The sequence below is a fragment of the Canis lupus genome, chromosome X, assembly GCF_011100685.1.
Source record: "Canis lupus familiaris isolate Mischka breed German Shepherd chromosome X, alternate assembly UU_Cfam_GSD_1.0, whole genome shotgun sequence".
NCBI lineage: Eukaryota > Metazoa > Chordata > Mammalia > Carnivora > Canidae > Canis > Canis lupus.
In genome coordinates, this window is record NC_049260.1 from 47,802,724 (window position 1) to 47,946,902 (window position 144,179).

General features: G+C 38.4%; 1 protein-coding gene across 1 annotated transcript; it reads left to right on the forward strand.

Moving 5' to 3' along the window:
- The first annotated feature begins 13,080 nt into the window (after positions 1 to 13,080).
- Positions 13,081 to 109,191, forward strand: KLF8 (Kruppel like factor 8). The gene is made up of 6 exons (XM_038588794.1): positions 13,081 to 13,087; positions 44,784 to 44,857; positions 71,656 to 72,220; positions 74,864 to 74,975; positions 75,634 to 75,773; positions 108,642 to 109,191. The coding sequence occupies exons 1-6, from the start codon at positions 13,081 to 13,083 to the stop codon at positions 108,821 to 108,823; spliced, it is 1,080 nt and encodes a 359-aa protein (XP_038444722.1). The 3' UTR covers positions 108,824 to 109,191.
- The last annotated feature ends 34,988 nt before the right edge of the window (positions 109,192 to 144,179 follow it).

Genomic DNA, 144,179 nt, shown 5'->3' on the forward strand with positions numbered 1-144,179 from the left:
CCTGGTGGAAACTCACCTCTTTTGCCAGGGTTCAGAGCTCAGTGTAAGTAGCTCTGGATTCCATTATGTGGTGCTGTTTTAATCCCTAAAGGCTTTCAGCACCTATAGGGGGATGAATATGGTGACATCCCACTCTCTAGCCCCAGACCTGAAAATCTGTGCCACCTACTCTTCAGTGAGCCCTCCTAGAAAAGCAGTCAATCACCGTCAATCACCCCTGTCTCCCTGTTTTCCATCTGAATTCAGTGTTCACGCAGCCCTGGCCTGAGCAGTTTTATCTCAGCCATGCAACTGAGGTTCAAGTCTCTAAATTGTATGGACTCCTGGGGTATAGACCCACAGTCTTCCTCCTAGGGGAGGAAAGTTCTTGCCAAGCTTCTGCCTTTTGCTGGGTCCCTGCCAGGAGAGCAGTGCTGCAACCCTGCAGTGATTTGCAGTTTATGGCAACACCAAGCAGAAAGCTGGTGCCTAGACTCTGTTTTCAGCTGGTTTCCCCACTCTGATGCCTGGGAACCCAGCTGTACTCAGGCACCCCTGTTATTCTTGTGACCCTGGATATCCTGAAACTACACTGTTCCACCTGGGATTCTGCCCAGCTTTGCCACCTGAGCACCTTTAAGCCAGGGACGTCCCCTACTATAATAGACTTCTAAAACTTAAGATTTTGTGTTCTGCTGCATATAATAATTTGTGGTAGCCTCTTTAGGCTAGCTCCCTCCCTGCTGCCCTATCCTCCAATATATCCTCTGAATTCAGGTCTCCACACCTCTTACCTTCCAAAAAGTGGTCACTTTTCTTTTTCTTTCTTTTCTTTTTTTTTAAATTTTATTGATTTATTCATGGGAGACACACAGAGAGAGGCAGAGATATATGTAGAGGGAGAAGCAGGCTTCCTGCAGGGACCCCGATGCAAGAATCAATTCCAGGACCCTGGGATCACGACCCAAGACAAAGGCAGACGCTCAAACACTGAGCCACCCAAGTGCCCCACGTGGTCATTTTTCTATTTGTAAAATTGCAACATTTCTTTTTTTTTTCTTTTCTTTTCTTTTTTTTGGATCTTCAAGTGATTTTGCAGGTGTTCAGAATGATTTGATAACTATCTGATTTTTAGGGACAAAGGAACTTAGGGTCCTCTACTCCTCTGCCATCTTCATTGCTCCCTTGCACTTGGTATTTTGATAGGGTCTACATCACATATGTAGATTGCTTTGGGTAGTATAGACATTTTCACAGCCTTTGTCCTTCTGATCCATTAGCACAGAATGTCTTTCCATTTCTTTGTGTTATCTTCAATTACTTCATCAGTTTTTTTTAATAGTTTTCAAGGTACAAGTCATTCCCTTCTTTGGTTAGGTTTCTTCCTAGGTGGTCATATGGTGTTTGGTGCAATTGTAAATGGGATGAATTCTGTGATTTTTCTTTCTGCTGCTTCATTATTGTTGTACGGAAATGCAAGAAATTTCTTTACATTGATTTTGTATCCTGTGACTTTATTTAATTTGCTTTTCATTTATAGCAGGTTTTGGTGAAGTCTTTTGGGTTTTCTATATAGAGAATCATGTCGTATTACATAGTGAAAGTTTGACTTCCTCCTTGCTCGTTTAGATGCTTTTTATTTCTTTTTATTCTCTGATTGCTCTGGCTATGACATCCCATAGTATGTTAAATAACAGTAGTGATAGTGGACATCTTTGTCTTGTTTCTGACCTGAAGAGAAAAATCTTTTAGTATTTCTCCATTGAGGATGGTGTTCCCCATGGGTTTTTCATATATGGGCTTTATTATCCTGAGGTACATTCCCTCTAAGCCTAATTGTTGAAGGCTTCTTTTTTTTATCATGAATGTATGTCCTACTTTGTCATCCATTCTATTTCTTTTTCTGTTTCCACTGAATGTCCATTTTTTCATTAATGTGGTGTGTCATATTGATTCATTTATGAATATTGAACCACCTTTGCAGCCCAGGAATTAATCCCATTTGATTCTGGTGAATGATTTTTTTTAAATATACTGTGGGTTTCAGCTTGCTAGTATTTTTTGAGAATTTTGTATCTATGTTCATCAGGAATATTGGCCTATAGGTCTCTCTTCTAATGGAGTTTTTATCTGGTCCAGTATCAGTGTAATGCTGGCCTCATAGAATAAATTTGGAAGTTTTCCTTCCTTTTCTATTTTTTAGAATTATTTGAGAAGAATTGGTATTAATTCTTTTAAATGTTTAGAATTCACCTGTGAAGTCATCTGGCCCTTTTGTTTGTTGTGAGATTTTTTATTACTGGTTCAATATTGTTGCTAGTTATCAGTCCGTTCTCATTTTCTATTTCTTCCTGTTTCAGTTCTAGTAGTTTGTGTGTTTCAAGGAACTCATTAATTTCTTTCAGGTTGTTGATTTGTTTGCCCAGAGTATTTCATAATATTCTCTTACAATTATTTGTATTTTTGTGGTATTGGTTGTTATTCTCTCTCATTTGTGATTTTATTTATTTGGGTCTTCTTTCTTTTTTGCTAAGTCTGGGTAGAAATTTTTCAATTTTATTATTTTTTCAAATATCCAGCTCCTGATTTCATTGATACTGTTCTATTTTTGTTTTTTAGTTTCTACTTCATTTATTTCTGCCCTATGTTTTATTATTTCCTTCCTTCTTCTGGTTTTATGATAATTTTTTAATTCTTTTCTGAACTTCTTTAGGGGTAGGCATAGGCAGTTTATTTGAGATTTTTCTTACTTCTTGAGTTAGGCCTGTATTGCTATATAATTCCTTCTAAGTACTTCTGCTGTTGTATCCCAAAACTTTAGGACCATAGTATTTTCATTTTCATTTGTTTCTGCATAATTTTATTATTTCTTCTTTGATTTCCTTGTTGACTCATTTATTCTTTAGTAACATTTTTAAAAGATTTATTTATTTATTTATTTATTTAAGAGAGTGTGCATGAGTGGGAGGAGGGACAGAGGGACAAGTAGACTCCTTAGTCAATGAGGAGCATGACCCAGGTCTCAATCTCAGGACCCTGAAATCATGACCTGAGCCAAAGTCCGACACTTACTGAGTCACCCAGGTGCCCCTGTGTAGCATGTTTTTTAATCTCCATTTATTGGTGGTCTTTCCAAGTTTTTTCTTGTTCTTGACTTCAAATTTCATAGCATTGTGATCAGAAAAGGTGTACGGTATGATTTTAAACTTTTTGTGTTTATTGAGGCCTGATTTGTGACCCAATATGTGATCTATTCTGGAGAATGCCCCATGTGCACTTGAAAAGAATGTGCATTCTGCTACTTTAGGGTGGAGTACTCTGAATATATCTGTTAAGTCCATCTGGTCCAGCGTATCTTTTAAAGCCATTGTTTCCTTGTTCATTTTCTGTCCGGATGATCTGTCCCATTGATGGAACAAGAATGTTAATATACCCTACTATTTTATTATTGTTAATTAGTTCCTTTCTGTTTGTTATTGTTTTATATATTTGGGTACTTGCAAGTTGAAGACATAAATATTTACAATTGTTATATCTTTTTGTTTGATGTTCCCCTTTATTATGTTATACTGCTATGGTGTTATAGATGAAGAGCATCTCTTGTTACAATCTTTGTTTTAAAATGTAGTTTGTCGGATACAAGTATTTCTACTCCAGCTTTATTTTGACATCTGTTCACATGATAAATGTTTCCACATCCTCTCACTCTCATCCCTCATCCTCTCGATCTTCAGGTGTCTTCAAGTCAAAAATGTGTCTCTCCTCGGCAGTGTATAGATGGGTCTTTTTTTTTTCTTATCCATCTTATAACCTATGTGTTTTGATTAGAGCATTTAGTCCATTTACATTCAAAGTACTTTCTGATAGATACATGCCACTTTATTACTTGTTTTGAAGTTGTTTCTGGAGATTTTCTCTGATCTTTTCTTGTCTTTGTCACTTTTGGTCTCTCCTTTCCCCTCAAAGTGTCCCCTTTCATTTTTCTTCACAGGGCTGGTTTAGTGGTCACAAACTCCTTTATTTTTTTTGTCTTGGAGACTATCTCTCCTTCTATTCTGAACATTAGCCTTACTGGGTAGTTTTCTTGGGCACAAATCTTTCCCATTCAGTGTTTTGATTATATCATGCCTATTTCTTATGGTTTGTCAAGTTTCTACTGAGAAATCTGCAGCTAGCCTTATGGGTTTTCCCTTATAAACTAAGGACTTATTTTTTCTGGATGCTTTCAAGACTTTTTCTTTATCACTATATTTTGCAATATGTCAATATTGCAAATATTTTGCAATAATGTCAATATGTCTTGGTATTGGCCTGCTTTTGTTGATTTCAGTGAGAGTTCTCTGTGCCTCCTGGGTTTGGATGTCTGTTCCCTTATGCAGATTAGTGAGATTTTCAACTATTATTTCTTCAAATAAATTTTCTGCTCCCTATTTTTCTCTCTTCTTTTGGGAGCCCTTTAAGAGTTACTGAGTTCCCTGAGTCCAATCTCATATTGCATACTTATTTTTTCTCTCTTTTGTTTTGTTTCATTACTTTCCATTCGTTTGTCTTCTAGGTCACCAATTTGTTCCTTTGCTTCTTCCAGTCTGCTGTTCATCGTATTAAACCTATTTTGTTTATTGCATTCTTCTTGTTTATTGCATCTTGTTTATTGCATTCTTCATCTCCAATTGATTCTTTTCTAACTCTTTTATGTCTCCCTGCTGTCTTTTATTTTTTCCTGAATCCCAGTGAGCACCCTTATGATTGTTGCTTTATATTCTCCATCAGGCATGTTCATTTATATCTCTTTTGTTTAGAACTGTGTCTGTGGCCTCCTTATTCTTTCATTTGGGATAGATTCCTCCCTCTTTGCATTTTGTCAATGTCTCTTCCTTCTTCCTTGTGTAAGAAAAGCAAGTTATGTCTCATGCTCCTGAAATTAATGGCCTTAAGAAGATGTCATGTAGTGCTCAGGGCCTGGAATTTCAGAGAGTGTCTCCAACGTGTGCTATGCATGCTCTACTGCTTTGTTTTGCCTGTTCTATCCCTCTGGCCACTCATATGCAGAGGCTCTCCTTACCTGCTGTGTTCGGTCCCTGGCCTGAATATGGTAAGTTTAAATTAGGTTTGCTGTGGTCTGCTTATAAAATGAGACTTGACACCACTTACTCCAGAACTGAGGCCCTGCAAAAACTCTTTGATCAGGAGATGTGGTGTTGGCAGGAGTTTGTGCTCATCTTCTGGGGCTGAAGCCTGCCTCACTGAGTCTGTAGCAAGTGTGACCAAGAAGGGCACTCCCACTAGAGTGCAAAGGTGTGAGACTTGGTGTAAGCTAGTTAGGCAGCCATGTCCTTGCTGTACTTCTTCCCACAGGTGGCTCTGTGTTCATGCTCAGTGGCGGTGCAGAAATGCCACCAGCCGCCTCCTTTCTTCCTGGAGAGGTGTCACTGGGAAGGCTACCTCTCAGGGAGAAGTTCTGAGAATAGCAAGTATTCTCAGTCCCAGAATACCCCAGGCATTCTTCAGATCACTGGTTCCATGATGTCTGCCCCATCTTGTTTTCCTTCTTTCTCTCTAGGTGCAGTGTTGTGCCCTCTGAGCTCAGTCTCAGCCTAACCTGCTGACATTAAAATTCCATATTTTAAGCCCCACTGGTTGCAAGAATTCACAAAATTCAGCCCCTCTTGTTTTCAAAGCCAATGGTTTTGGGGATCCTCTTCCTTGTGTGTTCCCCTGTATGTTTCTCTCTCTCACCCTTCTCCACAACCATTGCTCCATTCCCTTAACAGCACCCACCATTCATTTCTCCCCTAAAACAAATCCTCCCTTCCTTGATGTGGCCTTTTCTCTCCCTTTAGTTCTCAAGTTCAATGCATCAATTTTCAGGTTGTATTCTGTGATGTTTTAGATGATTTAGTAGTTATATATTTGTGTTCATAGGACAAGGTGAGTCTAGGATCCTGCTCCTTTGCTGCCATCTCCCAAACTCTTCTGGTATCCTTTTTTAATACTAAAATGTGCGTTTTTTTCTGTTAAGAATATGTGGCATGTATGTCAAACAAAATTTATATGATAATGTAAATGCAAATGTATTTATGTGTCTTGTTTTTACCCTTAACAGTATTTCATAAATATTTTTCATTGCCACTGAGAATTATTGAAAAACTTACATTTTAATGGTTGTATAATCTATCATATGTATATACTATAATTTAGCTTCCCAATATTTTCTATATGTTTGGATTATTTCCAATTTTTCATTATTATATTTAAATGAGGGATGACTTTTGCCTCAACTCTGGTTTTCTGGTAATAGAGATATTTATACTCGCACTTTTTACCTGGCTATCAGGATGGGAAAGCACTTTGGCCTCTGTGAAATAACATGCTTCACCTGGGAGTCCTTATAATTTCACTCTGATTAACCAAGAAAACATGTAGGGAGTATATGGATTAAACAGATATTTAAGGGAGAGAAAAGAAAGTGAGATATGTGAGAAGCCATGACATGGAAGAAGTAGCCTTGCTTTGTGTTTCTCCAGAGACCAATCCCAGGATTAATAGAATTCTCAAGGAGGCATTTTTCAGTTCAAAATAATAAAAGTTTATTTTTATATACTGCTTACTCTGTGTCAAATACAGTTCTAAGTATGCTACATGTACATGTATTATGTTAAAAAATAATCCTTTAGGCACCCCGGGTGGCTCAGCAATTTGGCGCTGCCTTCAGCCCCGGGCCTGATCCAGGATCAGGTCCTGTGTCAGGCTCCCTGCTTGGAGCCTGCTTCTCCCTCTGCCTGTGACTGTGCCTGCCTCTCTCTCTCTCTCTCTCTCTCTCTCATGAATAAATAAATAAATAAATAAATAAATAAATAAAATCTTTAAAAAAAATAATCCTCTGAATATCCTATGAGTTAGGTACTATTATTATTCATATGTTATACAGACACCAAACCCCAGATATGTTAAATAACTTGCCCAAGGTCACACAGCTAGTAAATGGTGAAGCCAGTATACACACCCAGCCATTGTGTTTCTAAATTATTCAATTCTACATACTTTTATTGGGTACTTGTCATATAAAAAGCATATGCTCAGAGTTAAAAGTATAAAGACGATCGGAACTACTGATGACTGAACTCCTGACATCAAGGAACTGACAGGCAAATGTATGAGATCATTATATAAAAAAATAGGTGTACTATAATGTGGTCAGCTTCATGAGAGGAGTATTGTCGGAGTGCTATCAGGGCTAGGAAAGGGCCCCTTAGCCCAAAATAGAGGTTCAAGGAAAACTTCCTGTTGAAGTAGGTTCAGAAAGAGTATAAAATTTCATCTGGGACCAGTGGAAAACTTCTATGTCCTATTAGCAATTCTGCCATAGGCACAGGAGGATGAGGCAGGCTTGCTAATATTCATTGATTCGTGGGTTAGACTCTAAACCAAGGTGACTAATACAGGAACTCCTAGATTGGGAGGAGAATTGCATTCAGCCATTGTTTACTAAAGTGTAATTATTTACATTTCACTTTCATGATTTAGACTATCTGTGTATCACCTGTATCATTATGTACTTAATATGGTTCCTTAAATAAACTGATTTATTTTAGTAAGATTATCAAACGTAGCACTATGTCCATCCATGTCATTACAAATGGCAAGATTTCATACTTCTTTATGATTAATATCCCCCTGTATATGTATGTGTGTATATATATGTATATACACACATCTTCTTTATCCATTTATCAGTTGATGGCACTTGGGCTGTTTCCATAGTAATGTTGCTATAAACATCAAGGTGTATGTATCCCTTTGAATGAGTATTTTTGTGTTCTTTCAGTAAATATCTAGTCATGCAATTGCTGGATCATAGGGTATTTCTATTTTTAACTTTTTGAGGAATCTCCATACTGTTTTCTGGAGTGGCTGAATCAGTCAAAGACAAATGCCATATGATTTCATTCATATGTGGAATTTAAGAAACAAAACAAATGAGCAAAGAGGAAAAAAAGAGAGAGAGGCAAACCAAGAAACAGACTCTTAACTATAGAGAACAAACTGATGGTTACCAGAGGGGAAGTGGTTGGGGGGATGTATTAAACAGGTGATGGGGATTAAAGAGTACACCTATGTGATGAGCACCAGGTGTTGTACAGAAGTGTTGAACCTGAAACTAATATTACATTGTATGTTAACCAACTGTAATTTAAATTTAAAAATAGCATTACCATAAAGAGACAGTAAGTTTTACTCTTATAAATAGAAGACAAGCATAAAAATAAATGCACACTATTAGAAAATATTTATCTGTATACCGTCTAAGACAATCCTTTTTCTGCTATTAGTATGCATACCACATGTTGAAAAATACTAGGTGAAATAACCTCTTTAGGCCCTTCCTACAACAACATTCTGTGAATAGATGAATACCTCGTCTCCAATGTTTTATATTCAGCATATTTGTTTATATTCTTTCAACCTGTTGTTCACATTGCCCTGGCAGGTCCAGCTTTGTGTTTTGACCATGGAAACAGATGTAGTTGCCTCAATTCCTATGACATACTAATTAGACTTTCTTCCAAGATCAAATCATTTATCTCACCTTAGGGAGTGAATTACTACTGCTAATTTCTCTGCCTTACTCTTTTAAATTCACTACTAGCCTGACTTAAGAAGGTAATGTCCTGTCATTGTAGCTTCATGGTAGGCTGCTTCAACTACATTTGTGATATTGACTTGAGAGGAAAGGACTACTATAATACAGGAGCAGAGGAAGGAAAGAGTAAGGGTGCAGTACTTCAATATGTAACTTAGTGGATATGTTTTAAGAAAGCAGCAAAGAGGGACACCTGGATCGCTCAGCGGTTGGGCACCTGCCTTCGGTTCAGGTCTGATCCCAGGATGCAGGATGGAGTCCCACATCGGGCTCCCTTCGAGGAGCCTGCTTCTCCCTCTGCCTGTGTCTCTGTCTCTGTCTCTCTCTCTCCCTGTGTCTCTCATGAATAAATAAGTAAAATCTTTTTTTTTTTTAATTTTTTTCTTTATTTATTTATGATAGTCACAGAGAGAGAGAGAGAGAGAGAGAGAGAGAGGCAGAGACACAGGCAGAGGGAGAAGCAGGCTCCATGCACCGGGAGCCCGACGTGGGATTCGATCCCGGGTCTCCAGGATCGCGCCCTGGGCCAAAGGCAGGCGCCAAACCGCTGCGCCACCCAGGGATCCCATAAGTAAAATCTTTATAAAAAAAAAGCAAGCACCGAAGACACAGTGCCCTACTTCTTTTTTTCCCATTTCACTTTCTGAGGGAAGTGATAAGACTGCAATGGGCATAAGAATGAAAACCAATCTCCCATTAGTTTGAGAAACAGTGGGAAATGGACACAACTCCCCTGGTAGGGATGTGAGACCTGCTTGTGATAATGCAAGGATGATGAACATGAACCTACCTTTTGGGGACATACGGGGCCTGTGTCTCTCTGGAGTAACTCAGTGATTAAGAAGTTCCTTTTCTCTTTATACATTTCCTTAGGCAATCTTATATATTTATTGTTTAATATGAAAGCAAGAATGCAAATCTTTTTCTTTTACACTAAATAGGATCCTTCCCTGACTCAGGAATATACATTTTGGGGAGCAGGCCAAGCATGTTATTCCTTTACTACAGATGAGGCTGAGGTTCCCAGTTTTTCTGGTTTGGCTTGTTTGCTAAGCCTCTTTCCTCCTCCAATTTATAGGTGTGGTATCATCTAGATCTAGTGTGAAAAATCCATGCATACCCAACCTCCTAGCCCCAACACACACACACACACACACACACACACACACACACCACTAGCCAAGGTCTTTGCTCATAAAGTTATCAGCCTGAGTACAACTAAAATTATGAAAGTTTTAGCAGGCCTCCTAGAGATTGCCTAGGAAGGTGCTCTACTAGGAGAATTTCATACCCTGTCATCTACTCCTTACCCATTGGCCATTCCTAAGCTGAATTTAATCATGTCTCTGAATGCTTTTTTATTATTTATGATAGACATAGAGAGAGAGAGAGAGAGGGAGGCGGGCAGAGACACAGGCAGAGGGATAAGCAGGTTCCATGCCAGGAGCCCGACGTGGGACTCGATTCTGGGACCCCAGGATCGCACCCTGGGCCAAAGGCAGGTGCTAAACTGCTGAGCCACCCAGGGATCCCTCTGAATGTTTAAATTAAGCAATTTAGTTATTAATTTTATAAGTTAGTCTATTCATATATACAAGGATGGCAGTTATGGGAAACATGGAGGCATATTCCCAATATATATGGCCAGAAAGAGACTCTATGGCTAGTAGATTTAAGAGCTGCCATTGCTAAGGATAATAATTATCCTTTATTGAGTGCTTTCTTTGTGCTAGTCACTGTGTTTTGTAGAGTATAATCTCGTCAGAGGCATCTCCAGTTTTTGTGAGGCCTGAAGCTTATATAGCTTTGGAGACCATCTTTAAGAAAAACACACTGGTCCTTCCCAGAGTCTTGAAAAGAGCTCATTCAAATGAGGGGTTCTGAAGCTCAAGCTTCATTAATTTCACTGTAAAGCCATTTCTGTATCTTATCTAATCATTTTGACAACTCTGAGAAGTCCTGGAACTAACAATATACCTTTAAAAAAGATAGATGAGGAAATTGACTTATAGAGGAGTAGAGTCACTTACACAAGGTTGTATGGTTTGTAAATTGTCATTGTTTTTCTCCCACAATCTCCTCCCAGGCTTTCTCCTCCTCATTTAACTAGATTTCTTTCTCCAAAATATCCTTATTTTTTTCTGGTAATAAACTTAACACTGTCCTCTGGGATGTGTGGGGAAAGATCTTAGGCCATTTCAGACAAAGAAAGCAAGATGAGTCAAAGTATAGAGGATGGAACAAGCCTGGCATTCTTAGGGATTTGTAATGCAGGTAAGCAGCAAGAGCTCTGCTGCTTGAGAGGTAGGTAGACTCCAGATCACAGCAGATTAAAGATAATTCTCAAGGTGCTGCTTTAGTTTCTGAGGTGCATGATGATTCCATTCAAGTAGTTAGGTGGTGAACTACAGCAGGGAGAACAGAGAGTTTGGTGCAAACTAAGAAGAGATAAGATGATTAGAAGACGTTCAGGTAGAAATATTAAGGAAGTGGGCATATATGTGTTGGGAAGTACTGGGCTCTGAATCTCAATTTCCTTATTTGGAAAAAAATAGGATCCTGGAGAGTATAATACCTACACTCCAGGGTTGATATCAGAAATAAATGTGAAGGGATCCCTGGGTGGTTCAGCGGTTTAGTGCCTGCCTTCAGCCCAGGGCGCAATCCTGGAGTCCTGGGATCAAGTCCCACATTGGGATCCCTGCATGGAGCCTGCTTCTCTGCTGTCTCTGTCTCTGTCTCTCATGAATAAATAAATAAAATCTTAAAAAAAAAAAGAAATGAGAAATGATGAATGTAAAAGCACCTGGCCCAGTAACTTCCCCTATTAGGTATTGAATACACAGTAGCTATTATTATTTATTCTGTTCCTCTGCTTTCTCCCTCCCTCTACTTTGTTTCTTTCTCTTCTCTTTCCTCCCCTCTAAAAGAATTGTGGTAGAAAAAAGGCACTGAAAAGAGCTTGTGGTTGCTTGTGAATTTCTGGCTTCCTATTAAAATGAGTTAGAGAGCGACTTTCAGGCAAGGACAAAGAAATCCTGGAAATGTGGCTGTTATCCTATGGATCCAGCTCTGCAAGGATCTTTACCAATGCTTCACTGAGAGGCACTCTCAAGGCATTGAGAACTCTATTATTCTTAGAGGTCTGGTATCTGAGAGACTAAAGGAGCTTTCTCTATTCACAGTTCCTTCCATTTTCGTTCCCCACCCATTCTTTCACCTTCACTTCCTTCCCTTATCCTCCACCGCCCAAATCTCACATCCCTTTCATCCTCCCCTGGTGAGTTAGCTTAACTAGAAAAGATAGTGATCAAGCTGTGTGCTTGTAAGCCTCTTCCTGAGATGATAAGGAAGTGAAATTGGCCTGAGTTACACCTGCTGCTGCTTGAGACTGAGGAGACCACCAAGGGCAAGCCAGAACTCCCAGCCAGGGCCCTGCCCCACCCCCTCCCTTCTCCCTGACAGTTCTCAGCCCCACCCATCTCCACCTCCCAGTACACTCTCCAGCTGCTTGCCTGCTCCATTTAAGTAACTCCACCCTCATGACAGTCTAGCCTGACGGGATTCAGAGTCACCCCATCCACTCAGGTCGCCCAGCGAGCACTTTTGGTTCTGACTCACATAAGTGCGAGGTTCCTAATGGGACAACTTAGATTGTCTTTAAGAAATCTCGCCCCAGACAACCCATTTTTCACTGAACTCTCTCCCGTGAGATGGGGGTGCCCTTACATGTTTCCACCAAACGTAGACATTTGTTCCCCAACCCTCCTCTCCGATGCTAAAACCTGCCCCCGGCCTTTTTTTAAAGCAAGGCGCTGGGCTGTGTGGCGTCAACTGCAGTAGTAAAGGGATCCCCTTGAATTATCTTCTCCTGGGTTTCTGTCTTGAAGGAATCCACTGCCTCAACTTTGTATTCAAGTAGTATTTGGGGACTTGGCTTGATTTTCTTAGCTCCTACCCTAGTCCTCTTTTCAAGGGTGTGTGGAATTCGGAGATGGGTGGAGAGTGGGCTTGGCTGGAGCTGAACTAGCAGAGGTGAAAGGGAAACGGAGGATCCTCAGCCTTGGCCACTTTGACCTGGGGAACTCACTTTATTTTTAACCAGAGAAAAGATCTGCATTGGAAGCAGGGGGAAGATTCTTTTTAGGACGTCTGCTTTGCTAACCTATCCCCACCCCCTGAGTTTAGGGTTGGATATTTAACGGCTTTGTTTCCCCCTTTTTTAAGGGTAGCCCAGCTGTGTCTGAATTGACTCCCTTTGCTCTGCCTCTCACCCCTCGATTTTCCAGCCAGGAGATAAAGAGGAGGTGGGGATCCGAGAAAGAGAAGGTGAGAGCTAGTCGCCTGGTGTGCTGACAGGGGAGGGTGTGAGGGAAACAGCTGTCTTGTGATCAGCTTGGAGTATGAGCCTCTAAGAAAACAGCATGAGCTCCGGACTTCTGGAGTCATCAGCTAGCGACATGAATGGTAAGTGACTCCAGAGTTAGAACCCACAAATTCCCGACTCCTGGATCTAGATTCTGTCCTCCACCCCCATACCTCTATAGGTTTTAGCATCGGAGAGGAGGTTTGGGGAACAAAGGGTATGAACACTATGTGGAATCAAATGAAACTCAAAGGAAAAATGGCTTTGCTAATGGGCTAAGCAAGGAGCAGCTAGGAAGGGGAGAAGCACTTTGGGGGAGACTCAAGGGAGAAATGAATGAGGAGCAAGAATGGATGGATTTGTCTAATTTAGTATGCCCCTAGGCAATCTCCTTTCTCCTTAAGGAGAGGTTTGTCTTTGACTTAACCCTACGCAGCCAAAGTTGCAGTGAGAGAGTGAACAGGGTTTAGAAGGCCAACGTTCCCAAGTAACCCCCTAAGCAGTAGCGGGTACCTAGAGATGCTTTGAAAAGGAAAGAGGAACGGGGAGGGTGTTAAGTTTCTAGCTGGGGCTACTGAGGGTACTGAGCGGTGGGACCCCAGGGGCAGCTCCTGGGTGGAGGCTGCTTTGGGCATGCGGGCTCTTTAAGCGAGGGCTGAGCTTGGTTAGAGGAGGAGCTTAGGTCCTGCCCTGGCTCTCTAAGTCTAGGCCAAGGGAGTTGTCCTCCCTGTAGATGGAAGATTGGACTGAATTGCTAAGGTTGCTGTAGCAAATCGACTTGCAGTGGTCGCTTGGAAAAGCTGTCTTTTTTGTGGGCTTTTTTTTTCTTAATTCTAAGAATTCAAGGAAATATTAATCGCAAAATAAATTTATTCTTTGGAAAAATAAATCCAAACAGATGGCCAGGAGAATGATCCCTTATTTCCTTTGGTATTGTCTTTATTTTGAAGAAAAACATTTATTAAGCACCTATCTGATGTCACTCAATGAGATAACTGAACCAAGACAATAATCTCTAAATTTGAATTTATTTATTTTTTTAAGATTTTATTTATTTATTTATGAGAGAGAGAGAGAGAGAGAGGCACCATGTAGGGGGCCTGATTCAGGACTTGAACCCTTGAACCTTAGGACTCCAGGATCACGCCCTTGCTTATTAGCTGCATGACCCTGAGCACTGCTTTTCTCCTCTAGAGAATGCGGATTGATAATTCCATTTTAAAAGATATTGGAGTGGATTAAATACTATAGTGTATGTGATAGAGGTTGCATGTACTTCTTAGTCTTACTTTATTTTCCTATTCAGTTTGAGACTCTGACTGGAGCACTACTGATAGAATTAGTGTTTCTCTGTTTTTAAAACTCCTTGCAGATGGGATGAAAGGAGACTTCAGAAGATTGAATTAGCTTGCCCTAAGGCTGAAGCTAGAACACAGGTTTTATTTGCTTCTGATTTAACATTGTGCCCACTGGACGTTAGCACTTCTGAGAGCAAGGGCCACTACCCTGCCTTTCACCCTCATTCTTCTGGCAACTTAACCAGGATGATATAGCCAACAGGACCTTTGGACAACAAGAACCAGTGACTCACAAGTGACCTCATCCCATTCTTCAGAATTTGGGGGGAAACCCTTGTATATGAGGGTTGTTAAATTTCAGTGACTCTTGGGGACACAGAGAATGGGCTATAAACTGTCTTCAGGTTAGTTTGGAGGGCAGGGAGCAGATAAGAGGAAGGAGAGAAATATAAACACAAAAGCAAAAGTGATGTGTACATCCAATCCATCCTCAAGACCAAGCTGGTTAATGACTCTACTTCCAGAGCTCTGGGGAGCTTATAGGTCCTTCTAGTGTAGGCTTTCAAGCTACATTGGAAAGAAAATTGGATTAAAAAAGGTGAACCAGATCACCACTACCACTTTCTTCCCCCCTCCCCAACCTCCCATCTTTCTAGAATATGCATTTCTGAGATGAGGCCCTTGTTGGTTCAACTAATTGAATTCCAATAACTAAGTAAACCAAGCCTGGCCCAGTCTTAATTCCTTTCTCCAGATTGTGTGTGTGGTGGTAATAAAGATCAACTATGTATTCTTTATTGTTCTGGCAGGGGCATCATTATTATTTGACGTATTTATATATTCACCCTTGCCTTGAGTCAGTTGTAGTTTATAACTTCACTTAAATTGATGAATAATAAGAAGATTATCTTTGGCTATATAACATTTAGGAAATATATGTTGCTATACTATGTGTCAGGCACTGAGAAATTTGTTAAAAACTCATTTTCTATTCCTTATTGAATATCCTAATGTCTTAAGTCTTAAATGTCTTCAATGTCTTTTTTTTTGCCTGCTCCCACCCATCTAAACTGCATTCATTCTTCAGGTCCTATTTTAGTCCTTGATACCCACATCAAGCTTTATCTCTTCAACTATTCCTTAGACATTGTACACCACTATTCTGCTCAGCTGATATTTACCATAAATGAACTGTCTTATAATGTGCTTATATTCATGACTTTTTCCTTAAACCACTATTTGTTATTCCTTCAATTATTAATCCCAAATCAAATGCCATTTATATGAAAATTTCCCTGATAGAGAAATTAACTCTTTTCAGTTTCCATATCACTTTACCTGCATTATCTGAAATTTGCACTACTCTCTTCCCTGTATTATGGTCACTTGTGTAGATGTCTAAGCCCCTACCCCCTTTTCAGACAGAAAAAGGACATGTACTATGATTGCATTTTCAAAATACCCAATTATTTTTCCTATGTAAACACCCAATACCTATTTTTAGATAACCTTCTAAAATTTAGCTCCAAAAAGTCATGTTTTTGTCAATGAAGGAAATTTTGATTGGGAAATTTTGATATCTAGATGATCATCTAGTATATTTGCTGTCTTATTACAAAGTAGAGTGCTAATGAGTAACTGTCATATCAAGCACACTAGTTTACCCAAAGAAAGTGAGAACTTGTTTGATTTACTTTCTGATGCTCATGTAATAATGTTTTCAATTTGGATTTTTTAAAGATTTATTTATTTATTTATTTATTTATTTATTTATTTATTTATTTATATATGGGGGGTGGAGGAGAGAGGAGGGCCAAAGGGAGAGGGAGAGAGAATCTCCAGCAGACTCTCTGATGAGCTCAAGCCTGAGGTAGGGCTGCATCCCAGGACCCTGAGATCATGACCTGAGCCAAAACCAAGAGTCAGAGGCTTAACCGACTGAGCCACCCAGGCACCTCTCAGTTTGGGTTTTATACCTGAAGTTGAGTTTCTGTTTTATATACTATCCCCAACTAAGCTTTATTATCTAGGCTTAGCTTCCTCACCTCTAAAATAACATGGTAATTTGTGATCATAAATAGAAGCCAAAAGTTTTACTCTTGGACCTAGTGCCTGACTTCTAATACATATTTCACAAGTGGAAAGTCTCATCATTTTTGTTACTTTTAGTAATTTATTTTATTTAAATGTTCCTTGTATGTTTGGAGAAGAAGTTAGAGTAGTGGGACAGGATGCTGTTATTTAAATATTTAAATAACATGCTAGGTGCTTTGTGTAATAAACGAAAAGATATTATCTTGTACTTTAAATACATGTAATGTGGGCAAACTAAACTCTGGAATTATTAAACATTTTAAATTAAGAAGATACAACCTAACACTATAGCCAAATCTAGGTATTTGATGCAATACAGGTATCAAATCACTGGCATTTTGATCATTTTATTGTAACCTCAAACACATCACTTCTTTTTTTTTATTTAAATTCAACTTGCCAATATATAGTATAACAGCCAGCATTCATCATATCACATGCCCTCCTTAATGCATCATTTCTAAAATAGAATTCATCATCACTCTTGACTCTTCCCCCAACCATCATTCCAAACCCCTACTTTTCATTTCCCTGGTTGTGCAACTTATCATTGTCATAATCTTAATGAGGTTATTTAAGCTCTGCACTTGAGTTTTCTGATTGGTGAATTCATGTTACTAATAGAGACTACCACATAAGGTTGCAGTAAGGAAAAACAGTGTTAATTTTATAAAGCATTTAGAAGAATAAATGACAGTGTAGTAAACAGTGGGGGAAATATGGTTGTTGTGGTTCCCGTACTCCATGCACAAAATACTGGCATCAACTTTTCTCTCTTCCTCAGTTTCCTTATCTACCTTGTTGCCAAGTATTAGTATTTTTCCCTTTGTATCTAGCATCAGTTCCTTTCTTTTTTATTCTATCACCACCTTAACTTAGTCCAGAAGTACAATTAGCCTACAGACCAAAAACAGCTCACACACGTTTTGTTTGCCCTAAATTGTTAAAATTTTCATTTAAAACTGTATTTAAATTGGTTATGTATTCCGCATTGCTTAAAAGTCAAAAGATACAAAAGCATATACAGTAATGAGTCACCCTCTTATTCCTGTCCCCTAGACACTCATTTTGCCTCACTGGAGGCAACTAAAGTTATGTTTGTTAGAGATGCTTCCACAATTATTTTATGCATATCAAAAAATGAGTAAATGTCTACATTTTTTCTTCCCCTTCACTTTTATACACACTTAGTAAGACTCTCTGCATATTGCTCTACACTTTGCTTTGTCTACTTGAAAATATACTTTGGAGACCTTTACATATCTGATGTAAAGAAATACCTAAATTCTTTTGTGTGACTGTATACTTTTTCATTATAGTTGACCCTTGAACAACATGGGTTTGAAATGTGTGAATCCATTTATACATGGATTTTTTGGATAAATACAGTACAGTACTATAAATGTATTTTCTTTTATTTTTTTTAGAGAGACAGAGAGAGAGTGAGCAAGCATGCATACAAGTGGGGAGGTGGGGCAGAGAGAGAAGGAGAAAGAATCCATTGCAGGCTTCATGCTCAACATGGAGCCCCATGCAGGGCTCTATCTCACAACCCTGAGATCATGACCTGAGTCAAAATCAAGAGTTGAACACTCAAATGACTGGGGCACCCAGGTGCCCCCCCTTCCTTATGATTTTCTTAATACTATTTTATTTTTTCTAGCTTTATTGTAAGAATACTTTATGTAATACACATACAAAATATGTGTTAGCTATTTATACTGTTGGTAAGGCTTCTGGTCAACAGTAGGCTCTTAGTAGTTAAGTTTTTGGGAGTCAAACATTATATGTGGATTTTTGACTGTGGATTTTTGATCAGCTCCCCTAACTCCTTCACTGTTCAAGGGTTAACTGCATGTGAATAAGCCACAATTTATTAAACAGTCTTCTACTGAATAGCATTTAATATATTTCCCAACTTCTGCAGTGTTGTTTGTAACAGCAATAAAAACCTTGTAAGATCAGGGTGCCAGCACAACCAGGTTCTGATAAGAACCCTTTTCCTGGCTTGCAGAAGGCTATCTTTGTCATGTATGCTCACATAACCTCTTCTCTGTGCTCCTAGAGAAAAAGAGTGAGTTCTCTGGTGTCTCTTCTTATAAGGACACTAATCTCATTGAATATAATAATATAACAGTTCTGATTTCTCCAAATTCCTAACATGTGCCTTTAAAGATAGTTATCAGGACAGCCTTTTCTCTACTTCCCTTTTTTTCTGAGTGTAACCACGCAAATTTCTTGACCTAGCATCATTTTTCTTATTTTAAAAAATTGATCCTTTATTCCTCTAGAGCATCTCTCACTTTTTCTGCATTCCTCTTCCATTTTATTTCCCCTTGAAATACTCACAAACAAGGAGCAGTGTCCTCAGAAAGATTTTCACATTGTTGAGTATATAGTTAACTTTTAATTATTTGGGGCTGATTATCCTAGCTTTTTGTTTCTTTCTGTGCTGTCAATTATCATGTTGTTTCATCTTAAATTAGAATGGGAATGTATGGTGTGAATTTATTTTCTTGTTTTTTAGAACTAGTTCTGATAAATAAATACTATGTAGTTCCTCTAGATTTTGTAGCTATATTCTAGAATCAATATGTAGCCTTGAAAAACAATAATCAATATATAGTCTTGATGATTATTGGTTCCTTTATTAACCTGACCTCTTGGAACAAACAAAAACAAAAACAAAACAAAAACCCTGACCTCTTGGGGTCCTACAAATTGAGATGGCCCAGGACTCTTCTAGAACTTCTTGACTTGGTGGTTCTGAGTCCAGGCAGTGAGTGGAAATGCCATTCAAGAGATGAAGTCTCGGGACGCCTGGGTGACTCAGTGGTTGGGCATCTGCCTTCAGCTCAGGGCGTGATCCCAGAATCCTGGATCCAGTCCCACATCAGGCTCCTTGCAGGAAGCCTTTTTCCCTCTCTGCCTGTGTCTCTGCCTCTCTCTCTCTCTCTCTCTCTCTCTCTCTCTCATAAATAAATAAATAAATAAATAAATAAATAAATAAATAAATAATAAATTTTTTTAAAAAAAGAGATAAAACCTATATCCTTAAGCACCTGTTATACTAACAACCATGGACAAGGACCACTGTATTGTTGTACTTTCTTTTTGGTTGCTGCAGTGGCACCAAGTTTAATTTGTTGAAGGAGACTATTACATGAAATAATGGTGTATTAAGTGAATTGTGTGACATTTTAAATGATGTTGTAAAGCAGTGAACTTATACTACTATGGCTTTTTGTCCTTTTTCTAAACTGATGCCTTAACGCCATGCTAGAGCTCTGTATTCCTAAAGGTTTTGTTTGATGGTTAACATCATGATTAATGAGAATCCTTTAATACTCTCTGCAACTGTTTAATCATAGAGCTCACTGCTAAGGTATGAAATCGCCTCCATTATTATGATCTTCAACATCATCAAACTATTCCAAACTGCAGGATAGTAGCAAGGATTTTAAGGGGTAAAGAAAGCTTTGTTATCAGATACTGCCCCTGGATTCAAATCCCAATAATTTACCAGTTATATGGCCTTGGGATTACTTAATCTCTCTGACCCCCTATTTCCTCATGTGTATAACTGAATCAACAATAGTACCTACCTCACAGGGATTGTGAAGATTAAATATGTCCTATTGGAAATGCCATAAGAATGGATACTATGATATCTAGGATTTGCTTAAAAATACCCATTGGTGTAGGGAGAATTGCGTTGGGATACAGATGAAACAACTTTCCATGAGCTCACATAATATATGGGAGATCATCTTTACTTTTGTATGCATTTGAAATTATACATAATAAAAGAGATTTTTAATGCTATTAAAAAAGCATTAAAAATGCTTTTAGGCACTCAAGTTTACCTCATGGTTTGTAGAGAACACAAACTGTTCACACAGTTTGTTTCTTAATAGTATTAAGAAAAACATAACTGTTATATTTTTTCTTGAATTCAACTTTACAGATTAAGCAGAAATTTGGAAAGGTATTCTAGATCTTCCTTGTATATTTTTCTCATAGAATTATATATCATATAATATTATAACTGGAACTGACCTGAAAAGGGCTAAGTAGTTTACTCAGATGACACTGCTAGATAACAGTGGAGCCTGGACTAGAACCCAGGTTTCCTAGATCCTAGTTAAAAGATATTCCCATTTTTTTCACAGGGCCTTCTTTAATTATAGCACTTTTAATAAACATTCTGTCAGTTTATTGCATGTAAGGTTCATATTATTTAAAAATAAATTTACCTTTTGATGGGGGTACAAGATAAGGGGACTAGTTAAAACTCTAAGGCTATATTTATATAACATACTTTTAAAATAATAGTGAGCTAACTGCTGAGATGCCATATGTGGGGCTTCTCTGGGTTTGGGTTTTCCAATGGTTCCTGAAGAGATAGATGTGACCCTGTTTGGGGGAAATGAGGATCTTGCAATCCTCTTTTATTAGGTAGTTTGTTTTCAGCACTTACTCTCTATTATGTGATCTGATTCAGCAGAAGCTGGGGATCTCACTGGCTCTCAGGTCAAAGATAGTTATAGCTTCATTATAGCTCTAGACTGCTATGGTTCAAATCTCAATTCTGCCATTTGCTAGCTGGGTGATTTTTGCGATAAGCTATTTATCTTTCTGTGCTTCAGTTTCCCCATTTTAAAAATGAAAAAATAATGTGCCCACTCAGAACTATGAAGATTAAATAAACTAATACAAGTATTTGTTCTTTTAACAGAGCAGAACCTAGTACATAGTAAGTACTCAATGAATATTGGTAATTATTGTTCTTTTATCACGATTCTATTGTTAGTGTCATGCTGCAGAGTAGCCTGAAAGTTTTCCCAGAGGCCCATCCCAAAAGTACTTTCTATTCTCCTGGAAGTTATACAGTTAAACAGTCTGAAAATACATGTGTATTCTTGTTGTTCTTTTTCTTTTTCTAATAATAAAGATACAGGTAATACTTTAAAAATGCTTACAATTTAAAAACTCTAAAATACTGTTTTTCATTTTCCAATACTTCAAGCATTTCTTATAGATCAGAGGTTGAAAGTGAATGATATCTGCTCGAGATCTTCCAAAATGATTGGTATGTTGTCCTTAAAATTCCTTTGGCAAAAAAAAAAAATTCCTTTGGCAGACAGCTGTCTTGTTTTGTTTGTTTTTTTTTTAAAAGAAGATCCTTACCAGATTCAGGATATTGGAAAGTAGTGAAGGAGCATGATAATTTGAGTCAGAGGATAAGAATTCCAGTTCTGATTCCATCACTTCTAAACTATGTGACCTTGGGCCTTCAAATTCATTATCTATGAAATGGGAATGATGTCTAAAAACTATGTCCTTACTGTAAAGCTAGGTAGATACACATGAGGAATTATTATTTGTATTGTCCAAATGCTCTATCTTGTTTAGACAATAGGTACCTTCTTAAGTCTCTTAGGGTCCCCAATGATTTGCTAGATTTTGAAGTTGTAGGCCCCAATGACTCATCCTTGGTTTGCAACTTAAAGTTTAATTGCTGACTTTAACCGTAGATAACGTTTTCCCCTTCTCAGCTCAACAAAGAGTTTGTTAGCCAAACATTTACTCATGTAACTTTTTTTTATTGGAGTTGGAATAGCCAACATATACTATAACACCGAGTGCTCACCCTCTCAACGGCCCCCCTCAGTGCCCGTCACCCAGTCAGCCATCCTCCTGCGCAACTCCCCTTCCACTACCCCTAGTTCATTTCCAAGAGTTAGGAGTCTCTCGTGTTTTGTCACCCTCTCTGATTTTTCCCGCTCATATTGTCTCCTTTCCCCTTCAATCCCTTACATTACTTTTTATATTCCCCATTTGAGTGAAATCATATAATGTTCGTCCATCACCTATTGACATATTTCACTCAGTATAATACCCTCCAGTTCCATCTACGTCCAAGCAAATAGTGGGTATTCATCCTTTCTAATGATAAGTAATATTCCATTGTATGTATGTGTATATATATATATATATATATATATATATATGTGTGTGTGTGTGTGTGTATGGATGTACATATATATATACACATACCCACATCTTCTTTATCAATTCATTTCAGTGGACACAGAGGCTCATTCCACAATTTTGCTATTGTGTACAATGTTGCTATAAACATTGGGGTGCAAGAGTCTCAGCTTTTCACTGCATCTGTATCTTCAGAGTAATTCCACAGGGGTGCAATTGCTGAGTCATAGGGCAGATCTATTTTTAACTCTGAGGAAACTCCACACAGTGTTCCAGACTGGCACTACCAGTACACATTCCCACCAACAATGCAAGAGGGTTCCCCTTTCTCCACATCTTGTCCAACATTTGTTGTTTCCTGTCTTTTTAGTTTTCACCATTCTCACTGGTGTGAGGTCGTATCTCATTGTGGTTTCAATTTGTATTTCCCTGATGGCAAGTGATGTGGAGGATTTTCTCATGTGCTTGTTGTCCATGTCTATGTCTTCTGCTATGAAATTACTGTTCATGTCTTTTGCCCATTTCATGATTCGATTCTTTATTTCTTTGCTTTTGAGTTTAAAAAGTTCTTTATAGATCTTGGATACTAACCATTTATCTGATAGGTCATTTGCAAATATCTTCTCCCATTCTGTAGGTTGTCTTTTAGTTTTGTTGACTGGTACTTTTGCTGTGCAGAAGTTTTTATCTTGATGAAGTCCCAGTAATTTATTTTTGCTTTTGTTTCCCTTGCCTTCATAGATGTATCCTGCAAGAAGTGGCAGTGGACAAGTTCAAAAAGGGTGTTGCTTGTGTTCTCCTCTAGGATTTGATGGATTATTGTCTCACATTTAGAACTGCCATCCATTTTGAGTTTATCTTTGTGTATGGTGTAAGAGAATAGTCTAGTTTCATTCTTCTGCATGTGGCTGTCCAATTTTCCCAGCACCATTTAATGAAGAGACTGTCCTTTTTCCAGTGGATACACTTTCCTGCTCTGTCAAATATTAGTTGACCTTTATTGAATATTAGTTGACCATAAAGTTGAGGGCCCATTTCTGGATTCTCTGCTCTGTTCCATTTATCTATGTGTCTGTTTTTGTGCCAGTACCACAGTGTCCTGATGATCACAGCTTTGTAGTCCAACCTGAAAACCAACATTGTGATGCTCTAGGCTCTGGTTTTCTTTAATTCCACACAAATCTTAAGATGATTTGTTCCAACTCTGTGAAGAAAGTCCAAGGCATTTTCATAGGCATTGCATTGAACGTGTAAATTGCCCTGTGTAGCAAAGACATTTTCACAACATTAAATCTTCCAATCCATGAGCATGGAATATTTTCCCATCTCTTTGTGTCTTCCTCAGTATCCTTCAGAAGTGTTCTCTAATTTTTAGAGTATACATCTTTACCTCCTTGGTTAGGTTTATTCCTAGGTATCTTATGCTTTTGGGTGCATTTGTCAATTGGATTGACTCCTTAAATTCGCTTTCTTCAGTTTCATTGTTAGTATATAGAAATGCCACTGATTTCTGGCATTCATTTTGTATCCTGCCACACTGCCACATTGCTGTATGAGTTGTAGCAATCTTGGGGTGGAATCTTTTAGGTTTTCTATGTACAGTATCATGTGATCTGAAAAGAGGGACGGTTTGCCTACTTCTTTGCCAATTTGAAAGCTTTTACTTCCCTTTGTTGTCTGATTGCTGAGGCTAGGACTTCTAGTACTATGTTGAAAAGCAGTGGTGAGAGTGGACATCCATGTTCCGTTCCTGATCTTAGGGGAAATACTGCCAGTGTTTCCCCATTGAGAATGATATTTGCTGTGGGCTTTTCATAGATGGCTTTTAAGATGCTGAGGAATGTACCGTCTATCCTTAGGCTCTGAAGAGTTTCTTTCTTTTTTTCCGAAGAGTTTTGATCAGGAATGGAGGCCGTATTTTATCAAATGCTTTCTCTGCATCTCTTGAGAGGATCATATGGTTCTTGTTTTTTCCCTTGTTGATGAGATCTATCACATTGATAGTTTTACAAGTGTTGAACCACCCTTGCATCCTGGGGATAAATCCCCCATGATCATGGTGAATAATCTTCTTAATGTACGGTTGGATCCTATTGGCTAGTACCTTGTTGAGAATTTTTGCATCTGTATACATCAGGGATATTGGTCTATAATTCTCCTTTTGGGTGGGGTCTTTGGTATTGGAATTAAGATAATGCTGGCCTAATGAGATGGGTTTGGAAGTATTGTGTCCCTTTCTATCTTTCAAAACAGCTTTAGTAGAATAGGTATTGTTTCTTCTTTGAATGTTTGATAAAATTGACCTGGGAAGCTATCTGGCCCGGGACTTTTGTGTCTTGGGAGGTTTTTGATGACTGCTTCAATTTCCTCTCTGGTTATTAGCCTGTTCAGGTTTTCTATTTCTTCCTGTTCCAGTTTGGTAGTTTGTGGTTTTCCAGAAATGCATCCATTACTTCTTGATTGCCTAATTTATTGGCATAGAGCAGCTATTTATTGGCATATGTTTTAAAATCCTTTATTTCCTTGGTATTGGTTGTGATCTCTCCAGTTTCATTCCCGATTTTATTAATTAGAGTCTTTTTTTCTTTTTAATGTTACTACCTAATGGTTTATCTATCTTATTCTTTTCAAGAACCAACTCCTGGTTTTGTTGATCTGTTTTCCAGTTCTCTGGTCTCTATTTCACTGAGTTCTGCTGGAATATTTATTAGCTCTCTCTTTCTGCTTGGGTTAGGTTTTATTTGCTGCTCTTTCTCCAGCCCCTTTAGGTTCAAGGTTACCTTGTGTATTGGAGTTTTTTCCAATTTTATGGGGGATGCTTGTATTGGGATGTATTTCCCTCCTAGGACCACTTTTTCTGTATCCCCAAAATTTTGAGTGGTTGTATATTCATTTTCATTAGTTTCCATGAATCTTTTTAATTCTTCTCTAATTTCCTGGTTGACCCATACATCTTTTAGCAGGATGCTCTTTAACCTCCACTGCTTGAGTTTCTTCCAAGTTTTCTTCTTGTGATTGAGTTCAAGTTTCAAAACCTAGTGGTCTGAAAATATGCAGGGGATGATCCCAATCTTTTGGAATCAGTTAAGACCTGATTTGTGACCCAGTATGTGGTCTATTCTGGGGAAAATTCCATGTGCACTTGAGAAGAATGTGTATTCGGTTGCATTTGGATGTAAAATTCTATAAATATCTGTGAAATCCATTTGGTCCAGTGTATCATTTAAAGCCTTTGTTTTTTTGGAGATGTTGTGCTTAGAATATCTGTCATTTGAAGAAAGTGCCATGTTAAAGTCCCCTACTATTAGTGTATTATCTAAGTATGTCTTTACTTTGGTTATTAATTGATTGATATACTTGGCAGCCCCCACATTAGGGGCATAAATATTCATGATTGTTACCACTTCTTGTTCGATAGATGCTGTAAGTATGATATAGTGTCCCTCTTCATCTCTTACTACAGTCTTGGGGATAAACTTTAATTTACCTGATATGAGGATTGCTACCCCAGCTTTCTTTTGAGGACATTTGAATGGTAAATTGTTCTTCACCCTTTCATTTTCAGGCTGTAGGTGTACTTAGGTCTCAAATGAGTCTCTTGTAGACAGTGAATAGATGGGTCTTGATTTTTCATCCAGTCTGAAACCCTGCATCTTTTGATGGGATCTTTTAGCCCACTCACATTCAGAGTAACTTTCGAACGATATGAATTTAGTGTCATCGTAATATCTATTCATTCCCTGTTTTGTGGATTATTTCTTTGGGCTTCCTCTTTCTTTTACTGGCCCCCCCTTACTATTTCTTTCAAATCTGGTTTGGTGGTCACATATTCTTTCAGTTTCTGCCTATCTTGGAAGCTCTTTATCTCTCCTTCTGTTCTGAATGAGAGCCTTGCTGGATAAAGTCTTCTTGGCCGCATGTTTTTCTCATTTAGAACCCTGAATATGTCCTGCAAGCATTTTCTGGCCTTCCAGGTCTTTGTGGAGAAGTATGCTGTTAATCAGATTTTTCTTCCCATATAAGTTAAGAATCTCTTTTCTTTCTCTTCTTTAAGGATTTTCTGTCTATCTTTGAATTTGCAAGTTTCAGTATTAAAGATGGAGATTTCAAAGAGTTTTTATTGATTTGGGGGGGGTGCACCCTCTATCTCCAGTATCCAAATGCCTGTTTCCCTCACAAATTAGGGAATTTCTCAGCTATGATATGTTCAAATATGGTTTCTGGCCCTCTATCCATCTGGGCCTTTTCTAGAACCCCAATTATACATAGATTCTTCCTTTGAGGGTATCATTTATTTCCCTTAACCTTTCCTCTTGGTTTTTTCATTGTTTTTCTCTTCTCTCCTCGGCTTCCTTCCTTGCCATCTACTTCTCTTCTATGTCACTTACTCTTTCTTCTACCTCATTAAGCACCGTCATTAGGACCTCCAGTTTGGATTACATCTCATTTAATTCATTTTTAGTTCTAGCCTGATTCGATCTAAATTCTGCAGTCATGAAGTCTCTTGAGTCCTTCATGCTGTCTTCCAGAGCCATCAGTAGCTTTATAATTGTGCTTCTGAATTGGCTTTGTGACATTGAATTGTAATCCAAATTTTGTAACTCTGTGGAAGAGAGTGCTGTTTCTGATTCTTTCTTTTGTGATAAGTTCTTTTTTCTAGCCATTTTGTTCAGTGTAGAGTGGCTGTATGAGCAGGCTGAGTCAAGAATATCAACCATGACCCAAGTAAATTTCCCCCTAGATGATTCTTGTTAGAAGCGAAAACCCTCCTCTCTGTTGCGTTCTGGTTATTCTCTCTTTAAATCTCAGGGCGAGCCGGCAGGGTAAGATGGCAGAGGAGTAGGGTCCCCACATCACCTGTCCCCACCAACTTACCTAGATAACTTTCAAATAATCCTGAAAACCTATGAATTCAACCTGATATTTAAGGAGAGAATAGCTGGAACACTACAGAGAGAAGTGTTTGCACATCTAACAAGGTAGGAGGGTAGGAAACAAAATAAAAAAGAATCAAGTGGGGAGGGGCCCCTGCAAGGAGCTGGGCTAAGGCCAGGAGGTGAAAGCCTCCGGGACAGGAAAGCCCAGTCCCAGATGAGGCAGGAACTTTAAGAATCTGCACTGGATTCTTCCCAGATGGAAAGGCCCTTAGCAGGGAAACCAGGAAGAACTGCACGAAGGGCAATGGAGCTTCCAGGTTACTGGGGTCACTAACAGAGGAATTGTGCCCAGGGAGAGCATGCCACAGACTGTGGACCAAGCCTAGTAAAGGGCTGGATGCGCACTCACAGGGCCTCAGTAGAGGCTCAGGCAGCGGCTCTGGGAGGAGCGGGCTGCACCCTGCTGCCTTTGGGAACCAGGGCCCTGGGAGCACAACCAGCAGCACAGGCCCTAGATTCCAGGGCACCAGGGGACACAGCCCAGGATCCTGCGCTTCCCCCGAGATAGACGGAGGCAGGGAGGGCACAGGACAGGAAGGACTCTCCTGCTGCTGGGCACCCCCACGTTGTACAGATCAGTGCCCACCACCCCCGGGAACATCCCAGGCCAGTGTGGACTGGGAGACGGTGGTAGTTACTGCAGGAGCTGACTCCAGAGCTGGAAGGCTGGCCATTGCCAGTGTTGTTGTTCCTCCTGATGTCACCCTGTACCTGGGACAGAATGGGGCCACCAGGGAACAGGGACCTCACAGGGTAAACAACTCCCACTGAGTGGTGCATGCGACTGAGAATCAGCATAGCAGGCCACTCTCCAGAAGACCAGCTGGAAGGACAGGGGAAGAGCAAGTTCTTGGCCGAGCAGTGCTGGAAAGCTCCAGGGGAAGGCAAGGGATTTACAGTATATAGAACCAGAGTATTTCCCTCCTTGTTTTTTTTTTTTCTTCCTTTTTCCAGTACAACTCGTTTTGACCACTCTGTACTGAGCAAAATGACTAGAAATAAGAACTCACCATGAAACAAAGAATCAGAAACAGTACTCTCTGCCACAGAGTTACAGAATTTGGATTACAATTCGATGTCACAAAGCCAATTCAGAAGCACAATTATAAAGCTACTCGTGGCTCTAAATAAAGCATAAACAGAGACTTCATGACTGCAGACTTTAGATCTAATCAGGCCAAAATTAAAAACTAATCAAATGAGATGCAATCCAAACTGGAGGTCCTAACGATGGTGGTTAATGAGGTAGAAAGAGTGAGTGACATAGAAGACAAGTTGATGGCAATGGAGGAAGCTGAGGAAAAAAGAGAAAAACAATGAAAGGACCAAGAGGAAATGCTAAGGGAAATAAATGACAGACTCAGAAGGAAAAAAAATCTACATTTAACTAGGGTTCCAGTGGGCACCAAAAGAGACAGAGGACCAGAAAGTATATTTGAACAAATCATAGCTGAGGACTTCCCTAATTGGGGGAGGGAAACAGGCATTCAGATACAGGAGATAGAGAAATCCCCCTTAAAATCAATAGAAACCATTCAACACCTTGATATTTAATACTGAAACTTGCAAATTCCAAAGACAAAGAGAAAACCTTTAAAACAGCAAGAGATAAGAGATCCCTAACTTATATGGGGAGAAATATTAGATTAACAGCAGACCGCTCCACAGAGACCTGGCATGCCAGAAAGGGCTGGCAGGATATATTCAGGGTCCTAAATGAGAAGAACATGCAGCCAAGAAGACTTTATCCAGCAAGGCTCTCATTCAGAATAGGAGAGAGAAAGAGCTTCCAAGATAGGCAGAAACTGAAAGAATTTGTGACCACAAAGCCAGCTCTGCTAGAAATACTAAGGAGGATTCTGTAATAGAAAGAGGAAGTTCAAGGGAACAATCCACAAAAACAGGGACTGAATAGTATCATGATGACACTACATTCATATACTTCAATAGTAACTTTGAACGTGAATGGGCTTAATGATCCCATCAAAAGATGTAGGGTTTCAGACTGGTCAAAAAAACAAGACCCATCTCTTTGCTGTCTACAAGAGACTCATTTGAGACTTAAAGACACCTCTAGCCTGAAAATGAAAGGTTGAAGAACGATTTACCACTCTAATGTCCTCAAAAGAAAGCTGGGGTAGCAATCCTCATATCAGATAAATTAAAGTTTATCCCCAAGACTGTAGTAAGAGATGAAGAGGGACACTATATCATACTTACAGCATCTATCGAACAAGAAGTGGTAACAGTCATGAATATATATGCCCCTAATGTGGGGGCTGCCAAGTATATCAATCAATTAATAACCAAAGTAAAGACATACTTAGATAATACACTAATAGTGGGAGAATTTAACACGAAGATTTCTGCAAATGACAGATCTTCTAAGCACAACATGTCCAAAGAAAAAGATTTAAATGATACAGTGAACCAGATGGATTTCACAGATATTTACAGAACTTTACATCCAAATGCAACTGAATACACATTCTTCTCAAGTGCACATGGAACTTTCTCCAGAATAAACCACGTCCTAGTCACAAATCAGGTCTTGTGATACCAAAAGATTGGGATTATCCCATGCATATTTTCAGATCATAATGCTTTGAAATTTGAACTAAATCACAAGAAGAAATTTGGAAGAAATTCAAATACATGGAGATGAAAGATCCCCCTGCTAAAAGATGAAAGGGTCAACCTGGAAATTAGAGAAGAATTAAAAATATTCATGGAAACTAATGAGAATGAAGATACAACCATTCAAAATCTTTGGGATACAAGAAAAGCAGTCGTGAGAGGGAAATACATCTTAATACAAGCATCCCACAAAAATTTGGGAAAAACTGAAATACACAAGCTAAAATTGCACCTAAAGGAACTGGAGAAAGAACAGCAAATAAAACCTACACCAAGCAGAAGAATAGAGTTAATAAAGACTCGAGTAGAACTCAATGAAATAAAGACCAGAAGAACTGTAGAACAGATAAACAAAACCAAGAGTTTGTTCTTTGAAAGAATTAATAAGATAGATAAACCATTAGCCAGCCTTATTAAAAACAAAAGAGAAAAGACTCTAATTCATAAAATGATGAATGAAATCACAGCCAATACCAAGGAAATACAACAATTTTTAAAACGTATTATGAGAAGTTATACACCAATATAATAGGCAATCTAGAAGAAATGGATGCATCTCCGGAAAACCACAAACCAAAACTGGAACAGGAAGAAATAGGAAACCTGAACAGGCCAATAACCAGGGAGGACTTTGAAGCAGTCATCAAAAACCTCCCGAGACACAAAAGCCAAGGACCAGATGGCCTCTCTGGGGAATTCCTTCAAATGTTTAAGGAAGAAATAATACTTTTTCTACTATAGCTGTTCTGAAAAATAGAAAGGGATGGAATACTTCCAAACTCGTTCTATGAAGCAAGCATCACGTTAATTCCAAAACCAGACAAACCCCAGCAAAAAGGAGAATTATTGACCAATATCCCTGATGAACACAGATGCAAAAATTCTCAACAAGATACTAGCCAGTAGGATCCACCGGTACCTTAGGAAGATTATTCACCATGACCAAGTGGGATTTATCCCTGGGATGCAAGGCTAGTTCAACAATCATAAAGCAAACACTGTGATTGATCATATCAACAAGAAAAAACCCAACCACATGATTCTTTCAATAGATGCAGGGAAATTATTTGACAAAATACGGCATCCATTCCTGGTCACATCTCCTCAGAGTGTAGGGATAGAGGGAACATTCCTCAGCATCTTAAAAGCCATCTACAAAAAGCCCACAGCAAATATCATTCTCAATGGGGAAAAACTGACAGCTTTTCCCCTAAGATCAGGAACATGACTTGGATGTCCACTCCCACCACTGTTATCCAACACAATACTAGAAGTCCTAGCCTCAACAATCAAACAACAACAAAAAAATAAAAGGCATTCAAATTGGCAATGAAGAAGTTAAACTCTTCCTCTTTGCAGATGACATGATACTGTATGTAGAAAACCCAAAAACTCCACCCCAAGATTGATATAACTCATGCAGCAATTCGGCAGTGTGGCAGGATACAAAATCAATGCCAGAAATCAGTAGTATATCTATACACTAATAATGAAACTGAAGAAAGAGAAATTAAGGAGTCAATACCATTTACAATTACACCCAAAAGGATAAGATACCTAGGAATAAGGAATCTATACCCTAAAAACTACAGAACACTTCTGAAAGAAATGGAGGAAGACACAAAGAGATGGAAAAATATTCCATGCTCATGGATTGGAAGAATTAATACTGTGAAAATGTCAATGCTACACAGGGCAATATACACATTTAATGCAATACCTATCAAGATACCATGGACTTTCTTCAGAGAGTTGGAAGAAATCATCTTAAGGTTTGTGTGGAATCAGAAAAGACCCCGAAACCCCGGGGGAATATTGAAAAGGAAAACCAGAGCCGGGGCGGGGGGCATCACAATGCTGGATTTCAAATTGTACTATAGAGCTGTGATCATCAAGACACTGTGGTACTGCTATAAAAACAGACACATAAACCAATGGAACAGAATAGAGAACCCAGAAATGGGCCCTCAACTCTATGGTCAACTAATATTCAACAAATCAAGAAAGACTATCCACTGGGGAAAGGACAGTCTCTTCAATAAATGATGCTGGGGAAATTGCACAGCCATGTACAGAAGAATGAAACTATACCATTCTCTTACACCACACACAAAGGTAAACTCAAAATGGATGGCAGATCTAAATGTGAGACAAGAATTCATCACTTTCGGGGATCCCTGGGTTGCTCAGTGGTTTAGCACCTGTCTTTGGCTCAGGGCGTGATTCTGGAGTCCTGGGAATGAGTCCCGCATCAGGCTTCCTGCATGGAGCCTGCTTCTCTCTCTGCCTGTCTCTCTCTCTCTCTCTCTCTCTCCCTCTCTCGAATAAATAAAATATTTTTTAAAAAAGTATTCATCACATTCCTAGAGGAAAGCACAGGCAACACCCATTTTGAGCTTGGCCACAGCAACTTCTTGCGAAATACATCGATGAAGGCAAGGGAAAGAAAAGCAAAAATGAACTATTGGGGTTTAGTCAAGTTAAAAAGCTTCTGTACAGCAAAAGAAACAGTCAACAAAACTAAAAGACAACCTACAGAATGGGAGAAGATATTTGCAAAATGACATATCTGATAAAGGGCTAGTATCCAAGATTTATAAAGAACTTTTTAAACTCAACAGCAAAGAAACAAACAATCCAATCATGAAATGGGCAAAAAGCATGAACAGAAATTTCACAGGGAAAGACATAGACATGGCCAACAAGCACATGGGAAAATGCTCCGCATCACTGGTCATCAGGGAAATACAAATCAAAACCACAATGAGATACCACCTCACACCAATGAGAATGGTGAAAATTAACAAGACAGGAGGAAATAACAAATGTTGGAGAGGATGTGGAGAAAGGGGACCCTCTTGCACTATTTGTGGAAATATGAACTGGTGTATCCACTCCTGAAAACTGTGTGGAGGTTCCTCAAAGAGTTAAAAACGATCTGCCCTACAACCCAGCAATTGCACTGCTGGGGATTTACCCCAAAGATACAGATGCAGTGAAACGCCGGAACACCTGCACCCCTATGTTTATAGCAGCAATGTCCACAATAGCCAAACTGTGGAAGGAGCCTCAGTGTCCATCAAAAGATGAATGGATAAAGAGGATGTGGTTTATTTTTTTAAAAAATTTTTTAAATTTTTATTTATTTATGATAGTCACACAGAGAGAAAGAGAGAGAGGCAGAGACACAGGCAGAGGGAGAAGCAGGCTCCACGCACTAGGAGCCCGATGTGGGATTCGATCCCGGGTCTCCAGAATCGCGCCCTGGGCCAAAGGCAGGCGCCAAACCGCTGCGCCACCCAGGGATCCTGAGGATGTGGTTTATATGTATACAATGAAATATTACTCATCCATTAGAAATGACAGATACCCACCATTTGCTTCAACGTGGATGGAACTGGAGGGTATTATTGAGTGAAGTAAGTCAGTTGGAGAAGTACAAACATTATATGGTCTCATTCGTTTGGGGAATATAACAAGGGAAGAAGGGGAATAGGGGAAAAATCTGATAATGCGCTAGTATCCAAGGGAATAAAGTTAAAGGGAATAAAGGGGAAAGAAGAAAAAATGAGTGGGAAATATCAGTGAGGGTGACAGAAAATGAGAGATACCTAACTCTTGGAAATGAACAAATGGTGGTGGATAGGGAGGTGGGTGGGGGGTTGGAGTGACTGGGTGACAGGTACTGAGGGGGCATTTGACAGGATGAGCTCTGGGTCTTATGCTATATGTTGGCAAATTGATCTCTAATAAAAATAATAAATAAATATATCTCAGGCCGAATTCGTAGGTGTTCAGGATGATTTGTAAATTATCTATATAAGTTGGTGGGCCCAGGTGAGTTGAGGACCCCTCCTCCTCTGCCATCTTGCCCCACCTCTCCTCTACTCATATAAGTTAAAGGAACTGTTCACTTTAACAAAACAGATTGCTGTGGAAAATGCCACTTTGATAACAAAGTAATCCTGGGACTATGACAAAGGTAAAATAATCATGTCAAATTTCTATGATCATAGTCCCTGGAATATGGTTTTGATGTTCTGCATATATGAGACATTGACCTGCTGTGGATGAGGCTCAATCCTCCTTATCTCCTCCTCTATGTCCTCCTCCAGTACTACCTCAGGAGAAGGACCAAACAGTCCAGCTTCCAGACAGAAAGACAGTTATTATCTAAAGTAGGTGTTCTGCATTTATGAAACCCTCCTGACTGTTTAATTCATATCTCCATGACCCAGGACATACCTTACATCCTTTTGCACTTGTCCTCACCACTTTCTTCATAGCTTCTGTGCAGCTGTCTGATCTCAGACGAGTAGCAGCTCCAAATCTAGAGAAAAGCAAAAGGCTTAAAAATTCCTCTTTTTTTAAAATAGAAAACTGAGCTTTCTTTGAGACTATTCTCTAGGCCCAAATTTCCTTCAGTTTTAAATTTTGGCTGACTAAATATTAAAACATTTTTTAAAGAAAGTGGTTACATACTTTTTGGATAGCTTTCCCTATATGTACTCTCCCCAACATTTAGAATGTTGTTCAGAGTTATCTTAGAGTCATTTAATGGCTATTCCAATTTGGCTGTTCTTCAAGTGAGAGGATACTAAGGAGAAATGGCTGAGACATTCCTAATTGTCAGCTATCTCCCTTATGTTATTTGACTAAAATATTGGTGGTAGGGGCGGGGCCAGATGTATTATCCATACTCTTTGATTATTGCTGTTAAATAATATTAGCATTATTTAATATTACAATATTATATTTGCTGTTAAATAACCTTCTTTATTCCCATTATCATCCATTCATTGAACATTAATTAGCACATCGGACACTAATAGCATATTAATTAGCAGAGGAGATACTCTGCTAAAAGCTACAAAGGAAGGTATGTAATAGTTACTAGTTAACTTTTGAGAAGCTTACATGATGGTCAGGGAAACAGATAGACAATGTCTCTTTGTGCCAGGAAATGTTGTAAATACTTGAATACATATTAATTTGATAAATCCTTATGACAACTGTATAAACTGGTACTATTATTATTCCCATTTTACAGATATGGAAATAGACACAGGGAGGTGGAAAAAACTTGTCCAAGGTCTCGTTGTTAAGAAGTTACAGAGTGGGGTGGGGGGCAGACCTGGGTGGCTCAGTCTGTTAAGCATCACACTCTTGACTCTTGATTTCAGCTCGGGTGATGGTCTAGGGTTTTGGGACTGCGCTACACTTTGGCCACCACACTCATCAGGGAGGCTGCTTGAGATTCTCTCTCTCCATCTCCCTTTGCCATTCTTGCCTTTCTCTAAAATAAATAAATAAAATATTCAAAAAAAGGAAGTTATAGAGCCAGGCACTCACTCTAGAGTCCACACCTTTTAACCATACTTAGCAATGTGGAATATGGATTAGAAAGACAAGTGACTAGAAGATGATGAAGGACTGCTTTAAAAGATATTTCTGCTGTAGAATTAATTGCAACTGATAGCCAGTTGGCTGGAGATGAAAGTCAAAGGTGGCTGACTCTGAGGTTTTTAGAATGAGACTAGGTTGATGGTGGTGCTAAAAATTGAGATTATAAACATAAAATGTGGAAAGGTTTATGAGCGCATTGAGTAGGAAAGACTTGCTTAATGCCTAAGCTAAAGATTCTGGCCATCAACTATAATAATGATAGTGATGATAATAATAGCTAATTATATTGAGAACTTTTTATATGACAAGAATTATTTTAAGTATATTTCCATGTACTAGTTCATGGAATCCTCATATTAACCCTATTAAATTGGTACTCCACCACCACTGCACCCCTGAGAGGTGAAAAATCTTAGACTTACAGGGACTCAATATCTTGTCAAAGCCATTTTACTTCCTCAGCCTTATAAGCCATAGAAATTGAAGAAGACCAGATAGGAAATGGCTTTTTTAAGTTGGTCTGGCTAAAAATGATGAGGTCTGGTAAAAGGATATGTGAATGGACAGGAAGAACCAAATTTACTCCATTCTCTCCTACAAATGTTTCTGGCAGCAACCAAACAAACCCTCAGAGCTTCATGGTGCCCCCCCCCCCGCCCCGTGGACTGTATGACAGTCATCTGATCTAACATTCTTTTTCTACCATCACACCTCCTTTTTCCCTTCTTGAAATCAGAAAATGCTGCCTTCTCTGGCACTTCATATTTCTTAGGTAATTACACCTCAAGCATCTCTTATAAACAATTCTTCTAATTTTCTTTTTCTTTTTTTATAATAAATTTATTTTTTATTGGTGTTCACTTTGCCAACTTACAGAATAACACCCAGTGCTCATCCCCTCAAGTGAATGGGTGACGGGCACTGAGGGGGGCAATTCTTCTAATTTTCTTTCATTCTTTCTCACCTTTGTCCAATTCCTGTACTTGAGAAGACATGTTTCTTCATTCTCCTTTTCTGTCACTCATCAAAAACCTTCAGATGTGTTTGAACACCTACCATGTGCAAAGTACTGTTCTAAGCTCTTGAAATACATCAGTAGAACATATATCAAAGATGAAAATCTCTGTTTGCAAAGAACTTAGGCTAATGGAAATTGGATTTTTCTGTGCCTGACTTCCATGCTTATTCCCTAATATACTTCTTCCTCTACTAACCCTGACCTCACCCCCCAAGAGGCTTCACAGAAGCCTTAGGACTCTACAGAAAAGTTTGAAATCTTTTAATTCTAGATGGAAAAGTTGTGGCTTACAGAAAAATGCCTTGACAAATATCATAGGATATAATCCCTGGGTATCTAACTCTCAGGTCAGTGCTCTCTGCAATACTTGCTGACTCTATGTCTGGTTGATTCAGATCCCAAACTGATAAAAATGTCCCTAGCATAACCTCTGACACATAGTAATTATATCAGTAAATACTTGATAAATGATGGATATAGGGGAGGAGCAAGATGGCAGAAGAGTAGGGTCCCGAAATCACCTGTCTCCACCAAATTACCTAGAAAACCTTCAAATTATCCTGAAAATCTATGAATTCGGCCTGAGAATTAAAGAGAGAACACCTGGAATGCTACAGTGAGAAGAGTTCGCGCTTCTATCAAGGTAGGAAGACGGGGAAAAAGAAATAAAGAAACAAAGGCCTCCAAGGGGGAGGGGCCCCGCGAGGAGCCGGGCTGAGGCCGGGGCGAGTGTCCCCAGGACAGGAGAGCCCCGTCCCGGAGAAGCAGGAGCTGCACCAACCTTCCCGGGCGGAAAGGGTCTCGCGGGGAGTTGGAGCAGGACCCAGGAGGGTGGGGATGCCCTCAGGCTCCCCGGGACAGTAACAGACCAGACACCTGCGCCCCGGGAGAGTGCGCCGAGCTCCCTAAGGGCTGCAGCGCGCACGGCGGGACCCGGTGGGACCCGGAGCAGCTCGGAGGGGTTCAGGCGGCGGCTCCGCGGAGGGGGCTGCGCGGCCCCGGGAGCAGCTCCGAGGGGCTCGGGCAGAGGAAGAGGCTCCGTGCAGAGGGGGCTGCGCGGTTCCAGGAGCAGCTCGGAGGGGCTCAGGCGGCAGCTCCAAGGAGGGGGTTGCGCGGCCCGGGAGTGCGAATCCAACAGCGCAGGCTCCGGAGCACAGGGCGCCGGGACACAGCCCAGGATCCGGCCTCCCCCCGGGACAGGCAGAGGCCAGGAGGGCCCAGGACAGCAAGGACGCTCCTGCCCCAGCTGAGCAGATCAGCGGCCCCGCCCCGGAGCCTCCAGGCCCTGCAGACGGAGAGCGCCGGAGTTCCTGCCGGAGCTGAATCCAGGTTTCCAGAGCTGGCACCGCCACTGGGGCTGTTCCTCCTGCGGCCTCACAGGGTAAACAACCCCCACTGAGCCCTGCACCAGGCAGGGGCACAGCAGCTCCCCCAACTGCTAACACCTGAAAATCAACACAACAGGCCCCTCCCCCAGAACACCAGCTAGATTGACAACTTCCAGGAGAAGCCAAGGGACTTAAAGTACACAGAATCAGAAGATACTCCCCGTGGTTCTTTTTTTTTTTTTTTTTTTTTGCTTTTTGATTTGTTTCCTTCCCCCGCCCCGTTTTTTTCTCCTTTCTTTTTCTCTTTTTCTTCTTTTTTTTTTTCCTTCCCTTTTTTTCTCTTTCTCTTTTCTTTCCTTCTTTCTCTCCTCTCTTTTTCTCTTTTTCCCAATACAACTTGCTTTTGGCCACTCTGCACTGAGCAAAATGACTAGAAGGAAAACCTCACCTCAAAAGAAAGAATCAGAAACAGTCCTCTCTCCCACAGAGTTACAAAACCTGGATTACAATTCAATGTCAGAAAGCCAATTCAGAAGCACTATTATACAGCTACTGGCCGCTCTAGAAAAAAGCATAAAGGACTCAAGAGACTTCATGACTGCAGAATTTAGAGCTAATCAGGCAGAAATTAAAAATCAACTGAATGAGATGCAATCCAAACTAGAAGTCCTAACGACGAGGGTTAATGAGGTGGAAGAACGAGTGAGTGACCTAGAAGACAAGTTGATAGCAAAGAGGGAAACTGAGGAAAAAAGAGACGAACAATTAAAAGACCATGAAGATAGATTAAGGGAAATAAACGACAGCCTGAGAAAGAAAAACCTACGTTTAATTGGGGTTCCCGAGGGCGCCGAAAGGGACAGAGGTCCAGAATATGTATTTGAACAAATTCTAGCTAAAAACTTTCCTAATCTGGGAAGGGAAACAGGCATTCAGATCCAGGAAATAGAGAGATCCCCCCCTAAAATCAATAAAAACCGTTCAACACCTCGACATTTAATAGTGAAGCTTGCAAATTCCAAAGATAAAGAGAAGATCCTTAAAGCAACAAGAGACAAGAAATCCCTGACTTTTATGGGGAGGAGTATTAGGGTAACAGCAGACCTCTCCACAGAGACCTGGCAGGCCAGAAACGGCTGGCAGGATATATTCAGGGTCCTCAATGAGAAGAACATGCAACCAAGAATACTTTCTCCAGCAAGGCTCTCATTCAAAATGGAAGGAGAGATAAAGAGCTTCCAAGACAGGGAGCAACTAAAAGAATATGTGACCTCCAAAACAGCTCTGCAAGAAATTTTAAGGGGGACTCTTAAAATTCCCCTTTAAGAAGAAGTTCAGTGGAACAGTCCACAAAAACAAGGACTGAATAGATATCATGATGACACTAAACTTATATCTCTCAATAGTAACTCTGAATGTGAACGGGCTTAATGACCCCATCAAAAGGCGCAGGGTTTCAAACTGGATAAAAAAGCAGGACCCATCTATTTGCTGTCTACAAGAGACTCATTTTAGACAGAAGGACACCTACAGCCTGAAAATAAAAGGTTGGAGAACCATTTACCATTCGAATGGTCCTCAAAAGAAAGCAGGGGTAGCTATCCTTATATCAGACAAACTAAAATTTACCACAAAGACTGTAGTGAGAGATGAAGAGGGACACTATATCATACTTAAAGGATCTATTCAACAAGAGGACTTAACAATCCTCAATATATATGCCCCGAATGTGGGAGCTGACAAATATATAAATCAATTATTAACCAAAGTGAAGAAATACTTAGATAATAATACACTTATACTTGGAGACTTCAATCTAGCTCTTTCTATACTCGATAGATCTTCTAAGCACAACATCCCCAAAGAAACGAGAGCTTTAAATGATACACTGGACCAGATGGATTTCACAGATATCTACAGAACTTTACATCCAAACTCAACTGAATACACATTCTTCTCAAGCGCACATGGAACTTTCTCCAGAATAGACCACATATTGGGTCACAAATCGGGTCTGAACCGATACCAAAAGATTGGGATTGTCCCCTGCATATTCTCAGACCATAATGCCTTGAAATTAGAACTAAATCACAACAAGAAGTTTGGAAGGACCTCAAACACATGGCGGTTAAGGACCATCCTGCTAAAAGATAAAAGGGTGAACCAGGAAATTAAGGAAGAATTAAAAAGATTCATGGAAACTAATGAGAATGAAGATAAAACCATTCAAAATCTTTGGGATGCAGCAAAAGCAGTCCTAAGGGGGAAATACATCACAATACAAGCATCCATTCAAAAACTGGAAAGAACTCAAATACAAAAGCTAACCTTACACATAAAGGAGCTAGAGAAAAAACAGCAAATAGATCCTACACCCAAGAGAAGAAGGGAGTTAATAAAGATTCGAGCAGAACTCAATGAAATTGAGACCAGAAGAACTGTGGGACAGATCAACAGAACCAGGAGTTGGTTCTTTGAAAGAATTAATAAGATAGATAAACCATTAGCCAGCCTTATTAAAAAGAAGAGAGAGAAGACTCAAATTAATAAAATCATGAATGAGAAAGGAGAGATCACTACCAACACCAAGGAAATACAACCGATTTTAAAAACATATTATGAACAGCTATACGCCAATAAATTAGGCAATCTAGAAGAAATGGACGCATTCCTGGAAAGCCAGAAACTACCAAAACTGGAACAGGAAGAAATAGAAAACCTGAACAGGCCAATAACCAGGGAGGAAATTGAAGCAGTCATCAAAAACCTCCCAAGACACAAGAGTCCAGGGCCAGATGGCTTCCCAGGGGAATTTTATCAAACGTTTAAAGAAGAAACCATACCTATTCTCCTAAAGCTGTTTGGAAAGATAGAAAGAGATGGAGTACTTCCAAATTCGTTCTATGAGGCCAGCATCACCTTAATTCCAAAACCAGACAAAGACCCTACCAAAAAGGAGAATTACAGACCAATATCCCTGATGAACATGGATGCAAAAATTCTCAACAAGATACTGGCCAATAGGATCCAACAATACATTAAGAAAATTATTCACCATGACCAAGTAGGATTTATCCCTGGAACACAAGGCTGGTTCAACACCCGTAAAACAATCAATGTGATTCATCATATCAGCAAGAGAAAAACCAAGAACCATATGATCCTCTCATTGGATGCAGAGAAAGCATTTGACAAAAGACAGCATCCATTCCTGATCAAAACTCTTCAGAGTGTAGGGATAGAGGGAACATTCCTCGACATCTTAAAAGCCATCTATGAAAAGCCCACAGCAAATATCATTCTCAATGGGGAAGCACTGGGAGCCTTTCCCCTAAGATCAGGAACAAGACAGGGATGTCCACTCTCACCACTGCTGTTCAACATAGTACTGGAAGTCCTAGCCTCAGCAATCAGACAACAAAAAGACATTAAAGGCATTCAAATTGGCAAAGAAGAAGTCAAACTCTCCCTCTTCGCCGATGACATGATACTCTACATAGAAAACCCAAAAGTCTCCACCCCAAGATTGCTAGAACTCATACAGCAATTCGGTAGCGTGGCAGGATACAAAATCAATGCCCAGAAGTCAGTGGCATTTCTATACACTAACAATGGGACTGAAAAAAGAGAAATTAAGGAGTCAATCCCATTTACAATTGCACCCAAAAGCATAAGATACCTAGGAATAAACCTGACCAAAGAGGTAAAGGATCTATACGCTAAAAACTATAGAACACTTCTGAAAGAAATTGAGGAAGGCACAAAGAGATGGAAAAATATTCCATCCTCATGGATTGGCAGAATTAATATTGTGAAAATGTAATGTTACCCAGGGCAATTTACACGTTTAATGCAATCCCTATCAAAATACCATGGACTTTCTTCAGAGAGTTAGAACAAATTATTTTAAGATTTGTGTGGAATCAGAAAAGACCCCGTATAGCCAGAGGAATTTTAAAATGAAAACCATATCTGGGGGCATCAGAATGCCAGATTTCAGGTTGTACTACAAAGCTGTGGTCATCAAGACAGTGTGGTACTGGCACAAAAACAGACACATAGATCAATGGAACAGAATAGAGAATCCAGAAGTGGACCCTGAACTTTATGGGCAACTAATATTCGATAAAGGAGGAAAGACTATCCATTGGAAGAAAGACAGTCTCTTCAATAAATGGTGCTGGGAAAATTGGACATCCACATGCAGAAGAATGAAACTAGACCACTCTCTTTCACCATACACAAAGGTAAACTCAAAATGGATGAAAGATCTAAATGTGAGACAAGATTCCATCAAAATCCTAGAGAAGAACACAAGCAACACCCTTTTTGAACTTGGCCATAGTAACTTCTTGCAAGGTACATCCAGGAAGGCAAAAGAAACAAAAGCAAAAATGAACTATTGGGACTTCATCAAGATAAGAAGCTTTTGCACAGCAAAGGATACAGTCAACAAAACTCAAAGACAACCTACAGAATGGGAGAAGATATTTGCAAGTGACCTATCAGATAAAGGGCTAGTTTCCAAGATCTATAAAGAACTTATTAAACTCAACACCAAAGAAACAAACAATCCAATCATGAAATGGGCAAAAGACATGAACAGAAATCTCACAGAGGAAGACATAGACATGGCCAACATGCATATGAGAAAATGCTCTGCATCACTTGCCATCAGGGAAATACAAATCAAAACCACAATGAGATACCACCTCACACCGGTGAGAATGGGGCAAATTAACAAGGCAGGAAACAACCAATGTTGGAGGGGATGCGGAGAAAAGGGAACCCTCTTACACTGTTGGTGGGAATGTGAACTGGTGCAGCCACTCTGGAAAACTGTGTGGAGGTTCCTCAAACAGTTAAAAATATACCTGCCCTACGACCCAGCAATTGCACTGTGGGGATTTACCCCAAAGATACAAATGCAATGAAACGCCAGGACACCTGCACCCCGATGTTTATAGCAGCAATGGCCACGGTAGCCAAACTGTGGAAGGAGCCTCGGTGTCCAACGAAAGATGAATGGATAAAGAAGTTGTGGTTTATGTATACAATGGAATATTACTCAGCTATTAGAAATGACAAATACCCACCATTTGCTTCAATGTGGATGGAACTGGATGGTATTATGCTGAGTGAAGTAAGTCAGTCGGAGAAGGACAAACATTATATGTTCTCATTCATTTGGGGAATATAAATAATAGTGAAAGGGAATATAAGGGAAGGGAGAAGAAATGTGTGGGAAATATCAGAAAGGGAGACAGAACGTAAAGACTGCTAACTCTGGGAAACGAACTAGGGGTGGTAGAAGGGGAGGAGGGCGGGGGGTGGGAGTGAATGGGTGACGGGCACTGGGGGTTATTCTGTATGTTAGTAAATTGAACACCAATAAAAAATAAATTAAAAAAAATTAAAAAAAATGATGGATATATATGTGGGCAGTTCTATTCACACACTTGGATCAAAGAAAAGAAAATTCATGTGTTTTGAGATAAAATTGGAGCTATTTTTTAAATTTTATTTTCCAAATGATTATGTAAATTATAGTTAGCATACAATGCAGTATTAGTTCAGGAGTAGAACTCAGTGGTTCATCACTTACATACAACATCCAGTGTTCATCATAACAAATGCCCTCCTTTATGCCCATTACCCATCTAGCCCATCTCCCACCCCCTGCCCTCCATCAGCCCTCATTTTGTTCTCTAATTAAGAGTCTCTTATGGTTTGTTTCCCTCTCTTTATCCTCCTCCCATATGTTCATCTGTTTTGTTTCTCAAATTCCATATATAAGTGAAATCATATGGTATTTTTCTTTCTCTGATTGACTTATTTTACTTAGCATATTACACTCTTAGCTAAATTGGAGCTATTTTAACGTGTCAAAATTCTCCAAACTCTTTAATAGTGAATCAGAATTTTCCTCATTATCCCAATAGAAGATTCTTTGTGTGTTATCGCCATCAAATTAAGACTGGTTTCAATTCCTGACATTCAATAAATAAATAAATAAATAATTTTTATATTTTTTTGCTTTTTTGTGTGTATTATACTTTTGTGTCTTTGCTCATTGTCTATTTGTTGTATTTTAACTACATTAGATATTAAATGGCTATTGTGAAGTGACCTATAAAATGAATACTTTTATGGGTAAATGTATTTGACATTAAAAGCAATTAACTGATTGATGGACTATCTTTTGAAATACAATCAGGTCATAAATGAGGAAACTAATTGTAATTGATTTGGAGACACTTAAACTAATCCAAAATTTGACCAACTAAATTATAACAAATTGTGGATTTATCTTCCTGGTGCTATGTTTTCCTCTTTAGTGAGATTAACTGTAGATAGATCAAAGGAAATCTGATTGAACAAGTGCTGGTAGATGCTTCTGGTAGGAATGATTATGATGGTGTAGGGCAGCATAATAGGGCCACCAAGTTTCTCTATTTATAGAAAGACAAATGAACAGGCAAATAGAAGACTGCTTATATTAACCCCACCTAGCTTGTTTAAGAGAGATAGACAGAGGGATCCCTGGGTGGCGCAGCAGTTTAGCGCCTACCTTTGGCCCAGGGCACGATCCTGGAGACCCGGGATGGGAATCCCACATCGGGCTCCCGGTGCATGGAGCCTGCTTCTCCCTCTGCCTATGTCTCTGCCTCTCTCTCTTTCTCTCTCTGTGACTATCATAAATAAATTTAAAAAAAAGAGAGATAGACAGAAAATACTTCCTTAGAGAGGTTTGGTGATAATGTGTTAAAAAGCTCATTAGGGTAAATATCCATATAGGATCCTTTGCAGGTAGGGGCTGGTTGAAGAGGTTGGAAGAAGTAGATTCTCATATATATAGGATTTGTGGGGAGCAGTTAACATTGTTGTGGACAAGCCAAGACCATCTTGATGAGTAGAATATACAAATTAGAATGTTGTCCAAACACCAACTTCTCAAAATCTAGTAAGTCTTGAAAGATGATGTTCATAGAATGCAAACAGGTATAACCAAAGGTAAATGGCATACTGTATGCATATAGATTAGATCTTATTCTAAAATTGTGTTTCCCTTGTCTTTTTTCCAGGTCTGGATCAACTCATAAACAACTTGGAAGTCCAACTTAATTCAGAAGGTGGCTCAATGCATGTCTTTAAAGAGGTCAGTTATCAGGAAAATGAGATAGAAATATTGAGCCATAATAATGTTGAGTACTTGGTAATCATTAATGAGCTAAAGCTCATTTTTTCCCCTAGCAAAGTGTTGGAAACTGAAAAGGGATGAAAGGAGGAAGGAAGGTTTCTAGGAAGTTCCTGAAAACAAGGTTTCAGGTCTGAATACAGAATAGATCTGGCCTAAAAGAAATCTAGCCTCTGGAATCAATGCTGTAGGGGCAAGTTAGACACTTTGGTAGACAATAGTAACCATTTGCCTAACACTGTTCCTATTTCAGGCACTCTGAAGATTAAATACATTGTCTTATTTAATCTTCATAATAACTCTGTTGGATACTATATTAGAGTTCTCCAAAGAAACAGAACCAACAGAATGTGTAATGTCTCAATCTGTGTCTCTCTATATGTATGTATGTGTATATATATATATATATATAATATATATCTCTATAGATATAAATAACAATATATTAATCATATATATCTTTATATATAAAATAAAAATATATCTATATCTATCAATCTACATAGCTATTGAGAGAGAAAGAGATGTTAAGGAATTTGATCACATGACTGTAGAATTCTGATGAATCCAAAATTTAATAGGGGGTAGGCTGACAGATTGGAGAGCCAGGGAAGAATTGCAGTTCCAATGGCAGTTATCTGGAAGAGTTCTTTCCTGCTTGTAGGAGTTCAGTCTTTATTTTTTTAAGGCCTTCAAATGACTTAATGAGGCCAACCCACATTATGGAGGGTATTTGGCTTTACTCAAAGTCCAGTGATTTAAATGTTAATTTCAGGAGCACCTGGGTGTCTCAGTCAGCTAAGCACCTGGCTTTGGTTCAGGTCATAATCCCAGGGTCCTGGGATAGAGCCCTGCATTGGGCTCCCGCTCTCCCTCTCCCTTGCCCCTCCTCCTGCTTGTATACTGGTTCTCTCTCTCTCTCTCTCTCTCTCTCTCTCTCATCTCTATCTCTATCTCTATCTCTATCTCTATCTATCTCTATCTCTATGTCACATAAATAAATAAAATCTTTTTAAAAATGTTAATTTCACCTAAAAAACATCTTCACAGAAACATTCAGAATAATGTTTGACCAAATATCTGAGGACTGTGATCCACCCAAATTGACACAAAATTAATCATCACAGATAGGTATTATTAATATTCCCATTTTACATAAGAAAACTGTGACCTTGGGCACACCCAGAACAAGGATTGTTTTTATTTAACAGGCAAACACTCTGCATTAGATGTGGAAGTCCCATTTTGCTCAGGTTTAAGTTCTAAAGTCATATATTTCTAAAAGATTCTCAGTGACACCTTTTCCCACACCATTCTTTCTGCCTGGAACATCCTTCAATCAGCCTGTCTAATTTACCAAATCCCAACTTTTCTCAGGGCCCAAATTTCAATTCCATCTCTTCCATAAAACTTACACTGATAACTACTTGAACTTGAGTTCCCAGAATGCTAAATTATCTATACCAGTTACTCATGTGGCTCTGCTTATTACTTGTTCTCTAGTCATCAACAACTTTATGTAAATTTTACAGTGATAATTTTTGTCTTTGAAACTTCAATTATTTATGTGCCCCTTACACAATTTCTGATACATCCTTATTATGCATATTATTTACTTACTTTTAGGAGATTAGTGCAGCTAAAAATAAATGCCTATAATCTAGGTTTGATGTGGCATATTGGTTTCCTAGAGTTACTGCAACAAATTACCACCAATTGGTGGCTTAAAACAGGATAAATGTATTCTCTCATAGTTCTAGAGTCCAGAAGTCCAAATTTGTATCATTGCCATGATCCCTTCCAAGGTCCTAAGAGAGAATATGTTTCTTGCCACTTCCACCTCCTGGTGAATGCAGGTGTTCCTTGGCTTGTAGACTCAGCACTCCAGTGTCTATCTTCATCTTCACATAACTTTCTCCTCTGTGTCTCTCTGTGTGTCTCTGCTCTGTGTACCTGTTTAAGGACAGTTGTCATTGAATTTAGGGCCCACCCAAATAATCCAGGATAATCTCCTCAAGATCCTTAATTATATCTACAAAGACTATTTCCAAATAAAGTAATATTCATGGGTTCTGGGGATTAGGATGTGGACATATATTTTGGGGGAACACCATTCAGCCCACTACAGTGTGTTATACATGTATTTCTAATATATAGTAATGCAACACCCCAAAACAACCTTAGATGCTTTGAGAAAGAAAAAGTGTTTCACCATATTATATTTTATATGTTTCATAGTTTTGTGCTAGGTAATAATTTTTCCATATTATCATGCTAGGTACTAATCAATATATGCACATACATACATACAAAATACATATATACATGTCTAACATTATTTTACCTGAATGCAGCTGCTGCCATGCTTGATATTTTCTCCTAAGCCTTTAGGCTTGCCTATTTCATTAGTTTGTACAAATTGATGAATTCTTTTGTCTCATGGTACTATATTTCTGGATGCTATTGATATGGTGGTGATGTAAAATTTGAAATCCCTCTAGGTTTAGGTTAGCTCTACTTTTAATAATTCTCAACTCCAACTACTTCTCCATCCTCTAATACGTAAACACGTGATTCCTCATTGGAGAAGAATTGGGGTTTCAGAAAGCTAACTGACTTATTGACTTAAACTATGACTGTGTGTGTGTGTGTGTGTGTGTGTGTATTTGTGTGCCCACACATGAAAATGATTAGTTTAAACCTAGAACAAACTAGAAGGATCTGCGTACAAGAGCAGCTTTCCTCTTTCTGCTTAGGGGACTAAGCTTTATTTTACTACCATAAAAATACTTTCCTCTGTTTTCCACCTGTTGTACTGTCTGGGGTATTTTCTTCTTTCATTTTATTTCTAGCCTTGCTTTCCTGCTTTCAATTTCTAAATAAGAGCTATTTTATTTATTTTATATTTAAATGTATGAATTTATGACAGTAAATTGCATCTTAAGAAAAACCGTTTCAAAATAAAAATTAGTATACATCTACTCAGCATTTTTACATGCAGATATTCTTTCTTTCCCCCAAAGTGTCCATTGACCAAGAATAAAGAAGAAGTAGTATACATATATACAATGAAATATTATTCAGGCATAAAAATAATGAAATCTTGACATTTGCAATGGCATGGATAGAGCTTGAAAGTACACTAAGCGAAATAAGTCAGTCAGAGAAAGACAAATACCATATGATTACACTCATATGTGAAATTTAAGAAAAAAAAACACAAAGAAATGATCATAAGGGAAAAATAAAGAGGCAAGCCAAGAAACAGACTCTTAATTATAGAGAGGAAACTGATGGTAACCAGAGGGGAGGTTGGGTTAAATAGGTGATGGGGATTAAGGAGTATACTTGTGAGTGTTTTTTGAGAAAAGCCTATATTACTGTATACTTCTCTCTTAGGACTGCCATTGCTCCATCCCAAAGTTTCTGAAATAACATGTTTCCATTTTCATTTGCTTCCATGTATTTTTTCAATTCCTTAATTTCCTGGTTGACCCATTCATTGTTTAATCGGATGTGTTTTAACTTCCATGTATTTGTGGTGTTTCCAAATTTTTTTCTTGTGATTGAGTTCAAGTTTTAAAACATTGTGTTCTGAAAATATGCATGACCAATCTTTTTGTGCTGGTTGAGACCTGATTTGTGACACAGTATGTGATCTATTTTGAAGACTGTTCCACGTGCTCTGGAAAAGAATGTGTATTCTCTTGCTTTATGATTAAATGCTCTGAATATATCTATTAAGTCCATCTGGTCCAGTATGTCATTCAAGGCCCTTGTTTCCTTGTTGATCTTCTGCTTAGATGATCTGTACATTACTGTGAGTGGGGTGTTAAAGTCCCCTAGTATTATTTTATTATTATAATGAGTATCTTTAGGTTTGTTATTGCTTTATATATTTTGCTGCTCCCAAATTATGAGCATAAACATTTTCAATTGTTAGATCTTCTTGTTGGATAGATATTTTTTATTATGTTATAGTGCCTTTTATCATCTCTTATTAGTCTTTGGTTTAAAATCCTGTTTGTCTGATGTAAGGATAGCTACTCCAGCTTTATTTCTTGTCCATTAACATGATAAATTGTTCTCTACCACCTCACTTTCAATATGGAGGTTTTGTTGGTTCTATAATTGGTCTCTCTTGTAGATATCATGTTGATGGATCTTGTGTTTTAATCCATTCTGATAATGTTTTAATACCATTCTGATATTTTTTAATCTATTCTGATATTCTATGTCTTTTGTTTGGAGCATTGAGTATATTTACATTCAGGGTAATTATTGAAAGTTATGAATTTAGTGCCATTGTATTACCTACCCATAAAGTTGCTGTTTCTTCAGATTGTCTCTCTTCCTTTCTGGTCTTTGGTTCTTTGGGGATCTCTCTCTGCTCAAAGGATGCCCTTTAATATTTCTTGTGGGGTTCTTTTAGTGTTGATTAATTCCTTTAGTTTTTGTTTGTTCTGGAAACTCTTTATCTTTCCTTCTATTCGGAATGACAGCTTTGCTGGATAGTTTGCATATTCTTCCCATTTACCACATTGAATATATCATGCCAGTGCTTTCTAGCCTGCCAAGTGTATGTGGACAGATCTTCTGCCATCATTATGTTTCTACCCATTTAGGTTTAGAAACTCTTGTTCCAATCTGCTTCCATGATTTTCTCTTTATCACTGAAATATACAAGCTTCATTATTATATGTTGAGGTGTCAACCTATGTTTATTGAATTTGAGGAGGGGTTTCTCTGTGCCTCCTGGACTTGAATGCCTATTTCCTTTCCTATATAGGGAAATTCTCAGCTGTAATAAATTCAAATAAAACTTCTGCCCCTTCTTTATCTTCTGGGACCCCTGTTATCTAGATATTATTTCACTGTATGAAATCCCTAACTTCTCGAAGTTTCCCTTTGTAATCCAGTGTTTGTCTTTCTGTAACCTGTCCACCTTTATTTTCCATCATTTTGTCTTCTATATCACTCTCTTTTACCTCATTTATTCTGTTAGAACCTCCATTTATGACTGCATCTCAGCAATAGCATTTTAAATTTTGGCCTGATTACATTTAGTTATTATTTTCTACAGTAAGTGATTCCTCTACTGTCTTCTATGCTTTTTGCAATCCCAGCTAGTATCTTTATAGTCCTTTTTTTAAATACTAGTTCAGACCTCTTACTTATATCCATATTGATTAAATCCCTGGCAGTACTACCTCCTGTTCTCTCTTTTGTGATGAATTTCTCCATCTCGTTATTATGTGTAGAAAAGAAGATAGAGAAAAGACAACAATATCAACAGCAACAGAAAATAATTAACAAAACAAACTAGAATAAAACAAAAACAAAATAAATATGAAAAAAATCATACCAGAAATAAAACAGGAAAAATAAGAAATAGATCCTCATTGTATTTTGGTTTCCTTCTTATAAGAAATTAGATCCCAAAATAGGAAAAAAAACTCATATATATATGAAAATAAAATAAAATACAATGAACATAAACCAAAAATAATATATAAATAACATATATATAAAATAAAAATTTTAAAAGAATTGAAAAAAATAAGAACATAGCTGCAAAAATATAAAAATGAAAGATTAAAGAATTAAAATAAAAACACTACAAATGTTATATACTGTTTTCCAAGAACTGAATTTTTGCAGTTTGCTATGATTGGTAAACTTGGTGCTATCCAGTTGTTCCTGCTGGCCTTCCAGGGGAGGGGCCTATTCTGCTGATTCTCAGGTGTTGTTGCCCTGATGGAAATCCAACTTCCTTGCCAGGGGGCAGAGCTCAGTGTAAGTGGCTCTGGATTCCACTGTGGTGCTGTTTAGCTCCCCCCCCTTCAATACTTTCAGCATTAATGGAGGGAATGAAAATAGCCATGCCCTACTTTCTAGCTCCAGAGCTGAAAATTCCTCCCACTCTTACCTCCCACTCTTCAGTAAGCTCATGCAGAAAAGCATTCAATTACTTCAGTCTTGTTGGTTTCTGTCCAAACTCTGTGTTCACCCAACATTGACCAGGCATTTTCATCTCAGGCATACAGTTGAATTTTAAGTCTCCAAATTTTATGGACACCTGGGGTATATAGACCTGCACTGTTCCTCCCAGAGGAGGGAGAGCTCTCACCATGCTTCGGCCTTCTGCTGGGCCCCTGCCAGGAGACTAGCGGTGTGACTATGTAATGGTTCACAATATATGGCATCACCAAGCAAAAAGCCAGAGCATAGACTCACTGTTTTCAGCTGGCTTTTCCACTCTGATGCCTGGAAACTCTGCTATACACAGGCACCCCCATTCTTCTTGTGACCCCAAGGATCTTGAGACCATGCTATCCCACCTGGGATTCTGCTCTACTTCACCACCTAAGCACTTTAAGGCCAGGGATGTGCCCCGCACTGTACCAGGCTTATAAAAGTTCAGATTTTGTGCTCTACTGCTCATAATAATTTACAGTAGCCTCCTTAAGTCAGCTCCTGCCCCACTACCATTTCCTCTGATATATCGTCCTGGATTCAAGGCTCTGCACCTCCTAAGTTCCAAAATGTGGTCACTTTTCTATTTGTGGAATTGCAGCATTTCTTTTCTCAGATCTCTGATTGATTTTGTAGGTGTTTAGAATGGTTTGATATCTAGCTGAATTCCAGAAACCAGATAAACTTAGTGTTCCCTACTCCTCTGCCATCATAACTCCTCTCTCTTCATATACTTTAATGTATTCTTTACTTTTCTGGTTAACCCATTCATTCCTTAGTCAGATGTTCTTTCACCTACATGTATTTGTGGTCTTTCCAAGTTTTTCTTGTGGTTGCCTTCAAATTTCATAGTGTTGTCACCTGACAATATGCATGGTATGATCAGAATCATTTAGTAGTTCTTGAGGCCTGATTTATGACCCAGTATGTGATCTATTTTGGATAATTTTCCATGTGCACTTGAAAAGAATGTGTGAGGGGCCTGAGTGGCTCAGTCAATTAAACATCTGGCTCTTGATCTCAGCTCAGGTCTTAATCTCAGGGTCATGAGTTCAAGCACAGTTGAAGTTCCATGCTAGGCATGGAGCCTACTTTAAAAAAAATAAATAAGGGCAGCCTGGGTGGCTCAGCGGTTTAGTGCTGACTTTGGTCCAGGGCATGATCCTGGGGACCTGGGATTGAGTCCCATGTTGGGCTACATGCATGGACCCTGCTTCTCCCTCTACCTGTGTCTCTGCGTCTGTGTGTGTGTGTGTGTGTGTGTCTATGAATAAATAAATAAGTAAATAAATGTTTAAAAAAATAAAAATAATAAGAATATGTATTCTGCTGCTATAGGATAAAATGTTCTGAATATATCTGTTATGTTTATCTAGTCCAGTGTGTTGTTCAAAGCCATTGGTTCCTATTGATTTCTTGCTTAGATGATCTTTCCATTGCTATAAATGAGGTGTTAAAGACTCCTACTCTTATTGTATTGTTATCAATAAGATTATCTATGTTTGTTATTATTCATTTATATGTTTGGGTGGTTCAAGCTGGATGCATGAGTATTTGCAACTGTTAAATAACCTATCGGACAGACTCCTTTATTATTATATAATGTCCTTTTTTACCTCATCATCTCTATTTACAGTTTTTGGTTTAAAATCTAATTTGTCTGATATAAGTATGGCTATATCAACTTTTTTTATTTAAAAATATCTTTTTAAAAAACTTTTATTTTTTTCAAAGATTTTATTTATTTATTCCTGAGACACACACACACACACAGAGAGAGAGAGAGAGAGGCAGAGACACAGACAGAGGGAGAAGCAGGCTCTATGCAAGGAGCCTGACATGGGACTCAATCCTGGGTCTCCAGGATCAGGCCCTGAGCTGAAGGTGGCGCTAAACTGCTGAGCCACCTGGGCTGCCCACAATTCATTTTAGAGAGAGTGTGCACTCATGTGTGCATAAGTGAGGAGAAGGGCAGAGGGAGAGAATTCTCAAAGCAGATTCCCCACCTAGCCCATAGAATGATACAGAGCTCAATCTCACGAACAATGAGATCATGATCTGAGCTGAAATCACAAGTCAGACACTCAACAAACTGAGTAACGCAGGTGATTCTTCTACTCCAGGCTTCTTTCGACATCAATTAACATGATAGATGGTTCTCCATGCTCTAATTTTCCATCTTAATGCGTCTTTATGTCTAAAATGAGTCTTTTTTAGGCAGCATATAGATAGATCTTGGGGTTTTCTTTTTAAATCCATTTTGAGCACATGTCCCCACCAAATTACCTAGATAACTTTCAAATCATCCTGAAAACCTACGAATTTAGTCTGAGATTTAAAGAGAGAACAGCTGGAATGCTACAGTGAGAAGAGTTTGTGCTTCTATCAATTACAACTTGTTTTTGGCCACTCTGCACTGAGCAAAATGACTAGAAGGAAAAATTCACCTAAAAAGAAAGAATCAGAAACAGTCCTCTATCCCACAGAGTTACAAAATCTGGATTACAATTCAATGTCAGAAAGCCAAATCAGAAGCACAATTATAAAGCTACTGGTGGCTCTAGAAAAAAGCATAAAGGATTCAAGAGATGTCATGACTGCAGAATTTAGATCTAATCAGGCAGAAATTAAAAATCGAATAAATGAGATTCGATCCAAACTGGAGGTCCTAACGACGAGGGTTAACGAGGTAGAAGAACAAGTGAGTGACATAGAAGACAGGTTGATGGTAAGGAGGGAAACTGAGGAAAAAAGAGAAAAACAAAAGATCATGAGGATAGGTTAAAGGAAATAAATGAAAGCGTCAGAAGGAAAAATCTATGTTTAATTGGGGTTCCCAAGGGTGCCAAAAGGGACAGAGGACTGAATATGTATTTGGACAAATCACAGCTGAGAACTTTCCTAACTTGGGAAGGGAAACAGGCATTCAGATCCAGGAGATAGATTCGCCCCCAAAAAATCAATAAAAACTGCTCAACACCTCGACATTTAAAAGAGAAAATTGCAAATTCCAAAGATAAAGATAAATTCCTTAAAGCAGCAAAAGACAAGAAATCTCTAACTTTCATGGGGAGAAATATTAGATTAATAGCAGAACTCTCCACAGACCTGGAAGGCCAGAAAGGGCTGGAAGGATATATTCATAGTCCTAAATGAGAATAACCTGCAGCCAAGATACTTTATCCATCAAGGCTCTCATTCAGAATAGAGGAGGAGATAAAGAGCTTCCAAGATAGGCAGAAACTGAATGAATATGTGACCACCAAGCCAGCTCTGCAAGAAATACTAAGGGGGATTCTGCAACAGAAAGAAGTCCAAGGGAACAATCCACAAAAAGAGGGACTGAGTAGGTATCATGATGACACTAAATTCATATCTTTTAATAGTAACTCTGAAGGTGAACGTGCTTAATGACCCCATCAAAAGGTGCAGGGTTTCTGACTGGATAAAAAAGCAAAACCCATCTATTTGCTGTCTGCAAGAGACTAATTTTAGACATAAGGACACCTACTCCTACTCCCTCAAAGTAAAAGGTTGGAGAAATATTTACCATTCAAATGGTCCTCAAAAGAAAGCAGGGGTAGCCATCCTTATATCAGATAAATTAAAGTTGATCCCAAAGATTGTAGTGAGAGAAGAAGAGGGACACCATATCCAACAAGAGGACCTAACAATCATGAATATGTATGCCCCAAATGTGGGAGCTGCCAAGTATATCAATCAATCAATAACTAAAGTTAAGACATAGAAAATAATACGCTTATACTTGATGACTTCAATGTAGCACTTTCTACAATCGACAGGTCTTCTAAGCAAAACATCTCCAATGAAACAAGAGCTTTAAATGATACACTGGACCAGATGGATTCCACAGATATCTACAGAACTGTACAACCGAATGCAACTGAATAAACATTCTTCTCAAGTGCACATGGAACTTTCTCCAGAATAGACCACATACTGGGTCACAAATCAGGTCTTAACTGACACCAAAAGATTGGGAGTGTCCCCTGCATATTTTCAGACAATAATGCTTTGAAATTAGAACTAAATCACAAGAAGAAGTTTGGAAGGATTTCAAACACACGGAGGTTAAGGACCATCCTGTTAAAAGATGAAAGGGTGAACCAGGAAATTAGAAAATAATTTAAAAGATTCATGGAAACTAATGAGAATGAAGATACAACCATTCAAAATCTTTGAGATACAGCCAAAGAAGTCCTGAGGGGGAAATACATCGCAATACAAGCATCCATCCAAAAACTGGAAAGAACTCAATACAGAAGCTTAACCTTTCACCTAAAGGAGCTGGAGAAAAACAGCAAATAGATCCTACACCCAGCAGAAGAAGAGAGTAATAAAGATTTGAAAAGAACCCAATGAAATAGAGACCAGAAGAACTGTGGAACAGATCAACAAAACCAGGAGTTGGTTCTTTGAAAGAATTAATAAGATAGATAAACCATTAGCCAGCCTTATTTTAAAAAAAGAGAGAGAAGACTGAAATTAATAAAATCATGAATGAGAAAGGAGAGATCACCACCAATACCAAGGAAGTACAAATGATCTTAAAAACTAATTATGAGCAGCTATACGCCAATAAATTAGGCAATCTAGAAAAAATGGATGCATTTCTGAAAAACCACAAGTTAACAAAATTGGAACAGGAAGAAATAGAAAACCTGAACAGGCCAATAACAAGGGAGGAAATTGAAGCAGTCATTAAAAACCCCTCAAGACACAAAAGTCCAGGGCCAGATGGCTTCCCAGGGGAATTCTATCAAATGTTTAAAGAAGAAACCATACCTATTCTCCTAAAGCTGTTTGGAAAGATAGAAAGAGATGGAGTACTTCCAAATTCGTTCTATGAGGCCAGCATCACCTTAATTCCAAAACCAGACAAAGACCCCACCAAAAAGGAGAATTACAGACCAATATCCCTGATGAACATCGATGCAAAAATCCTCAACAAGATACTGGCCAATAGGATCCAACAGTACATTAAGAAAATTATTCACCATGACCAAGTAGGATTTATCCCCGGGATGCAAGACTGGTTCAACCCTCATAAAACAATCAATGTGATTCATCATATCAGCAAGAGAAAAACCAAGAACCATAGGATCCTCTCATTAGATGCAGAGAAAGCATTTGACAAAAGACAGCATCCATTCCTGATCAAAACTCTTCAGAGTGTAGGGATAGAGGCAACATTGCTCAGCATCTTAACAGCCATCTACGAAAAGCCCACAGCAAATATCATTCTCAATAGGGAAGCACTAGAAGCCTTTCCCCTAAGATCAGGAACAAGACAGGGATGTCCACTCTCACCACTGATATTCAACATAGTACTGGAAGTCCTAGCCTCAGAAATCAGACAACAAAAAGACATTAAAGGCATTCAAATTGGCAAAGAAGAAGTCAAACTCTCCCTCTTCGCCGATGATGTGATACTCTACATAGAAAACCCAAAAGCCTCCACCGCAAGATTGCAAGAACTCATACAGCAATTTGGCAGTGTGGCAGGATACAAAATCAATGCCCAGAAATCAGTGGCATTTCTATACACTAACAATGAGACTGAAGAAAGAGAAATTAAGGAGTCAATCCCATTGACAATTGTACCCAAAAGCATGAGATACCTAGGAATAAACCTAACCAAAGAGGTAAAGGATCTATACCCTAAAAACTACAGAACACTTCTGAAAGAAATTTAGGAAGACACAAAGAGATGGAAAAATATCCCATGCTCATGGATTGCAAGAATTAATATTGTGAAAATGTCAATGCTACCCAGGGCAATTTACATGTTTAATGCAATCCCTATCAAAATACCATGGACTTTCTTCAGAGAGTTGGAATAAATCATGTTAAGATTTGTGTGGAATCAGAAAAGACCCCAAATAGCCAGGGGAGTTTTAAAAAAGAAAAGCATAGCTGGGGGCATCACAATGCCAGATTTCAGGTTCTACTACAAAGCTGTGGTCATCAAGACAGTGTGGTACTGGCACAAAAACAGACACATAGATAATTGGAACAGAATAAAGATCCCAGAAGTGGACCCTCAACTTTATCATCAACTAATATTCGACAAAGGAGGAAAGACTATCCATTGGAAGAAAGACAGTCTCTTCAATAAATGGTGCTGGGAAAATTGGACATCCACATGCAGAAGAATGAAAGTAGACCACTCTCTTTCACCATACACAAAGATAAACTCAAAATGGATGAAATATCTAAATGTGAGACAACATTCCATCAAAATCCTAGAGGAGAACACAGGCAACACCATCTTTGAACTTGGCCACAGTTACTTCTTGCAGGATACATCCATGACGGCAAGAGAAACAAAAGCAAAAATGAACTATTGGGACTTCATCAAGATAAGAAGCTTTTGCACAGAAAAGATACAGTCAACAAAACTAAAAGACAACCCACAGAATGGGAGAAGATATTAGCAAATGACGTATCAGATAAAGAGCTAGTATCCAAGATCTATAAAGAACTTATTCAACTCAACAGCAAAGAAACAAACAATCCAATCATGAAATGGGCAAAAGACAGGAACAGAAATTTCACTGAGGAAGACATAGACGTGGCCATCAAGCACATGAGAAAATGCTCCACATCACTTGCCATCAGGGAAATACCAATCAAAACCACAATGTGATACCACCTCACACCAGTGAGAATGGGGAAAATTAACAAAGCAGGAAACAACAAATGTTGGAGAGGATGTAGAGAAAGGGGAACCCTCTTGCACTGTTGGTGAGAATGTGAACTGGTGCAGCCACTCTGGAAAACTGTGTGGAGGTTCCTCAAAGAGTTAAAAATATATCTGCCCTACAACCCAGCAATTGCACTGCTGGGGATTTACCCCTAAGATACAGATGCAGTGAAACGCCGGGACACCTGCACCCCGATGTTTATAGCAGCAATGCCCACAGTAGCGAAACTGTGGAAGGAGCCTCGGTGTCCATCAAAAGATGAATGGATAAAGAAGATGTGGTCTATGTATACAATGGAATATTATTCAGCCATTACAAACGACAAATACCCATTTTTGCCTGGATGTGGATGGACTTGGAGGGTATCATGCTGAGTGAAATAAGTCAATCGGAGAAGGCCAAACATTATATGGTCTCATTCATTTGAGGAATGTAAAAAATAGTGAAAGGGAATAAAGGGGAAAGTAGAGAAAATGAGTGGGAAATATCAGAGAGGGAGACAGAACATGAAAGACTCCTAACTCTGGGAAATGAACAAGGGGTGATGGAAACGTGGTGGTCGGAGGCTGGCGGTACTGGGTGATGGGGGCACTTGATGGGATGAGCACTGGGTGTTATGCTATATGTTGGCTAATTGAACTCCAATAAAAAAATAATAAAGTCGCAGTAAAAAAAATCCATTTTGATACCCTATGCCTTTTGATTGAAGCAATGAACCCATTTATATCCAGAGTAATTATTAATATATATGAATTCATTGCCATTTTATGTTATATAATGTCGTTGCTTCTGGAAATTTTCTTTGGTTTAGTTTGTATTGCTCTTTGGTTCTATTCTGTGTTGCTCTTGGTCTTTGTTTCTCACTCAAAGAGTCTCCTCTAATATTTCTTGCAGGGCTTATTTAGTGTTCACAAATCCCTTTAGTTTTTATTTGTCTTGGAAACTCTTTACCTCTCCTTCTATTCTAAATGACATCCTTGCTGGATAAAATATTGCTTGCTAAAGATTTTTCCCATTCACAGGTTAACTATATCATTCCACTGTCTTTTGGCTGGCCAAGTTTCTGTGGATAGATCTGCTGTGAATCTGATTTTTCTTCCTTTGTAGTTTAGGGTTCTTTTTTCAGTTGTTGCTTTCAGGATTTTTTCCTTATCTCTGTATTTTTTAAATATAAATTCAATTAGCTAACATATAATACATCATTAGTTTCAGATGTAGTTTTCAGTAATTCATCAGTTGTGTATAACACTCAGTGCTCATCACATTACGTGCCCTCAAAAATGCTCCTTATATCTGTAGTTTGCAAATTTTACTACCATATGTCTTTCTATTCACCTGTTTTCATTGATTTTAATGGGAATTCTCTTTGTCTGCTGGATTTGGATACCTGCTTCCTTCCCAGATTAGGGACGTTTTCAGCTACAATTTGTTCAAAGAAACTTTCTGCTCCATTTTCCCTCTCCGTCTGACATTCCTCTGTTAGGAATGTTATGTTTAATGGAGGCACTGAGTACCATTCATCTACTTCTGTGATCCAATATTTTCCTCCCTCTTCTTTTTGGTTTCATTTGTTTCCATAATTTTATCCTCTTTATCACTTCTTCCTTTCTCTGCTTCTTCCATCCTCGTGATCATTACATACAGTTCATTTTGGATCTCAGCTATAGCATTTTTTATTTTGGCCTGACTAGTTTTTAGTCTTTTGTCTCTGTGATAAGGAACTCCCTGGTGTTTCTATGCTCTTCTCAAGTCCAGCTAGTATCTTTCTAATTATTGCTTTAAATTCTGGTTCAGGCATATTAATTATATCTGTTTGTATTAGATCAGTGGCCAGAACTAATCTTGTTTTCTTTTGGGGTGAATTCCTCCATCTTGGCATCTTGTCTAGGTCTCTGTCTTCTGTGTGTTGTGAAACCCTGTTATGTTTCCTGCTATTGAGAGTAATGGATATACTAAGAAAAGTCCTATACTGTCTAGGGCCTGGCACTTTAAGGAGTGTTTCTGGTGTACACTGAATGTGCTCTGCTGTTTTGTTTTGGCTATTCTTTCCCTCAGGTCAGTCCTCGGCAGAGTTTCTCCTTACCTGCAGTGGAGAGTGTTTTGACCTTGTCCAGTGTGTAGTGAGTTCTAACGAGGTGTGCTCTGCTTTAATTGTTAAAAGAATCTAGATCCCATTTCCCTGAGAGGTAAAGCTTTGCAGCACTCTATGGTCAGTAGACTTGGTGCGTGTAGGAGGTTTGTGGTGGTATTCTGCAGGAGGGACTGTTATTCTGGATCTCAGGCATACTTGTCCTAGTTCAGCAGCAACTGAAGGAAGCTGGGAAAGAGGACAGGACTTGGTCTAAGTAGCTCAAATCTCCATTGTAGATGCTAGATGCTATAATGCACACTTAAGTCTGTCAGTGTTAATGGGCAGGGGGAAAACCACATCAGCCAGCTCTCTTGTCCCCAGACATGGGAGTTCATGCCTACCTATTCAGGAATCCCTCACTGAAGAGCAAACAATCTGCACTTGTGTGTCCCAGGGCCCCTTCAGTTCCCTGCCTCTACCCTGTCTGTGTCTGATCTGTCTGCCCTCCTGGCCATCCAGTGCTTCTGTGTTTTATTTCAGGAACATTGGCTGGGTGTTAAAACTCCAAATTTTAGGGACCTGGTACAGCAGGGACCCATCCTGGTCCTCTAGGGAATGGTTTCACCACACTATGGCTAGTGCTGCTTTGTCCCATAAGGGCAATCACAAGAACCACAGGGGCTTGGAGTTTATGGTCAAGTGCAGCAAAAAGCTGGAATCCAGGTTAGCTGCCCTCAGCAGGTATCTCTGCTCCTATGTTAATGAATGGAGCATCTCAGTGGCACCCATAGGCTTTTTTGTCCCTGGAGAAGCAGAGCCACCTCTACCAAATGCATTCCAAGCATGGGAACTGTCTCTCCCAGTACGATGCAGAGGATCCTCAGACCATGCTGTCTGTTCCTAGGCCTCTGCCTTCCTTCTCCACAGAAGCACCTCTACACCTGCCAGGCTCCACCTGATGTTGCAGACTTTTAAAACTTTAGTTTGAGCTCCACTGCTTAAAAATCTTGTAATAATCATCCCCTCTTCTTTTCCCTATAAGTGGTTTTGGGGAAGTGTTTTTCTTGTACAGTGCCCTGTGCTCTTTTCGCTCTCTCTCTTTCTCTCTCTCTCTCTCTTTCTGATCAAGGTTCCATCCCCTCTGCAGCACTGGCAAATATTTTCTCCTTCAAATCATATCTCTGTATCTCCTACCTTCCATGATGTAGCCTCTTTTCTCCCTCTAGTTGTGCAACTTGTTCTCAGTCCTGAGATGATTTTCCTGAGTGTTCAAAAGGATTTGATGTTTATCTAGCTGTGTTCAAGGGACCAGGCAAGCATAGGGTCCTCCTACTACTCTGGCATCTTAACTCTTCCCCTAGTATCTTTCTTATTAACTCTTTAAATGTTTGGAGGAATTCCTCTGTGAGCCCTCTGTTCCTGGACTTTTGTTTGTTGGGAGTTTTTTGAATATCAATTCAACTTCTTTGCTGGATATTGCTCCATTCAAATTTTCTGTTTCTTCCTCTTTCAGTCTTGGTCATTTTTATGTTTCTAGGAATTTATCCATTTCTTCCAGTTTTTCCAATTTGTTGGTACATAGTTTTTCATAATATTCTCTTATAATGATTTGTATTTATGTGGTGTTGTTCATTATTTCTCCTCTATCATTTGTGATTTTATTTGACTTTTCTCTTTTTTCTTGATATGTCTGGCTAGAGGTTCAATTATATTGATTATTTTCAAATAATCACCTGGTTTCATTGACCTGTTCTGTTTGTTTTCTATGTCATTCATTTCTGCTCTAATCTTTACTATTTCCTTATTTGTTCTGGTTTCAGGCTTTGTTTGTTTTCTTTCTTCTAGATTTTTAACGTGTAAGGTTAGGTATTGACTTGAGAATTTTCTTGTTTTTTGAGGTAGGCCTATATTGCTATAAATTTCCCTCGTAGAAGTGATTTGCTGCATCCCAAAGAGTTTGGACAATTGTGTTTTCATTTTTTTTTTAATTTATTTTTTTATTGGTGTTCAATTTACTAACATACAGAATAACACCCAGTGCCCGTCACCCATTCACTCCCACCCCCCGCCCTCCTCCCCTTCTACCACCCCTAGTTCGTTTCCCAGAGTTAGCAGTCTTTATGTTCTGTCTCCCTTTCTGATATTTCCCACACATTTCTTCTCCCTTCCCTTATTTTCCCTTTCACTATTATTTATATTCCCCAAATGAATGAGAACATATAATGTTTGTCCTTCTCTGACTGACTTACTTCACTCAGCATAATACCCTCCAGTTCCATCCACGTTGAAGCAAATGGTGGGTATTTGTCATTTCTAATAGCTGAGTAATATTCCATTGTATACATAAACCACATCTTCTTTATCCATTCATCTTTCGTTGGACACCGAGGCTCCTTCCACAGTTTGGCTATCGTGGCCATTGCTGCTAGAAACATCGGGGTGCATGTGTCCCGGCGTTTCATTGCATTTGTATCTTTGGGGTAAATCCCCAAAAGTGCAATTGCTGGGTCGTAGGGCAGGTATATTTTTAACTCTTTGAGGAACCTCCACACAGTTTTCCAGAGTGGCTGCACCAGTTCACATTCCCACCAACAGTGTAAGAGGGTTCCCTTTTCTCCGCATCCTCTCCAACATTTGTTGTTTCCTGCCTTGTTAATTTTCCCCATTCTCACTGGTGTGAGGTGGTATCTCATTGTAGTTTTCATTTGTATTTCCCTGATGGCAAGTGATGCAGAGCATTTTCTCATATGCATGTTGGCCATGTCTATGTCTTCCTCTGTGAGATTTCTGTTCATGTCTTTTGCCCATTTCATGATTGGATTGTTTGTTTCTTTGGTGTTGAGTTTAATAAGTTCTTTATAGATCTTGGAAACTAGCCCTTTATCTGATATGTCATTTGCAAATATATTCTCCCATTCTGTAGGTTGTCTTTGAGTTTTGTTGACTGTATCCTTTGCTGTGCAAAAGCTTCTTATCTTGATGAAGTCCCAATAGTTCATTTTTGCTTTTGTTTCTTTTGCCTTCGTGGATGTATCTTGCAAGAAGTTACTATGGCCGAGTTCAAAAAGGGTGTTGCCTGTGTTCTTCTCTAGGATTTTGATGGAATCTTGTCTCACATTTAGATCTTTCATCCATTTTGAGTTTATCTTTGTGTATGGTGAAAGAGAGTGGTCTAGTTTCATTCTTCTGCATGTGGATGTCCAATTTTCCCAGCACCATTTATTGAAGAGACTGTCTTTCTTCCAATGGATAGTCTTTCCTCCTTTATCGAATATTAGTTGCCCATAAAGTTCAGGGTCCACTTCTGGATTCTCTATTCTGTTCCACTGATCTATGTGTCTGTTTTTGTGCCAGTACCACACTGTCTTGATGACCACAGCTTTGTAGTACAACTTGAAATCTGGCATTGTGATGCCCCCAGATATGGTTTTCTTTTTTAAAATTCCCCTGGCTATTCGGGGTCTTTTCTGATTCCACACAAATCTTAAAATAATTTGTTCTAACTCTCTGAAGAAAGTCCATGGTATTTTGATAGGGATTGCATTAAACGTGTATATTGCCCTGGGTAACATTGACATTTTCACAATATTAATTCTGCCAATCCATGAGCATGGAATATTTTTCCATCTCTTTGTGTCTTCCTCAATTTCTTTCAGAAGTGTTCTATAGTTTTGAGGGTATAGATCCTTTACATCTTTGGTGAGGTTTATTCCTAGGTATCTTATGCTTTTGGGTGCAATTGTAAATGGGATTGACTCCTTAATTTCTCTTTCTTCAGTCTCATTGTTAGTGTATAGAAACGCCACTGATTTCTGGGCATTGATTTTGTATCCTGCCACGCTACCAAATTGCTGTATGAGTTCTAGCAATCTTGGGGTGGAGACTTTTGGGTTTTCTATGTAGAGTATCATGTCATCGGCGAAGAGGGAGAGTTTGACTTCTTCTTTGCCAATTTGAATGCCTTTAATGTCTTTTTGTTGTCTGATTGCTGAGGCTAGGACTTCCAGTACTATGTTGACTAGCAGTGGTGAGAGTGGACATCCCTGTCTTGTTCCTGATCTTAGGGGAAAGGCTCCCAGTGCTTCCCCATTGAGAATGATATTTGCTGTGGGCTTTTCGTAGATGGCTTTTAAGATGTCGAGGAATGTTCCCTCTATCCCTACACTCTGAAGAGTTTTGATCAAGAATGGATGCTGTATTTTGTCAAATGCTTTCTCTGCATCCAATGAGAGGATCATATGGTTCTTGGTTTTTCTCTTGCTGATATGATGAATCACATTGATTGTTTTACGGGTGTTGAACCAGCCTTGTGTCCCAGGGATAAATCCTACTTGGTCATGGTGAATAATTTTCTTAATGTACTGTTGGATCCTATTGGCCAGTATCTTGTTGAGAATTTTTGCATCCATGTTCATCAGGGATATTGGTCTGTAATTCTCCTTTTTGGCGGGGTCTTTGTCTGGCTTTGGAATTAAGGTGATGCTGGCTTCATAGAACGAATTTGGAAGTACTCCATCTCTTTCTATCTTTCCAAACAGCTTTAGGAGAATAGGTATGATTTCTTCTTTAAACGTTTGATAAAATTCTCCTGGGAAGCCATCTGGCCCTGGACTCTTGTGTCTTGGGAGGTTTTTGATGACTGCTTCAATTTCCTCCCTGGTTATTGGCCTGTTCAGGTTTTCTATTTCTTCCTGTTCCAGTTTTGGTAGTTTGTGGCTTTCCAGGAATGCGTCCATTTCTTCTAGATTGCTTAATTTATTGGCGTATAGCTGTTCATAATATGTTTTTAAAATCGTTTGTATTTCCTTGGTGTTGGTAGTGATCTCTCCTTTCTCATTCATGATTTTATTAATTTGAGTCTTCTCTCTCTTCTTTTTAATAAGGCTGGCTAATGGTTTATCTATCTTATTAATTCTTTCAAAGAACCAACTCCTGGTTCTGTTGATCTGTTCCACAGTTCTTCTGGTCTCGATTTCGTTGAGTTCTGCTCGAATCTTTATTAACTCCCTTCTTCTCTTGGGTGTAGGATCTATTTGCTGTTTTTTCTCTAGCTCCTTTATGTGTAAGGTTAGCTTTTGTATTTTAGTTCTTTCCAGTTTTTGAATGGATGCTTGTATTGCCATGTATTTCCCCCTTAGGACTGCTTTTGCTGCATCCCAAAGATTTTGAACGGTTGTATCTTCATTCTCATTAGTTTCCATGAATCTTTTTAATTCTTCCTTAATTTCCTGGTTGACCCTTTTATCTTTTAGCAGGATGGTCCTTAACCTCCATGTGTTTGAGGTCCTTCCAAACTTCTTGTTGTGATTTAGTTCTAATTTCAAGGCATTATGGTCCGAGAATATGCAGGGGACAATCCCAATCTTTTGGTATCGGTTCAGACCCGATTTGTGACCCAATATGTGGTCTATTCTGGAGAAAGTTCCATGTGCGCTTGAGAAGAATGTGTATTCGGTTGAGTTTGGATGTAAAGTTCTGTAGATATCTGTGAAATCCATCTGGTCCAGTGTATCATTTAAAGCTCTCGTTTCTTTGGAGATGTTTTGCTTAGAAGACCTATCGAGTATAGAAAGAGCTAGATTGAAGTCACCAAGTATAAGTGTATTATTATCTAAGTATTTCTTCACTTTGGTTAATAATTGATTTATATATTTGGCAGCTCCCACATTCGGAGCATATATATTGAGGATTGTTAAGTCCTCTTGTTGAATAGATCCTTTAAGTATGATATAGTGTCCCTCTTCATCTCTCACTACAGTCTTTGGGGTAAATTTTAGTTTATCTGATATAAGGATGGCTACCCCTGCTTTCTTTTGAGGACCATTCGAATGGTAAATGGTTCTCCAACCTTTTATTTTCAGGCTGTAGGTGTCCTTCTGTCTAAAATGAGTCTCTTGTAGACAGCAAATAGATGGGTCCTGCTTTTTTATCCAGTCTGAAACCCTGCGCCTTTTGATGGGGTCATTAAGCCCGTTCACATTCAGAGTTACTATTGAGAGATATGAGTTTAGTGTCATCATGATATCTATTCAGTCTTTGTTTTTGTGGACTGTTCCACTGAACTTCTTCTTAAAGGGGAATTTTAAGAGTCCCCCTTAAAATTTCTTGCAGAGCTGGTTTGGAGGTCACATATTCTTTTAGTTGCTGCCTGTCTTGGAAGCTCTTTATCTCTCCTTCCATTTTGAATGAGAGCCTTGCTGGATAAAGTATTCTTGGTTGCATGTTCTTCTCATTTAGGACCCTGAATATATCCTGCCAGCCCTTTCTGGCCTGCCAGGTCTCTGTGGAGAGGTCTGCTGTTACCCTAATACTCCTCCCCATAAAAGTCAGGGATTTCTTGTCTCTTGCTGCTTTAAGGATCTTCTCCTTATCTTTGGAATTTGCAAGCTTCACAATTAAATGTCGAGGTGTTGAACGGTTTTTATTGATTTTAGGGGGGGATCTCTCTATTTCCTGGATCTGAATGCCTGTTTCCCTTCCCAGATTAGGAAAGTTTTCAGCTAGAATTTGTTCAAATACATATTCTGGCCCTCTGTCCCTTTCGGCGCCCTCGGGAACCCCAATTAAACGTAGGTTTTTCTTCCTCAGGCTGTCGTTTATTTCCCTTAATCTATCTTCATGGTCTTTTAATTGTTTGTCTCTTTTTTCCTCAGTTTCCCTCTTTGCTATCAACTTGTCTTCTAGGTCACTCACTCGTTCTTCCACCTCGTTAACCCTCGTCGTTAGGACTTCTAGTTTGGATTGCATCTCATTCAATTGATTTTTAATTTCTGCCTGATTAGCTCTAAATTCTGCAGTCATGAAGTCTCTTGAGTCCTTTATACTTTTTTCTAGAGCCACCAGTAGCTGTATAATAGTGCTTCTGAATTGGCTTTCTGACATTGAATTGTAATCCAGATTTTGTAACTCTGTGGGAGAGAGGACTGTTTCTGATTCTTTCTTTTGAGGTGAGGTTTTCCTTCTAGTCATTTTGCTCAGTGCAGAGTGGCCAAAAGCAAATTGTATTGGGAAAAAGAGAAAAAGAGAGGAGAGAAAGAAGGAAAGAAAAGAGAAAGAGAAAAAAAAGGGAAGAAAAGAAAAAAAAAACGAGAAAAAAAAAGAAGAAAAAGAGAAAGAAAAAGAAAGGAGAAAAAAAGGGGGTGGGGGAAGGAAACAAATCAAAAAGCAAAACAAAACAAAAACAAAAACAAAAAAAAAAAAAAAAAAAAAAAGAACCACAGGGGAGTATCTTCTGATTCTGTGTTCTTTAAGTCCCTTGGCTTCTCCTGGAAGTTGTCAGTCTAGCTGATCTTCTGGGGGAGGGGCCTGTTGTGCTGATTTTCAGGTGTTAGCAGTTGGGGGAGCTGCTGTGCCCCTGCCTGGTGCAGGGCTCAGTGGGGGTTGTTTACCCCGTGAGGCCGCAGGAGGAACAGCCCCAGTGGCGGGGCAGCTCTGGAAACCTGGATTCAGCTCCGGAGCTCTCCGTCTGCAGGGCCTGGAGGCTCCGGGGCGGGGCCGCTGATCTGCTCAGCTCGGGGCAGGAGCGTCCTTGCTGTCCTGGGCCCTCCCGGTCTCTGCCTGTCCCGGAGGAGGCGGGATCCTGGGCTGTGTCCCGGCGCCCTGTGCTCCGGAGCCTGCGCTGGTGGATTCGCGCTCCCGGGCCGCGCAGCCCCCTCCGCGGAGCCGCCGCCCGAGCCCCTCCGAGCTGCTCCTGGAACCGCGCAGCCCCCTCCGCACGGAGCCTCTTCCTCTGCCCGAGCCCCTCCGAGCTGCTCCCGGGGCCGCGCAGCCCCCTCCACGGAGCCGCCCCCGAGCCCCTCCGAGCTGCTCCGGTCCCGCCGTGCGCGCTGCAGCCCTTAGGGAGCTCGGCGCACTCTCCTGGGCGCGCAGTTGCTCTGTTACTGTCCCCGGGAGCCCGAGGGCATCCCTGCCCTCCTGGGTCCTGCTCCAACTCCCCGAGAGCCCCTTTCCGCCCGGGAAGGTTGGTGCAGCTCCTGCTCCTCCGGGACGGGGCTCTCCTGTCCTGGGGACACTCGCCCCGGCCTCAGCCCGGCTCCTCGCGGGGCCCCTCCCCGTTGGAGGCCTTTGTTTCTTTATTTCTTTTTCCCCGTCTTCCTACCTTGATAGAAGCGCGAACTCTTCTCACTGTTGCATTCCAGCTGGTCTCTCTTTAAATCTCAGGCCGAATTCATAGATTTTCAGGATAATTTGAAGGTTTTCTAGGTAGTTTGGTGGAGACAGGTGATTTGGGGACCCTACTCTTCCGCCATCTTGCTCCTCCCCCTGTGTTTTCATTTTTATATACATTTTATTTCTTCTTTTATTTCCTGGTTGACCCATTCATTGTTTAGTGGTATGTTACTTGATCTCCATATATTTATGCTCTTTCCATAGTTTTTCTTGTAGTTTCATAGCATTGTGATCAGAAATGATTGCATGGTATTTCTTTGATATTCTTGGATTTCTTGAGGTTTGTTTTGTGACCTATTCTGGATAATGTTCCTTGTGCACTTGAAAATAATGTCTATTCTACTGTTTTAGAATGGCATGTTCTGAATATATCTGTTAAGTCCTTCTATTCCAGTTTGTCATTCAAAACCATTGTTTCTTGTTGATCTTCTGTTCAGATGATCTGTCGATTGCTATAAAAGGGGTGTTAAAGTCCCCTACCATTATTGTATTATTATCAATTAGCTCCCTTATGTTTGTTATTAATTTTTTTATGTATATGGGTGCTCTCATATTGGGTGCATTAATATTTACAATTGTTTTATGTTCTTGTTGGATTTTCCTCTTTATTATTATGTAGTGTCCTTTTTTGTCTTTTGTTCAAGTGTTTGTTTTAATATCTAGTTTATCCAACATAAATATTGCTACTACAGCTTTCTTTTGACATCCATTTGCATGATAGATATTCCTTAGTCCCCTCACTTTCAATATGCAGTTGTCTTTAAATCTAAATTGAGTCTATGCTGGTAGGCAGCATATAAATGGGTCTTGTTTATTTATCCATTCTGTCACCTTATTTTTTTTACTGGGGCATTTAATCCATTTATATTCAAAACAATCATTAATAGATATGTGTTCGTTGTCATTTTATTATTTATTATGTGGTTATTTCTGAAGGTTTTCTCTGATCCTTTCTTTTCTCTCTTCCATGTTTTGCTGGATTTCTTTAGTGGTGTATTTGGATTTCTTTCTCTCTGCTCTTTGCATATTTATTAGTTTCTTCAGTGTATGGGTACCATTAAGTTTGTATATAACCATTTCTGCATATAGCAGTTTGTATGAAGCTGTTGGTTATTTAAATTTGAACTCATTCTTTACTCGTTTCACCATCTTTGAGGTAAATTTTGTCACATTTTGCATCCATTCTTTTGTGAGTTCCTTGACTTCTTTTTTACAGAAGTATTCATTTTTATTGCTTTTGTGTTGCCTACTTTCAGACAGTCACTTGTAGTGCCATACTGTGTAGTCTTCTGTTCCCCAAGGCCTGGCACATCTTGAAGTGTCTCTGATGTGTTTTGCATGTGCATTGCTGTTTTATCTCGGCTGCTTTATCCTTCAGGCCAATAGTTTCAGAGGCTCTCTTTGCCTGTTGTGGGAAAATATTTGGCCTCTGGGATGAATGTGGCATTTTAACTAAGTGTACTCTGGTCTGCTTGTGAAATGAGAGTTGTCATCACCATGCCTGGATCCTAGGCTCTGCAAATCTCCTGAGTTGGGGGACAGGGTATGAGCAAGAATTTGTGCCTGTCTTCTAGGGAAGGGGGCCTACAGTGCTGGGACTGAAGCAGGAAAGACTGAGAGGGGACATTTTCTGGAGCATGGGGCCTTGGTTTAGACTAGTTAAGCAGTGAGCATTTGTGCTGGGCTTGTTCTTGTAGGTTGCCCTGTGCTTATGCTGAAGAGTAGGTGTGGGAAATGGCTCCAGCCAGTTCCCTTTGTTACCAGAGGGTCTCTTCCATGAACACTGCCTTTGTGGGATGTACTTCAAAATGAGCAAATATCCTTCCTAGTGTTCAGTAAAGTTTCCCTCTTTTCTTCATACTCTTCCCTTACTTCTCTCAACTCCCTATATATTCTGTGCATGAGAAGAAAAAACAGTCACTGTTTCCATGCTCTATTTCCATGAGTTATTTTCCTGCCTTCTTCCCAAGAGCAGTACAATGCCATCCAGACTCTATCCCAGCCAAGCCCACTGACCTTTAAAACCACAGACTTTAAGTTCCATTGGCTGACAGAAGTCACAAAATTCAGTTCCTCTCACTTTCTAAGACAATTGCTATCTGTGCACTCCCTGTGACTTTGTCTGTCTCTCACCCTCCTCCATGACTGTTGCTCCCTCCCCACTTCAGCAACCACAATCTGTTTCTCTCCCAAACCACATCTCCACCCTTCCTACTTTCTTTGATGTGGCCTCTTCTCTACCTTTAGTTGTGGAATTTGTTCTGATAATCTTCAGGTCAATTCCTTGTGTATTTAGAATGATTTGATAATTATCTAGTTGTATCCATGGTACAAGGAGAGCCTAGGGTCTTCCTACTCCACCGCCATCTTCCAACAATCTATATCAAATCTACAAACATTAACAATAATTATTTAACATCATCCAATATCTAGCCAAATTTTCCCAATGATCTCATAAATGTGTCACCATTATCTTCCCTCTTTCTTTATGGTCCCTTTGAATGCAGTCTTATTCCGCTTTCATTGAGGAGCTAGTTAATTCTCCAAAATAGCTCTGCACATGTCATTCCCCTCTTTGAAACAATTATATTTTATCACATAGCCTTTCTTCAAACTCAACTTTCTATCATATTCCAAATATGCAAAAGTAAAGGATAGTTTTATTCTGTGTCAGAGGTGCATTACTAAACATTTCTCATAATTCAAAACTAATTTCTTATAATTCAAAACTAAATTCTCATTTCTCATAATTTAAAACTCTTCTAACTCAAATCTAATCATGATAGAGAATGAGATCTTGTTTTGTCAACTGGCTAAAGTAACACCACTATTTGTAAGACCATTTTCAGGGTCCAGTGTGTTGTTTGGCAATGACATACACAGTTCACAGTATCATAGACCTTTATATTAATGGATTTTTTACGAAATTTTTAATTAGGTTGCAGTTTTGTGAGGTTTTTTTTTCAGACATAAAAAGGATGGTTTATTAGTCATTTCGCAGCAGGTAGCATGAACTTCTTTGCAGTGGTTAGCCTCAGTCCCCAAGTCTCAGGCTAGTGATAAGAAGCACTGCAGATGTATGATATGCGAACAATGGGTTTTGTGTTTTGTGGGTTTTTAAAAACATATATTACCTCTAAATTGATCATTTAATTCATACTTTTTAATTTAAAAGTTGGATATTTCGGCTTTGCATATAGTACAACTGATAATACTGTATCAGTATTCTCTAAGCATATTGTCTGTTGTTATATCTCTGCAGACAGGAATATCTCTTATCCCTTCTCTGCCTGAGAATTCCCATCAACTCTCTAAGATCCATATATAATAGCTCTTCCTCACTGAAACCCTCTCTCTTGTTTAGACAGAATGAATTATTCCCTTTTCTTTTTCTAAAATGCCTTACTTACATGTCTGCTTCATCACTTATTATGGCATGACTTTTAAGCTATTCACATTATTCTATCATTATAATTAGTATGTTAGTATGCACTTCATGAGTAGACACTTACATTTGCCCTCACAGAGCTTAGCATAATACATTTATATTAAGAAAATATTGACTTTAAGTAATCTTGCAGGATTATTATAAAGATTAAATGAAATAATTTGTATCAATTGCCTGATACAGTGCCTGGTACTAGTGTTAAGTAAAGTTTCCCTTCTTTTTTCCTCATACTCCTGCCTCATTTCTCTCAACTCCCTATATATTCTGTTCATAAGAAGAAAATACAGATTTCTTGCTTTCATTGTTCACATGTCTCTTCTTCAGGGTATTGATTATTTTCCACCTTTCATTTATTTACTTATTTAAGGTCACTGGCTCTATTCATATCAGAAATCCTCCAAAGTCAGCAAAAAGAGAGAAGATGACATCTCCACCATTCCCGGATGCCAGTCCTATGGAGAACCCAGCACTCATTGCTGACATCAAGATTGAGCCCCCAGAAGAACTTCTGGCTAATGATTTCAATCTGCCCCAGGTGGAACCAGTTGACCTCTCTTTTCACAAGCCCAAGGCTCCTCTCCAGCCTGCCAGCATGCTGCAAGCTCCAGTACATCCCCCCAAGCCACAGCCTGCTCTCCAGACACTTGTAGTGTCCACTTCAACATCTGACACAAGCATATCAGCAAATACCCCTACTGTTTTGACTCCAGGCTCTATCCTGGCCTCCTCTCAGAGCACTGGTGGCCAGCATATCTTACATGTGATCCATACTATCCCCTCAGTCAGGCTGCCAAATAAATCGGGTGGCCTGAAGACCATCCCAGTAGTGATACAGTCACTGCCCATGGTGTTTACTACTTTGCCTGCAGATGGGGGCCCTGCAGCCATTACAATCCCACTCATTGGAGCAGATGGCAAAAATGCTGGATCAGGTAAGCATCAGTTTGCCTCTTTCCTGGATATTACCTTCCTCCATTTATTCTCTTTTAGGATTATCCTATCTCCTATCTCTTTTCACTCCCTCTATTCTTGCACACAGCTTCAAGAGTAACTATTTATAAATAATGTTTTTATCATGTCTCTTCAGTGCTTAAGAATGTACAGTGATGCTCTTTTGTTTAGTACATGCTTCTCAAATTAGGGTGTACATATTTTCGAGTGAAATACTATGTATCTTCCTGGAACCTGTATGTTGTTTGATAATAAGTAATTTAAAATATTTTATATTTTAAAAATATGATTTTATTAGGGAAAATGTACAATTTGAATAGACTTTTAAGATAAAACACAAATTCCAAAAATAGTTTTAAGCTTATTAAGGTACACACCCTAGGACTTTCTAGGAAAATGTGTTTGTCTATGTCATTAGGAATGCTTTTGTGGAAAACTTGAGAATATTTCTAGTTCTACATATGTAGCCAGCCTTAGCAACTCCCTCTCCCAGTACCATATCTTTTCTCTTCCCTACAGGTAAAATAGTGTTCTTTGAAATATTGCCATCTTCCCTGTGCTCCCTTCAACTTCGCATCTATAACTTTGCATTTTACTTTTTTATTTGCCTGTGTTACAAGTGTATGGGCATTCTTCCCAACTAAATTGTAAATTCCTCAAGGACAAAACTATCTTTTTTTCCCTTTGTGCATCTTCAGAGAACTTAACACAGTGGTAGTTAATAGTTGTCTTGCAACAAATAATTTGATGAACAAACTTGAAAATCTGTACAGGAGAGAGTTCAAATGCTGTAATCTTCCTTATTATTTAATCTTAGAAATAAGTTCAAAATTCAGAAAAGAATAAATTAAGTCCCCTTTTCACCACTATCTCCCAGCCACCCACTTCCTATCATGGAGATGTATCTATTTTAGTTTGTAATTGAAAATGATCAAAGAAAATCATATGGCCTCTGAAGTGGTTCAAAATATTTAGCTTCACCAAAGCTATAGAATTGCAATCAGTTTTGGATGTTGTGCCTTAGGAAGGACATTGGGAAGTTGGAGTATAATCAGAAGAGAAAATCAGGATAGTGAGACATTTCAAACACATGTCAAACAAGGAGCTCATAAATATTTAGCATGAATTAAAAAGACCAAAAAGGAGATATATGGGTGGAAATGACTAAAAATCAGATCTTAGCTCAGTATAGAAAAATAATTTTAATAGTTGTCTGTCTTTGAAATTCAATACATTGTAATCATTCCATCACCAAATGTAGGAGACTGAAAAACTGAGACTCTGTAGTGTTTTTCTGAATAAAAATACCAATCTGCTAGTGGTTAATTGTGGTAATAAGTGTGTTTATAGCAGTCTTGTTTTTGAGATTCCCCTGAAAGGGTTAATTAAAATTTCGGTATCAGTTGTCATATGGGAAGAGAGAGACAAACAAAAAAGGAAATGGGAAAATAAAATTCCCTGAGAATTTGCTGATATCAAGGTAGTGATAGCATCAAGCAATGATTTGATAGGGCTTTGAATTGCTATCATAATATCCATCAGTCAACTAGAGCACTCTAAATAAACAAAATAAATTTTAAACATTTCAATGTAATTTTAAACTAAAACCATTTTAGCCCAATAGTCTCTAAAATGGTATGTTTACACCTCGGTTGGGAGGTGAGGGAGTAAGGAATGTATACAAAACAATAGCACAAGAAGAAAGTGTCAACATTTCTATTCCTGTTCTCTCACCCTTTGCATGTTCCTTTTGTTTTTCATAATGTACACAAAATTTTAGTATGCTAGTACATTTGTAGCATACGTGCACACATACAGAGACACACATACATATTGAGATGTATGCTTAAAACTTTTTAGTGAGTGATACACAATCAGTGTATGGAGGCAAATGTACTAGCCAAATATTCCACACCACCCCCTGCCTTATTGCTACCTTTAAGTTTCTTCTATATAGAAAATTTTAAGCTTTAACTAGATCTAGAAGACTGGTGCCCATTGGGTCAAACTCAAAAACTGAGTTTTGTTAGGGATCTGAAACATCAGTGGTTGATAATAAATATTTGAGGGCTTCTCCCAAAATAGGTTGAAGGGAAGGATGTCAACATGTATCAAGTACCTACTAGCTACTAGGTATGCATTTCATCTCATTGGCTCATTTCCATTTAGGGACACAAAAGCCAAAGGAGATGTTTCCATCTCTGAGGTGAACCTAGGCATTAATCTTCAGACAGCCAGCAAACTATTCAGAAAGTTCAGCTCAACAAATACACATTGAGTCTGACTTTTTGGGAGACCCTTGTTTTAGGGGTTGGAGATAGTTAAATCATACCCAAACCCTATCCTATTTAATTCATTATCCTAGAGAAGCTCTTTCCAGTGAGCTCATTCCAGGAGCATAAGAATGCTCCTTATTATCTTTCTCTCAAAGGAATTTTAGCTATGTTAAAAATTGTAAATGTTCTTTTCTTCCTTCCATACAAATGTACTTCTTTCATCTTTGCTTTTTATCTATTTCTCTATCTTGCTGCTACTTCTTATTGTGTGCCAAACTGGGAATCCTGAGAATGATTGCAGAGGTACATATATTTGTAGCCCACACTGCTCTTTTTCTTTGCTTTTAGTGAAAGTTGACCCCACCTCCATGTCTTCACTGGATATCCCAAGTGACAGTGAGGAGAGTACAATTGAGAGTGGATCTTCGGCTTTACAGGGTATTCAGGGACTGCAGCAAGAGTGAGTACTTTTGTCTTTACTTCGGATCTGTCTGTATATGTGTGTGTGTGTGTGTGTGTGTGTGTGTGTGTCTGGTAAAAGTGGAACAAAGTCTCAGATACAATAGTAAACATTTAAGGATAACAAAATATAGGTAAATTGCCTTCCTGGCAAAGGCATGAGTTTGAATGAACACATGTGCATGGACATGCATGTTATAGCAGAGTTATATACCAATTGTCTAGACCACCAATTTTGCTCTTGAAAAATCTATAAATTTCCCATAAAGTACAGTTGCATATTGTTTCTCTCTGTAAGTTTATAGCACCCTTATCTTCCAATGTTAAGACTAATTAGATAGTTGTCATGCATTTTAAGAACCATGTAATATGAAAAAATACATTTATATAAACACAAAAATGAGTCTTGTTAGAGTGAAATGCTCACACTGGGAACAGAAATCACCCAAGGAAGCATTACCACCTCCTGGAACCTGCACTTACTGAGAATGGCCTACTTGAGGGAATTGCTTGAACTATTTCAATTATTTCTTTTCTTGAAGGCCTACTCTTAAATTGGCATAAATTAAATGCATATATGAAGTGATCCGCTGTATTCAAGTCCATTTATTTAGCTTCCATGGTAAAATCATTTTTTGGTCCTCTCTTTCTTTGCTCAGACCATCAGCAATGACCCAAATGCAGGGAGAAGAGTCTCTTGAGTTGAAGAGAAGACGGATTCACCAATGTGATTTTGCAGGATGCAGCAAAGTGTACACCAAAAGCTCCCACCTGAAAGCCCACCGCAGAATCCATACAGGTCTGCATACTTCCACCTCATCACCAACACACACACACACACACACACACACACACACACTCAGAGAGAGAGAGAAAGAGAGAGAGACTGTGAGAGATAGGAAGAGAGGAAAATCTTGAAACAAAGACTGATTCATTTATACTCATGGACACAAGCTTCGTTAATGGATTACCCTTATGTCTTGTTCCTACTCAAGTGTAGCTTTTTAAAAAACCAGCCTAGGAAAACACTAAGTCTTGTGTCTTTCGAATAGGAATTATCCCCATTTAACACTCATGGGTCTTTCTAATCAGGAAGTTATAACACTTATACTAAGATTAAGCATCTAAGACATATACTAAGACTAAGACATCACTCCTTCCCTTGTTACCAGAGCCCCACAGGTTTTACCGAGTATGGAAAAGCACAAAGGCAATTTAAATTAAGTGAAATTAAAGCAGGATTTTGGAGCTAAACATAATCCACCAACCTGTAACACACCTTTGTTCACTAGGGGAAAATGTGCATATTAAAAATAATGTTAAGTAAAGCGAACCTGATGGAGATTCTGCCAACTGAAGGGCACTGCGCCCTCTGAAAGAGAACTGTCATTCAAATTCAACTAATTATTACCAAATTTCCGAAATTTTGAAGAAAACCAAAAATAAATCAAGATTGTGACAGGCACTGAGGGGGGCACTTGATGGGATAAACACTGGGTGTTATACTATATGTTGGCAAATCAAACTCCAATAATAAATATACAAATAAAAGAAAAATCAAAATTTTATGTGAAATGTTCTAGATTTTGAATGTTGGCATATAATTAAAAAATTATTATAGCACCAGGGACTCAAAGAAACCTGTGTATGGGCCAGATGTAGATTGTCAGTCATTAGTTTTTACCCTCTACTTTGGAGACTCCTTCTTCCCCAATCATTCAGCTCAGAATTGAGGCTTGGACACAATGGATAAGGGGCCTTCCTTTCTTGTAAACATGCACTGCATTATATTTGTTGTGTTAGGATTTGTGTAGAAGAAACCAGAATCATAGATGCTGTGCCCTGAAGCTCTGAACAGGTAACCAACTTCCAGGCTGCACGGTCACAACATTCCTGTGACACTTTTCTTATTGATATTTTATTTGCTTCTCCTTCATGTAGAGTGCAGGCTGATTCCGCTTACACACAAATACGTGTGTGTGTGTGTGTGTGTGTATGCATGTATAAATATATATTAAGTAATTAAACTTAAATTTTCAACTTGTAAAAGTAGAATAGTTTACTAGGCTATCATGTATCCTTCACCCAGCATTCATAATTATATCAGTATATAGCCAACTTTGTTTCTTCACATCCTTACTGATTCCCCCACTCTCTGTATTATTTCGGAACAAATTCCAGACATCATATCATCTTAGTCATAAGGAATTTTATAAAAAGGTATAAGATTACTATCACATAAAAATTCCTTGATATTGGTTTTTCTTAATATCAATATCATATTTCTTTTCCTTTTTTAGGTTCAAATTAGTTAACATGTACTATATTATTAGTTTCAGTGGTATAATTTAGTGATTCATCAGTTGTATATAATACCCAATACTCATAACATCAAGTGCCCTACTTAATGCTCTGCTCCCAATTATCCCATCCATCCACTCACTTCCCCTTCAGTAACCCCAGATTTGTTCCCTATAGTTAAAAGTCTCTTATGGCTTACCTCTCTGTTTTTACCTTATTTATTTTTCCTTCCCTTCTCTTATGTTCATTTGTTTTGTTTCCTAAATTCCACATGAGTGAAATCATATGGTATTTGTCTTTCTCTAACTTACATATTTTGCTTACCATAATACAATCTAGTTCAATCCAGATTGTTGCAAATGGCAAGATTATGTTCTTTCTGATGGCTGAGTAATATTCCATTGTATATATATTTATATTACCTCTTCTTTATCCATTCATCTGTCAATGGATGTCTGGGCTCTTTCCATATTTTGGCTATTGTGGGCATTGCTGGTATGAACATTGGGGTGCATGTGCCCCTTCAAATCACTATTTTTGTATGTTTTTGATAAGTAACAAGTAGTACAATTGCTGGGTCATAGGGTATATCTGTTTTTAACATTTTGAGGAACCTCCACACTATTTTGCAGACTGGCTGCATCAGTTTGCTTTCCCAACAACAGTGTAAAAGGGTTCCTCTTTCTCTACATCATTATTGACATCTGTTGTTTCTTGAGTTGTTAATTTTAGCCATTCTGGCTGGTGTGAGGTATTACCTTATTGTAGTTTTGATATGTATTTCCCTGATGATCAGCGACATTGAACATCTTTACTTTTTATTTTTTATTTTATTTTTTAATATTTTATTTATTTATTCACGATAGAGAGAGAGAGAGGCAGGCAAGGGAGAAGCAGGCTCCACGCAGGGAGCCCGATGCGGGACTCGATCCCAGGTCTCCAGGATCGCGCCCTGGGCCAAAGGCAGGCGCCAAACCGCTGCGCCACCCAGGGATCCCTTTATTTCTAATTAAAATTCAATAAGCCAATATACAGTACATCATTAATTTCAGATATAGTGTTCAATAATTTATCAGATGCATTTAACACCAAGTGTTGAGCATCTTTTCATGTTTCTATTAGCCATTCTATTATATGTCTCATTGGAGAAATGTCTGTTCATGTTTTCTTCCATTTTTTTAAAGATTTTATTTATTTATTCATGATAGACACACACACAGAGAGAGAGAGAGAGAGAGAGAGAGAGAGAGAGAGAGACAGAGAAGCAGGCTCCATGCAGGAAGCCCGATGTGGGACTTGATCACAGTACTTGGGGATCACACCCTGAGCCAAAGGCAGATGCTCAACCACTGAGCCACCCAGGCGTACCTCTTCTTCCATTTCTTGATTGGATTTTTGTTTCTTGGGTGTTCCATTTCATAAGTTCTTTATATATTTCAGATACCAGCCCTTTATATCATAAGTCGTTTGAAAATATCTTCTCCTATTCCCTAGGTTGCATTTTAGTTGTGTTGATTGTTTCCTTTGGTGTGCAAAAACTTTTTATCCTGGTGAAGTCCCAATAGTTCATGTTTGCTTCCCCCCCCCCCCCTTACCTCTGGAGACGTGTCTAACAAGAACTTGCTGTGGCCAAGGTCAAAGAGGTTGCTGCCTATGTTCTCCTCTAGGGTCTTGATGGATTCCTATCTCAGAATTAGGTCTTTCATTCATTTTGAATTTATTTTTAAGTATGTTGTAATGAAGTAGTCCAGTTCCACTCCTCTGCATGTTGTTGTACAATTTTCCCAACACCGTTTGTTAAAGAGAATGTCTTTATTCCATTGGATAGTCTTTCCTGCTTTGTTGAAGTTTTGTTGTCCATAGAGTCAAGGGTCCATTTCTGGGTTCTCTATTCTGTTCCATGGATCTATGTGTCTGTTTTTGTGTCAGAACCCTACTGTCTTGATGATTATAGCTTTGTAATACAACTTGAAGTCTAAAACTGTGATGCCTCCAGCTTTGGCTCTTTTTCAACATTCCTTTGGCTATTTGGGGTCTTTTCTGGTTCCATACACATTTTAAAATTATTTATTCAAGCTCTGTGAAAAATGCTGGTGTTATTTTTATAGGGATTGCATAGAATGTGTGGATTACCCTGGGTAATATAGACATTTTAACATTATTTGTTTTTCCAATCCATGTACATGGAATATTTTTCCATTTCTTTGTGTCCTCCTCAATTTCTTTCATAAATGATCTATAGTTATCAGAACACAGATTTTTTTTACCTCTTTGGTTAGGTTTATTTCTAGATATCTCATTATTTCTGGCACAATTGTAAATGGGTTCAATTCCTTGATTTCTCTTCCTGATGCCTCATTGTTAATGTATAGAAATGCAGCAACTTCTGTGTATCAAATTTAAATCCTGTGACTTTGCTAAATTCCTGTATCAGTTCCAGCATTTTTTTTTGGTGGAGTGTTTTGAGTTTTCTAAAGAATATCATGTTGTCTGAAAAGAGTTAAAGTTAGACTTCTTCTTTGCTGATTTGGTTTCCTTCTATTTGTTTTTTGTGTCTGATTGGTGAGACTATGACTTCCAGTACTATGTTGAACAACAGTGGTGAGAATAGACATCCCTGTCATATTCCCGACCTTAAGGGAAACGTTGTCAGGTTTTCTCCTTTGAGGATGATATTGGAGTGGTCTCTCATATATGGCCTTTATGTTGAGGTATGTTCTCTATATCACTACTTTGTTCAGGATTTATCAAGTAAGAATGCTATATTTTTTCAAATGCTTTTTCTGCATCTATTGATATGATCATGTGGTTCTTATCCTTTCCTTTATTAATGTGGTGCATCAGGATGGTTGATTCTCAATTGTTGAACCACCTCTAAAGCCACGGAATAAATCCCACTTGGTCGTGGAGAATAATCCTTTTAATGTACTCTTGGATTAGCTAGTATCTTGGTGAGAATTTTGGCATCCATGTTCATCAGGGATATTGGTCTGTAATTCTTCTTTTAGTGGGGTCTTTGTCCAGTTGTGGGATCAAGGTAATGCTGGTCTCACAGAAAGAGTTTGGAAGTTTTCCTCCCATTTATATTTATTGGAAGAGTTTCAGAAAAATAAGTGCTAAATCTTCCTTAAATGTTTGATAGCATTCCCCTGGAAACCATCCAGGCTGGACTCTTGTTTATTGGGAAATTTTTTTAGTACTGATTCTATTTATTTGTTCATTATGGGTCTGCTCAGGTTTTCTATTTCTTCCTGTTTCAGTTTTGATCATTTATATGTTTCTAGGAATTTATCAATTTCTTCCAGATTGCCTAATTTGTTAGCATGTATTTACTCATAATACTCTCTTATAATTGTATTTCTTCAGTGTTGGTTGTGGTCTCTCCTCTTTCACTCATGATTTTATTTATTTGGATCCTTTATCTTTTGTTTTTGATAAGTCTGGCTAGGGCTTTATCAGTTTTTCTAATTCTTTTAAAGAACCAGCTCCTAGTTTTGTTGATCTGTTCTACTGGGGTTTTTTTTTTATTGCTATATCATTGATTTATCTTCTAATCTTTATTATTTCCCTTCTTCTGCTGGATTTAGGCTTAATTTGCTGTTCTTTTTCCAGATCCTTTAGATGTAAGATTAGGTTGTATATTTGAGACTTTTCTTGTTTCTTGAGAATGTCCTATATTCCTATATACTTCCCTCTTAGGATAGGCTTTGCTGCATCCCAAAGGTTTTGAACTGTCATGTTTTCATTTTCATTTGCTTCTATATATTTTTTAATTCTTTAATTTTCCTGGTTTACCTATTTATTCATTAGTAGAATGTTATTTAACCTCCATATATTTGTGGTCTTTCCAAATTTTTTCTTGTGATTGAGTTCAAATTTTAAAGCATTGTGGCCTAAAAATATGCATGTTATAATCTCAGTCTTTTGGTATTGGTCGAGTCCTGATTTGTGAACCAGTATGTGATCTATTCTGAAGAATGCTCCATGTACACTCAAAAAGAATGTGTATTCTGCTGCTTTAGGATGAAATGCTCTGGATATATCTGTTATGTCCATCTGGTTCAGTATGTCTTTCAAAGTCCTTGTTTCCTTGTTGATCTTCTGCTTAGATGATCTGTCCATTGCTGTGAGTGAGGTGTTAAAGTACTCTACTATTATTGTATTATTATAAACGAGTTTCTTTAAGTTTACTATTAATTGTTTTATATATTGGCTGCTCCCAAGTTAGAGACATAAATATTTACAATTGTTAGATCTTCTTGTTGGGTAGACCTCTTCATTATGTTATAGTATCCTTCCTCATCTGTTATTACAGTCTTTGGTTTAAAATATAGTTTGTCATTATATGGTCTCATTCATTTGGGGAATATAAATAATAGTGAAAGGGAATAAAGGGGAAAGGAGAAAAAATAAGTGGGAAATATCAGAAAGGGAGACAGAACATGGAAGACTCCTAACTCTAGGAAACGAACTAGGGGTGGTGGAAGGGGAGGAGGGCGGGGGGTGGGGGTGAATGGGTGACGGGCACTGAGGGGGGCACTTGACGGGATGAGCACTGGGTGTTATTCCATATGTTGGCAAATTGAACACCAATAAAAAATAAATTTATTATTAAAATAAATAAATAAAATATAGTTTGTCTGATATAAGGATAGCTACTCCAACTTTCTTTTGATGTCCATTAGCATGATACATGCTTCTCCATCCCCTCACTTTCAATCTGGAGGTGTCTTTGGCTCTAAAATAGTTCTCTTGTAAGCCAGCATATTGATGAATCTTGTTTTTTTAATCCATTCTGATACCCTATGTCTTTTGATTGTAGCATTTAGTCTATTTATATTCAGAGTAATTACTGAAAGATAAGAGTTTAGTGTCCTTGTATTGTCAAGTTGCTGTTTCTGTAGTTTATCTCTGTTCCTTTTTTAGTTTTTGTTGCTTTTAGTCTCACTTTCCATTCAAAAGATCCCCTTTAATATTTCTCACAGGGTTGGTTTAGTGTTCATGAACTCCTTTAGTATATGTTTGTCTTGGAAACTCTTTATCTTTCTTTCTATTCTGAATGACAGCCTTGATGGATAAAGTATTCTTGGCTGCAGATTTTTCCCAGTTAGCATGTTGAATATATCATGACAGTGCTTTCTGGCTCGCTAGGTCTCTGTGGATAAGTCTGTTGCCAGCCTTAGAAGTCTACCCTTGTAGGTTAATCACTTTTTATCCCAAACTTCTTTTAGAATTCTCTCTTCTCTATATCTTTGTGTTTTGCAAGTTTTACTCTAATATGTCATGGTACTGACTTGTTTTTGTTGATTTTGAGGGGAGTTTTCTGTGCATCATGGACATGAATGCCCATTTCTTTCCCCAGATTAGGGTAGTTCTCAATTATAATTTGTTCAAATAAGTCTTCTGCCCCCTTTTCCTGCTCTTCTTCTGGGACTCCTATGATACAGATTTTTTTTTTTGCTTTATGGAATCACTGAATTCCATAATTCTACCTTCCTGATCTAATTCTTTTCTTTCCCCCTTCTCTTCAGCTTCATTATTTTCAACTGTTTTATCTTCTATATCATCTATCCTCTCCTTTGCTTCTTCATTCCTTGTGCTGATTATATTCAGTCTGTTTTGCATCTCAGTTGTAGCATTTTTTGTATCATCCTGGCTAGTTTTAAGTCTTTATCCCTGCAGAAAGCATTTCTCTGATGTCTTCTAGGCCTTTTTCAGGTTTACGTAGGGATCCTACAGCTGTCAGTCTAAATTCTTTTCAGATATATTGCCCATATCTGCTCTGAGCATGTCCTTTGCTGGGATATTTTCTTGACCTTTCTTTTGGATAGAATTCCTGTTTTGTCATCTTGGCTAAGTTTCTATCTTTTGCATGATGTAAAAGCTTGTTATTTTTCTTGCACCTCAGAGTAATGCTATATTAAGAAGGGGTCATACACTGTCCAGGTCCTGGCACTTCAAGATGTGTTTCTCGTGTATGCTGTGTGCGCTCTGCTGTTGTGTTTTGGCTGCTCTTTCCCACTAGTATGTCCTCTACAGAGTTCCTCCTTGCTTACTTTGTGGGAATGTTTGGGCCTTTATCTAGGTGTGCTTTGATTTGATTGTTTAAAAAAAATAAAAAGAAGGGAAGAAAGAAAGAAAGAAGAGAAAAAAAGAAAGGAAAAGACTGCTCCACAAATAGGAGAAAAGGGAAAAGGAAAGGGGACGAAAAAAAAAAGCCTAGACAATCAAAAATCCTATAAGCTGATTCCAAAGGAAAGGAATGAAAAAAAAATACAGAAAAGAAAAAGAAAAAAAGAAGTCTGATCCAAAAAAAAAGTGAGAGAGAGAGAGAGAGAGAAATGTAAAAAAAAAAAAACAACAACAAATAGCTATAAGCCTGATTCCAAAGGAGAAAAGGAATAAAGGAAACAAGAGGAGAGAAAAAGAGAAAATAGAGTCTGGTCCTATTTCCACCACAACTGGAGAGGATGCTGTGAGGCAATGTATGTTCAGTAGAGTTGGTGGATGCAGAGTGCTGCCTTTGCTGCTCTTTTGAGGGGAAATCCATTGTTCTGGATCAGTCAATCCTGCCCCAGTAAAAGAAAAGCACTTCTAAAGCACAGGGTGGTGCACAGCTTCCACCTCCACCAAGTGCTGCTGATGTCCCACACTGGGTTGGTAACAAGGGTAAGATGGCGAACCCCCCCCCCCGCCCCCACTCTCTGGTCCCAAATCTCTCACACCCAAAAGCTGTTCAGATCTCACAGATCTCACACCCAAAGCTGTTCTCACACCCAAAGCTGTTCAGGAAGCCCTCACAGAAAAGCCAAGGCCATCAAGCATGCCTGGAGCCATCATCTATATTTAACTCTTGTGAGGGTGGGATTCAAAACTCCAAATCTGTGTTTTATCTGTGGCTCCAGGTTTGGATTCAAAACTCCAGATCTTAAAGGAGCCAGATCTACTTGGGTCTGCTCCTTCCTCTGGATTAGAGGATTGCTGTGTTCTGACTAGTGCCCATTGCCCCAGAAAAACATTCCCCTGCCTGTGCAGTGCCTGGATTCTATGCTGTGGAAACACGAAAAGAAGCGGCTGTTTATCCACCACTGCAGTGCCTTAGACACTTGCCAGTGAAAGGCCATTAGCTGGTGCCTGCATGGTCTTTTGTCCTCGGAGAGTCAATACACCCTCTTTCAAAAGTACTCCAGAAAGGGGAAATGATTTCTCCCAGTGCAACCCCTGAGATCCTTACACCACTTTGGATGTGCTTCTGGGGCATAGCCCAACTTCTCTCCAGAAGCACATGCTACAGCTCCCCTCTGGGAAAAGTCCAGTACTTTCAAAAGTTCAGAGTTTGATCTACAATCACTGTTTGCAAAAAACCTGCCCCAGACAGTTCCCTAGCTCCCCAGTCTATAGTCCAAGAGGTTTTCTTCTTGTGAGAACTGAATGCTGCACTCTCTCAACCCCTCTCCCCCTTTTCTTTCCCCATGGAAAGGGTTCCCTGCCCTGCACAGCACAGCACCTTTTCTCCCCCAATTCCTTTACACACATCACACACTTGCCATGTTTTCTTTGTCCAACTGTGGAAATACTTATTCAAATCCTCAGATAGATTTCCTTGGTGTTCCACGTTATCTGACCTCAATACAGTTATGTTCAAGGGACAAGGAAAGTCCCATGTCTGCTTACTTCTCCACCATCTTAACACTACCACTTCAATATAATATTCATTAATATCACATTTCCCCAACTACCTAATAAATGTTTTTTAATTTTCAAATAAAGATTTAAACAAGGGTCATACATTGAATAATTTAATCAACATGAGAAGGAGCCAGGTATGCCAAAGATTGAGGAAAGAGTGTTCTTTGCTAGGCAGAGTACAAAAGATGTGATATGGAAATAAGCTTGCCTTCTTTTAATAACTGACAAATTCAGCATAGCTAGGTAATACTGAGTACAGTGATTGGTGGTAGAAGCATTCAAATGTAAGAGTGGAGGGAAGAAAGACCACTTAAGAAGCGACTACAGGGATCCAGGCAAAAAATGATGAAAACCTGACTAGTATATTGGAAGTGGACGTGAAGAAAAGGAAGTATATTGATGATTGAGGATACACTGATAACATTCAGATTTATGTTTTGAGGAGTTTAATGGACAGAGGTGTCCATTACAGAAATAGAGTTTTCCAATGATCAATACAGTAAGTGGGAATCAAACCTTGGTATGCAACCAAGGCATACATTTCTCTATTCGTGGTATTCCACAGGCTCCTTGGAACTGTAGTAACTGCAGAAATGCCTGCTTCATTGAATTCCAAAGATTAGGGTTCATTGCAACAGATCCTAGAGAATAATATCCTGTATTTGGTAGACACTCTCTCAGCAGAGAACCATGAAGTTTGTGTTTATTTGGGTACCACCTCTAGCATACAGTACAGCTGTTCATCTCCACTGAGCTTACAATTATACAAAGCAGGATATGCAGATACAGAAATTTCTATTAAATATAACTTTCAAGTTCTAGTTTTTAATAATGGCATCACCCAATAACCTTTACTCAAAATGGATCATTGATTTTTAACATTCTTTTATGCCCTCAGTTATTTGTTTCCAAATTTATGTTATTTCATCCTTCAAGTAGGTGTTTTCCTTTTAACTGAGTATGTAGACATGATGGCCAAGAACATATACTGTAAAGCTACACTGTCTGGATTTGACATCCTAGTCTGCCATCATTAGCAGAATGTTACTTCACCATTTTCTGCCTGAGCTTCCTTATCTAGGGATATAATAGTGTGAAATGCTTAGAATAATATCTGGCATATAGGAAACACTCAACAAATATTAGCTATTATTAAGGTTCTCTCAGTTCCAATCTCACTGCCACCCCCATTAGGCTTTTTGTCTTGATTAATTCTTTTCCCCACCAACTTTGATGAATTATAGTTGAGAATTAAAATTGTATATATTTGAGGTAGAGAACGGTGGTGGTGGAGCAGGAAGACCCTAGGCTCACCTTGCCCCTTGAACACAAGCAACTATCAAATCATCCTAAATGTCCCAGAAATAGACCTGAAGACATACAAAACAAACTACACAACTAAAGGGAAAGGCAAAGCCATATCAAAGAAGGTATAAAGTGTGGAGATGTGGCTTGGGGAGAAATGGATTCCTGGTGTTGCAGAGGGAAAAGAGCCATAGTCACATAGAAAGGTTAAAAGAACATCACACAGGGGAATACACAAGGAAACGTTTATCCAAAGCCATTGGCTTGGATAATGAGAGGGGATGAATTTCCTGAGTTCTTACATCCAAAAGGGCTTTGAGCCTAGAGTTTTAAAGGCCAGAAGGCTTGGCTGAGATATAGCACAAAGGACACTGCTCTTCTAGAGAAAAGGCAGGCAAAACACCTGAGGGCAGACAGCATGGAAACGGTGATATCAAGAGCACTGAGGGCACATAGTGAGGATATTATTTGCTCTTCTCAATGTCCCTGAGAGGCAGCATTCACAGATATACCTCTCTAGGAGCAATGGAGGTGGTAGGTACCATTTCCTTCACTCACCCCTCAGCATAAACACAAAGTCACCTGCAGAAAGCAGCACAGGGCACACTGCCTAACTTGCATATACAAAGATCCACATCCCCACAGACTGGTGGCAATGCCCTTTACAGTCACACTTGCCTCAGTCCTTCCCCAATAAAAACAGCACAAACACCTGCCTACACCACATCTTCTGACCAGAGAGTGCTGCAGGGCCTCGGTTCCAATAAAGGTAGTGACAGATCTCATTTTACAAGCAGAACAAGCACAACTAAAACTCACCACATTCAAGGCAAGAACCAAACACTACTCACAGCAGGCAAGGAGAATCTCTACAGATGGCTGGCGTGAAGGATAGGCAGATGAAATACAAGAGCAGTGTGCATGCATGACACACCAGATGCACTCTCTGAAGTACCAGGCCCTTACACTACATGGCCTCTTCATAGGACCATTACTTCCAGAATCAGGAGACATAACTGACTTTTCTAACACAGAGAAAAAGGCATGATATAATTCACACATGGAGGAATTTATCCCAAAAGAAAGAAAAAGATAAGGCCAAATCCAGAGATCTAAGTGAAACAGATACAAGTAAAATGACTGATGGAGGATTTAAAGGAATAATCATAAGGATACACACTGGGCTTGAGAAATGTGTACAAATAATCAGTCAGGCACTTACCACAGAGACAAAAGAGTTAAAAAAGAATCAATCAGAGATGAAGAGTACAATAAATGATATTAAAAACATGCTTGATGCAATGAACAGCAGGATGGAAGAAGCAGAGGAATGAATTAGTGACCTACAAGACAAAATAATGGAAAGTAATGAAGCTGAACAAAGAGAGGAAGAATTATGCAACAACATGAGAATAGACTTGTGGAACTCAGTGACTCTGTTAAACATAATAGAAATTATTATAGGGGTCCCATAAGAAGCACAGAGAGAAAGGAGGGCAGAAAATTTATTTGAAGACAATAGCTGAAGACTTCCCTAATCTGGAAAAAGAAACAGACATTCAGATCCAGCAGGCACAGAGAACTCCCATCAAAATCAACAAAAGAAGGCCAACACAAAGATATATTGTAAATACATTTGAAAAATATAGTGATAAATAAAAAACCTTAAAAACAGCAAGATAAAGAGAAGTTCTTAGCATACATGGGAAAACCCATAAGAATAACCAGGGATTTCTCAACAGAAGTGTGGCAAACCAGAAAGGAGTGGAATGATATATTTAAAGTGCTGAATGGGAAAAATCTGCAACCAAGAATACTCTATCCAGAAAGGCTATATCCAGAATAAGAGGGAAAAAGAGTTTCCCAAACAATAATTGGATAGCACCATGCAAAAGAATAAAACTGAACCACTTTATTGCACCACACACACAAAAATAAATTCAAAATGGATGAAAGACCTAAATGTGAGACTCAAAATCCTCAAGAAGAAAAAAAAATCCTCAAGAAGAACACAGGAAGTAATTACTTTGCCATCAACCATAAAAACTTCTTACTTAAAGGCAAGGGAAACAAAATCATAAATAAAGTGTTAGGATTCATCAAAAATGAGTCTTCTGCACAGTAAAGGAAATAATAAAACTAAAAAGCAACCTATGCAATGGGAGAAGATATTTGCAAATAACATATCTGATAAAGGATTGGTATCTGACACTTGCAAAGAACTTCTAAAACTCAACACCCAAAACACAAGAAATCCAGCTTTAAAAAATGGCCAGAACACATGAATAGACATTTTTGCAAAGAAGACATACAGATGGCCAACAAACATGAAAACATGCTCAACATCACTGATCATTAGGGAAATACAAATAAAAACTACAATGAGATATCACCTAACACCTGTCAGGATGGCTAAAATTAACAACACAGGGAACAACAGGTGTTAGCCAGGATGCAGGAAAAGGGGAATCCTGTTCTGCAATCCTGTTGCACTGTTAGTGGGAATGCAAACTGGTGCGGCCACTTTGCAAAACAGTATAGAGCTTCCTTAAAAAGTCAAAAATAAAAATATTCTATGATCAAGCACTTGCAGTACTAGGTATTTACCCACAGGATACAAAAATACAGGTCAAATGTGGTATATGTACCCTGATGCTTATAGCAGCATTGTCAACAATAGCCAAGTTATGGAAAGAGCCCAAATGTTCATCAACTGATGAATGGATAAAGAAGAAGTTATATATATATATATATATATATATATATATATATATATATATATATAATATGCAATCATAATAAAGAATGAAATCTTGCAGGACACCTGGGTGGCTCAGCGGTTAAGCGTCTACCTTCAGCTCAGGGCGTGATCCTGGAGTTCCTGAAGTCCCACATCAGGCTTTCTGCATGGAGTCTGCTTCTCCCTCTGCCTGTGTCTCTGCTTCTCTCTGTGTGTCTCTCATGAATAAATAAATAAAATCTTTAAAAAAATGAAATCTTACCATTTGCAATGATGGGGATGGAGCTAGAGCATATTGTGAAATGTGAAATAATCCAGCCATAGAAAGACAAATATATGATTTCATTCATATGTGAATTTAAATAAAAAAAAACAAGAAATAATAATAAGGGGAAAAAAGAGAGAGGCAAAGCAAGAAACAGACTCTTAACTATAGAGAAAAAATTGATGGTTCCCAGGGGGCAGGTGGGTGGGAGGATAGGTTAAACTTGTGATGGGGATTAAGGAGCACACTTATCGTGATGAACACCCAAGTTGTATGTAAGTATAGAGTCACTGTATTGTACACCTGAAACTAATATTACACTGAATGTTAACTAACTTCAATTTAAATTTTTTTAAAAAGAAACTTTTTGGAATAGCTCCATGTTTAACACATGGAAAACACACTGTGTATAAACCTTCTGTCAAGTAACATCTAATTGCATTAAGATATAAGTGTATGTAAAGTTATGTGTAGAAAGATATGAGAATAGCTCTATGCTTAACTCATTGTAACTACCATGTGTGTAATGCATCCTTCAACTAATAGTCTTTTTTGAATAAAATGCAGGTGTTTGTAAATGTATGTGTAGAAGTGTATAGGAATATCCACATATTTAACACTCTGAAACCACACTATGTATAATCTGTCTTTCAAGTATCATCTTTTTTCATTAAAAGTTTCTACACATACCAACAGAGGAATATGGGAATATGCTGAACTCATTGAAACTATGCATCATTTAAGTAATAACTTCTTTATTGATCTATATGTGTTTTAAAATGTATATGTAGAAGCATGGGTGAATACACCTATTCTTATCTGAATGAAACTAAATTGTGTGTTTTGCATGTTTCAGGTAACAACTTCTTTCATTAAAATATAAGTATTTATAAACATATGTTAGAAGCATATGGGAAGATCCCTGTCCTTACCTCACAGAAACTACACTGTATATAATCTCTCGTTTACATAGCCTCTTTCATTAATATAGGTGTGTTTGTAAATGGATGCATAGTAGCATAAGGGAAGGGCCTTGTGTTTTAACACATTGAGACTGTGTATAAACTGTCATTCAAGTATCTGCTTTCATTAATATAAACCACTAACAGCTTAACCCTAATGCTAGACCCTAACACTATTCCTAACCCCTCACTCTAAAGTTAACCCTAAATCTAACCCTCTGGAGAGTTCTCTAAACTGAAGGATACCAGGCATATATATACCTTACCCAGGCCATAAAATCTAACCCTACATTTGAGAGGAAGAAGAAGGAAAACAAAGAATATAAATCCATGTATATATATTCCATATATATCCCATAAATATATATATTCCATATATATGTGAATGAATATTGGTCAACTCTTTTTTTAAATTTATTTATGCTAGTCACACAGAGAGAGAGAGAGAGAGGCAGAGACATAGGCAGAGGGAGAAGCAGGCTCCATGCACAGGAAGCCCGATGTGGGATTCGATCCCGGGACTCCAGGATCGCGCCCTGGGCCAAAGGCAGGCGCTAAACCGCTGCGCCACCCAGGGATCCCCTCAACTCTTTTTTAAAAAATGGCAATGTTGCCATTGCCAATTGCATGGATGTAACTAGAGAGGCATATGCTAACCAAAATTAGATATGCACAGAAAAATAAATACCATGTGATTGGGAATTTAAGAAATTAAACAACTGAGCAAAAGGGAAAAAAGAAAGAGAGAGGCAACCTAAAAAAAACCAAACCCTTAACTGTAGAGAACAAACTAATCGTTACCAAAGTGGAAGTGGGTAGGGACATGGGTTAAACAGGTGATAAGGATTAAGGAGTGCACGTGTTCTGATGAGCACCTGGTGTTGTATGGAAGCACTGAATCACTATTTTTTATACCTAAAACAAATATTATGTATATGGTAACTAACTGGAATTAAAAAAACTTTTTAAAAAAGAATTTCCTGGAAAAATAGGAACTAACATAATTCGGGGCTACTAAACCTGATGTGCAGGAAATATTAAAGGGGACTCACTGAGTACAAAGGAGAGGTCAAAAGTGACAAAGACAAGAGAAGATCAGAGAAAATATCCAGAAACAAGGACAAAACAAGTAATAAAATGGCACTAAATACATACCTATCAATAATTACTTTGAATGTAAATGGACTAAATGCTCCAATCAAAAGATATAACATGTCAGAATGGAGTTTTAAAAAGACCCATCTATTTGCTGCTTACACAAAACTCATTTTAGACCTACAGGCACCTGCAGACTTTCAGGGGACAGAGAAAATTTTTTATGCACATGGATATCAAAGGAAAGCCAAAATGTCAATACTTACATTAGACAAAGTAGATTTAAAACAAAGACTTTAACAGGACACAAATAAGGGCAATATATAATAAAGATGACAATCCAACAAGAAGATGTAACAATTGTAAACATTTTTGCACCCAATATGGGAGCACACAAATATATAAAACAATAACAAATATAAAAGGACTAATTGATAATAAAACAATAACAGTAGAGGACTTTAACATCCTATTTACATCAATGGGCAGAGGAACTAAACAGAAAATTAACAAAGAAACAATGGCTTTGAATGACACACTGTACCAAGTGGACTTACCAGATATATTCAGAAGATTTCATCCTAAAACGGCAAAATACACATTCTTTTCAATTTCACTTGGAACATTTTCCAGAATAGATCATATATTAGGTCACAAAACAGGACATCAATACATATGAAAAGATTTAAACCATACCATGCAATTTTTCTCATGACAATGCTATGAAACTAGAAGTCAACCCTATGAAAAACATATGGAGAGCACATAAATACATGGAGATGAAACAACATGCTACTAAACAATGAATGGATCAACCAGAAAATCCAAGAATAAATTTTAAAATAAATAGAAACAAATGAAAATGAAAACAATGGTCCAAAACCTTTGAGATGCAGCAAAAGCAGCCTTAAGAGGAAAGTATATAGCAATATAGGCCTATCTCAAGAAGCAAGAAAATCTAAAATAAACAACTCAACCTTACACCTAAAGGAGCTAGGATAAGAAAAACAAAGCCAAAGCCAGCACAAGGAAAGAAATAAAAGATTAGAGCAGAAATAAATGATAAAAAAAACTTTAAAATGCATAGAACAGATCAATGAAACAAAGAACTGGTTCTTTGAAAAAATAATGAAATTGATAAAACTCTAGCCAGACTCATCAAAAAGGGAAAGGACTCAGATTTTAAAAATCACAAATGAGAGAAGAAAAATAATGACCAACACCACAGAAATATAAACTATTTTAAGAAAATGTTATGAAAAACAATATGCCCAGAAATTGGACAACCTGGAACAAATGGATAAGTTGCTAAGGTCATAAAAACTACAAAAACAGAAATAGTAAGAAACTGACAACTTGAACAGAGCAATAACCAGGATAGAAATTGAATCATTAATAAAAAAAAAAAACTGCCAACAAACAAAACTCCAAGACAAGATGGCTAAACAGGAGATATCTATAAAACATTTAAGAAGAGTTAATACCTATTCTTCTCAAACTACTCCAAAAAAATTAGAAAAGGATGGAAAACTTCCAAATTCATCTTACAAGGCCAGTATTACCCTGTTACCAAAACCAGATAAAGTCATCAATAAAAAAAAAAAAATAGGCCAATATCCCTGATGAACATAGATGCAAAAATTCTCATAAAATACTAGCAAACTGAATCCAACATTACATTAAAAAATCATTCACCACAATCAAGTGGGATTTATTCCTGGCTTAAAACGGTGCTTCATATTAACAAATCAATCAACATGATATACCACACTAATAAAAGAAAGGATACAATATAGGATTTCAATAGGTGCAGAAAAATGATTGGACAAAGTACAACATCCGTTTGTGATAAAAGCCCACAAAGTAGGGTTAGAGGAAACATACCTCAACATAATAAAGACCATATATGAGAAACCCATATCTAATATCATCCTTAATGAGGAAAAACTGAGAGGTTTTCCTCTACTGTCAGAAAGAAGACAGGAATGTTCACTAATACCACTCTTACTTAACATAATACTGTAAATCTTAGCCACAAGAATCAGACAAGAAAAGAAAAGGCATCCAAATCATCAAGGAGAAAGTAAAACTTTCCCTATTTGCAGATGATATGACACTTTATATAGAAAATAAGTCTCCACAAAAAAAAGCTGTTAGAATTGATAAACAAATTGGGCAAAGTCACAGGATAAAAAAAATGATGTACAGAAACTGTTGCATTTCTACACGCCAATAATGAAGCAATAGAAAAAGAAATTAACAAAACAATCCATTTACAATTGCACCAAAACAAATAAGATACATAGGAATAAACGTAGCAAAGAGGTGAAAGACTTGTACTGTGAAAATGATAAACATTCATGAAAGAAATTGAAGATAGCAGAAATAAATGAAAAGACATTCCATCAAAATGAATTGAAAGAACAAATATTGTTAAAATGTCTATACTACCCAAAGAAATCTCACATTTAATGTAATTCATTCATATCAAAATTCCAACACCATTTTTCACAGAGTTAGAATAAACATTCCTAAAATTTGTGTAGAACCACACAAGACCTTGAAGAGCCAAAGCAACCTTGAAAAAGAAAAGCAAAGCTAAAGGAATCACAATTCCAGACTTAAGTTATACTACAAAGCCATAGTGATCACGACAGTGTCACACAAAAGATAGACACATAGATTAGTAGAACAGAATAGAAAACCCAGAAATGAACCCACAACTGTATGGGCAATTAATTACCTTCAACAAAAAAAGAAAGGATATACAATGGGAAATAGCCTTTTCAACAAATGGTGTTGGGAAAACTGGGCAGACACATACAGAAGAATGGAACTGGACCACTAGCTTCCAACATACACAAAAATAAATACAAAGTTGTCCAAAGACCTAAATGTGATAAAAGAAACCACCAAAATCCTCGAAGAGAGTATAGGCAGTAAACTCTTTGACCTCAGCCGTAATAACTTCTTAACTTGGTATGTCTCCTGAGGCAAGGGAAACAAAAGCAAAGACAAACTATTGGGACTACATCAAAATAAAAAGCTTCTACACAGTGACGGAAATAATCAACAAACCTAAAGGGCAGCCTACAGAATGAGAGAAGATATTTGCAAACAATGAATAATCCAATTTAAAAATGGGCAGAAGTCAGGAATAGACATTTTTTTTTCCAAAGAAGACATATAGATGACCAACCAGACACGTGAAAACATACTCAAAATCATTCATCATCAAAGAAGTGAAAATCAAAACTACAATGAAATAGCATCTTACCTCTGTCAGAATGGCTAAAATCAACAGCACAAGAAACTAAAGATGTGGCAAGGATGTGGAGAAAAGGGAGCACTCCTGCACCATTGGTGGGAATACAAACTGGTGCAGCCACTCTGGGAAACAGTATGGAGGTTCTTTAAAATTTAAAATAGAATTACCCTATGGTTAAGCAATCACACTACTAAGTATTTAAGCAAATAATACAAAAATACTAATTCAAATGAATATGTGCACCATGATGGTTATAGAGGCATTATCAACAATAGCCACATTATGGAGCTAGCCCAAGTGTCCGCTGGCTGATGAATGGATTCAGAAGATATATATATACACAATGGAATATTACTTAACTTTAAAATAGAATGAAATCTGTGGGACAAGTTGAAAAATGAGTTAACAACTTTGAACCTGCTTTAAAACTCTTATCAAAGCATTTTTGGAGCACCTTACATAGGGAGTTTGCGCAGTGCTTTGTAAGTAATTCTATTGGTATGGTTTTATTCTATTTAATGAGTTTTTATTAGATACCTAGGAGACCTGAGTTCAAGACCTGGCTCTGTCTCCAATCAATGGTGCTGCCTTGAAAGTCCCTCTGCCTGTTTGGCCTCACCAATCAATGGTGCTGCCTTGAAAGTCCCTCTGCCTGTTTGGCCTCAGTCTCCTCAACCAGAATATGAAAGGATTGCACTAGATAACATTGAGGCTCCTTTGAGCTTTGAAAATTGAAAATGAATTGGTAACTTGGTAAATGCTGTCCTTGCCACTTTACTTGGTACCGAGGACATCTCAGAGAACATCTTCAATCTCTGAAAATTCCTCTCTCTATATATAAAAATAATAAACATCTAAACAGAAAAAAAAATAGAATGAAATCTTGCTATTTGCAGTGATGTGGTTGGAGCTAGAGGGTATTAAACAAAGTAAGGCGAAGAAAGGCAAATACCATATGATTTCACTTATGTGGAATTTAAGAAACAAAACAAATGAACATAGGGGAAAATAAGAGAGAAGCAAATGAAGAAACACACTTTAAAAAAAAGATTTTATTTATTTGACAGAGCACAAGCAGGAGTGGCAGGCAGAAAGAGAGGGAGAAGCAGACTCCCTATTGAGCAGAGAGCCCAAGGTAGGGCTCCAATCCTAGGACCCTGGGATCACTACCTGAGCTGAGGACAGATGCTTAACTAACTGAGCCACCCAGATGCCCCAAAGAAACACATTCTTAACTATGGAGGACAAACTGATTGTTACCAGACAGGAGGTGGGGGGTGGATGGGTTAAATAGGTGATGGGGATTAAGGAGTGCACTTGTGATAAGCACCAGGTGTTGTATAAAGTGCTGAATCATTATATTGTACACCTGGAACTAACATTGCACTATGTTAACTAAGTGGAATTTAAATTAAAAGTTTTAAAAATAAATGAAATTGTACATATTTAATATATGCAATTTGTTAATTTGATATATGTACACATTGTGAAATATTCACAACGATCAATCTAAATAACATATTTCTTACTTCATAGTTACTTTTTTACTGATGGGAACACCTACGTTCTACCCTCTTAACAAACTTCAAGTATACAGTATAACATTTTTAAGTATAGTCAGATTGTTTTACATTAGATCTCCAGGACTTATATATTCTACAAAACTGATACTTTGTGCCCCTTATTAACACCCCACCAGCCCCTAGTAATCACAATTATTTATATATATAATATATTATATATATATATCATTTTATATATTTTTATTTTAAAGTATGATTAATATTCAGTGTTATATTAAGTTTCAGGTGTACAATACAATGATTCATCAACAATGTACATCACACAAGACTCATCACAACAAGTGCAGTTCTTAATTCCCATTACATCTTTTACTCATCCAACCCCACCTCTCCTCTGGTAACCATCAATTTTTTCTCTATAGCTGAGGGTTTGTTTTTTGGTTTGCCTCTCTCTTTTGTCCTCCCTCTTTACTCATTTGTTTCTTAAATGTTTCTTTCCACATATGAATGAAATCATATGATATTTGTCTTTCTCTGACTTATTTTGCTTAGCATAATACTCTCTAGCTCCATCCATTTCATTGCAAATGACAAGATTTCATGTTTTTATGGCTGAGATATATAAATTATATATATAATTTATTATATATATTTTAATTATACAGTTTATTTTATTACTGATTCAATTTTTGCTGGTTATTAGGCTGCTCAAGCTTTCTATTTCTTCTGGTTTCATTTTGTAGTTTATGTGTTTCTAGAAATTTATCCATTTCTTTCAGATTGTTGGCATGTACTTATTTATAATATTCTATTATAATACTTTGTATTTCTGTGGTATTGGTTGTTATTTCTCCTCTCTTATTTGTGATTTTATTTATGTGCATCCTCTTGATTTTCTTTTTAATAACTCTGGCTAGGGGGTTTATCAATTTCATTAATATTTTCAAAAAGTCATCTCTTTGTTTTCTTTATCATTTTAATGTTCTTTTTTTAGTTTCTATATCATCTGATCTTTATTATTTTATTCCTTCTACTGCCTTTAGGCTTTCCTGTTCTTTTTTATGGCTTTTTCAGGTGTGAGGTTAGGCTGTTGGAGATATTTCTTTCTTCTTGAGGTAGGCGTGTATTTCTGTATATTTTCCTCTTGTACCATTTTGGCTGGATACAAAATTTTTAGAGTGTAGTGTTTACATTTCCATTTGTTTCCCTATATTTTTTACTTCTTTTATTTTCTGATTGACACATTCTTTTGTTTTGTTTTGTTTTTGTATATTTTTATTGGAGTTTGATTTGCAAACATATAGCATAACCACCAGTGCTCATCCCGTCAAGTGCCCCCTCAGTGCCCATTACCCAGTCACCCATCCCCCCACCCACCTCCCCATCCACTACCCCTTGTTCGTCACCCAGTCACCCATCCCCCCACCCACCTCCCCATCCACTACCCCTTGTTCGTTTCCCAGAGTTAGGAGTCTCTCATGTTCTTTTTTTTTTTTTAATTTTTATTTATTTATGATAGTCACAGAGAGAGAAAGAGAGAGAGGCAGAGACACAGGCAGAGGGAGGAGTCTCTCATGTTCTGTCACCCTCACTGATATTTCCCACTCATTTTCTCTCCTTTTCCCTTTATTCCCTTTCACTATTTTTTTTATATTCCCCAACTGAATAAGACCATATAATGTTTGTCCTTCTCGGATTGACTTACTTCACACAGCATAATGCCCTCCAGTTCTATCCACGTCGAAGCAAATGGTATTTGTCTTTTTTAATGGCTGAGTAATTTTCCATTGTATACATATACCACATCTTCTTTATCCATTCATCTTTCAATGGACACCAAGGCTCTTTCAACAGTTTGGCTATTGTGCACATTGCTACTATAAACATTGGGGTGCAGGTGTCCGGTGTTTCACTGCATCTGTATCTTTGGGGTAAATCCCCAGCAGTGCAATTGCTGAGTCATAGAGTAGTTCTATTTTTAACACTATGAGGAACCTCCACGTAGTTTTGCAGAGTGGCTGTAGCAGTTCACATTCCCACCAACAGTGCAAGAGGGTTCCCCTTTCTCCACATCCTCTCCAACATTTCTTGTTTCCTGCCTTGTTAATTTTCCCCATTCTAACTGGTGTGAGGTGGTATCTCATTGTGGTTTTGATTTGTATTTCCCTGATGGCAAGTGTTGCTGAGCATTTTCTCATGTGCTTGATGGCCATGTGTATATCTTCTTTGGTGAAATTTCTGTTCATTCTTTTACCCATTTCATGATTGGATTGTTTGTTTCTTTGCTGTTGAGTTTAAAAAGTTCTTTATAGATCTTGGATACTAGCCCTTTATCTGATAGGTCATTTGCAAATATCTTCTCCCATTCTGTAGGTTGTCTTTTAGTTTTGCTGACTGTTTCTTTTGCTGTGCAAAACCTTTTTATCTTGATGAAGTCTCAATAGTTCATTTTTGCTATTGCTTCCCTTGCCTTCATAGATGTATCTTGCAAGAAGTTGCTGTGGCCAAGTTCAAAAAGGGTGCTGCCTGTGTTCTCCTCTAGGATTTTGATGGATTTTTGTCTTACATTTGGATCTTTCATCCATTTTGAGTTTATCTTTGTGTATGGTGTAAGAGAATGGTCTAGTTTCATTCTCCTGCACATGGCTGTCCAAGTTTCCCAGCACCGTTTATTGAAGAGACTGTCCTTTTACCAGTGGATAGTCTTTCCTGCTTTGTTGAATACTATTTGACCATAGAGTTGAGGGTCCACTTCTGGATTCTCTATTTGGTCCCATTGATCTAAGTGTCTTCTTTTGTGCCAGTATTATACTGTCTTGATGGTCACAGCTTAGTAGCACAGCTTGAAATCAGGCATTGTGATGCCCCTGGCTCTGATTTTCTTTTTCAATATTCCCTTGGCTATTCGGAGTCTTTTCTGATTCCACACAAATCTTAAAATGATTTGTTCCAACTCTCTGAAGAAATTCCATGGTATTTTGATAGGGATTGCATTAAATGTGTAAATCGCCCTGGGTAGCATTGATATTTTCACAATATTAATTATTCCAATCCAGGAGCATGGAATATTTTTCCATCTCTTTGTGTCTTCCTCAAGTTCTTTCAGAAGTATTCTGTAGTTTTTAGGGTATAGATCCTTTACCTCTCTGGTTAGGTTTATTCCTAGGTATCTTATGCTTTTAGATGCAATTGTCAATGGGATTGACTCCTGAATTTCTCTTTCTTCAGTCTCATTGTTAGTGTATAGAAATGCCACTGATTTCTGGGCATTGATTTTGTATCCTGCCACACTGCCAAATTGCTGTATGAATTCTAGCAATCTTGGGGTGGAGTCTTTTGGGTTTTCTATGGACAGTATCATATCATCTGCAAAGAGGGAGAGTTTGATCTCTTATCTCTTGCTGTTTTAAGGATTTTCTCTTTATTTTTGGAATTTGCAAGTGTCACTATTAAATGTCCAGGTGTTGAACAGCTTTTATTGATTTTAGGGGGGTACCTCTCTATCTCCTGGATCTGTTTCCCTTCCCAAATTAGGGAAGTTCTCAGCTATGATTTGTTCAAATATGCTTTCTGAATCTCTGTCCCTTTCAGCGTCCTCTGGAACCCCAATTAAACATAGATTTTTCTTTCTGAGGCTGTCATTTCCCTTAACCTTTCCTCATGGTCTTTTAATTATTTGTCTCTTTTTTCCTCAGCTTCCTTCCTTGCCATCAACTTGTCTTCTATGTTCACTCACTCTTTCTTCTACCTCATTAACCCTCATCATTAGGACCTGCAGTTTGGATTGCATCTCATTTAATTGATTTTTATTTTGGCCTGATTAGATCTAAATTCTGCAGTCATGAAGTCTCTTGAATCCTTTATGCTTTTCTCCAGAGCCCCCAGTAGCTTTATAATTGTGCTTCTGAATTGGGTTTGTGACATCGAATTGTAATCCAAATTCTGTAACTCTATGCCAGAGAGTACTTTTTCTGGTTCTTTCTTTTGGGGTGAGTTTTTCTTTCTAGTCATTTTGTTCAGTGCAGAGTGGCCAAAAACGAGTTGTACTGGAAAAGGAGGGGTACCCTCTGTTTCTATATACTGTAAATCCCTCGACTTCCCCTAGAGCTTTCCAGTGTTGCTCGGTCAAGAACTTGCTCTTCCAAAAAGAAAAAAGAAAGAAAAGAAAGAAGAAAGAAAGAAAGAAAGAAAGAAAGAAAGAAAGAAAGAAAGAAAGAAAGAAAGAAAGAAAGAAAGAAAGAAAGAAAGAAAGAAATTCCTCTTCCCCTGTCCTTCTGGTTGGTCTTCTGTGGGTGGGTTCCGCTGTGCTCATTCTTAGGTGTGTAGGGGGCAGGGATCTGCCCTGCCCCCGCCAAGTGCTGGGCTCAGCGGGAATTGTTTACCCCCTGAGGCCCATTTTCCTGGCGTCCCCTCTCTATACCAGGCATAGGGTTACACCAGGAGGAACACATCACTGGCGGCGTCCAGCTCTCCAGCTCTAGAGTCATCTCCCACAGTAACTACCACAGTTTCCCAGTCCACACTGGCCTGGATGCTCTGGGGCGGGGGTTGCTGATCTGCACAGCTTGGGGGCACCGGGTAGCAGGGGAGTCCTCGCTGTCCTGTGCCCTCCCCACCTCCCCCCTGTCCCGCGGGGAGTGTAGGATCCTGGGCTGTGTCTGCACCCTGGGATCCGGAGCCTGTGCTGCTGGAATCGTGCTCCTGGGGCTGCGGCTTCTGAAAGCAGCAGGGCACAGCCCCCTCCGCCTGGAGCCAACACCAGAGCTTCTCCCGAGGCCCTGCAGGGCGTGTGCTCCAGCCCTTTACAGTCCTTGGCCTGCAGTCTGTGGCGCGCTCTCCCCTGGGTGCACGTCCTCTGTTAGTGACTCTGGGAGACTGGAGGCTCCACTGCCCTTCCTGCAGTTCTGCTCGATTTCCCTGCTAAGTGCCTTTCTGTCTGGGAAGAATCTGAGGCGGATTTTTAAAATTCCTGCTTCTCTGGGACTGGGCTTTCCTGTCCCAGGAAGTTTTCGCTGCCCGGCCTTAGCCCGGCTCCTCGCGGGGGGGGTGGGGGGGGGGGGAGGCCTCCCCCACTTGATTCTTTTTTATTTTTTTCCGCCTTCCTAATTTGTTAGAAGCGCAAACCTTTTTCTCTGTAGCATTCCAGCTGTTCTCTCTTTAAATCTCAGGTCGAATTCGTAGTTTTTCAGGATGATTTGAAAGTTATCTAGGTAAGTTGGTGGGCACAGGTGACTTGGGGACCCTACCCTTCACCATCTTGCCCCGCCCTCTGATCCATTCATTTTTTAGTGCAATGTTGTATAACCTTGTATTTTTTATTTTTCCAGATTTTTTCAAGACCATTTATTTATTTATGACAGAAAGAGCAAGAGCATGAGTGGCAGGGGAGGGGCAGAGGGAGAAGCTTACTTTGCTGATCAGGGAGGCTGACACCAGGGGGAAAAAAGCTGAGCTGAAGGCAAACACTTAACCAAATGAACTACCTGGACACCCTATGGTCTTTCCAGAGTTTTTTGTTATTTACTTCTAGTTTCATACAGTTGTGGCAGGAAAAGGTCCATAATATGATTTAAGTTTCTTTGTATTTGTTGAGGCCTGTTGTGTGACTTAGTGTGTGATTTATTCTGTAGAATGTTCCCTGTGTGCTTGAAAAGAATGTGTGTTTTACTGTTTTAGGAAGAAATGTTCTGAACATATCTGTTGAGTCCATCTGATCCAGTGAGTCATTCAAAGCTATTGGTTCTTCAGTGATTTTCTGTTTATTTGATATGCCCATTGGTATAAGAGTGGTGTTAAAGACTATTATTGCATTATTGTCAATTGGTTCTGTTTGTCATTAATTGTTTTATATATTTGGGTTCTCCCATATTGGGTTTATATATATTTCCACTTTTCTATCTTCTTGTTTGATTTACTCTTTTTGATTGTATAGTGCCCTTATTTGTCTTGTTACAGTATTTGTTTTAAATCTAGTTTGTCTGATATAAGTATTGCTATTCTGGCTTTCTTTTGACCTTCATTTGCATGAAAAATATTTCTCTGTCCCCTCACTTTCAATCTGCAAGTGTCCTTCAGCCTCTAATGAGTCTCTTGCAGGCAGCATATAGATGGGTCTTGTTCTTTTTATACATTCTGACATCCTATGTCTTTTGATTGGAGCATTTATTACATTGACATTCAAAGTAATTATTGATAGATATATATTTATTGCTATTTTATTACTTCTTTTACATTGTTTCTAAAAATTTTCTCTAATCCATTCTTGTCTTTGTTGCTTTTGGTCTCTCCTTTTAACTCAAAAGTTTCTTTTATGTATCCTGCATGGCTGGTTTTGTGGTCACAAAATCCTTTTGTTTTTATTTGTGTGGGAAATTATTTTTCTCTACTTGTATTATGAATGATAGACTTGCTGGACAGAGCATTCTTAGCTGCAGAATTTTCCCTTTCAGCACTTTGAATATACCATGCCATTTCCTTCTACCTTGCCACATTCTGTTGAGAAATCTCCAGTTAACCTGTGTTTTCCTTTGTATGTTAAGGATTGTTTTTTCTTAATGCTTTTAAGATTATTTTCTTTGTCACTATATTTCACAAATTTAAGTACAAAATGTCTTGTTGATGGCCAGATTTTGTTGATTTTGATGGGAGTTCTCTGTGTCTCCTGAATCTGAATATCTGTTTCCTTCCCCAGATTAGGGAATGTTCAACTATTATTGCTTCAAGTAAATTTTGTGCCCCTTTTTTTCGTTACTTCAACTGGGACTCCTTATATTACAAATGTTATTATATCTGATGGAGTCACTGAATTCCCTATGTCTATTCCCATGTTCTGTAATTCTTCCTTCTCTCTTTTTGGTCAGCTTAATCACTTTCCATTACTTTGTCTTCTAGGTTTATAATCTTTTCCTCTGCTGCTTTCAGTCTGCTCTCCCTTGCATCTTGTTTATATCTAATCTCATGGCATCATTTCATCTCTTATTCTTTTTTTTTTTTTTACATCTTTTATCTCTGTGGTGAGGGTCTCACTGATTCCTGTATGCTTTTTCTCAAGCTCAATGTGTGTCCTTCTGTTTGGCATTGTAAATTCTCCATTAGGCATATTACTTATATCTGTTTCACTTAGATCTCTGCCTGTGTCTTCAACTTGTTCCTTCATTTGGGATAATTTCCTCTGTCCTTGCATTTTGTCTACATCTCTGCTTCTGTGTGTTAGAAAAGCAAGTTATTTCTCCTGTTCCTTGAACTATGTGGAAGTCATGTAGTGCCGAGGGTCTGATACTTCCAGGAGTGTCTGGTGTCCACTGCATGTGTTCTGCTGTTGTGTTGTTGTGTTTTGGCTGCTCTATCCATTAAGTCAATTGTGTACACAGGTTCTTCTTGTCTACTAAGGACAATGTTTGGTCCCTAGCCTGATTCTGGCAAGTTTTAACTTGGTATGCTCTGATCTGCATATGAAATGAGACCTATCACCACCTATACTAGAATTGAGGCCATGCAAAGCTCTCTGGTTAGGAAACATGGTGTGGGCAAGGGTTTGTGTTGGTGTTCTAGAGGTGGGAGTCTGCTGCACTGGCTCTCAGACAAGCATGACTCCAAAGGGCTGTCCCACCAGAGTGTAGGGGTATAAGACCTGGTGTATGCTAGTTAGGCAGCCTGTGTCAGTACTGCACTGCTTCCCACAGGAGGCTCTGTTTATGCTGCCAGGGCAGAAAAGGGAAATGGCATCAGCCAACTCCTTTTGCCCAGAGAGATGTCTCTGAGAATGCTGCCTCTGAGGGACATACTCCAAGAAGAGTGAGTTATCTCCTCTCCATGTGCCACAGGCACTCTTCAGATCACGGTTTCCATGCTATCTCTCTCTGGGTTATTTATCTGCCTATTCTCCTGGAGCAGTGCAGTGCCTTCTCAGGTCTATACCATCCAAGCCTGATGTCCTTTAAAACTCATGCGTTAAGCTCCACTGATTGCAAGAACTCACGAGTTGCAACCCCTCTCCTTTTTTCCAAGACAGCGTCTTTGGGAAACACTCTTGCATGTTCGCCAGTGTGCTCCTCTCTCTCTCACACTTGCTCTGCAACCATGGTTCCCTCCCCTCCACAGCTCCTGGAATCCATTTCTCCCCTAAACCATGTCCCCATACTTTCTACCTTCTTTGATGTTGCTTCCTCTCTCCCTTCATATATTGTGGAGTTTTTCTGACAGTCTTAAGGTCTATTTCTGGGTTTTTAGGATGATTTGATGGTTATCTGGTTGTGTTCATGGGATGAGGTGAGCCTAGGGTCCTCCTACTCCTCTCCCATCTTCCCCCAACTTACAGATGGGTTTTGATATATAGTCACCATTAGGTTTATGTATAACCTTTTCTGCATATCTATATTAAGTTGATTGTCATTTAAGTTTGAACCTATTTGTCACTCCTTTGCTCCCCACATTTTGGGTAGGTTTTATCATATATTATATCCTTTTATTTTGTCAGTTCATTGCCTCATTTTTTAAAAAAATACTCATTGTTATTGCTTTTGTGTTTCCTATCTTCAGGCTATCCTTCTGAGTCTCTCTTTTCCACTCAAAGTATCCCCTTTAATATTTCTTGCAGAATTAGTTTAGTGGTCAGGAACTTTTTAGCTTTTGTTTGTCTGGGAAATGCTTTATCTTTCCTTCTATTCTAAATGATAGCCTTGCTCATTAGATGCCATGGAGCCAGGATAGTTGGAAGCGACAATATGAAGAAAGACTCAGAGTCTCACTGAATTTTAGTCTGGGGGACAGGGGGACCAAGACTTGGATTTAGACTAGGACTTGGACTTGCACCCCAAGGTTTTGTCTCCTCCAGTTTTTATTAAGAGAGCTAGCAGTTTGGCTATAGGAATGATTAACTTTGGGAAGCAGAGAAAAATGTGTTTACTTCAAATGGTAAAAGAGTATTATGCTGAGTGAAATAAGTCAATTGGAGAAGGACAAACATTATATGGTCTCGTTCATTTGGGGAATATAAAAAATAGTGAAAGGGAATAAAGGGGAAAGGAGAGAAAATGAGCAAAACTATCAGTGAGGGTGACAAAACATGAGAGACACCTAACTCTGGGAAATGAACAAGGGGTAGTGGAAAGGGAAGTGGGTGGGGGGTTGGGGTGACTGGGTGATGGGCACTGAGGGGGGCACTTGGTGGGATCAGCACTGGGTATTATGCCATATGTTGGCAAATTGAACTCCAATAAAAAATGGTAAAAGAATAGGCTATCGGCTCAAGGAGGGGGAGTGGACGAGCTATATTTGGAGAATAATGTGGTCAACAGTCAGTGTGTCAATTCAGGACCTCATGTATCCCCAGTGTGCAAAAGACTATGGGATTCAGTCCTCAGATAAGCTCTGCAGCTGGTTCCCCACAGAGCATTTCTGTCTACATATTTTCACCATCAGCAGTTTGAATATATCATGCCCTCTGACTTGCAAAGTTTCTGTTGAAAAATTTTCTGCTAGTCTTATGGATTTGTCCTTGTTACTTACTATCCTCTTTTGTCTTGCTGCTTTAAGAATGTTTCTTTATAACTGAATTTTGCAAATATAATTACCATTTGTTTTGGTGTGGATCTCCTTTATTGATTTTTTAAATAATAAATTTATTTTTTATTGGTGTTCAATCTGACTGCTTTATTGATTTTGATGGGAGTTCTTTGTGCCTCCTTGATCTGGATAGCTGTTTTCTTCCCAAATTAGGGAAGTTTTCAGCTGTTATTTCTTCAAATAAAGTTTCTGTTCCTTTTCTCTCTCTTCTTCTGGGAACTCCTATTATATGAATGTTATTATGTCTAATGTAGTCACTGAGCTCCCTAAGTCTATTCTCATTTTATATAATTCCTTTTTGCTCTCTTTTGTTCAGCTTGATTACTATCTATTACTCTATATTCTAGGTCACTATTTTGTTCCTCTGCTTCTTCCAGCCTGCAGTTCTTTCCATCAAGCATGTTTCTCATTTCATGTATTGAGCCCTTATCTCTGCTATGTTATTCCTTATCTCTGTGTTATGGGTCTCACTTATATCTTCCACTCTTTCCTCAAGCACAGTGAGTATCCTTATGATTGTTATTTTAAATTCCTTATCAGGCATGTTACTTATATCTGTTTTGCTTAAATCTCTAGCTGTGGGCTTATCCTGTCCTTTCATTTGGGATAAATTTCTCTGTCTTCTCATTTTGTCTAAGTCTCTGTGTCTGTTCTCTGTATTAGGAAAGTCAGCTATGTCTCTTGTTCTTGAAGGTAATGGCCTATGAAGAACAGGTCCCGTATAGTGCTCTGATCTGTGGTGTTCTATGTTCCCTAGGTCATCACACTTCCTAGAGTGTCTCTATTATGTGCTGTGTGTTCTCTGCTGTTTGTCCTGGCCATTTTATTCCTTAGGCCAGTTGTCTGTAGAGGCTCTCTTACCTGTTGTGGGGAGTGTTTGGTCCATGGCTTGAACGTGGTACTTTTTAACTATCTATCTCTGGACTGATTGTGAAATGAGACCTGTCACCACTGCTACTGGAACCAAGTCTTTGCAAAACTCACAAAATGGGAGACACAATGTGAGCAGGGTTTTGAGGCAGTCTTCTGGGGATAAGGGGTCCACTATGCTAGGACTAAGGCAAGCTAGACTGAAAGGGATGGTTCCACCAAAGCATGGGGTGGTGGGGTTTGGTAAAAGCCAGTTAAATACAGAGTATAAGCACTGTGCTGGTTCTCACAGATGGCTTTGTGCTTATGTTGAGGGATAGGAGAAGGAAATGGTACCAGCCAGTTCCTTTGTTCCCAGAGGGGTCTCTCTATAAACACTGCCACTCTGGGATAGGCTCTGAGATGAGTAAATAACCTCCCCAGTCTGTGCCCTAAGCACTCTTCTAGTCATTGTTTCTGTGCTGTATGTCCATTGGTTGTTTGCCTGCCTTCTTTCTAGGAGCAGCCCCAGTGCCCACTAGGCTCTATGCCATCCAAGTCCACTGACCTTTAAAACTCCAAGTTTTAAGCCCCGCTTGTTGCAAAACTCAGGAAATTCCATCCCTCTTGTTTTCCAAGACAATTGCTGTGGGGATTTGTTTTCCCTGTGTGCTCCCCTGTGTGTTAGTCAGACTTTTGCCCTTCTCCATAGCCATGGATCCCTCTCCACCACAGCAGCCACAATTCGTTTCTCTCTCAAACTCCCTTCTCACTTTCTACCTTCTTCAATGTGGTCTCTTCTCTAACTTTAGTTAAGGACATTTTTTCTACCAGTCCTCAGGTCAATTTCTAGGCTATTCAGCATGTTTTGATGGTTATCCAGTTGTATTCATTGGACAAAGTGAGCCTAGGGTCCTCCTACTTCATCACCAACTTCCAACCATCAATCTCCCTGTAGGGAGATTTTTATCTATTTTAAAATTTTAATTTTAAAATTTTTATTATAAGATACAATATCATGAATTTTAAAACATTCAAACAATACAGAAAGGTGGTAAAAAAAGGAAATGTTATTTTTCTGCTTCTCTGATCCTCATTTTCCACATATTCATTCACTGGTAATCATTTCTCATAAATTACCCTTAAGAATATTGATATTACCTTTATCCCAAATGTGATGTGTGATCTATATAACATAATGGGGTCATACTGTGTTAATGTTTTTTATGTTACTTTTATTGCATTTAGCTTTCTATCTGGAGCATACATATTTCATACATAAATCAGATGCAACCTAAAGATACTAAGGATGGAGCTATTTCAAATTTGATGAGCTTTTTCTAATTCCATTCCATTCCCCTGAGTGTCTGACCTTACATAGAAGAAGTCCTATAGCCTTAACAGAGGGCCCATTCTAGTGAACCACATTCTTTCTATGTATATGGTTTAATTTTTGAGTATTGATTAGGAGCTATTAGAAGAGAAGTAATGGTTACTATAATGTGGTATAGTGAAAAGTAACAGAGGCCTGGGTTTGGATTCAAGTTTTTTTTTAAGACTTTATTTATTTATTCATGAGAGGCGCACAGAGAGAGAGAGAGAGAGAGACAGGAGGAGGGGGAAGCAGGCTCCATGCTTGGAGCCCAACATGGGACTGGATCCCTGGTCTCCAGGATCAGGCCCTGGGCTGAAGGTGGCGCTAAACCGCTGAGCCACCGGGGCTGACCTGGATCCAAGTTTTATTGCTTACTGTGATAAAAATAAATAAATAAAAAGATGTTTCAAACATCCTGTGAGATATTTTTCCCCCTTTAGAGATGAGAAAACAGACTACCAGGGAGAAGTGACGTATTTAAGGTCACACAGCCAGTATGTAGTAGAGCCAGAATACACGCAAAGGTCTGTTTCAACCAGCACCTACGTGGTTTCCTTTCTGCCATGTTGGCTTCTCTTTAGTATTACTATAAGGGTAGAGAGCATTTCTTCAAAGTGATTGCCACAAATTTTGACCAAAGCCTTGATAAAGGGTTATATACTCTGTTCTCTTTCCAGTATCCAAGCATCTCTTCTCTGACTCCTTTCATTTTGTCATATTCCCCCTTTTAGGAGAGAAGCCTTATAAATGCACCTGGGATGGCTGCTCCTGGAAATTTGCTCGTTCAGATGAGCTCACCCGCCATTTTCGCAAGCACACTGGCATCAAGCCCTTCCAGTGCACAGGCTGCAACCGTAGCTTTTCTCGCTCTGACCACCTATCCTTGCACCGCAGGCGCCATGACACCATGTGAGCAGCATAGACTGCACTAGAGGAGCTGCACTGGTCTTTTTTTGTGCATGTGCATGCATGCACAATGAGATCATTAACCATCTTTTCTTCTTTGACTTCAGCTTGCCTCGGAAATGAAGTAAGAGCAACTCACTAAGCCAGGTTGATGAGACAGTAGGGAAAGATAGATGATCTTCCATTCCATGGGGGTTCCTCATATTCCACATTCATCTCTCCACTGTCCAGTCTCCTGATTTTTCAGCCTTCCATGGGTTGAATTCCAGTGCATAACTCATAGTTGCCCTCCACTCCCCCACCCCACCTTTGCTCTATGATAAGACAGTTTCCTACCAAAACAAAATAAGAATAAAACTCAAGGCTGTAAACAAACATGCACTCATTTTTATTCCATTTTTTTCCTCTTATTTTCTAGAATTCTTATCCTTTTTTTTGAACCAGTACTTAAAAGTGGTTGGTAGTGTCTTAAAATGACTATTTTTTTAAGTTCCTAAACAGAAAAAAAGACATAACAATTTAGTTGGTTGGTAAGTTTTATAGGGATTTGTGTCCTGAATATAGGGCACATTCTCAGTGAATAAGCTGACCAACTCAAAGGTTTTATAAATCTAATCCTATTTGTTCTTACAGTTTAGTTTTCAGACAGTGCTGGTGCTTCTTCTCAAGTCCATCAAAAAGAATGAAATGATCTACTACTCTTACTTCTCCTCCTCTTTTCTTCCTCTTCCTTCAGGATAACAATTTGGCTGCACAGTTACCGTCTCTATTATGTTAAATTTGAACAAATAAATATTCAAAGCACAGTGACACACCAGTAGGGAGAAAAGTGTTCCAGGAGACTATGTTGGGCAAGGATAGGAACAAGCAAAAGCAGGATCATTCTGACAATAGAGGGGACATTTATTTGGATAGGATATCAAAAGTACTGTAATCACAGACCCCATTCAAATGGCAGCCTGTTGAGAATGTCTGGAGAGGTTGCACTGTACTGTTTACTCTTTTGTTTACATAAAGCAACTGCTATAAGCATATTGCATGATGAGAAATCACACACTGGGGCCATGTTATACAGAGGTAAGGGGTGGAAGAAAACCAAATGTGTTCATTCCATGGCATGATTACCGTGAATTCCTGTATTTCAAATGGATTATACAAGGATTTTAGGGAGAACTGACTCAAAAAGCCATTTGATGTCCTGCAAGTGCTATGAACACTTAAGCATTTCAGTAGCTGTTATGGCAGGTTACATAATATACATGTTTGGTTACCCAACTAGACTGTTTCATAACAGTCTCTGGGCATAAAACTCTGTTCCAGGCCCTGGACCTCAGATCTACCTCCACATGGCATACTTCCTCTACCTGGGGGCAAGGAGGGCTTTGCTTCATTTATCTTTAAATTCAGCCTCTGATCTAAAGGTTGTCTTCATATTGAACCCCTTTTCCTTGGTAGATATTCAAGTCCCTGCGTGAATACTTTAGGTTACTACCTCCCAAGACCATCCATTCTGACTAAATAGAAAAATTCTAGTACCAAAAAGGGATCTTATTAATAACTTAGTCCTACACATCGTTCATATTTTACAGATGAAACATATATGGGTCATATTCTTTCTGCAGATATTTCATTGAGGCCTTATATATCTGCATACCCATTCTCCCAGGGATCATATTGTAAAACTAAATTAAAGAAAATTGTACATGATTGGATGCAGTATTTATCCAATTTCATGTTTTATTTCAGAAAACTTTAGACCACTCATAGTATATCATTTACAGTTGATTAAACAGTAAGTAAAATGTGCTTGTGGCCATTGACATATAACATTAGGCACACAATTTTTCTATTCAAACACTTTCTATAATATCTCAGATTTGATTTACCTGGTTTCATCTTATAGTGTATTTCCAGACCACAAACCCTCATAAATTCAAGGGCTGTGTATTTTTCAAATGATATATATTGTTTAATACTATTGTTTAATACTATTGCTATTTTGTTATAGGCTTTCCTCTGACTTTTAGTATGCAAGTTCCCACTGTAAATTAATTGATAAAGCCCTAGGAAATACCTAGGACCAGTCTGTTAAAGGTAACTTCTATGTAGCTGTAAGACAGATTGTGAATTTCCATAACAAGTGAATTTAAGCTTATAATTGAGTAGTTGATGTGGTATTTCACAGTAGAGTCAAAGGGCTTACCCATTTTCTCCAGAGAATTGATCCTGAGTCTGCTTTTCCAAAGTTCATAACTGAACAGTGCTCCTCAGACCTCAGGATCTTTTGCATTGAGCATATAATCTACTAATAAATAAAGGCTATCAATCATACTGTTGTATTAACTAAGATGATCAAGTTAAGATTCTAAATATTGGTATCCCTGACATCCTTAAGCCTTTATTCAATTTTTTCCATTCAAAATAATGTAGGACTTTGTTCACGCTTTATTGTTTATTGTTACGAAACATTTCCAACCCTATTCTTATTGACCTCTCCCCTCTAAATAATGATAAAATACTTCCAATTCTTTGCATATTCTTTAGGAAATATGTCTAAATGCATTTAGAGTACTTCATAGAGTACAGGGATCCAAATAGAGTACAATCCAATACTGCACCAAAACCACATATAACTTTGCTAAATAAACAGCAAGATGGAAAGGAACTATCTTAGGTAACAATTGGAATTAATTTAATTTACTGTGCCCATGCTATCAAAGGACCATTATGTGGACAGTTGCCTAAGGTATGGAAAATGGCCTTGTATGATAAGGTTGGATAATATTCTGGGATTTGCTGCAGTGGAATCTGTCCATCTGCAGATGATTGATAATTATGATTGAAAAATTCAGGAAAAACTATGAAAAATGTGAACTGGTTGGGTAGATTAGGTGGAGTGAATTATGATAAGAAAAAAAGGGTTTTGAGATTTAGGCTTGTAAAACTTATTTGCATTGATTTTTTCCTATTTAAAATTTTTATTTAAATTCTAGTTAGTTAACATACAGTGCAATATTGGTTTCAGCAATAGAAGTCAATTATTCATCACTTGCATACAACACTGAGTGCTTATCATAACAAGTGCCCTCTTTAATATCCATCATCCATCTAGCCCATCCCCCACCACCTCCTTCCATCAACCCTCAGTTTGTTCTCTGTCTTTAAGAGTCCCTTATGGTTTGTTTCCCTCTCTTTCCCCTGCCTCACATATGTTCATCTGTTTTGTTTTTTAAATTCCACATGATTAAAATCATATGGTATAAGATCTTCTTAAATAATTTTTTAACTTTAGAACTGTTTTAGATTTATAGAAAATTGTGGAGATAGTACAGAGAGTTTCACTATAACCCATATCTAGTTGTCTCTATTATTAACATCTTTCATTAGTATGCTACATTTGTTACAAGTAATAAAGCAATATTGATACATTATTATTTTTAACTAAAATCTGAACTTTATTCAGATTGCCTGAGTTTCACCTAATTTCCTTATTCTGTTCTAGGATCCTATTAAGGATAGCACATCACATTTAATAGTCATACGTCCTGAGGCTTCTCTTGGTTGTGACAATTTCTCAGACTTCCCTTGTTTCCTATGACCTTGAAGGTTTTGAAGAGTATGTCTCACAGTTTAGATTTGTCTGATGACAAATCATGATTAAACTGAGGTTATGGGTTTGGGGGGAAGAAGATTATACAGGTAAACTGCCCTTTGCATCACATTATATTAGCATGACTTACACTCTTGATGCTAACATTGATCATCTGGCTGAAATGGTGTTTGCCAGATTTCTCCTCTGTACCTTTCCTGTCCCCATCTCCATGCTATACTTTTTGGAAGGAAGTCACTATATGAAGCCTACACTTAAACATTGGTGCATTATGCACCACATCCTTGAGTGAGTATCTACATAAATTATTTGGAATTCTTTGCATGAAATATTTGTCTTTTCTCACTCATATACTTATTCATGAAATTATTTATTTGTTTTAGTAGGGATCCTTTGATATTTATTTTATACTTTAAGTTATAAATCCAATACAAATTTATTTCGTTTCTCAATTGTTCCAGCTTTGACCATTGGACACTCTTTTGGGTTGACACTTGAGTCCTTTTCACATGCCCTTATCAATTTTTTTAGCACATCCTTATCTTCTAGCACTACAAAATGATCTAATTTACTCATATTTTTTATCCACTTCTATAAGCAACCAGTTATTTAAGGCGTACTGATTCCTTTTACTAGAGAATTTTGTTAGAAACCAAGACCTGAACATTAAGTATGCTTGTTGCTTTTGGCCATTGTTGCTTATAGGTTATCTCAACTGACAGAGCAAAGAAATATATGTATGTACAATGACCCATGTATACACATATCTAGAAATGTTCTATCTGTAATCATCCATATCTTTATTAAGCTGAACATGAGCTTATACTGATGTCGTCAACTCCAATCCATTACCAATGGTTCATTCTAAATTTTTACCTTTGTTTTTCTATAGCCTCCCAATCCAACAGTGAGAGACCTGGCTCCCACACTCTGCTATCCATATACTTAATTGTTCAATTCCAGTATACATGTATAGTGGCATCTTGATTGTTAACCTGTGACTGTGAGAAACAGCTAGAGCATAGTGTTTAAATACATAATAGTAACATTTTCGGAACTCTAACAGCTCTTTGAGACCAAGTGATCTGCAAAATTCAGGAATTTGGAATTTCTGCGTTCTAAGTTCCAGGAACTTGGAGTCTATCCTGCTCCCAAAAAAAGTTTTCTCAAGAACCAACATTGGAAATTGACCCAACATTGAATAAGCAAAGAGAAATTATTGATACTTCACAGTGTACTAATACTTATAGAGACAGATGAACACAGAAGAGAGTAGGTGTGTCCAATCAAAAGAAACACTTAGCACTTTTTCTCACTGATAAGTGTGGCTTTCTACAATACAGGTGCTACCCTAAATTACCTCTCTCCATATTTTTCCTGTTTCTCACGTCATTGACCTTGGGCAAGTCACATCACCTCTTTGTGCCTCAGTTAACCCATCTACAAAATGGGGATCTAAAAATCTACCTCACAAAAGTGTGAGGATCTCATTAATAGACACTGGCAAAAATAATGGGAGATCCTTAAATGAACAACAAAGTACTATGATCATCACTATGATAATAACTCTTGTACCCTAATTTACCCAAGAAAAAGGAGAAAATTAGACTTCCTGGGTCACAAAGAGCTAAATTTGAGTCAATAAGAAGGATAATTGAAGAGTGGTCACAAGACATAATATTATTTCTTCTCTTCCTTCCCCCACATTCACTTTATTACTAACTGTAGGATTCTCATCTGTTTCCAGACTTGAACCACAGAAGGGCCCAAATGAATATGTAGGCACAATCCATTGTTTCTAAAGGTGAATTTTGCCTTATTCTAACTTTATTTGGATCACTTTACATGTAAAATTGTTGGAAACACAATGGCAATTTCCCAGAGCCCTTCAGGCTTTGGCCAGTTCAACTTTACCAGTTACATTTTTCTTTTTCCCTTCTTACTGTACTTTAAAATAATATAGATAAGGACGAAAGTGGGATGGAAAAGGATAGAATTTATACCAGTGACAGGATATTTCTTTGATTCTCAAACACTGGTTTTACCTTCCATTTCCTTTTTCTGGTGGTAGGGCAGGGGGAAAGAGGCTATTTTGTTAACTGTTAAGAAACTCTCCTTCCCTTCCAGGAGATGTTTTCTGAGGTCAGTGCAAGTAGTTGTGTTGGACATTACCTTATAAATATGTTGTATGCAGTGCTGTTTTCATTGTATTGCTGAACAAGAAGAGGAAGAAAGTCCCTAGTGGTGTCCATTCCTGTTTTTTGACAGAAGGTTACAGTGGGAAAGTAGTTTCAGAAACTGACTCCTTTTTTGTGTGTTGGGAAAAGGAAACTGCAATGAAGGGATTGATAAAATTTTATGTCACTGTTTAAAGAAATTATAGGACAGTATATTAAGCTTTAGTCTCTATTAGTCTTATGTTTGTGCCCCCTTCTTTTAGTCCTGTAGAGGAACGCCTGGTTTTTCCTCTAATTTATATTAGTTCTTGCTCCAGAGCCATAGCTTCAAGGCTATGATCATGAGCAATCTCTCATATACAACTCTGTTATGCACCTGGAGATACTCGAGAATTGTTTGAGTTAGCATAGCCACATAGAGGATTCTCTGCTCTAAGCCAATGGGACTCTCTTTCTGTGGCAGCCATGCAGGCTGTGTGCTTGGGTACTAAGCAATCTTATGTTTGATTATTGTATGTTTTATTAATAAAAATATTTTAAACTCCAGAAATTATGGCTAATATCTTGACTTTATCTCCATTTTATGTTTCCTCAATATGGCATGGCACGAGTAGATCATAATCTTTCCCTTACCTGGGTAAAGTTGTGATAAAACTACATTACAGTAACATGGGGCAAGAGAGGAAGCTGGGATGTATAAACACAATAATTTCTGTTTCAGTACATAAAGACCTCCCCATGTTGGGGAACATATTCAGCCATATCCCTGAATGGGGCTTCATGAAGACTGTGTGCTCCTTTTATATATTTCTTAGAAGGAATTCCTTAAGAGTTTGTGAGATAGACTCATTTGGCTAAGTTTTCCTGCCCATCCCTCTTCTCTACATTTTGTTTTATCCTAAGAAATAATATAAGAGAAGAGGGTATTGAGACATCTTTAAACTCCAAAGTTATCTTAATACGAATATCACTGCTGGATGGGGATGTACGAAACTGCTGTGACTAAAGACTGTGCTTGGATTTATCCTAAAAGAGCAGAACACATAATCGTTCAAGTGCACACAAAATATTCTTCAGATAAGATCACATATTAGGCCACAAAAAAGCTTCAACAAAATATAGAAGACAAAAGTCATACATGCATCATCTCTGACCACAACAGTATAAAACTAGAAGTCAACCACAGGAAAAAAATCTGGAACGAGCACAAATAAATGGGGGTTAAACAACATTCTACTAAACAATGAATGATTCAGCCAGGAAATAAAATAAGAAATTAAAAAGTAAATGGAAACAAAAGAAAATATAACTGTCCAAAAACACCAGGGTACAGTAAAAGCGATTCTAAGAGACAAATTTATAGAAAATAGGCTTATCTCAAGAAGAAAGAAATATCTCAAAAAACCTAGCCTTACAAAGATGCTAGAAAAATGACAACAAACAAAACATAAAACCAGCAGAGTGAAGGAAATAATACAGGTTGGAGAACAAATACAGGATGTAGAAACTTAAAAAAAACATATCAATGAAACCAGGAGTTGGTTCGTTGAAAAAGAACAATAAAATATATTAATCTTTTTTTCAACTTTTCAAATATTTTCTTTCACATGTCATTATATAGTTGGACATTTTGAGAATTTTTTTTAAAGATTGCTTTTATTTTCCCACTTTGATATATTTAAAATACATACTTAATTATGAAATTATGAAAGAAGCTGAAAAATGAATTCCTTTTTTATGTTATACGGTGCAACTTTATTTTTTTAATTTTTTGTATATTTTTTACCAAAAAACTCACTCTTTTATTTTTTTGATAATAAATTTATTTTTTATTGGTATTCAATTTACCAACATACAGAATAACAGCCAGTGCTCATCCCGTCAAGTGCCCCCCTCAGTGCCCGTCACCCATTCACCCCCAACCCCGCCCTCCTCCCATTCCACCACCCCTAGTTCGCTTCCCAGAGTTAGGAGTCTTTATGTTCTGTCTCCCTTTCTGATATTTCCCACACATTTCTTCTCCCTTCCCTTATATTCCCTTTCACTATTATTTATATTCCCCAAATGAATGAGAACATATGTTTGTCCTTCTCCGATTGACTTACTTCACTCAGCATAATACCCTCCAGTTCCATCCACGTTGAAGCAAGTGGTGGGTATTTGTCATTTCTAATGGCTGAGTAATATTCCATTGTATACATAAACCACATCTTCTTTATCCATTCATCTTTCGATGGACACCGAGGCTCCTTCCACAATTTGGTTATTGTGGACATTGTTGCTATAAACATTGGGGTGCAGGTCTCCTGCCATTTCACTGCATCTGTATCTTTGGGGTAAATCCCCAGCAGCGCAATGGCTGGGCTGTAGGGTAGCTCTATATTTCACTCTTTGAGGAACTTCCACTGAGTTTTCCAGAGTGGCTGTACCAGTTTCACATTACCACCAACAGTGCAAGAGGGTTCCCCTTTCTCCAAGTTCTCTCCAACATTTGTTGTTTCCTGTCTTGTTAATTTTCCCCATTCTCACTGGTGTGAGGTGGTATCTCATTGTGGTTTTGATTTGTATTTCCCTGATGGCCAGTGATGTGGAGCATTTTCTCATGTGCATGTTGGCCATGTCTATGTCTTCTGCTGTGAAATATCTATTCAAGTCTTTTGCCCATTTCATGACTGGATTGTTTGTTTCTTTGCTGTTGACTTTACTAAGTTATTTATAGTTTCTGGATACTAGCAGTATATCTGATATTTCATTTGCTAATATCTTCTCCAATTCTGTAGGTTCTCTTTTACTTGTGTTGACTGTTTCTTTGGCTATGCAGAAACTTTTTATCTTTTTTTTTAACTTTAATATTTTTTTATTTATTTATGATAGTCACAGAGAGAGAGAGAGGCAGAGACACAGGCAGAGGGAGAAGCAGGCTCCATGCACCGGGAGCCCGACGTGGGACTCGATCCCGGGTCTCCAAGATCGCGCCCTGGGCCAAAGACAGGCGCCAAACCGCTGCGCCACCCAGGGATCCCGAAACTTTTTATCTTGATGAAGTCCCAATAGTTCATTTTTCCTTTGGTTTCCCTTGATTTCATAGATGTATCTTACAAGAAGCTGCTGTGGCCAAGGTCAAAAAGGATGCTGCCTGTGTTCTCCTCTAGGATTTTGATGGATTCTTGTCTCACATTTAGATCTTTCATCCATTTTGAGTTGATCTTTGTGTCTGGTGTAAGAGACTGCTCTACCATCATTCTTCTGCATGTGGCTGTACAATTTTCCCAGCACCATACACTGAAGAGACGGTCCTTTCCCCAGTGGATAGTCTTTCCTGCTTTGTTAAATATTAGGTGTCCATAGAGTTGAGGGCCCATCCTGGGTTCTCTATTTTGTTACATTGATCTATGTGTCTGTTTTTGTGCCACTACCACACTGTCTTGATGATCACACCTTTCTAGTACAACTTGAAATCTGGCATTGTGATGCCCCTGGCTATGGTTTTCTTTTTCAATATTCCACTGGTGTTTTGGGTCTTTTCTGATTCCACACAAATCTTAAGATGATTTGTTCCAACTCTCTGAAGAAAGTCCATGGTATTTTCATAGGGAATGCATTAAATGTGTAAATTGCCCTGGGTAGCATTAACATTTTCACAATATTAATTCTTCCAATCAATGAGCAGGGGAGGGATCCCTGGGTGGCGCAGCGGTTTGGCGCCTGCCTTTGGCCCAGGGCGCGATCCTGGAGACCCGGGATCGAGTCCCGCATCGGGCTCCCTGCATGGAGCCTGCTTCTCCCTCTGCCTGTGTCTCTGCCTCTCTCTCTCTCTCTGTGTGACTATCATGAATAAATAAATAAAATCTTTAAAAAAAAAATGAGCAGGGGATATTTTTCCATATCTTTGTGTCTTCCTCAGTTTCTTTAAGAAGTGCTCTGTAGCTTTTAGGGTATAGATCCTTTACCTCTCTGGTTATGTTTATTCCAAGGTATCTTATGCTTTTGGGTGCAATTGTCAATGGGATTGACTCCTTAAATTCTCTTTCTTCAGTCTCATTGTTAGTGTATAGAAATGCCACTGATTTCTGGGCATTAATTTTGTATCCTACCACACTAACAAATTGCTATATAAGTTCTAGCAATCTTGGAGTGGAGTCTTTTGGGTTTTCTACCTACAGTATCATGTCATCTGTGAAGAGGGAGAGTTTGACTTCTTCTTTGCCAATTTGGATGCCTTTTATTTCGTTTTGTTGTCTGATTGCTGAGGCAAGGACTTCTAGTACTATGTTGAATAGCAGTGGTGAGAGTGGACATCCCTGTCGTGTTCCCGATCTTAGGGGAAAGGCTCCCAGTGCTTCCCCATTGAGAATGATATTTGCTGTGGGCTTTTTGTAGATGGCTTTCAAGATTCTGATGAATGATCCATCTATCCATACACTCTGAAGAGTTTTGATCAGGAATGGATGCTGTCTTTTGTCAAATGCTTTCTCTGCATCTATTGAGAGGATCATATGGTTCTTGTTTTTTTCTTGTTGATGTGATCAATCACTTTGATTGCTTTATGAGTCTTGAACCAGCCTCGCACCCCAGGGATAAATCCCACTTGGTCACGGTGAACAATCTTCTTAATGTACTGTTGGATCCTATTGGCTAGTATCTTGTTGAGAATTTTTGCATCTGTGTTCATCAGGGTATTGGTCTATACTTCTTTTTGGTGGGGTCTTTGTCTGTTTTTGGAACTAAGGTGATGCTAGTCTCATAGAATGATTTTGGAAGTATTGGATCTCTTTCTATTCTTTAGAACAGTTTTAGTAGATTAGGTATTGTTTCTTCTTTAAACATTTGATAGAATTCCTCTGGGAAGCCATTTGGCCCTGGACTTTGTGTCTTGGGATGTTTGTGATGACTGCTTCAATTTTCTCCCTGGTTATTGGCCTGTTCAGGTTTTCTAATTCTTCCTATTCCAGTTTTGGTAGTTTGTGGTTTTGCAGAAATGCATCCATTTCCTCTAGCTTGCCTAATTTATTGGTGTATAGCTGTTCATAATATGTTTTTAAAATCGTTTTTATTTCCTTGGGATTGGTTGTGATCTCTCCTTTTCATTCCTGATTTTATTAATTAGAGTCTTTTCTCTTTTCTTTTTAAAAAGACTGGCTAATGGTTTATCTATCTTATTAATTCTTTCAAAGAACCAACTCCTCATTTTGGTGATCTACTCCACAGTTCTTCTGGTCTCTATTTCATTGACTTCTGCTTGATTCTTTATTAACTCTCTTCTTCTTCTGGGTGTACGTTTTATTTACTGTTCTTTCTCCAGTTACTTTAGCTGCAAAGTTAACTTGTTGATTTTTTTTCCAATTTTTGGAGGGATGCTTGTATGGCGATGTATTTCCCTCTCAGGACTACTTTTGCTGTATCCCAGGATTTTAAATGGTTGTATCTTCATTCTCATTAGTTTCCATGAATCTTTTTAATTCTGCTCTATTTTCATGGTTGACCCTTTCATTTTTTATCAAGATGCTCTTTAACCTCCATGTGTTTGAATTTATTCCAAATTTCTTCTTGTGATTGAGTTCAAGTTTCAAAGCATTATGGTCTGAAAATATGCAGGGGACAATCCCAATGTTTTGGTATCGGTTAAGACCTGATTAGCCACCCGTATGTTGTTTATTCTGGAGAAAGTTCCATGTGCACTTGAGAAGAATGTGTATTTATTTCCATTTGTATGTAAAGTTCTGTAAATATCTCTGAAATCCATCTGATCCAGTGTATCATTTAAAGGCCCTCTTTCTTTGGAGATGTTGTGCTTAGATTATCTGTCATTTGCAGAAAGCGCCATGTTGGAGTCTCCTGCTATTAGTGTATTATTATCTAAGCATGTCTTTACTTTGGTTATTAATTGATTGATGTACTTTACAGCTCCCACGATCGGGGCATAAATATTCATCATTGTTAGGTCCTTTTGTTGGATAGATCCTTTAAGTATGATACAGTGTCCCTCTTCATCTCTTACTACAGTCTTCGGGATAAACTTTTATTTATGTGGTATGAGGATTGCTACCCCTGCTTTCTTTTGAGGACCTTTTGAATGATAAATGGTTCTCCAACCTTTCATTTTCAGACTGTAGGTGTCCATAGGTCTAAAATGTGTCTCTTGTATTCAGGAAATAGATGGGTCTTGCTTTTTTATCCTGTCTGAAACCCTGTGTCTTTTGATGGGAACATTAAGCCCATTAGAGTTCAGAGTTAATATTGAAATATATGATTGTAGTGTATTCATAATACCCATTCAGTCCCTGTTTTTGTGGATTATTTCTTTGAGTGTCCTCTTTCTTTTACAGTGTCCCCCTTAATATTTCTTATTTATCTAATAGTTCTCCCCCTATAAGTTAGGGATCTCTTGTCTCTTGCTGCTTTAAGGATTTCCTTTTCCCTTTGGAATTTGCAAGTTTCAATATTAAATGTCAGGGTGTTTAACGGTTTTTATTGATTTTAGTGGGGGGATGTCTCTATCTCCTGGATCTGAATGCCTGTTTCCCTCCCCAAATTAGGGAAGTTCTCAGCTATGATTTGTTCAAATATGCCTCCTTCCCTCTGTCCCTCTCGGTGCCCTCTAGAACCCCAATTAAACATAGATTTTTTCCCTTCTGAGGCTGTCATTTCTTTCCCTTAACCTTTCCTCATGGTCTTTTAATTGTGTGTATCTTTTTTCCTCAGCTTCCTTCCTTGCCATCAACTTGTCTTCTATGTCACTCACTCTTTCTTCTACCTCATTAACCCTCATTGTTAGGACCTCCAGTTTGGATTGCATCTCATTTAACTGATTTTTGGTTTTAGCCTGATTAGATCTAAATTCTCCAGTCATGGGATCCCTGGGTGGCGCAGCGGTTTGGCGCCTGCCTTTGGCCCAGGGCGTGATCCTGGAGACCCGGGATCGAGTCCCACATTGGGTTCCCAATGCATGGAGCTTGCTTCTCCCTCTGCCTGTGTCTCTGCTTCTCTCTCTCTCTCTTTCTCTATCATCAATAAATAAAAATTTTAAAAAAATTTTTTAAAAAATTAATTCTCCAGACATGAAGTCTCTTGAATCCTTTATGCTTTTTTCCAGAGCCACCAGTAGCTTTATAATTGTGCTCCTGAATTGGTTTTCTGACTTTGAATTGTAACCCAAATTCTGTAACTCTGTGGCAGATAAAACTGTTTCTGATTCTTTCTTTTGTGGTGAGTTCTTTCTAGTCATTTTGCTTAATGCAGAGTGGCTAAAAACAAGTTGTACTGGAAAAAGGAAAAAAAAGAAAGAAAAAACAGAAAAAGAAAAAACAAGGAGGGGTATCCTCTGATTCTATATACTGTAAATTCCTCAACAGCCCCTGGATCTTTCCAGCGCTGCTTGGCCAAGAACTTGCTCTTCCCCTGTCCTCCCAGCTTGTCTTCTGTGGGAGGGACCTACTGTGCTGAGCCTCAGGCGTGTGCCCCTGGGGGAGCAGCCCTGCCTCCTGCTAGGTGCACGGCTCAGTGGGAGCTATTTATCCTGTGAGGCCCCTGTTCTCTGTTGGCCCCACTCCATCCCAGGCGCACGGTGACACTAGTAGGAACAACAACATTGGCGGCGGCCAGCTCCCCAACTCTAGAGTCAGCTCCTGCACTAACTACTGCAGTCTCTCATTCCACACTGGCTTGGATGCTCTCGGGGGCTGGGGGCATTGATCTGCACAGTTTGGGGGAGCCCAAGGAAAGAGAGTCCTTGCTGTCCTGTGCCCTCCCCGCCTCTGCCTGTCCAGGGGGTATCATAGGATCCTGAGCTGTGTCCCCTGGTGCCCTGGGATCCAGGGCCTGTGCTGCTGGAATTCAGCTCCCAGAGCCCGTGGCTCTCAAAAGCAGAAGGGTCCAGCCCCTTCCATCTGCAGCCACTGCCAGAGTTTCTCCCAAGGCCCCGCTGGGTGCATGCTCCAGCCCTTTACCAAGATCGTCCTGCCATCTGTGGCATGCTCTCCCATGGGGTGCACTTCCTCTGTTAGTGACTCTGGGAACCTGGAGGCTCCACTACCCCTCCTGTGGTTCTGCCCAGTTTCCCTGCTAAGTGCCTTTCCATCCAGGAAGAATCTGTTGTAAATTTTTTAATTTCCTGCTTCTCTGGGACTGGGCTTTCCTGTCCCAGGAGGCTTTCACCACCCGGTCTTAGCCCAGCTCCTCGTGGGGGCCCCTCCCCCACTTGATTCCTTTTTTTCTCACCTTCCTACCTTGTTAGAAGTGCAAACTCTTCTCTCTGTAGCATTTCAGATTTTCTGTCTTTAAATCTCAGGTCAAATTCGTAGTTTTCAGGATGATTTGAAAATTATCTAGGTAAGTTTTTAGTGTCAGGTGACTTGGGGACCCTACTCCTCCCAAAATTCATTAATCTTTAGCCTGATTTATCAATATAAAAAGAGGATTCAAATATATAAAGTCACAAAACGGGATCCCTGGGTGGCGCAGTGGTTTAGTGCCTGCCTTTGACCCAGGGCGCGATCCTGGAGACCCGGGAACGAATCCCACGTCAGGCTCCCGGTGCATGGAGCCTGCTTCTCTCTCTGCCTGTGTCTCTGCCTCTCTCTCTCTGTGTCTATCATGAATAAATAAATAAAATCTTTAAAAAAAAATAAATAAAGTCACAAAAGTGGAAAAATAACCAATCCCACAGAAATATGAACAATCATAGGAAAGTTTCATGAAGAACTATATGCTAACAAATTGATAAATTCCTAGGAACATATACACAATTAAAACAAACAAGGCAAAATTGAATATTTGAACAGACTGATTACTAGCAAAGAAATTGAATCAGTAATCAAAAAATTCCTGACAAGGGACATGCCCAAGAGTAGGGTCCCTAAGTCACCTGTCCCCATCAACTTACCTAGATAACTTTCAAATCATCCTGAAAACCTATGAATTCAGTCTTAGATTTAAAGAAAGAACAGCTGGAATGCTATAGTAAGAAGAGTTTGCGCTTCTATCAAGTACAACTTATTTTTGGCCACTCTGCACTGAGCAAAATGACTAGAAGGAAAAACTCACCAGAGAGGATGTGGAGAAAGGGGAACCCTCTTGCACTTTTGGTGGGAATGTGAACTGGTACAGCCACTCTGGAAAATTCTGTGGAGGTTTCTCAAAGAGTGAAAAATAGTTCTGCCCTACAACCCAGCAATTGCACTGCTGGTGATTTACCCCAAAGATACAGATGCAGTGAAATGCCAGGACACCTGCACCCCAATGTTTATAGCAGCAATGTCCACAATAGCCAAACTGTGGAAGGAGCCTCGGTGTCCATCGAAAGATGAATGGATAAAGAAGATGTGGTATATGTATACAATGGAATATTACTCAGCCATTAGAAATGACCAACACCCACTATTTACTTCAACGTGGAGGGACCTGGAGGGTATCATGCTGAGTGAAATAAGTCAATCGGAGAAGGACAAACATTATATGGTCTCATTCATTTTGGGAATATAAAAATTAGTGAAAGGGAATAAAAGGAAAGGAGAGAAAGTGAGTCAAAATATCAGTGAGGGTGACAAAACTTGAGAGACACCTAACTCTGGGAAATGAACAAGGGGTAGTGGAAGGGGAAGTGGGAGGGGGATTGGGATGACTGGGTGATGGGCACTGAGGGGAGCACTTAGCGGGATGAGCACTGGGTGTTATGCTATATGTTGGCAAACTGAACTCCAATAAAATTTTTTTTAAATTCCTGACAAACAAAAGTCCTAGACCAGATGGCCTCACCATCCAAGTCTAATAAACATTTTTAAAAGATCTAACAATAAAATAAATAAATAAATAAATAAATAAAAGATCTAACAATAATTTTTCTCAAACTATTCCAAAAAATAGAAAAGGAAGGAAAATTTCCAAACTCATCCTATGAGACCATTACCCTGATACGAAAAACAGATATAGACACCACCAAAAAAGAGAGCTACAGGTCAATATCACTAATAAACATAGATGCAAAAATTCTGAAGAGAAAACTAGCAAACCGAATTCAATACATTAAAAAAATCATTCATCAAGTGGGATGTATTCCTGGGTTGCAAGTGTGTTTCAATATTCATAAATCAATCAACATGATATACCACATCAATAAAAGAAAGGATAAGAAACATATGATCCATTGAATAGATGCAGAAAAAGCATTTGACAAAGAACAACATATATTTATGATAAAAAATAACCTCAACAAAGCTGGTTTAGAAGAAACATATTTCCACATAAGAAAAAATCATCTAAGAAAAAGACACAACTAACATCATCCTTTGTGGGGATAAACTAAGAGCTTTTCCACTAAGGTCAGGAGAAAGACAAGGATGTCCACTCCCACCAATTTTATTCAAAATAGTACTGGAAGTCCTACCCACAACAATCAGACAACAAAAAGAAGAAAAAGGCATCCAAAACAGTATTAAAAAGGTAAAAACATATTTGTGAATGATTTTTTAATGTACTGTTGGATTCAGTTTGCAAGAATTTGTGGAGTACTTCTAATCAATGTTTCTCAGAAGTACTAGCCTCTATTTCTCTTTCTTGTGGTGTCTGTTAATGGTTTTGGTAGCAGGGCAATGCTGACCTCATAGAATGAGTTTGGAAGTCTTCCTCCTCTTATATTTTTTGGGATAGTTTGAAGAGAATAGGTATTGACTCTTCTTTAAATGCTAGGTAGACAAGGGAGAGAAGATGACAGACAACTGAGAAGACCCTATGCTCATCTTGTCCCATGAACACAATTAGATTAGATACCTGTCAAATAATTCTAAATACCCAAGAAATCAACTGGAAGACGGACAGAACAAACTCCATGCGTAAAGGGAAAGAAAAAGCCACATAAAAAAGGTAGGAAGTGTGGAAATATTGTTTCGGGAAGAAACAGATCCTGGATGCTATGGAGAGAAGGGAGCCATTGTCACAGAGAAAGGTGAGAGAGGGGAGCACACAAGAAAATGCACAAGAACACTTCCCCAAATATATTGGCTAGGAAAAGAAGAGGGGATGATTTCTGTGAGTTCTTGCAACCAGCAGGGATTAAAGCCTGGAGTTTTAAAGGTCAGTGAGCTTGACTGTGATTGAGAACTGACGGCACTGACCTACTCCTGGAAAGAAACCAAGCACACAACCCATGGGTAGACGGCATGGAAACAGTGATCTAAAAGCACCTGTGGAATGCAGAGGGGAGATTATTTGCTCTTCTTGGAGAACATACCTTAGAGGCAGCATTCCCAGACACAACTCTCCGGGCACAAAATAGCTTGCTGGCAACATTTTCCTCCTCTTTCTCTCAGTATGAACACAGAACCACCTGTGGAAAACAACAGAGCACCCACACTAACTAACCTGCTTACTACAAGTCCAAAACCCCTTACTTAACCTGCTTACTACAAGTCCAAGACTCACCTTCTTGATCAGGCTTGCCTCAATCCAAGCACAGCAGGCTCCTGACCCAGAAGACCAGCAGAAACCCTTGCCTACACCATGTCTCATGACCAGAGATATTTGCAGGGCCTCAGTTCTTATTGAGGGTATGTCGGAGCTCATTTAACAAGCAAATCAGAGCACACCTAGTTAACACTCACCACATTCAGGTCAGAGACCAAACACTGGCCACTTCAGGCAAGAAGACCTTCTGCAGACAATTGGCCTGAGAATAGAGCACCCAAATCTCAACATAAGAGTGCACATAACACACACCAGAGACTCTCTCTGAAGCACATTGTCCCCTGGACAATGTATAACCTCTTCTTCATAAAGCCATTATGCTCAGTAGCAGGAAACATAATGGGATTTTCTAGCACAGAGAAGAAGGCAGAGACATAGACAAAATGACAAGATAGAAGAAAACATTCCAAATGAAAGAACAAATTAAGGCCATGGCAGAGATCTAAGAAAAACAGATATAAGTAACATGCCTGGTAGAAAACTTAAAGCAACAATCATTGGGGTGGTATCTCGGCTTGAGAAAGAATGGAAAACTTCAGGGAGACCCTTACCACATTGATAAATATGTTTTAAAAAGATTCAATCAGAAATGAAGAATGCAATAACTGAGATTGGAAACAGGCTTGATGCAATGAACAAAAGGCTAGAAGAAGCAGAGGAACGAGTTAATGATATAGAAGACAAAACAATAGAAAATAATTAAAATGAACCAGACAGAGAAAGAAAAATTATGGAACATGAGAATGGACTAATGTAATAACATTACATGGACAAATGTAATAACATTTGTATTATGTGAGTACAAGAAGAAGAATGGGATAAAGGGGCAAAAAATTTATTTAAGGAAATAATCGATGAAAACTTCCCTACTCTGGATTAAAAAAAAAACAGACATCCGGATCCAGAAGGCAAAGAGAATTCCCATCAAAATCGACAAAAGTAGGCTAACACTAAGACATATTATTAAATTTACAAAATATAGTAATAAATACAAAATCTTAAAATCAACAATACAAAAGAAGTTCTTAACTTACAAGGGAAGGCTCATAAAACTAACCACACATCTCTCAACAGACACTTGACAAGCTGGAATGAAATGTCATGATATATTCAAAGTGCTGAATGGGAAAAATCTACAACCAAGAATACTCTATCCAGCAAAGCTATCATTTGAAACAGAGGGAGAGATAGAGTTTCAAAGACAAAAAAACAAAAACAAAACAAAACAAAAATTGAAAGATTTTGCAACCACTAACCAGCATTGCAGGAAATATTAAAGGGGCCTCTGTGTACAAAGAGACCAAAAGTGACAAAGACAAGAAAGGATCAGAGCAGATCTCCAGAAACAATGTAAAAACACATAAAAATGGCAATGAATACATATCTATCAATATTACTTTGATTGTAAATGGACTACACTCGCCAATCAAGAGTCAGAATGGATAAAAACAACAACAACAGAACCCCAAGGTCTGTCTATATCCTACCTACAAGAGACTCATTTTTGACCTAGAGACACCTACACATTGAAAATGAGGGAATAGAGAAACATTTATCATGCAAATGGCTGTCAAAAGAAAACTGGAGTAGCAATAGATATATCAGACAAATTAGACTTTAAAACAAAGATTTTAACAAGAGATTAATGATATACACCACTATATCATAATAAAGGTGATAGTCCAACAAGTTGTAAATATTTATGTACCCAACATAGGAGCAGCCAAATACATAAAACAATTAATGACAAACATAAAGGAACTACATGAGAATAATACAATGATCATAGAGAATTTAACATCTCATGTACATCAATAAACAGATTATGAAAACAAACAAAAAAACAAACAAGGAAACAATGGTTTTGAATGACACATTGGACCAGATGGACTTAACAGATATATTCAGAACATTCCATCCTAAAACATCTGAATACAAGTTGTTTTCAAGTGCACATGAGACATTCCCCAGAATAGATCACATATACTGCACACTGATAAGCACCAAATAAATTAAATCAGTAATCAAAAATCTCCCATCAAACAAGGTCCAGGGCCAGATGGCTTCACAGGCAAATTTTATCAAACATTTAAAGAAGAATTAATGCCTATTCTTCTCAAACTATTCCAAAAATTAGAAAGGGAAAGAAAATTTCCAAATTCATTTTATGAAGCCAGCATTGCCCTGATACCAAAACCAAGTAAAGACTCCATTGAAAAAGAAAAGTATAGGACAATATCCTTGATGAAAATGGATGTAAAAATTCTCAATAAAATACTAGGAAACTGAATAAAACTATATTTGAAAAACCATTCACTATGACCAACTAGGACTTGTGCCTGTGTTGCAAGGTGGTTCAATATTTGCAAACCAATGTGATACATCACAATAATATAAGAAAGGATAAGAACCATAAGGTCATGCCAATATATTCAGAAAAAGCATTTGACAAAGTACAACATCTATTTATGATATTAATATGAGTGTACTATATATGAAAAACCCACAAGTAATATAAACCTCAGTGGGCAAAAACTGAGAGTTTTGCTCTATGGTTAGGAACAACAGAGGGATGTCCATTCTCATCATTGTTATTTAACATAGTACTAAAAATCGTAGCCTCAGCAATCAGGTAACAAAAAGAAATAAAAGGCATCCAAATTGGCAGAGAAGAAGTCAAACTTTCACTATTTGCATATGAGGTGATACTTATCTAGAAAACCTCCCAGACTCTGCAAAAAAAGTCTGCTTAAACTGATTTGTGAATTCAGCAAAGTTGCAAGATATAAAATCAATTTACAGGACGGCCCAGGTGGCTTAGCAGTTTAGGGCCGCCTTCAGCCCAGGGCCTGATCCTGGAGACCTGGGATCCAGTCCATGTCAGACTCCCTGCATGGAGCCTGATCCTCCCTCTGCCTGTGTCTCTGCCTCTGTGTGTGTGTGTGTGTGTGTGTGTGTGTGTGTGTGTGTGTATCTTTCATTATTAAATAAATAAAAATAAATAAAATCTTAAAAAAATAAAAATAAATTTACAGAAATCTGTTGCATTTATATACACCAATAATGAAGCAGCATAAAGATAAATCAAAGAATCTATCCCATTTACCATTGCACCAAAAATCATAAGATACCTGGGAATAAAGCTAACCAAAAAGGTGAAAAGCCTGTACTCAGAAAACTATAGAACACTGATGAATGGAATTAAAGAGGACACAAATAAATGTAAAACATTCCATTCTCAAGAATTGGAAGAACATACATTTTAAAATGTCTATACTACCCAAAGCAATCTCAAATTTAACACAATCCCTATCAGACTATCAACAGCATTTTTCATAGAGCTGGCACAAACAATCCTAACATATGTATGGAACCATTAAGACCCTGAATAGCCAACGGAATCATTAAAACAAAAAGCAAAGCTGAAGGCATCACAATTCTGGACTTCAAGCTGTATTAAAAAGCTGTTGTCATCAAGAGAGTATGGTACTGGTACAAAAACAGACACATAGATCAATGGAACAGAATAGAAAACCCAGGAATGGACCTACGACCATATGAGCAACTAATCCTCCACAAATCAGGAAAGAATATCCAATGGAAGAAAGCCTCTTTAACAAATGGTTTTAGGAAAAATGGATAGCCACATGCAGAATAATGAAACTGGACCACATACACAAAAATAAATTCAAAATCATGGACCTAAATATGAGAGAGGAAACCATCAAAATCCTAGGGGGGGAACACAGGGAGCAACCTCTTTGACATCAGCCAAAGCAACTTCTTACTAGACATGCCTCCAGAGGTAAGAAAAACAAAATCAAAAGTGAACTATTGGGATTTCATCAAGATAAAAACTTCTGTACAGTAAAGGAAACAGTCAACAAAACTAAGAGGCAGCCTATGGAATGGAAAAATATATTTGCAAATAACATATATAATAAAGAGTATCCAAGATCTATAAAGAACTTATCAAACTCAACACCCCCCCCAAAAAAAATAATCCAGCTAACAAATGGGCAGAATACATGAACAGATATTTTTCCACAGAAAAATAAAAAGTCAGATGGCTAACAGACCCATGAAAAGATGCCCAACATCACCCATCATAGGGGAAATACAAATCAAAATCATGATGAGATATCACCTCACACCTCTCAGAATGGCTATAATTAACAACACAGGAAACCACAAATGTTGACAAAGATGTGAAGAAAGGGGAAAACCCTTGCACTGTTAGTAGGAATGTCAGCTACTGCAGCACTCTGTAAAATAGTATTGAAAATATTAAAATGTTAAAAATACAACTACCCTATGACCGAGAAATTGCACTACTAGGTATTTAACCAAAGAAGAGAAAAATACAGATTCAAGGGGAACATACACCCCAATATTTATAGCAGCAGCATCAACTATGGCCAAACTATAGAGAGAGCCCAATCCTCCACTGACTGACTAATAGATAAAGGAGTCGTATATGTATATGTATACAATGGAATATTACTCATCCATCAAAAAGAATGAAGTCTTGCCATTTGCAATGATGTGGATGGAGCTAGAGTTTATTATTCTAAGGGACATAAGTCAGTAAGTGAAAGACAAATATCACATTATTTCACTCATATGGAAGTTAAGAAACAAAACAGATGAACATAGGGGAAGTAAAAAAGAGTGTTGGAAGCAAACCATAACAACCTCAACTTACAAAGAAGAAACTAATGGTTGATGGAGGGATGTGAGTGGGAGATGGGCTAAATGGGTAATGGGTATTAAGGAAGGCACTTGTTGTGATGAGCACTGGGTGTTATATGTAAATGAAGAATCATTAAATTCTGCACCTGAAGCCAATTTCACCAGATGTGTTAACTAACTAGAATTTACATTAAAATGTGAAGGAAAATAGAAGTAGCCTACAATCCAGTATTTGCACTTTAAGGTATTTACCCAAAGAATACAAAATTACTAATTCAATTGGATACAAGTACACTAATGTTTATAGTAACATTATTTATAATAGCTAAATTATGAAAACAGCTGAAGTTTCCATCAACTGATGAATGAATAAAGAAGATGTTGTATATAAATATACAATGGAATATTACTGAGCCATAAAACAAATGAAATTTTACCATTTGCAACAAAATGGATGGAGCCAGAGAGTATTATCCTATGTGAAATAAGTCAGAGAAAAACAAATACCATATTTCAAAAAATAAAAAAATAAATGACTATCCAATAACCCAGGGATTGAACATACATGCAACAGCATATTCATCAGGGAAATTATTGACACTTAACAAAGACCGGAAGCAACACAAACATTTATTGAGAAGGGACCGGTAAAGCAAATCTTAGTGCACCCATATAGTGGAGTATTCTGCAGCCTTTTAAAAAACTAATGCCTTAGAATCCAGAAGTGGACCCTCAACTTTATGGTCAACTAATATTCGACAAAGGAAGAAAGACTATCCACTGGAAGAAAGACAGTCTCTTCAATATATGGTGCTCAGAAAATTGGGCATCCACATGCAGAAGAATGAAACTAGACCATTCTCTTGCACCATACACAAAGATAAACTCAAAATGGATGAAAGACCTCAATGTGAGACAAGATTCCATCAAAATCCTAGAGGAGAACACAGGCAACACCCTTTTTGAACTCAGCCACAGTAACTTCTTGCAAGATACATCCACGAAGGCAAAAGAAACAAAAGCAAAAATGAACTATTGGGACTTCATCAAGATAAGAATCTTTTGCACAGCAAAGGATACAGTCAACAAAACTAAAAGACAACCTACAGAATGGGAGAAGATATTTGCAAATGACTTATCAGATAAAGGGCTAGTTTCCAAGATCTATAAAGAACTTATTAAAATCAACACCAAAGAAACAAACAATCCAATCATGAAATGGACAAAAGACATGAAGAGAAATCTTACAGAGGAAGACATAGCCATGGCCAAGAAGCACATGAGAAAATGGTCCGCATCACTGGCCATCAGGAAAATACAAATCAAAAGCACAATGAGATACCACCTCACCCCAGTGAGAATGGGGAAAATTAACAAGGCAAGAAACCACAAATGTTGGAGAGGATGAGGAGAAAAGGGAACCCTCTTACCCTGTTGGTGGGAATGTGAACTGGTGGGGCCACTCTGGAAAACTGTGTGGAGGTTCCTCAAAGAGTTAAAAACAGATCTGCCCTAAGACCCAGTAATTGCATTGTTGGGGATTTACCCCAAAGATTCAGATGCAATGAAATGCCGGGACACCTGCACCCTGATGTTTATACCAGCAATGTTCACAATAGCCAAACTGTGGAAGGAGCCTCGGTGTCCATCGAAAGATGAATGGATAAAGAAGATGTGGTTTATGTATACAATGGAATATTACTCAGCCATTAGAAATGACAAATACCCACCATTTGCTTCAACGTGGATGGAACTGGAGGGTATTATGCTGAGTGTAGTAAGTCAATCGGTGAAGGACAAACAGTGTATGTTCTCCTTCATTTGGGGAATATAAATAATAGTGAAAGGGAATATAAGGGTAGGGAGAAGAAATGTGTTGGAAATATCAGAAAGGGAGACAGAACATAAAGACTCCTAACTCTGGGAGAGGAACTAGGGTTGGTGGAAGGGGAGGAGGGCGGGGTGGGGGTGAATGGGTGACAGGCACTGGGGGGGGCACGTGACAGGATGATCACTGGGTGTTATTCTATATGTTGGTAAATTGAACACCAATAAAAAATATATTTATTAAAATAAATAAATAAAAATAAAAAATAGGTCAAAAAAAGAAAACAAATTGGCAAAGAATAAGTCAAACTCTCCCTGTTCACCAATGACATGATGCTCTACATAGAAAACCCAAAAGCCTCCACCCCAAGATTGCTAGAACTCATACAGCAATTTGGTAGCGTGGCAGGATTATCAGATTATCAGCTGTGTGTGTGAGACTCAAACCCCTACTATGTTCTATCCTAGAAAACAGATGCACAGAGGCTTCAATCTATTTTGGCAGTTTATCTGCATTCTGCCCATGTATCTTCTGTCTCCTCATTTCTGTCCCAGAAAAGCAGCCTTTGGGCATGAACAGAGAGGTTTAAGCCTATCGTGATGGCCATTGAAAAGGTTTTCGGCCCTCTGTGCAAACCTCTGATCCTACTGTTAAGTGTCGCTCAATGGCTTCCAGCTGACTTGTCCTTGGAGAGGTAAAATACACTCTTCCCTATGTCCTTTGGTAAGGAGCTGGATCTCTCCCAGTGCAACCCAGGATATCTCCTCACCAAAGCTCATCGTACAATCCCTACCTATGCTGCACTCTCCTTCACTCTTTCCCATTCCTTCACTTTGATCCATGAAAAACGTTCTCTCACTTTCGTGGCCCCACAGCTTTTCTATCTCCCTATTCATGGTTCCAAACCTCACATCTGTCATGTTCTCTCCCTCCACTGTGAAGAATTTTTTCTTAGTCTTCAGTTGTATTCCTAGTTGTTCAAAATAGCTGTGTTTGATCTAGCTGCGTTTGAGGGATAAGGTAAGCTCAGGGTCCCTCTACTACTTATTCATCTTAACTCCCACCCCTTTCTACCAAACATTTAAAGAAGAGTTTTTCAAAATTATTCTCCTTTTACTTTTTGAAATATTGTATATTTTTTATTGGATTTCGATTTGACAACATATAGTATAACACCCAGGCTCTTCCAATCAAATGCCCTCCTCAGTGCCCATCACCAAGTCACCCCAACCCTCTGCCCACCTCCCTTTCTACTACCCTTTGTTTGTTTCCCAGAGTTAGGTTTATCTCATATTCTTTCACCTTCACTGATATTTCCCACTCATTTTTCTCTCCTTTCCCCCTTTTTCCCTTTCACTATTTTTAATATTAGTCAAATGAATGAGACCATATAATGTTTGTCCTCCGATTGACTTACTTCACTCAATAATACCCTCCAGTTCTATCCACGTTGAGGCAAAAGGTGGGTATTTGTCATTTCTAATGGCTAATATTCCATTGTGTGTGTGTGTGTGTGTGTGTGTGTGTGTGTGTGTCTGTATGTGTATACCACATCTAGTATATCCATTCACCTTTCAATGGGCACTGAGGCTCCTTCCACAGTTTGGCTACTGTGGACATTGTTGCTATAAACATTGAGGTGCAGGTGTCCTGCCGTTTAACTGCATCTGTATCTTTGGGATAAATCCCCAGCAATGCCAATGCTGGGTCATAGGGTAGTTCTATTTTTAACTCTTTGAGGAACTTCCACAAGTTTTCCAATGTGGCTGTACCAGTTCACATTCTCACCAACACTGCAAGAGGACTCCCCTTTCTCCACATCCTCTCCAATATTTGTTATTTCCTGTCTTGTTAATTTTCCCCATTCTCACTGGTGTGAGGTTGTATCTCACTGTGGTTTTGATTTGTATTTCCCTGATGGCAAGCGATGTGGAGCATTTTCTCATGTGCTTGTTGGCCATGTGTATGTGTTCTTTGGTGAAATTTCTGTTCATTCTTTTGCCCATTTCATGATTGGATTGTTTGCTTCTTTGCTGTTGAGTTTAATAAGTTCTTTATAGATCTGGATACTAGCCCTTTATCTGAAATGCCATTTCCAAATGTCTTCTCCCATTCTGTAGGTTGTCTTTTAGTTTGTTGACTGTTTCTTTTGCTGTGCAGAAGTTTTTTATCTCGATGAAGTCCCAATAATTAATTTATGCTTTTGTATCCCCTTGTCTTCAAAGATGTATCTCGCAAGAAGTTGCTGTGGCCAAGTTCAAAAAGGGTGTTGCCTGTGTTCTCCTCTAGGATTTTGATGGAATCTTGTCTCACATTTAGATCTTTCATCCATTTTGGGTTTATCTTTGTGTATGGTGTAAGAGAATTTTCTAATCTCATTCTTCTGTACTTGGCTGTCCAATTTTCACAGACCCATTCATTGAAGACCCTGTCCTTTTTCCAGTGGATGTTCTTTCCTGCTTTCTCAAATATTAGTTGACCATAGAGTTGAGGGCCCATTTCTTTTTTTTAATAAATTTATTTTTTATTGGTGTTCAATTTACCAACATACAGAATAACACCCAGTGCTCACCCCGTCAAGTGCCCCCCTCAGTGCCCTCACCCATTCACCCCCCCCCCACCCTACCCCTCATGTTCGTTTCCCAGAGTTAGGAGTCTTCATGTTCTGTCTCCCTTTCTGATATTTCCCACACATTTCTTCTCCCTTCCCTTCTATTCCCTTTCACTATTATTTATATTCCCCAAATGAATGAGAACATATAATGTTTGTCCTTCTCTGATTGACTTATTTCACTCAGCATCAATATGCTCCTTACAAGAAACTCATTTTAGAGCCAAAGACACTCCCAGATTGAAAATGAGGGGACGGAGAAGCATATATCATGCTAATGGACATCAAAAGAAAACTGGAATAGCCATTCTTATATCAGACAAACTAGATTTTAAACCAAAGACAAATAAGAGATGACAGACACTATAATATGATAAAGGGGTCTATCTAAAAGAAGATGTAACAAGTAGGAAAATTTGGTAGCACACAAATATATAAACCAATTAATAACAAAATTAAAGAAAATCTTTGATAATATTACAACAATACTAAGGGACTTTAATACTCCACTTACAGCAACAGACAGATTGTCTAAGCAGAAGATCAACAAAGAAACAAAAACTTTTAAAAAGATTATTTATTTATTTATCTATTTATTTATTTATTTATTTATTTATTTATTTATTTGAGAGATAGAGCAAGAGCAGAGAGGAAGGAGAAGCAAAATCCCTGCTGAATGGGGAGTCTGATGAAGGGCTAGATCCCTGGACTTCATGATCATGACCTGAGCCGAAGGTATTCAACTCACTGACCTACTCAAGTCCCCAAAAAACAAAGATTTTGAATGAGACACTAGACCAGATGGAAATAACACATATATTCAGAGCATTTCATGCTAAAGCAGCAGAATACATACTTTTTTCAACTGCTCATAGAACATTCTCCAGAATAGATCATATACTGGTTCAAAAATCAAGACTCAACCTATACAAAAAAGTTGAGATTATAGCATGTGTGCTCTCAGACCACAATGCTATGAGAAGTAAACCACAAGAAGAAATTGGGAAATATCACAAATACATGGAGGTTAAAGAACATCTTACTAAGGAATGAAAGAGTCAACCATGAAATTAAAGAAGAATTTTAAAAACACACAGAAGCAAATGAAAATGAAAACATAATAGCTCAAAACATTTGGAATGCAGCAAAGACAGTCCTAAGAAGGAAGTACATAGTAATAGAGGCATTCTTCAAGAAGCAAGAAAAGTCTCAAATACACATCCAAATCTTATACATGAAGGAGCTAGAAAAAGAACAGCAAATAAAGTCTAAGCCTAGATGGAGATATGATAAAGATTAGAGCAGAAATCAATGATATAGAAATAAAAAATGGGACTCATAGGTGGCTCAGTGGTTGAGCATCTGCCTTCGGCTCAAGACCTGATTCTGGGGTCCTGGGATTGAGTCTCGCATTGGACTCCTTGCAGGGAATCTGCTTCTCCCTCTGCCTATGTCTCTGCCTCTCTTTCTGTGTCTCTCATGAATAAATAAAATCTTTTTTAAAAAAATAAAAAAGAAATAAAAAAAACAATAGAAAAAAATCAACAAAACTAGGAGCTGGCTCTTTGAAAATATTAATAAGATTGATAAACCCCTACCCAGACTAATCAAAAAGAAAAGAGATAAGACCCAAATAAATAAAATCATGAATGAAAGAGGAGAGATCACAACCAACACCAAAGTAATACAATTATAAGAAAATGCTCTGAGTAATTATATGCCAACAAATTAAGCAATCTACAAGCAATGAATAAATACCTAGAAACATACAAAGTAACAAAACTCCAACAGGAAGAAGTAGAAAACCTGAACAGACTCATAACCAGCAATGATACTGAATTGGTAATCAAAAACCTCCCAAAAAAAACAAAAATCCAGGGCCAGGTGGCTTCTCAGGGGAATTCTACCAAACAGAAGAATTAATACCACTTGTTCTGATACTGCTCCAAAAAGCAGTAATGGAAGGAAAAGTTCCAAGCTCATTCTATGAAGGCAGTATCACCTTAATCCCAAAAGCAGACAAAGACCCCACTAAAAAGGAGAAATAGAGACCAATATCCCTGATGAACATGGATGCAAAAATTCTCAACTAGATACTATCTAATCAGATCGAACAGTACATTAAAAGGATTATTCACCATGACCAAGTGAGACTTATTCTTGGGCTGCCCAGGTGATTCAACATCCACAACATGATGTGACACAACACATTCTATAAAAGAAAGGACAAGAACAATATGATACTCTTAATAAATGCATAAAAAGAATTTGACAAAATACATCATTTCTTGTTTAAAAAAAAAAAACCATCACCATGTAGGGATAGAGGGGATATACTTCAAAATCATAAAAGGCATATAGGAAAGACCCACGGTGAATATCATCTTCCCGCTTAGGTCAGGAATATGCCAGAGATGTCTACTCTCAGCACTGTTGTTCGGCATAGTACTGGAAGTCCTAGACTCAGCAATCAGACAACAAAAAGAAATAAAAGCATCCAAATTGTCAAAGAAGTCAAATTGTCACTCTTCACAGATATCATGATAATCTAGGTAGAAAACTTGAAAGATACATTAAAAACTTGCTAGAGCTAATACAGGAATTCAAAAAAGTTGCAGTTATAAAATCAATGCACAGAATTCTGTTGCACTTCTATACAGCAACCACGAGGCTACAGAAAAAGATATTAAGGAATTAATTCTATTTACAATTGCACCAAAACTCATAAGATATCTAGGAAGAAACTTCACCAAAGAGGTAAAAGATACGTACTCTGAAATCTATAGAACACTTATGAAAGAAATGGAGGAAGACACAAATAAATGCAAAACATCCCATGCTCATGGATTGGAAGAATAAGTACTGTTAAACTCTCTGTTATCAAAGCAATCTACACATCAAATGCAATTCTTACCAAAACACCATCAGCATTTCTATAGAGCTGGAACAAATCATCCTAAAATTTGTGTGGAACTAGAACAGACTCCAAATAGCCAAAGGAATGTTGTAAAAGAAAGCCAAAACTAATGACTTCACAATTCTGCAAGTTAAGCTGTATTACAAAGCTGTAGTCATCAAGATAGTAGGGTAATAGCACAAAAAAAGACACATAGATAAATGGAACAGAATAGAGAACCCAGAAATAGACTCTCAAGTGTATGGTCAACTAACTAATCTTTGACACAGCAAGCAAGAATATCCAATGGTAAAAAAAAAAGTCTATTCAACAAATGTTGTTGCAAAAATTGGATGACCACATGCAGAAAAAATTAAACTGGACCATTTTTTATACCATACACAAAAATAAATGCAAAACGGATGAAAGACCTAAATGTGAGACAGAAATCCACTAAAATTCTTGAGGACACAGGCATCATCCTCTGACATGGGACACAGAAACATATTGCTTGACACATCTCTAAAGGCGAGGGAAACAAAAGCAAGAGTGAACCATTGGCACTTTATTCGGATAAAAGGTTTTGCACAGCAATGGAAACAGTCGATGAAACTAAAAGGCAAGCTACAGAATGGGAGAAGATATTTGCAAATTACTTCTGAGATAAAGGGCTGATATCCAAAATCTATAAAGAGCTTATGAGGGCACTGCATGGTTCAGTCTGTTAAGTATCTGCCTTTGGCTCAGATCATGATCTCAGGGCCCTGGAATCCAGCCCCATGTCAGTCTCTCTGCTCAAGGGGGAGCCTACTTCTCCCTTTCTCTCTGCCTGCCACTCCCCTTGCTTGTGCGCACTCTCTCTCTCTCTCTCTCTCTCTCTCTCTCTCAATCTCTCGTCATATAAATAGATGATATCATTTTTAAAAAGAACTTATGACAAATACCCACCATTTGCTTCAACGTGGATGGAACTGGAGGGTATTATGCTGAGTGAAATAAGTCAATCGGAGAAGGACAATCATCATATGGTTTACTAAAACATGGAGTAGAAGAAATAGTGAAAGGGATTATAAGGGAAAGGAGGGGAGCTGAGTGAGAAAAAATTAGAGAGGAGAGAAACCATGAAAGACTCCTAACTCTGGGAAACAAATAAAGGGTTGCAGAAGGGGAGGTGGGTGGAGGGATGGGATAACTGGGTGACAGGCAATGAGGAGGGCACTTGATGGGATAAGCACTGGGTGTTATAAAATATGTTAGCAAATTGAATTTAAATTAAAAATGTAAATAAATAAATAAATAAATAAATAAATCTTAAAAAAAGAAGTATGGATACATTAAATTCTAATTGGAAAATAAGAATAGATATTATCTTAGCTACATATAAAGGATACAATGTGAGCAGGTTAATTTTGACTTGTTGCATTAAATCTTTAAGGCCACAAAGCAGGTAATGCTAAAGGCTTCCATGATTCTATGTATATGTACATTAGAGGGAACTTATAGGTGTTACTGTAACTTCTCAACGCATTATTTCAGCAGCACTAATTTAATGCCTATGTACTCTAAATAAAGTTTTACATTGTTAAGCTATCACTGTTTCTTGGAAACTGAACTCTTTCCTCTGAGGCTTTGGTTTTGACATTGCATTTAATTTTTTTAATATAGTAATTGATATTTACCAGGGCAATGATGGATTGGAATCTATCCCAGATTGAAGCATAATGAGTACTTTTTGCTTGTATATTTAATATATATTCCTATTCAACAAGAGTGTCATATGCATTTAGCTAAATTGATTCAAAAGAATAGAAGTCCATTGACCTCAACTAATTTCAAATATCTTTTTCTTTGTGCATATATTGAATAGATTTGCAATTTAAGAAATTATATGTTTTAATGGTAAAATTGACAAATCTTGAAATTAAAAAGGCCAAATATGTGCAGGAGCCAAAATTGTAAATCAAGTGTTTGTGAAAAGAACACTTGAAGCTTAATTACATTAAATTCAGTAAAACTTTTATACTGTTTCTGTAAATACTTTTTAAAAAAACTCTGAATCAGAATAGGCACATTTGCAACACTTTATGTTATTCAATATTTTAAATAGTAAGAACTGGTCCTAAGCCTAAAATTGGCTTGATTCTGGAAAGTACATATATTCACAAGTTTCTCAATGCACACAAAGCTTTTTAAAATTGTACATTCTAAGGATTTTGTTCACATGATCACACACTTATGATTAGATGAGCTGATATTTAGTATGGACACAGTAGCCTTGATAACTAAAGTCATTTTTTCCCATCTTTAGGAACCTCCACAGGAAAACCATATCCAACATATCTCAAGCAACTTTGTATGTGAATGAACATTCCATTTTGTTTCATACATGAATGCTATACATTTTTTGGATTGTATATTGTATTTGTGTATTATGCTTTGAATCATAGTAACTTCTCAAGTTGTGGAATTGATTTGCATCTAACACAAACTGCAAATAAAAAGATATGGCTGAAAGAGCAAAAAGAAATAATAAACATTTGGAGGAACTGACCTGTGATCCAGTCTGGTCCTGGATTTGTGTTTATTGAGTTTTTTCTTGTTACTGATTTAATTTCATTGCTGGTAATTGGTCCTTCAAATTTGCTATTTCTTCCAGATCAATTTTGAGTATGTTTCTAGGAATTTATCCATTTCTAATAGATTGTTCAATTTGTTGGCATATAATTTTATAATATTCTCTATAATAACACTTTGTATTTCTGTGGTGTTGGTTATTTCTCATTTTTCATTTCGGATTTTGCTTATTTCAGTCTTTTTTTTTTTAGATAAGTCTAGCTAAAACTTTATATTCTTTTTTTTTAATTTATTTTTTTATTGGTGTTCAATTTACTAACATACAGAATAACCCCCAGTGCCCGTCACCCATTCACTCCCACCCCCCGCCCTTCTCCCCTTCTACCACCCCTAGTTCGTTTCCCAGAGTTAGCAGTCTTTACGTTCTGTCTCCCTTTCTGATATTTCCCACACATTTCTTCTCCCTTCCCTTATATTCCCTTTCACTATTATTTATATTCCCCAAATGAATGAGAACATATAATGTAAAACTTTATATTCTATTGATCTTCTCAAAGAACCAACATCTGATTTTGTCAATTGTTCTATTGTTTTTTTGTTTATATTTCAAACATATCTGCTCTAATCTTTATTATTTCATTCCTTGTACTTCTATTAGGATTTTTGTTCATATTTTTTTTTTCTGTTATTGCCCCTGGGAGCCTGAGGGCATCCCTGCCTCTCCTGGGGTCCTGCCCGAGTTCCCTGCGAGCGCCTTTCCGTCCGGGAAGATTGGGAAAGTTTCTGCTTCTCCGGGACTGGGCTTTCCTATCCTGGGGGCACTCCCCACCAGGCCTTAGCCCGGCTCCTCACAGGGGCCCTTCCCCCTTGGGTGCTTTTTTTTTTCTTTATTTTTTCAGTCTTCCTACCTTGATAGGAGTACGAACTCTTCTCACTGTAGCATTCCAGCTGTTCTCTCTTTAAATCTCAGGTCAAATTCGTAGGTTTTAAGGATGATTTGAAAGTTATCTAGGTAAGTTGGTGGAGACAGGTGACTTGGGAACCCTACTCTTCTGCCATCTTACCCCGCCTACCTCCTGATTTACCTTTGTTGAACCATGCTTGTATACTAGGAATAAATCCCACTTGGTCCTGGTGAATAATCCTTTAATGCACTGTCATATACTTTTTAAAAAGAATTTGCTTATTTATTCATGAGAGACACACATAGAGAGAGGCAAAGACACAGCAGAGGGAGAAGCAGGCTCCTCACAGGGAAGACTCGATCCCTGGACTCCAGGATAACACCCTGAGGTGAACACAGATGCTCAACTGCTGAGCCACCCAGACTTCCCTGTACAGTTGGATCCTATTGGCTAGTATCTTGGTAAGAATTTTTACATCCATGTTCATCAAGGATATTGGTGTGTAATTTTCCTTTATGTAGGGTCTTGGTCTGCTTTGGAGATCAAGGTAAATCTGGCCCCACAGAATGCGTTTGGAAGTTTTCCTTCCATTTCTATCTTCTGAAACAGCTTCAGTACAATAGGTATTATTTTCTTCTTCAAATGTTTGATGGAATTCTCCTGGGAAGCCATCTGGCCCTGGACTCTTGTTTCTTGGAAAGTTTTTGATGACTGCTTCAATTTCCTTGCTTGCTATGAGTCTGTTCAGGTTTTCTATTTCTTATTTTTCAATTTTGGTAGGTTATAAATTTCCCAGAATGCATCCATTTTTTCCAGATTGCCTTATTTGTTGGCATTTAGTTACTCATAATACCTTCTTCGAATCATTTGCATTTCCTTGTTGATTGTGATCTCTTCGGTTTCATTCACGATTTTCTTATTTTGAGTCTTTTCTCCTTTCTTTTTACTAAGTCTGGCTAGAGGTTTATCTATTTTACTAATTATTTCAAAGAACCAGCTCCCAGTTTCATGATCTTTTCTACTGTTCTTTAGGTCTCTATTTCATTGAGTTCTGCTCTACTATTTATCATTTCTCTTCTCTAGCTTGGTTTAGGCTTTATTTTCTGTTCTTTCTCCAGCTCCTTTAGGTGTAAGGTTAGTTTGTGTATTTGGGTTTTTTCTAATTTTTTGAGAGAGGATTTTATTGAAATGTACTTCTCTCTTAGAGCTACCTTTGGTGTACCCATCATATTTTAATAGTTGAGCTTTCATTTTCATTAATTAGCAAGAATCTTTTTAATTATTTTCTAATTTCCTGGTTGACCCATTCATTCGTTAGTAGGATGCTCTTTAACCTCCAAGTGTTTGAGTTCCTTCCAAATTTCTTCTTGTGATTGAGTTCTAGTTTCAAAGAATTGTGGTCTGATAATATGTAGGACATATTCCCAATCTTTTGGTATCATTTTAAACCTGATTTTATACAAATATTTTATTTATTTATTCGTGAGAGACACACACAGAGAGAGAAGGCAGAGACATAGGCAGAGGGAGAAGAAGGCTCTAAGGAAGGAGCCCACTGTGGAACTCAATCCCGGGACTCATACCCTGAGCCAAAGGCAGATGCTCAACCGCTGAGCCACCCAGGCGTCCTTTTTTTCTTTCTTTTGAAAGATTTTATTTATTTATTCATGAGAGAGAGAGAGAGAGACAGGGAGAGACAGAGAGAGAGAGAGAGAAGGCAGAGACATAGGCAGAGGGAGAAAAGCCTGATTTTTGACCCAGTATGTGGTCTATTCTAGAGAAAGTTCTATGTGCAGTTGAGAAGAATTTGCATTCTGTTGCTTTACAATGGAATGCTCTGTATACATTGGTGAAGTCCATCTGGTCCAGTGTGTCATTCAAAGCCCTTGTTTCTTTGTTGATATTATGCTTAGGATATCTGTCCCCTGCTGAGGGTGGAGTGCTAAAGTCTCCTACTATTAATATATTATTATCTATGTGTTCCTTTACTTTGGTGAATAATTATTTGATATAACTGGCTGCTCCTACATTAGGGGCATAAATATTTTAGTTGTTAGATCTTCTTGTTTCATAGACCCTTTAACTATGATATAGTGTCCCTCTAGATCTCTTACTACGGTCTTTGGTTTAAAATCAAATTTATCTGATATAAGGATTACTATCTCAGCTTTCTTGAGGACCATTTGCATGGTAAATAGTTCTCCACCCCTTCATTTTCAGTCTGAATGCATATTTAGGTCTAAAATGAGTCTCCTACTCTGGGAAATGAACTAGGGGTGATGGAAGGGGAGGAGGGTGGGGAGTGGGGGTGAATGGGTGACGGGCACTGAGGGGGGCACTTGACGGGATGAGCACTGGGTGTTATTCTGTATGTTGGCAAATTGAACACCAATAAAAAATAAATTTATTATTAAAAAAATAAATCCGAGACCCTTATCAGAAATAAATAAATAAATAAATAAATAAATAAATAAATAAATAAATAAAATTAGTCTCCTATAGACAGCATATGAATGGGTCTTGCTTTTTTATCCAGTAAGATACCCTGAGTCTTTTTACTGGAGCATTTAGCCCATTCGTGTTCAGAATAACTATTGAAAAATATGAATTTCG

What these genes read in the sequence shown, in the direction of transcription:
- KLF8 (XM_038588794.1), top strand. An exon ending in CAATGCATGTCTTTAAAGAG is followed by an intron (nt 44,858 to 71,655) that starts GTCAGTTATCAG and finishes TACTTATTTAAG; the next exon opens with GTCACTGGCTCTATTCATAT. An exon ending in CCACCGCAGAATCCATACAG is followed by an intron (nt 75,774 to 108,641) that starts GTCTGCATACTT and finishes TCCCCCTTTTAG; the next exon opens with GAGAGAAGCCTTATAAATGC.